General features: G+C 49.7%; 1 protein-coding gene across 1 annotated transcript; it reads left to right on the top strand.

The window, feature by feature from the left end:
- The first annotated feature begins 49,670 nt into the window (after positions 1-49,670).
- BSN (bassoon presynaptic cytomatrix protein) lies at positions 49,671-126,551 on the top strand. Its single transcript, XM_065408221.1, has 11 exons — positions 49,671-50,138; positions 62,747-69,592; positions 104,160-106,338; positions 106,663-107,483; positions 108,666-108,765; positions 109,295-109,435; positions 121,874-122,136; positions 123,023-123,613; positions 124,370-125,081; positions 125,807-125,953; positions 126,487-126,551. Exons 1-11 carry the CDS (start codon positions 49,671-49,673, stop codon positions 126,549-126,551), a joined length of 12,333 nt encoding a protein of 4,110 aa, XP_065264293.1.
- Positions 126,552-143,879: the final 17,328 nt, after the last annotated feature.

The raw sequence follows: 143,879 nt of genomic DNA, 5'->3' as shown, positions 1-143,879 counted from the left end.
GAGAGGTGAACACCCGCTCCTGCCCTGGAGGGCTTGAAACCAGCCCTGAAAGAGGGCTGCAGAGGTTAAAAGCAGCCCTGCAAAGGGCTGCAGCTCTAAAAGCTGGGCTGATTGGGGAAGTGGCAGCAGCTGGGCCACGCCCCAATCAGGCCACAGCTGGCCTGTATATAAAGGCTGGGAGCCAGGACCTCAGAGTCTCTCTCTAGCTGTCAGGGCTGGCTCTAGCTTTTTTGCTGCCCCAAGCAGCAAAAAAAAGCGCCGCCCCCCGAGCCCCCCAGCCGAGCGCCGCCCCCCCCGCCGCGCGCTGGAGGGCCCCCCCCGCGCCGCCGGAACCCCCCAAGAGCGCCGCGCCCCGCGCCACCAACCGCCGCGCCGCCGGAGCCCGCCCCGCCCCCTGCCGAGCGCCGCCCCCCCGCCGAGCGCCACGCGCCGGAGCACGCCCCCCCGTGCCGAGCGCCGCCTGAACCCCTCCCCGAGCGCCGAGCCCCGCGCTGCCCCTCCCCCGCCGAGCGCCGCGCCGCCGGAGCCCGCCCCCGCCTCCCACCGGAACCCCGCGCCGCGCCGCCGGAGTGCCCTCACGGAAGGCCGCGCCGCGCTCCCCTGCCGCTCCTTACCAGGTGCTGCCCCAAGCATGTGCTTGGGTGCCTGGTGCCTGGAGCCGGCCCTGCTAGCTGTAGAGGGAGATGGGCCTGGCTGCAGGGAACTAGAGACAGGGTACCTGAGTGGAGGAGGGCTGGGGAGTTCCAGCCTGGAAAGCCCCAGGCTGCAGCCTAGGAGAAGGCCAAGGGGTACTGGGGGTTGCAGAGGGCAGCCCAGGGGTAGGCCAAGGCAGCAGGTCCAAACCCAACCTTGCCAGTGATGAGTAGGCTGTTACTGCAGTCTGCCCCAGGACGTGGGACTAGATGATGACTGGCAGTAGCCTTATACTGAGGCGAGGTGGGAATAGTGGGTGGGGGTTCCCCAGGGAGGGGAGACCCTAAGACTGAGGGGTTACTGCTAGGGGGCAGCACCCCAGGTACAAGGGCACCAGGGTCCAGGGAGGGACATGGGGGGCCAGAGGACAGGCAGACCACTGGCCTGCAGAGGGCACTCCAGGATGCTGGAAGAGTTAATTCCTGGAGACTACCAGCAGGAGGCGCTGCAGGGGTGAGTCCACTCATCACACTGGTTTAAGGTATGCTTGTTATTAGAATTGACATTTCTGAGCCTAGCTTTGGAAGCAGCCATCTAACTGAACAGTGATGTCATTATATCCTGAGTGTGGGAGACTGGAAGCCACTTAGCAGCCCACTTTGACACTCAGAAGAAAGATACTTGGATTTAATAGCTGAATGTTAAATTTCTTACCAGTCTGACAGCAGAGTCTCTCTGTGTGATTGCTCAATCGTTAGCCAAAAGAGTTTGAAGCTGCTATTCTCCTGCAGTGGCTGAAGAGGCCCAAATTGGAATACACCTTCAGAAAGCTGTGGAGGCCAAGCAGAATCTACACAGGGATCACTGCAAAGATCAGTCCCTCACTCCCTCATGTCTTCAAAAGATCAGGCAAACATGTCTTTAAAGTGTGCTATCATTAGTGTCGGGCTTCCACCCTGTGTGGTTGTACAACTGCATAAACTTCCATTAGTATTTTCAGTTATGTACTTAGTTTTTAGGCTATGTGCTGTTATTTTGCACGTTTTGTAATGTCTTCTTACATTGGTCATGAATAGCTGTGTTCTACCAAGGGAAGACTAGGTGGGATGATGCACTAACATTTCACCTCTGGAGATCTAGGTTAAAAGCCTGTTCAGTAAAATGCTGGGCTTATCATAAAAGCAGCACACCATGCACTGCAACTGGCAATTACTGCTCAAGAGAGGCCTGGAACAAGAAATGCTGAGGCAAAGCTTGTGCTGCTGGCCAGGAAAGAGCTGCAGTAGCATTAGAATTGAAGTGTATTGTCAGGCAGGTCCCAGAACTGGAAGAGAAGAGACTATTATGGTCAGGATTGAGCAGTAGGGATTTGCACACAGTGCAGGTGTTGCATGCATGGATCACAGCAGACCAGCTCAACATGCCAGAGACCTAAATCATAGTTTAATAACTTTGTATTAATTAAGCTGTTGAGCTTGCTGGACACTAGATCTCCCCAGGTGCATCCCAGTGTCATATGAATCCTGCCTTCTGTTCAGGATGCAAAATTCAGCTCTAAACAGAAAGTTGGGTTGCAATTTATGATACAGCTGTCACTGCTTTACAGTACTGTAATTGTAGTAACCACAGTTAGTCCCTGGGCCATTAGACACTGTGTCAATGCATGGCTTCACTTATGTTGGCCTGTGAGTGATTAAAATACCCTATGTAACCCCAGTAAATTCAATGGGGCTGCAGGGATGGAAGTCGTCAACAAGAAATGGGGAACTTTGGCCCCCTCTTTAATTCCATGGGGGTGTCCCCCCAAATTCACAGTTTTGGAGAAGGGATTTGCCCCTCTGCATCTCAGCTTCCCATCCCACTGAGCAAGTACTAGTCACAATTGCAGCACCTTCTTGTGCTCACACAGGGAGTGGAGAAGAGAGAATGTGCCCTGCAAAGAGAGGGGAGTATCCTGAAGGACTGAGTAGACCTGGGAACTCTGGGAGTGACTGCGCTTCTCTGACCTACCATACCTCCGGGAGGTCCCCTGGGGTGGAGCTGCTCTACACTTGTCCTGATCCAGGCCCGTGCCTGTCTGGCACAACTGAGCCCTAACCTTAGTGTAAAATCCTGGCCCAATTGAAATCAATGGCAAAACTCCCATTGATTTCAGTGGGGCCACAATTTCCCCTAAAGTTTTTGTTTGCTCTTGCAGGACAGCGTGCGCATCATGTCTGTACTTTGGACTCCTGGGCGTGCCTAGGGAAAAGGTTTGCACTGATTCTGAAAGCTGCACCGAAAAAGCAGCTGACATTCTACTACCCAACATAGCCTGGCTTCCCACAAGCCAGGAGATTGCTGTCTGGTGTCAGGGAGGGGCCTTCCCAGCCTCCCAGACTTTGCTGTCTACTAGTCATTTTTCTGTTGGTGTCAGTGCTGCCTCAGTGAACTGTGCTGTAATGTCCCAGATCCTGATGGCTTGGTGTTACACTCTGTACCCCAAAGCAACACACTGGCACCCCCATATTTACCAGGGTGATATGTTTGATATGTTTTGTACAAAGTATGCCTTGAGAGGTATCTTTTAAAAAGTCTTAAGCTGTTGAACATTAATATCCTGTTGGATTGTATGTGCTATCATTGTATAGAAAATTATACAGTTTTGCTATGTGTGTCACTGAAAGATGTTGTAAGGTTGGAAACACCCACAACCAGCCTTTCAGGCACAACAATGGAGGATCCAGATGTGTTGATGGCCCATTAAGAGGAATTCACACTCACAAGGACTATCCCAGGAACTCTATAAAATAGAGACCTCTCAGAGATAGCATGTAGATAGTGGAGACTGCTTGACTCAGGTCATAGCAAACGATGCTTCCAGGAAGCTGGAGGAAGCTATAAAAGGGGGAAGTGACAACATCACTTGGCCTCTCTCCCCCCACATTCAACACCTGGAAACACGTCTGGAGGACAGACTGAACTGGGGAGGTGGTCACAAGCTCTGGGGTCCTAGGCTGGGGAGCTGTGCGAAATTGTCTGGAGTCTCTCTATCATTGGTTCATGAGTTGCTGGCAAAAGCATTCATATAACTGAGCTGGCTGCGTGAGTGCAGGACCTGGAGAGGTTTGCAGTTTGTCACAGCATCACAGTGTGAGAGGGAGCCCAGGTTAGTAAACCAGAGGTTCAGCAGTATCCCAGTTCCAGCTTGCACCCTGGGGAACCCGTCACAGTGGCTCACTGCTGACATGAGCAAGGTTCCCTTTGACAGCAGTGGGAGTGACACCCAACAAGATGGCAACATTTTGGATATAAAGTTGTGTTGGACAGCCAGCGCTTGGTGTGGCAGTGATCTCTGGAGAGGCATTTTTTTGCCCCTATTCCCTTGTGAGCTTTGTTAGCTGATTCTCTGAAGTGGATCTAGAAATAGTCTGGGTAATAGATCCACAGCCTTTCAGTTTCAGTTACAAATAAATAATAGCATTGTCCCTGGTGGGCGAGAACAGGAAATGACAAGCTTGCTAATCACATCAGTCCCTCTAGAAATGGGTTTTGCCTCCACTGGGACATGTGTTCAGACCCATGCACATCTCAGGGCATCTGTCCTAGACTAGGAGCTACCGTGCTCCCTGCTGGCCTGTGCTGCCAGGGCCTTTCCACTGGCCACTGCTGCCCAATTATGTTAATTAACTTATGTTAATACTCAATCTGTATTAATTTAGGAAGAGGGCCCCTGCCCACTCTCCTGGCACCTCCCCAGCCTTGCAGAGACGGTAAAGGGGAATGATGCTACAAAAGCTGTGCTGCCCCCACACAGGGTTCCATCAGGCCCTCCTCTCTCTGCTTATAGAGGTGCAAGGGGAGACTTTATCTCCTCTCCTTATTATCTGTATTTCCTGTCTGAGCTTGTTTGGATCATGGACATAGTAACCAATCCTAGAGTGTTCCGTGTAGCCCTGGCCATTCTGTACCAAGTGTACAATGATGCTCCAGGTTCCTCTGAGGAGATTGTCTGACTAGAATACAGTGGGCAGAAGAGTGGCCTTTGATGGCTCCTTGTGAATTTCCTAAGACCTTCCTTCCTCCCAGCTCTGAATTGTACCTAGTTGCTCACCTGTAGATTTTAAGGCCAGAAGGGACCATTGTAATTAACTAGTCTGACCTGAACACCACAGGCCAGAATTGGAAACCGAGGCAAAGAGAGATGAAGTGACTTGCCCAGTGGCACAGAAAGACAGCCAGGAAATAGTCCAGGGTCTCCCAAGTCCCAGCCCAGCTCCTGAGCCACAAGACCAGCCCATAAGCATCAGATAGGGAACGCTGGCAAAGAGAGGATTGGCCAGGCCATTCCTGAAAACAACCAAAATGTCACACATTTCCATTAGAGATGGATTCAGTTTATGACAAGCAATTAAATTTCCATTTCCAGTCTGAAATAATTACATAGTAGTCTGTGGGGAGGGGAAAATCTGATTCAGAAGCAAACTGATTAAGGTGAATTCTGCAATAAGAGACAAATGTAATCATTAAGAGACAAAGGGCTGCACTTGCCTTTTCAGTAGACTTTCCTTTTGATTAAGCAGTAATTAAATATTGCTGTGCTGAAAGGCGGTTTTACGACCAGCCGAACCTGCAACGTATTCTTAAGATGTTTATGTGACAAGCAAGCTATGTGAACTCAGTCTTACAGCACATGTTTCATGGGGAGCTGGGGAGAAGAGGTACCAATGTGCTTACAATCCATAGAGCTCACTCACCTGACATCATGTGACCCCTGTGTCCAGAGCAGGAGGACAGAAAGGAGACGCTGCCCACTTTCCCTTTGGTGTCTTCTCTTGGGCTGTTTCCTTCCTCCTTGTGGTGCAGTGGGGTGCAGGTCCAGGCATGGTGTTGCACCTAGTTACTTCCTCTCTGAATTTGGTCCACATCTGCAGGATGTCTTCCAGATGGGGCTTATCCCTCCCCTCAACACCTGAGTGCCTTGGGAGCATTCCCCTTTAAAGGCAGTTGTCAGTCCTGCTCCTGCATGTGGTTGTTCTGTGCTCCTGAAGCAGTGATGTTCTCGCTCAGGTGTTTTACAGGTCCATTCACTTCTTTACCCGCAACGATGTGAGGAAACATTCCTCTGTTGGTTGAGAGCTCTCTCATTACACCATTCCCCTAAAACAGAATTCACTGGATCCTGTGTAGACCAACATCTGTAAATACTAAGAGCTGGCAATGACTCAGGTCAGCACATTTGACAGCAGTCTCCTTACAGCAGCATGGCCTTGTCTTGCAACAGCAGGTAGTCACAGGTATAAAAGACCTGTGGCATGGCTGCGGCTGCTCCGGGTCAGCTGACCCAGGCTCGCAGGGCTAAAAATTGCTGTGTAGACATTTGGTCTCAGGTTGGAGCCCATGTTCTGGGAGCCAGGGAGAGTGGAGGCTGCAGTCCGAGCCCAAACATGTACACCACGATTTTGGCAGCTATGGAGCCTGAGCCCCACGAACCTGAATCAGCTGACCCGGGCCAGCCACAGGGTTTTATCCCTGTGTAGAAATACCCTGTGTCTGGAATGGACAGGGCTCACAAGGTCTCTAGTGACCCTCCACACAGTTCAACAGGGTGAGAAAAGCCATGGTACCAGCCATCTTTTCTGTGATGTTTCAGTCCCTCTTGTGATAACATGGTCTCTCGGTTAGAATACCATGGGCCAGGAGTTGTGGGTTCCACCCCAGCTCTGCCACAGAGCAAGTTCCCAAGGCTCAGTAACACTGGAATAGCAGATTGGAACATTTGTGAAGACGGGATAAGCTCTGAGTGTGAGGTGCTACTCTGACTCCCATTCTCCAGCCAGCAGCTTGAAGCCTGGGCAGATGGCATCGACACCAGCACTGGCCCTGTGTCTGATGGATGAAAGTTGCAGAGTAACTCCTGCTGGGGTATAATGAGGACAGCTCTCTTATACCTGAGCTGGCTTCAGAAACCACAGCAAACATCCCGATTTCAGGACTGGTCAAACTGAAGAGTGCCTTTCAAACAGTAGTAAAAGCTGCTTTGGGCATGTTTGGTCTGAGCCAGGCCATTTCTCCTGTGGCTGGCACACTCCACACTCTCTACACTAATAGATTTACAAAAGAGGAATGCCAGAAGAATAGCTTTCACTACTGTGCTGTTAGCAGAACAGGGAAAAGGTTTAAAATGACAAAACATCAAACAGGAAGAAAATGTCAAGCCCCCAATTCCTGGACACAGCTGTGGCGGTAAAAATAGCCCTTTCATGACTTGAAGGGAGCAAATGCTTCTGATCTATTAACGCAGAGCTCCTGCCTTACCACTGCAGGCTTTCTGCCACTTCCCTCCCCAACAGCAAGCTGCTCTTTCTCAGTAGGCCAGGCTTGAAATGACAGCTCCTGCTGTGGATTTCACAAGACAAGATTGTCTTGTTCTTTTCTGGTCAGTGTGCTCTTTGGGGAATGTCTTTGGTGGGGGTGGGGAGTTCTTCCTTTCTGATAACCCAGAGAAAAATCCTGAAGTCTGCAGTTGGGGTATGACCAAACATTCATTATACCCAGGAAACCAAACCAGAATAAAGGCAAGGCTGTTGTAGGCCAAAGAAAGGCTGAACTATATTAATAATCTGCATTTATAAGTGAGCCATAAACAATATTAGAAATTAGATGAATCTGGAGATGCTGAGGTGTTATGGGATGAGCTTAACAATAAATGTGTCCTAACTATAGTCCCTCTATCAACGAAGTAATTGCACTTTTAAGGTCTGAATGGCAGTATTGTAGTAGGTGCCAGTTTTTAATTGCATAGTAGTTTACATTCTAACGGCTGTTTTCAGCTGCTCATAACAATGGGAAACATTCACCTTTTGGATTGCAATTGGCCATGCTTGGTGTCTCCCTGAAGAGTTGGAGTTGGGGGTGCCAGTTGCTTCTGTTTTGCTCTGTTGTATGGGACTGTATATTCAGGTTTTCCTTTCAACACTTCTGAATTTTGAAGCCCCCGTAGGAGTTTTACCCTCATTTCAATGGGCGCAGGAGCAGGGCTTAGGTGGCCCTCATGCTCCAGCTGGAGTTGGTGGCACTCAGGTTCCAGGTGTCTCCATTTGGTCTCTTAAAAAATGAGCTATCCCAGTTCAGTGGGCACTTTTGAACATTTTGACCTACATATCATATGCTCCCAGCGTGGGGTGACTTGAGAGCACTCCACACCTCCAGTCCTCTCTGATGGTATTTGTTGTTATCATTATGGTAGTACCTAGGAGTGCCTGTCATGGACCAGGTCCCCATTGTGCCAGGCACTGTACAAACACAGGCCACCCCCTAGGTTATTCAGTTGGGGAGCTCTCTGAGTGTACCCTATTTTCTGCTGACTCTTGTAAAGTCACTGTGACAGGTTCCTACCCCTGGGAACTGGGGTACCACTGAGCCCTCTGATCCTCCAGCCTGGGCTCCCCCTCTCACTGTGCTGCTGTGACAAGCTGCAGACCCGCTCCTGGTCCTACACTTCCATCAGTGTTCACACAGGTAGGGACACACCAAGCTGCAGTTACATGCTGAGTCTCTGACTAGCCATTGCACAAACTAACAGTAGAAAGGCTAAAGCTGAGTTAACTCTCAGCTCCCCAGGCACACACCCCCTCTGGAGGATAAACCCAAAATTATACCATCTTGCACTGCACAGGGAACTGTACAGTGTAAGATCATAGCATTCCCCCAGCCCCAATGTGAAGAGGAATATGCAACAGCCTTTGCCCTTTGAGCTGTGATTTCCCATGCATTTCACTCCAACTCACTTGGTTTAGATAGATTTTGAGTGATAAGTGATAGCAAAGAGATCAAAGCAGATTACCTAGCAATTAAACAAAAACATAAACTAAGTCTAAGATACTAGAAAGATAAGATATGAATTACCAAATTCTCATCCTGGCTGATGATACAAGCAGGCTGAAGATTCTTAAAGGACAAGCTGCACTTGCTTTACAGCTTGGAATCCCCAGTTGTTTCATTCACAGGCTAAAAATCCCTTTAGCCTGGGTCCAGTACTTTCCCCAGTTCAGTCTTTTTTTCTTGGGTGTTTCCAGGAGTCTTCTTGTGTGGGGAGTTAAGAACCGCCAGTGATGTCACTCCCTGCCTTATATAGCTTTTGCATATGGTGGGAACCCTTTGTCCCAAACCTCAGTTGTGGAAAAACACTGACATCCCAAGATGGAGTCCAGAGTCATGGGGCTGATCACATAGAATCATAGAATATCAGGGTTGGAAGGGACCTCAGGAGGTCATCTAGTCCAACCCCCTGCTCAAAGCAGGACCAATTCCCAACTAAAATCATCCCAGCCAGGGCTTTGTCAAGCCGGGCCTTAAAAACCTCCAAAGAAGGAGACTCCACCACCTCCCTAGGTAACGCATTCCAGTGCTTCACCACCCTCCTAGTGAAAAAGTTTTTCCTAATATCCAACCTAGACCTCCCCCACTGCAACTTGAGACCATTGCTCCTTGTTCTGTCATCTGCCACCACTGAGAACAGCCGAGCTCCATCCTCTTTGGAACCCCCCCTCAGGTAGTTGAAAGCGGCTATCAAATCCCCCCTCATTCTTCTCTTCTGGAGACTAAACAATCCCAGTTCCCTCAGCCTCTCCTCGTAAGTCATGTGCTCCAGACCCCTAATCATTTTTGTTGCCCTCCTCTGGACTCTCCAATTTTTCCACATCCTTCTTGTAGTGTGGGGCCCAAAACTGGACACAGTATTCCAGATGAGGTCTCACCAATGTCGAATAAAGGGGAACGATCACGTTCCTCGATCTGCTGGCAATGCCCCTACTTATACAGCCCAAAATGCCGTTAGCCTTCTTGGCAACAAGAGCACACTGTTGACTCATATCCAGCTTCTCGTCCACTGTGACCCCTAGGTCCTTTTCTGCAGAACTGCTACCCAGCCATTCGGTCCCTAGTCTGTAGCAGTGCATGGGATTCTTCCGTCCTAAGTGCAGGACTCTGCACTTGTCCTTGCTGAACCTCATCAGGTTTTTTTTTTGGCCCAATCCTCTAATTTGTCTAGGTCCCTCTGTATCCGATCCCTACCCTCTAGTGTATCTACATGTCCTTGCATACCTTGCTGAATCATAACAGCCATTACTTACAGGCTGTCTGGATCATTCTCAGGAAGGCTCACCAGGTGGGGGATAAGCTTCTCCTGAGGCCTGTTTTCCCTAGTGGCTCATTACCCTGAATAGGCCCTTCCCAACCAGCTATCTAGACTGAAAGCATCTTGCCTAATGGGCGTCACCCACGTTGTAACTACATTTGAAATACACATACACAGTCAATATTTATAACTTCAGATACAAAAATGATACATGCATTCAAATAGGATAATCGTATTCAGCAAATCATAGCTTTTCCAATGACCCCTCATATGACCCATCTTGTACAAAATGCATCATAATTATGCCCTAATCATTTCATAATATAACTATGAAGAATGTGGGATGCAGTGTCACAGTCACCATGTGAAAATCTCTTGCCCTATTTAGATCACCTGAGTGGAAGACAGAGGGGACTATCTTCTCTGTGAACAAGGAGGTCAGTTTGGTTTGAGTCTTGCTACTCAGTAGTGCATTTAAGAGAGTGCTGCCCTTCTGCCACCTTTATCATATGAAGCTGTTCATTTTGCTCTTGCAGGACTGAGTGCTTTGCAGCACCACAGAGACTTGCATGTTGTGTGAGCTGATCTTTTTGATGCAGTGTGAGAGATTTCACAGGAGTATTTTTAATAAAAGTCAGACTTGAGCCAGACACACCCAGGCTCCCTGCAGCCCCTTGAAAACATGGCTGCTGGAGGAGGCTGCTTTCTGGGACTCCCTCAAAAGCTACTTCCCCCAGGAGTTCCTCACATTGGGGGAGCCAACCTTTCAGCCATTTGTCTTGAGGCTTCTGAGTTTTCAGGGTGGGCAGAGTGGCATAACGGGATGTGGGGTTCTGAGCATGCTATTTAATTCTCGGTGAGCAATGGAGATAGGAAAGGCCCTGCAGCTTCTGCTGCTCTTTTGCTTTGTGAACCCTGTTTTGCCAAGGAGAGCAATACTGTTTGGAGGAGCAATCTGATAATGGCTAGGAGATGGGATGAGGACCTCTGTGGCAATGGCTCCAAGAAGAGGAGAAAAGGGGGTTCTCTGCCACAAAAACCCCTAGGCAGGGAGGGGTGAGGGTCTCTGCTGTGGTGACCTCCAATAGGGGTTTGGATGTGGCCCCATCACGGTAGCGTCCAAGAGCTTTTCTGTCTGTACCATATAGTGTCCTGCTTACCATTGGCTGCTGTGACAATAATAACAATGACTAGTAGCGTCCTAATGGGTCTTTCCCATGTTGAGTTTCTCCAAGTGGCTGATTGAAGGCTCTGTGCCATGGAAGCAGAGAGGGCCTCAGTGCCAGTGTTCAAGCAGTCTTTGCCAGCAGTAAGCTGGGTGGGTTTTCATCTTTCCCCCCCTGATCTGATTTGCCTTATCTGCTCCTGCTTTTTTTTAATCCCCACTGCAATCTACAGTTATTAGCTAGAAGGACTCAGCAGGGTCTCTGGGTCAGAGGCTCATGAGGTGGGTGGCTCTTCTCCAAAGCCAATAGATTTTAGGCTTTAAACAAAATAGTTTAAATAAACAAAATAGTAAACATTGCATAAATAGATCTAGAGCAGAGGTTCTCAAACTGGGGCATGTGCCCTGCTGGGAGGTGCAGAATGTATTGGGGGTTAGGCATGAGAAACTTTAGGGGAAAAAACTTACTGCATACATTTTACCCACAGCAATGAATAACTAGCAAAGCTGATTCCTCCAGACATATAGATTCATAGATTCTAGGACTGGAAGGGACCTCGAGAGGTCATCGAGTCCAGTCCCCTGCCCGCATGGCAGGACCAAATACTGTCTAGACCATCCCTGATAGACATTTATCTAACCTACTCTTAAATATCTCCAGAGATGGAGATTCCACAACCTCCCTAGGCAATTTATTCCAGTGTTTAACCACCCTGACAGTTAGGAACTTTTTCCTAATGTCCAACCTAGACCTCCCTTGCTGCAGTTTAAGCCCATTGCTTCTTGTTCTATCCTCAGAGGCTAAGGTGAACAAGTTTTCTCCCTCCTCCTTATGACACCCTTTTAGATACCTGAAAACTGCTATCATGTCCCCTCTCAGTCTTCTCTTTTCCAAACTAAACAAACCCAATTCTTTCAGCCTTCCTTCATAGGTCATGTTCTCAAGACCTTTAATCATTCTTGTTGCTCTTCTCTGGACCCTTTCCAATTTCTCCACATCTTTCTTGAAATGTGGTGCCCAAAACTGGACACAATACTCCAGCTGAGGCCTAACCAGAGCAGAGTAGAGCGGAAGAATGACTTCTCGTGTCTTGCTCACAACACACCTGTTAATACATCCCAGAATCATGTTTGCTTTTTTTGCAACAGCATCACACTGTTGACTCATATTTAGCTTGTGGTCCACTATAACCCCTAGATCCCTTTCTGCCGTACTCCTTCCTAGACAGTCTCTTCCCATTCTGTATGTGTGAAACTGATTTTTTCTTCCTAAGTGGAGCACTTTGCATTTGTCTTTGTTAAACTTCATCCTGTTTAACTCAGAGCATTTCTCCAATTTGTCCAGATCATTTTGAATTATGACCCTGTTCTCCAAAGCAGTTGCAATCCCTCCCAGTTTGGTATCATCCGCAAACTTAATAAGCGTACTTTCTATGCCAATATCTAAGTCGTTAATGAAGATATTGAACAGAGCCGGTCCCAAAACAGACCCCTGCGGAACCCCACTCGTTATGCCTTTCCAGCAGGATTGGGAACCATTAATAACAACTCTCTGAGTACGGTCATCCAGCCAGTTATGCACCCACCTTATAGTAGCCCCATCTAAATTGTATTTGCCTAGTTTGTCGATAAGAATATCATGCGAGACCGTATTAAATGCCTTACTAAAGTCTAGGTATACCACATCCACAGCTTCTCCCTTATCCACAAGACTCGTTATCCTATCGAAGAAAGCTATCAGATTGGTTTGACATGATTTGTTCTTTACAAATCCATGCTGGCTGTTCCCTATCACCTTACCACCTTCCAAGTGTTTGCAGATGATTTCCTTAATTACTTGCTCCATTATCTTCCCTGGCACAGAAGTTAAACTAACTGGTCTGTAGTTTCCTGGGTTGTTTTTATTTCCCTTTTTATAGATGGGCACTATATTTGCCCTTTTCCAGTCTTCTGGAATCTCTCCCGTCTCCCATGATTTTCCAAAGATAATAGCTAGAGGCTCAGATACCTCCTCTATTAGCTCCTTGAGTATTCTAGGATGCATTTCATCAGGCCCTGGTGACTTGCAGGCATCTAACTTTTCTAAGTGATTTTTAACTTGTTCTTTTTTTATTTTATCTGCTAAACCTACCCCCTTCCCATTAGCATTCACTATGTTAGGCATTCCTTCAGACTTCTCGGTGAAGACCGAAACAAAGAAGTCATTAAGCATCTCTGCCATTTCCAAGTTTCCTGTTACTGTTTCTCCCTCTTCACTAAGCAGTGGGCCTACCCTGTCTTTGGTCTTCCTCTTGCTTCTAATGTATTGATAAAAAGTCTTCTTGTTCCCCTTTATTCCCGTAGCTAGTTTGAGCTCATTTTGTGCCTTTGCCTTTCTAATCTTGCCCCTGCATTCCTGTGTTGTTTGCCTATATTCATCCTTTGTAATCTGTCCTAGTTTCCATTTTTTGTATGACTCCTTTTTATTTTTTAGATCATGCAAGATCTCGTGGTTAAGCCAAGGTGGTCTTTTGCCACATTTTCTATCTTTCCTAACCAGCGGAATAGCTTGCTTTTGGGCCCTTAATAGTGTCCCTTTGAAAAACTGCCAACTCTCCTCAGTTGTTTTTCCCCTCAGTCTTGATTCCCATGGGACTTTACCTATCAGCTCTCTGAGCTTACCAAAATCCGCCTTCCTGAAATCCATTGTCTCTATTTTGCTGTTCTCCCTTCTACCCTTCCTTAGAATTGCAAACTCTATGATTTCATGATCACTTTCACCCAAGCTGCCTTCTACTTTCAAATTCTCAACGAGTTCCTCCCTATTTGTTAAAATCAAGTCTAGAACAGCTTCCCCCCTAGTAGCTTTTTCAACCTTCTGAAATAAAAAGTTGTCTGCAATGCAGTCCAAGAATTTGTTGGATAGTCTGTGCCCCGCTGTGTTATTTTCCCAACATATATCCGGATAGTTGAAGTCCCCCATCACCACCAAATCTTGGGCTTTGGATGATTTTGTTAGTTGTTTAAAAAAAGCCTCATCCACCTCTTCCACCTGGTTAGGTGGCCTGTAGTAGACTCCTAGCATGACATCACCCTTGTTTTTTACCCCTTTTAGCCTAACCCAGAGACTCTCAACACTTCCATCTCCTATGTCCATCTCTACCTCAGTCCAAGTGTGTACATTTTTAATATATAAGGCAACACCTCCTCCCTTTTTCCCCTGTCTATCCTTCCTGAGCAAGCTGTATCCATCCACACCAACATTCCAATCATGTGTATTATCCCACCAAGTTTCAGTGATGCCAACAATGTCATAGTTGTATTTATTTATTAGCACTTCCAGTTCTTCCTGCTTATTACCCATACTTCTCACATTTGTATATAGGCATCTAAGATACTGGTTTGATCTTTCTTCCCAGTTTTGTCCTGACCCTCCTTTCTCTCTGCCAATATAGCCCACACTCCCTCTCGTTTCCGACCCATCTCCCAGGTCTCCATGTTCCCCACTTACCTGCGGGCTTTGCTCACCTGTCCCCGTCGAACCTAGTTTAAAGCCCTCTTCACTAGGTTAGCCAGTCTGTGTCCAAATAGGGTCTTTCCCCTCCTCGAAAGGTGAACGCCATCTCTGCCTAGCAGTCCTTCCTCAAATAGCATCCCGTGGTCTAGGAAGCCAAAGCCCTCCTGGCGACACCATCTTCGCAGCCAGGCATTCACCTCCATGATGCATCTGTCTCTGCCCGGGCCCCTACCTTTGACAGGAAGAATCGAAGAGAATACCACCTGCGCTCCAAACTCCTTCACCCGTACTCCCAGAGCCCTGTAGTCACTCTTGATCCGCTCAGTGTCACACCGCGCAGTATCATTTGTGCCCACATGGATGAGTAGCATGGGGTAGTAGTCAGAGGGCTGGATAATCCTCGACAATGCCTCCGTAACGTCTCGGATACGGGCTCCCGGCAGGCAGCATACCTCCCGAGATGAAATGTCAGGGCGACAGATGGGCGCCTCCGTCCCCCTCAGCAGAGAGTCTCCGACCACCACTACCCTACGTTTCCTATTCGCAGTGGTGGCAGCAGACCTCCCAGCCTTAGGGGTACGAGGCTTCTCCTCCTTTACTGTAGGAGGTGATGCCTTCTTTCTTGTATCAAGAAGAGCATAACGGTTACCTATTACCACAGCGGGAGGGTTCGGAGCAGGGGTGGAGCACTGCCTGCTGCCAGAAGTAACCAGCTGCCAGTGTCCACCCTGAGCCATCTCCTCCTCCACCAGTGGTGTATCAGCAGTCCTGTGTACTGGGAAAGCTACCTCAGCTGTCTCCACATGGACACTGTCCAGGAACTGCTCGTGGATTCGGATGCTTCTCAACCTAGCCACCTCCTCCTGTAGCTCTCCCACCTGCTGCCTGAGAGATTCCACCAGCAGGCACCTTTCACATTGGATGGTCCCCCCAGCCTGGATATCAGTAAGTGGAAATTGCAAGTTACAGTCTCTGCAAAACCACACCAGGATCTGGGTAGAAGCATCCATGCTCAGGCGCTCTGTCTGGCTACAGGCGCAGGTGGAGGAGACAAAAGCAGTGCTGGCACAGGTGTTGCGGGTCTTCCTAACCATCGTAAGCCTCCCTCTGTCAAACTCCCGTCTGCAGCCCCCTGTCCACTGAAAGGGTTGTTTAAGCAAGAAGTTTTAGGTTTTAAGGGGAATAAAGGGAAAACAGATAGAACCGGCAAGGGACCCTCGCCCCTTCCCACTCCCCTTCCAAACTCCCTTGCGAAACTCCCTGTTAGCAGCCCCTGGTCTCAAAAGCTCCCTGGTCGCTTGTGCGCTGCTTTATAAAGCCCTGGCCTGTATGAATGCCCCGCCCACTGATTAAGGCTCAGCCAATTACCAGAGGCTTCTAGGTTTCAAACCTTCCTTTGAAGCTCACAGCTTCCAACTGCCAGCCACAGCACACGGTCCTTCAAACAACCAACCAAAGAAACAGACTGACAAACACAAGCTCAGCACACAGCAAGTAACCCCCAAACACAAACAAACACACACTACAGACAGTCACTTACCCCAAAAGGGTGCTGTATTGCTCCTCCTTCACCTGGAGAACTCCCTTGCGAAACTCCCTGTTAGCAGCCCCTGGTCGCAAAAGCGGGTCATTAGGGGTCTACTTAAATCATGGAAAAATAACACATTTTTTGTGGGTTGGTCAGAGCATAAAGAGCAAATTTCATGGATGTGTTCATACAGTTGCATATTCCATGCTGCCCTTACTTTTGCGCTCCTGCTGGTGGAAGTGCTGCCTTCAGAGCTGGATGCCCAGCCATCAGCCACCGCTCTCCTGCCACCTAGTTTTGAAGGCAGTGCTGCTGCCAGAAGCAGCAGAGAAGTAAGGGTGGTATGGTATTGCTAGTCTTACTTCTCTGCTGCTGCTGGCGGCGGCGCTGCCTTCAGAGCTGGGTGGCCAAAGAGTGGAGTATCCAGTGTTATCCGAAGCTGCAATGAATATCTTAATTTTTTATGCATCTAGCTACTTATGCAAAACAGCCTTTTCTGCCCTAGTTTACATCAAAAACAGACAATGATCTCGAGATGTCTTCAGGCAGAAGGGGGGGTCAAGCATCCAACCCAGGATGAAATTGCTCTGCTCCAAAAAACAGGCACACCCAACACACTAGTAACAGTCTAAAGGCAGTAAGCAGTATCTCACTTAAAATTTACATAAATGGCACTCTTTGAATCAGTGGCTTACTGTTTTTAATATTTAGTGAGTTACATGTTGATGGTGGGTTGTTTTTTTTTTGTCATTGGTATATTTAGTTGTGTGGCAAGTGGGGGCATAAACTACTACAGACACAAAAGAGGGGCATGATCAAAGAAGTTTGAGAACTACTGACTAGAGCTATACTCTTTTGCTGGAGAGCTTGTCTGCTTGTGTGTTCAGGTTAGTACCAGCATACATGGCATTTCTCTGCAGTGTTGCTAAGGCTGGACAGCCCTAGGTGTAAAGAGTGAATTTTACTTCTCTCCAGAACACTAAAAATATATGTTACATAAGATATCTATTGTGCTTATTGGGGTACTCAGAGCATCATCCTTCACAGTACTTTAAACATACATTCTTTTATGCAATAGAATGTTAATCCGCTCTGGGTTTGATATACCTGGATACTAGTGTTGTAGCCATGTTGGTCCCAGGATATTAGAGAGACAAGGTGGGTGAAGGAATATCTTTTATTGGACCAACTTCTTCCTCAGACCTGAAGAAGAGCTCTGTGTAACTCAAAAGCCTCTCTCTCTTACCGACGGAAGTTGGTCCAATAAAATATATTTCCTCACCCAGCTTGTCTCTCAAATACCTGGATACTGTTATTCTATTTATGTACTGCCACAGCTGTGCGTTGGGTTTGCAGGTAAAGAAAAAAACACAGCTACGTCAATGGGCTCCTGGATGAAGTAAGTTTTAAGAGACTTGAAGGAGGAGAGGGTGGAGTTCTGTCTGACTGGTGTGGAAAATGGCCTGGAAATGAGGGCTGGAGACAGGAAGAGGGTAGTCAGTGGTTTGGATTGGGCTGAGCAAAGTGGATGATGTGGGGAGTCAAAGCTAGTTTCTCATCTGATGAAGGACAGCAACAGATGGAGTATTTAGTCCAGTTGGGAGGCGAGCTGGTTGGAATGCAGCTGCAATGGGTAAAAGTAATATCTGATTGTTCCTTCCTTTGAGACCACAAAGGAACAAGAGGTCATTCAAGGAAATCAATGCCTGGTAAATTTAGAACAAATGCTTCTTCTCCCAGCTGGCAGGTAGCCTTGTGGAATTCACTGCAGCAGGAGGTCACTGAGTTAAATACTCAGGCTGAGTGATGACATTGTATAGCCATACAAGCTAGAGAAGGGGACAATTTAGGGGACGATTTCCTGGTGCAAGTGCTGGAGGAACCAACTAGGGGCAGAGCTCTTCTAGACCTGCTGCTCACAAACAGGGAAGAATTAGTAGGGGAAGCAAAAGTGGATGGGAACCTGGGAGGCAGTGACCATGAGATGGTCAAGTTCAGGATCCTGACACAAGGAAGAAAGGAGAGCAGCAGAATACGGACCCTGGACTTCAGAAAAGCAGACTTTGACTCCCTCAGGGAACTGATGGGCAGGATCCCCTGGGAGAATAACATGAGGGGGAAAGGAGTCCAGGAGAGCTGGCTGTATTTTAAAGAATCCTTATTGAGGTTGCAGGAAAAAAACATCCCAATGTGTAGAAAGAACAGTAAATATGGCAGGCGACCAGCTTGCCTTAACAGTGATATCCTTGCTGACCTTAAACGCAAAAAAGAAGCTTACAAGAAGTGGAAGATTGGACAAATGACCAGGGAAGAGTATAAAAAATTACTCAGGCATGCAGGAGTGAAATCAGGAAGGCCAAATCACACTTGGAGTTGCAGCTAGCAAGAGATGTTAAGAGTAACAAGAAGGGTTTCTTCAGATATGTTAGCAACAAGAAGAAAGTCAAGGAAAGTGTGGGCCCCTTACTGAATGAGGGAGGCAACCTAGTAACAGAGGATGTGGAAAAAGCTAATGTAATCAATGATTTTTTTTGCCTCTGTCTTCACGAACAAGGTCAGCTCCCAGACTGCTGCACTGGGCAGCACAGTATGGAGAGAAGCTGACCAGCCCTCTGTGGAGAAAGAAGTGGTTCAGGACTATTTAGAAAAACTGGACAAGCACAAGTCCATGGGGCTGGATGCGCTGCATCCGAGGGTGCTAAAGGAGTTGGCGGATGTGATTGCAGAATGTGCCCTTGTTGCCAAGAAGGCTAACGGCATTTTGGGCTGTATAAGTAGGGGCATTGCCAGCAGATCGAAGGATGTGATCATTCCCCTCTATTCGACATTGGTGAGGCCTCATCTGGAGTACTGTGTCCAGTTTTGGGCTCCACACTACAAGAAGGATGTGGAAAAATTGGAAAGAGTCCAGCAGAGAGCAACAAAAATGATTAGGGGGCTGGAGCACCCCTAATGTTTCTATGTTAATCGTTCCGGCTTAATTAAGCAAAATTTACAAGCCATTAAAAATGCTGCTGTTTTCCATGCTGTATCTCTTAATCACACCTTTAGTTTTAAAAACCTCCTTCCAAACCTTGGGTCATGGTTTATGGGGCTCTTTCAAACAATTGTTAAATTCTTTTCTTTCTATGTATTATTTAAATAATACAATGTGCCAAATGCCTGTGTAATGCTCACTGCTCTACAGCCAAAATGCTTCTGAAATAAATGTAGTCAAACTTTACTAATTCTGGGTCACTGAGAACGAAAATGATGCTTAAAATTGTTGATTGGCTCTAGTTTTCAAGATATGCTATTGGGTCAGTATATACGACCCTTGACTTGGGAATGGCGGAGGATAAGTGAGTTATAAAGGGAAGGGATCTCAATTTAAACCAGAAATGACTAAAATACATCTTTGCCTGGATCTATGAATAAATCTATGACTGGGTTTGGACAGTACTTGCTTTTTAGGCAAAACAATGAATGATGCAATCTGAAGCTGGTATTGCGTCGTACATTATATGAATTGCATCATGTTATTCCTAGAAGTCATGGATGATGCAATCATAACGAAGCTTACATCACTCTGCTGAACAAATTGCCCTATATCAGCTCTAGAAATCATACAGTGTCGTGCTCTTATTTGTCAGTGTTTGATTTTGCAAAGAGACACATTTCTGTTTAGCCAAAGTGAGCAGAGATGCCTCGTACTTGTGTGAACAGTGCAGATAACTTCTGCTATGTTTGTGGTGAAGTGATTTTTGCATCACAAAAGCGCAGTATAACCACTATGGTTAAGAGAGCCTATCACCTTTATTTTGGCTGCAAAATTGGAGATCAGGACAAGAGGTGGGCCCCACACATATGCTGCAACACTTGTGCAACAAATCTTCGCCAGTGGTTGAACAGGAAAAGGAAATCTATGCCTTTTGCAGTGCCAATGATTTGGAGAGAGCCAACAGATCATACCAGCAATTGTTACTTCTGCATGGTGCCTCCAGTTGGGAAAGGTATGTCAAAGAAGAAAAAGTGGACTGTGCATTATCCAAACATTCCATCAGCTATACGCCCAGTACCCCACGGAGAAGGACTGCCGGTTCCTGATGCACCCGAATCATTCTCACTTGAGTCAGACAAGGAAGAGGATGAAACTTCTGGTCCTGAACCATCAATGTCACAGGACCCACATTTTCTCCCATCCTCCTCCTCTGAACCACACCTCATAACACAAGGTGAACTGAATGACCTTGTCAGGGAACTACCCAAGATTAAGGCAGAGCTGTTGGGCTCCAGACTACAGCAGTGGAATCTCCTGGCAGGTGATGTTAGGGTTTCCATGTTCCGTGACCGTCAAAAGGATCTTGTCCCATTCTTCTTCATGGAAGGTGATCTTGTAGCCTGCAACAACATCGATGGTGTGATGGCAGCCCTCAACATCGTTCACGATCCAGATGAGTGGAGACTGTTCATTGATTCATCGAAGACGAGTCTTAAAGCTGTTTTACTGCATAATGGCAATGTTTTGCCATCAATTCCAGTTGGTCATGCAGTCCATATGAAGGAAACCTATGACAACATGAAACAACTTTTGAGGTGCATAAACTATGACCAACATCAGTGGCAGCTTTGTGGCGATTTGAAGGTTGTTGCTCTCTTGCTTATTCTGCAGACTGATACACAAAGTACTGCTGTTTTCTCTGCGAATGGGATAGTCGTGCAAGAGATTCCCACTACATCAAGAAAGATTGGCCACTCCGACAGTCACTGGAGCCTGGGAGGAAAAGTGTTCAGCATCCACCACTTGTTGAATCAAGGAAGATTTTTGTTACCACCCTTACACATCAAGCTGGGTCTGATGAAGAACTTTATCAAGGCCATTGACAAAACACAAGCAGCTTTCAAGTACCTCTGTGGAAAATTTCCAAGGTTAAGGGAAGCTAAGATAAAGGAAGGTGTCTTTGTTGGTCCTCAGATTCGTGAACTTCTTCGAGATGATGCATTTGACCATGCACTGCGTGGCAAGGAAAAGACGGCATGGAAAGCCTTCCAGTTAGTGGCAATAAATTTTCTCGGAAACGACAAGGCAGACAACTACAGGTTGTTGGTGGGGAAAACCTCAAGGCATACAAAAGCCTTGGTTGCAACATGTCACTAAAGATACTTTTTTTTTTTTTTTTTTTGCACTCTCATCTAGATTTTTTTCCCACCGAACTGCGGAGCAGTGAGCGACGAGCACGGCGAGCGATTTCACCAGGACATTGCAACAATGGAGAAACGCTATCAGCGCAAATGGAGCCCATCAATGCTTGCAGACTATTGCTGGACAGTGACAAGAGATGCTCCATTTAATGAATACAAGAGACAAGCCAAGAAGCGCCGAGTAGGCACTGAATAGGACTCAACTATGTACATAATATTTTTTTGCCTTTTGTTTCATAATACATTTTATTTATATAACCCTTTTGCTGATTTTTAAAGTGTTACATAAACAGGACAGGTGAAATATTATCATGTAAAGCAACCATAAACACGAAAAGACCTAGGTTTACAATTTATGATTAAAACTCTACTATCGACATAAAATGTAAAAACTTAAATATCTGAAACAGTAGCCAATCAGTTGTTTTAATTGTCATATTTGAATTCAGCACATCAAAATACATAATAAATAGCACATTTTATCTCTGAAGCAGACAACTTCTCAAATTGTAGACCAGTGTAATCAAAAGCTCTGCTGTCCATAAAAAAACCCAGTATCTGTCCCTCCAGCTTAATCGCAAATTGCGTAATGGGCCTGACAATTTTTAAATTCGTCAGGCCCCCCAAAAAACTGTAAAAATTACTAGTAACCCCCCTTAATAGCTAGTAGCCGTTATGTCAGCCAGCGGCCATTTTTAAAAAAAAGCAAACACTTTAAATACACAGTAGCCTGAACTTTTCAACTGTCTTCCCTTTCAAGGCCTTAAGGTAGTTGGAGCTGGTCCCAAGCCGGTTTTCACTGACCAGATAGCAAAAGCACGGGTCTGACAACCACCAATCAAGTGTTAACACGGCAAGGGCCTTTGTCTAAATGTATATAAAAAAATCTGTAAAATGTGTAAAACAAAGTCTTTGTACCAAGGTGCAAGGCTCTCCTTTCTTCTGCAAAATAAAGCAACTTTTCCTTATCCCTGTCTGTCTGTTATTGGCTCTCAGCTAGGTGGACCCAATATTTCGGTGACAACATGACTTATGAGGAGAGGCTGAGGGAAATGGGATTGTTTAGTCTGCAGAAGAGAAGAATGAGGGGGGATTTGATAGCTGCTTGGAACCCCCTTTCAGGTAGTTGAAGAGGATGGATCTAGACTGTTCTCAGTGGTACCTGATGACAGAACAAGGAGTTCATCTCTCGATAAAAACTTTTTATATCTCTTCTCGCGTTTCAATTTACTTGCTCAGCAATTAAACAAAACCAAACCCAAGATGATCATCGAAGGACTGTGCGAGCTTGGCTAGTTCTCAAGGCTGCGGTCTCTGGTCCCGGGGTTTATCCTCCTCCCTTCCGCGGGGTTCACACCCCTCTTCTCAAGTTGCAGTTGGGGAGGTTTAGGTTGGATATTAGGAAACTTTTTCACTAGGAGGGTGGTGAAGCACTGGAATGGGTTACCTAGGAAGGTGGTGGAATCTCCTTCCTTAGAGGTTTTTAAGGGTTCATTATGGGGGCCAGCAGGACAAGCATCAGAGCAGCCGAAGACAGCTCACAGGAGGCCTGGTTTGTGCAAATGAAATAGACCCTGTCTATGGCTCTAGGCATATTGTACTGGGGGTTTGAGTAGCTAAAATTACCCCATTCAGACCCATTTCCCTCATGTGGCTTAAATCCTTACACCCCAAAACAACAGAGCTAGGCTGGCTCTTCTGTCTGTGGTGCTCCCAGGCCCAGCTGCATCCCACAGTCTGACTCAGCCTCTCCTAGCAGCACTATTGAGATCATCGATGCGGGGAAGCGGGTATTGCTCTGCCCACAACACTGGGTTGACAGTGACTTTAAAATCACTGCAGATCTGGAGGGAGCCATCTTTCTTTCCTATTGGAACAATAGGAGTTGCCCATGGGCTATGGGTAACTGGTATTAGGACTCCATTTGTGACCAGGCGCTCCAGGTCCGCTTCAACCTTTGGCCTGATGGCATATGGCACAGTTCTGGCTTTCAGATATTTTGGTTGACTGTCAAGTTTAATGTTCAATGTCACAGTGATTCCCTTCATACTTCCCAGATCCTCTCCAAAAACAGCAGCATGTTTCCTTAGTATAGCGGGCAGACTGGTTTCTTCTTTAGTCATTCGGTGCACTTCTACCCCATTCAGCGGGATCTTCCTAAGCCAAGACCTACCCCTTAAGGCTGGGTAATTACCTCTCACCACAAACAATGGCAATTTAGCAGCCTGTCCATTGAGCTCCACCTTAACATCAGTAGTGCCCAACATGGGCACAGATTCTCCCATATGTCTTCAGAACTGTTTTTGTTGCTTTAAGCGGAAGATGCTGTAGCTTTTCTTTATACAATCTGAGACCAGGGAGACGGCTGCACCGGTGTCCAGTTCCATGCGTATAGGTTTGCTGTCCAACAACGGGGTTACCCAGTATTCATGTGAGCCCACTGCCAAAGACAAAATGTGGAGTGGCTCTTCTTGTGATGAGGTGTCTCCTTGGTCATCCTGGGTCTGCTCTAGGGTATGCAGATTTCCCTTTTTGGTCAGCCAGACCACAGACCTCTTTTTCTTTTGTTTACAGGCACACTCAATGTGTCCCTTTTTGCCACAGTGTCGACACAACAGGTCCTTACACCAGCATTCTGATGCAGAGTGACCTGGCTTACCACAGCGGTAACATTCCTGACTCCCCACAGTTTTCTGGGTAGGTTCTTGTGACACCTTATGCACCCTAGGGGGATGCACTGATGGATTGCGCCTCCTTTAACATCTCCTTAAATTCAGTGTTCTGCAAGCTTTCTCATAGTTGCTACAAATTGTACAACTGTTTCGTCTTCTTTCTGGTGTCTTTTGTGGAACTTATATCTTTCAGCAATTACCAATGGTTCTGGAGAAAAATGGGACCTCAGGATTTCCACAATGTCATTGTAAGATTTGGTATCTGGCTTAACAGGATGTAGTAAGCTGCGTAGCAGGGAGTAGGTCTTAGCCCCTACAACACTTAAGAATATTGACACCACCTTCTCTTCTGTAATGTCATTTGCAATAACAAAACGCTCAGTATATACATGCCATTGCACTATAGTCTCCTCAAAATGTTCCAGTGGCCCTGTAAGTGTAGCTATGGTTTTAGTTTCAGTTTGCACAGTCAGTGCAAACAAGCCAGTTCTCACCCCCTTCCAGCAGCAAAAAGTTTTTTTGGTATCTTAACTTCTACTTCCTTCTGTTGCTGGGGCAGCACAGATATCCCATCCTCGTCGCCACGTTGTTATATCCTTGGGGGCAACAGTTTTAGGAAGAAATCACTGGAGACACAGAGGTATAAACTTTAAAAGCAGCCATTTATTGCCACACACTGAACTAACCAAAAACCAGCCAAAACAGGCTGGGCTATCCCCTAATAATCTAACTCAGTTGCCATAACATCAACAAGATTCTATTACCCATGACAACCAAATACACAACCTTTTGTGCATCTGTTTATCCATTTCTATCACTCCCATCACCATAGTAACCTTCTCCATTTCAGAGGGTTATTTTTACTCCCAATTCCTGCTGCACCATCAGTCTCCTGGGGTCATAGCTTACTCCTTCTTAGGGGTGCAGGCTATAATCATGCAAACTAATGGAGCTTCTTGAAAAGCCAACTCCTCAGCAGCATTAATTGCCACATTCTCTGAGGTTAACCAGAATATCAGCAGCTGGGGCCAGTTAGAAAGGAAATCCAAACAAGAGCTGCAGTGTCTTCCTTATGGGGTGCCATGCAGAGAGGGAGTTCATCATGCTGCCCAGTGCCTTCTGCAGCAGAGCAAGGGGTGCTGCTGACCTTGGGCTCCAAAGGGAATCTTGCTGAGGGCTTCTAATTCCAAAGGACATGATAGTAGCATGGCATCATGACACTAGGGGCAGCGGTCTCGTGGCTCCTGCAGGTCCTGTAAGCAGAGGAAAGCAGGAAACGGAAGCTTTTTGCTTCTCTAGGTCATGCCCACAGAAGAGAGAACAGCAAGCTGCATTATGAGTTTTTTTAGTGCAGAATCGTTCTGTAGAAACCCTATAGCAAACCCATCCCTGGTTCTGGCAAGCTGCACCATAGGACTCCAGCAGGATTTAGTGCTAAGCCCTGGAAGGTTTTTTTTTTTTTAATTTGTTAGCCTCAGGTCTCAGTCCTCAGCTCTGGGAGTCCTGTGGATTTATCATGGTGCATTTCTGGAGCTGGGAGCAAATGTAAGTAGCCAGTGAATCAGACTCCAGTATATGGAAAAGGTCAGGGCTTGTGTGCAGCCTAGTGCCTCCTTTCTGAGAACATTTGAGGACAGAAAGAATTGGCCCAAGAAATGGGGCAGCCAGACTCAGGCTTACTCTTGCAAGTGGGATGGTACAAGCAAATCCCATCCTTCCCCCAGCATCCTCTGCTGCTTTGCTGGCTGTACGGTCCTAAAGGAGGCTCATCACCCCATCCCCCCTCAGGCTGCTGTAGCAGTGTTAGTGAGTACACTGGGGGTTGGCAGCCCAGAGAGCTTTGAAATCTTAAACTGACAAAGGGAAATGCCATTTAATGTAGACATCTGTAGCGTAATGGGTCTGGAGGCAATGAACCATCACAGAGAAACCTAGTTAAATGGCATTATCATACCACATCTTGGCTAGCAGAGAGATTGTGGGGTCATAGGGTGTGGAAGTCATCATCCCTAGAGCTGTCATTAAAGGCAAGAACTACTGAGGCTGAAACCTTTGGAGAAGAGCTCTCCTCCTGCCTCTAGGAGAGCGGAGAGGATGCCACTTGTGGCCAGCTACACCCAGCCACATTCACCCAGCTGTCATTCCCAAACATGTCTCCGCCATATCTTCATTGTGAGATGTATGGCCACTTTCTGCTCGTGCCATGGACTTCTTTCAGTGGAGACATCCCACTCCTCTTGGAGACTTTTGGCCTCCCCTTTGAGCACCCCACATTGTGATACATCCTCCCTGCATAAGACGCTCCCTTCATTTACCAGTCCTCCCTCCACACACACAAACACCCCACAAGGACATCCAGCCCCAATACTTGTGTCCTCCACTTATTGTTTACATCCCCGCCTGAGTCACCAGCTCCCCCTTCCACTCTCCACGCTGCTCCTAGGAAGGAATGCAGGCTTTTAAATGGAAGTAATGTGCATTTAAGAAACAAAATGCATTTGTGTGACTAAGAACACAATGCTGCTTCCATTTCCTCCTCCCTGTAGGCAGAGCAGAGAGAAAAGATAAAATACCATTGTATGCTAGAGCAGTGTTTCTCCACAACCGGTCTATGGACCGACGCGGGTCCCTGGCAGCCTCCTTGCCAGTCCCTGAGATTTCCCTGACACCGAATAGTAATATTTAAAATGTAAAGTTTTTTGTACTTGCATTTTACATCATTGGATTCATTCAATTATTCCTGAACACTAACAAATAAATAAACGAACCGACTGGGTTGACATCAGTTGCCATGGTGTTGATATCAGAACCAGCCAGAGGAGGGGGCGCGTGGCACAGCAGGGCCAGGGCCTGGTGTGTCTGGGGGCCAGGGCAGTGCTGAGGCCTGGTGAGTCGGGGGGCAGCAGGAGCAGAGCTGGAGGCTACAATCTGCCCCGGCTGGGTGCTCCAGCAGCCCCGTAAGTCATTGCAGGAGCACACCAGGTCTGGAGTGCGGAGTCCTGGGGCTAGAGGCAAGTGTGCGCGGTTCTCCCTTTGTGGACTGGCCTGGCCGCTCCACCCAGGGGCTGTGCGTGGCTGGAGCGGGGCAGTGCGGTGGGGGAGTGACAGCTGCTCCTCCAGGGCCCTTGGCGTGAAGTTTAGCATTCCCTGCAGCCCTGGTTAAGCGTTCCCTGCAGCCCTGGTGCTCTGTGTGTGTGTGCCAGACACAGGGCTGCATGCCCAGGCTCTCCCCTTTCTTTCTTTCCTCCCCGCTTCAGTCTCGCACTGAGTGCTGGGCTTCATCTTCTCCTGCCTGGTAAGTCTGGGGGAGACAGTTCCCAACGGGAACCTGGGGTACAGAACAGAGCTCTTTGTCCTTCTGGCACCTCAGGACCTAGGCTCCCCCAGCCTCCCTGGCAAGTGCCCCAGTGAGCAGAGGTGCCATTTGGGGAGTGTCCCCCTGAGTTTCATACCATAGCAGAGTGCAACCAGTAAATGAACCACTGCTCTGCGCTCTTGACAGTGGAACCGGAAGCCCTTAGTTGTGGAAACGTATGTTGGAAAATCTACTGTAATATTTCCTTTCCAATTATCACTTTAAAATCTTTTCATCTTTCCTTTTTATTAAGCTAGTGCCAAAACTAATTTCTTCTCTAATTTGTTAGTTACTCCATGTTTTAGAAGAATGTTTGAGGGGAAACTCAACTACTTTAGACTTTATAACTTTTTAATGAGAAATGAGATCTACAAATTAAGAGTGCATATGTTTGCTTGCATATAATTTTTCAGAAGGTAATATAAATGAAAGTTAAAAAGTACTGTATGTGGGTGTTTGAGGGTGATTGGTGTGACATTGAAAGGACAATGATATAGAGCAAAATATTCTGCATGAATTTTATTTCTGGATAAAGTTATTCTTTTATTTAGGTTCAAAAAGTGATATTAGAAAGTAAATGCAAAGTAATGCACACTGGAAAACATAATCCCAACTATACATACAACATGATGGAGGCTAAATTAGCTGTTTCCACTCAAGAAAGAGATCTGGGAGTCACTGTGGATAGTTCTCTGAAAACATCCACTCAATGTGCAGAGGTAGTCCAAAAAAAGCGAACAGAATGTTTGGAACCATTAGAGGAAATGGAGGGGTGTGAGACCTTTAACCAAGTGCAGTTTAAATGCATGGTAACCCTCTGAATTGTGTCTAGAGTATCAGTAAGGAAATCAGTGTAATTCACTTCACAGGCACTGTGGCTTTGTCTTGATTAGGATTGAAAGGTGTGTTGTTAGAAAGTGTTAGCTGCTATATTCTAACAAACACATTCAAAGTCTAGTGTAGACAAGGCAGGGTTGGGGTTAAAGTCTACAAGAAAATATAAATCACTGCTGAAAAGGTTTGTAGATAACACAAAGATTGGTGAGGGGTTGTAAATAAAGATGGTAGTCACTGATACAGAATGATATGGATAGATTACCTGGTAAAAAGGGTGCCATCACATAGCATGCAGCCTAATACAAGCCAAAGCAAGGTCATGCATTTAGGACCAAAGAGTGTAGGCCGGGGTCGGCAACCTACGGCACGCGTGCCAAACATGGCACGCGAGCCGATTTTGAGTGGCACGCTGCTGCCCACTGAGAGGAGGAGGAGGAGGGGTGGAGGGGCCGGAATGCACCAAGCTGGGGGGAGGAGGGAAGCTTGGCTGCCGCAGGACCAAGCTTCTGCCTCCTGCCCCTGCAGGGGAGAGCGGTGCGGGGGGGTCCCGGCCCCCCGCCCCACTCAGCCCCCCCGCCCACTGCTCTCCCCTGCGGGGGCAGGAGGCAGAAGCTTGGTCCTGCGGCAGCCAAGCTCCCCCCCCCCCTCGTTTCTTCCCACAACGTGGTGCATTCCGGCCCCTCCTCCTCCCCCCTCTCCCTGCCAGAACGGCCCTTGGGAGGGGGAGTAGAGCAGAGCTGAGCGCAGAGTGCTCGCTGCTCCGTAGAACAGGCAGAGAGAGGTAGGGATGGGCCTTGGGGAAGGGGGTGGAACAGGGCATATCCCTCCCAGCCCCCTGCCATGAGCCGCTCAGGGCAGGGGGCTGGGAGTACCCCCATGAGCCGAGCACCCTAGCCTTCTGCCCTGCACCCCCCACCCCAACACACCCCCAGCCCTCTGCCCTGACCTCCCCGCAACACCCAGCCTTCTGCCCTGCACCTCCACACACCCCCAGCCCTCTTCCCTAAACCCCCCCACACCCAGCCTTGTGCCCTGCACCTCCACCCCCCCCAGCCCTCTGCCCTGACCTCCCCCCAACACCCAGCCCTCTGCCCTGCACCTCCACACACATCCCAGCCCTCTGCCCTGCACCTCCACACATCCCCCAGCCCTCTGCCCTGACCTCCCCCCAACACCCAGCCTTCTGCGCTGCACCTCCACACACACCCCAGCCCTCTGCCCTGACCTCGAGTCACCCCGCTCACCCCGCTGCAGGCCTAGGTGAACAGAACCCCAGGCTGGAAGCGGGCTGAGCAGGCTGGCGGCGTAAGATCAGCATTTTAATTTAATTTTAAAGGAAGCTTCTTAAACGTTTTGAAAACCTTGTTTACTTTACATACAACAATAGTTTAGTTATATAATATAGACTTATAGAAAGAGACCTTCTAAAAAACGTTAACATGTATTACTGGCACGCGAAACCTTAAATTAGAGTGAATAAATGAAGACTCGGCACACCACTTCTGAAAGGTTGCCGACCCCTGGTGTAGGCCATACTTACGTCGGATGGGGGCTGCATCCTGGAAATCAGTGACTGAAAAGAACATTGAGGTCATGGTGGTAACCAAGTGAAGATGAGCTCCCAGCACCGTGCTGTGGCTAAGAGGGCTAACATGACTGTAGATGTATAAGGCAGGGAATGTTAAGGAGTAGGGTGTGATATTTCCTCTGCGCGCAGCACTGGTGAGACCATTCGTGGTTACTGGGTACAGCTCTGTTAGCCACACTTTTAAAAAGCTATTGCAAGTTTGGAGAGGGTCCAGAGAAAAAGCACAACCGTTTTTGCTGGAAAATACTCCTTCCAGGGAGAGACCAAAGGAGCTCAGTCAGTCCTATCAAAGAGACAATTAAGAGACAACTTGGTAATAGGTACCTCTCCATGGCAGCTGGGCATGTAATTTTCAGCTCATGCAGATGAAACTGTACTAGCTGTTCTCTAGCTAGTTGGTTAATCATATATGTGAGGAGGATGCAGTGGTACGGCTTCAGCATTGGCTGCACAAGCGTGTACCAGGGGAATCAGGTGGGTTTGTGCAGCATCTGCTAAAGCCTGTGTCCGTCATGGCATTCTCACTGCTACTGTTAGCTAGCTAGCTAGAGTTCAGCTGCCACGGGTCCGTCTCCATGCACTGCCATTCACATCCCAGCTGCGTCAGAGACATAGGTAGCTGTGAGCCGTAGGTAACTACACAGGAGTCGTTAATCTAACAGGCAGAAGGCACAATAAGAAGTTATGGATGTTGAAGACAGAAAAATTCAATTTGGAAATAAGATACAGTGCAGTTACACTGTTTTTAAGAGTGAGGACAACTGACCAGGAGCAGCTCCCTCAGGGATGTGATGGGTTCTCCATTGCTTTGAGTCACGACTGGGTGTCTTTCTAAGAGAGAGAGAGACCATAGTTCAACTGCAGGTTGGAGGGCTGGATGCAGGAATCATAAGAGGAAATACATGATCTGTGTGATGCAGGAGGTCGGACTAGATGAGCATGATGGTCCCTTCTGCTCTTAAAAAGCTATGGGTCTCTAAGCCCAGAAGCAGTTTTTCCCTGGACCTAATGAGCGCAGGATGCTCCCTTTTAGGTGTTTTGCCAACACCAGATCTGGCTTCAGTTTGAAATAGGGTGACCAGATAGCAAGCGTGAAAAATTGGGACGGGGGAGGAGGGGTAATAGGGTTCTAGACAAAGCCCCTACTATCGGGATGTCTGGTCACCCTAGTCTGACACATGGGTGGTTCCAGGTCTTTCTCAGGAGTGGGTCCCAGTTACTCCCCTCCACCCCCATTTCCCAATGGGTGATTAATAGCAGGCAAGTTGTGCAGCCTGGGTGGGTAACCTGATATGAGCTCCTGGAAAGAGAAATGCCTGGCCTCCTTGCTCTGATCAGGAGGTAACTCACTGGAGTCTGTTTGCAAAGGAGTCATTGTAGGAACCCTGGCACTCTGCACCAGTCAGAAGAGAGAAGAACATTTTCTTACCCCAAGCCCCAGGGGACCCTCTGCTACTTCCCCCTTCTCTTCCTGAGCACAGAGTCCCACTCTGCATCCACCAATCTCGAGCTGAGGAGGCTATGTCTATAATAATGCATCTAGGAGTGAGCCTCCCAGACCAGGCCCAGAGACTTGTGCCTGTGGGGCTAGGGTGCTGTGCTCCCCCTGCCCCACATAGCTGCCCCTCAGGCTAGAGATCCCAAGCTCCAACCAAGTCCCAGTGTCAGCACTGTCGACCCAGTTATTTCTAGCGCTGTAGTAGGAGACCCCAACACAAATCTGTGTGCCCCGGCAGGGAGGCTCGCTCCCAGGTGCAGTGTAGATACACCCTATGAAGGCTGGGTGAGATTTCCGTGGAGCACCCTTCCTCAGTAGTATGTTGGAGGACACTGCTGAGTGATGAGTTGTTCCCTCCTCCTTCCATCAGGCCTAAGAGCACGTGCCCATCAGAGTGCTCCTAGCCCCAGACCGAGTAAATCTGGGGGTCTCTTCTCCCCACTCTCTTCCTGCTTTGGCAAGATCCCTTTAAAGATCCAGACAGTCCCCAGCCCCCGGCTCCTCAGCCACAGCTAAATGCATCAGCCATAAAGCGGCAGAAGAGCTGACTGAGGGGGCAGCTTCTCAGTGAGTTGGCCGTTAGAACTGCAGTGCAGTTACACTGTGGATTAACAGCTCATTGATCGCCCCACAAGTGGAGCCAGCCAGAAGGCAGCACTGAGCACCCCTTCTGTCACTCACATCCAGGCTGAGGGAGACCAGGGCTTAGGGACAGAGCTTGGATCTGTCTGTGGATTTGTTTGACATAGACTTTAATTAAGGAGGGTGGCACAGACAGAGATGCCAGCCTGGGAAGGGGTATATCAACCCCCTCACTGGATAATCAGCTGTTTTGGACCCGCAAGGCCCACCCACTTTTTAAGATGGGTGTAGTTTGGGGGCAGGGGGCCGCTTTGCTCCCCCCCCCCCCCAAATTGCAAGCCTTGGGCAGACGTGGAGCAGTGCAGGCAGGGGTGCGTTTTGTGGCTGGGAGCTGACAAGGTGATCAGCTCCCCTGCCGCAAAGCACAGTCTGGGGCACCAGCCTCTTCCCAGTGCAGGGGCTGAGGTGAGCCTTAGCCCCGCCACTCCCTGCTCCTCCTCTTTCTCCATGGCCTCACCCCCTGGCCAGTCCAGAATCCAGAGCCAGGCCATGTAAGAGCTGCCCAGGGAGCCCAGGCTGCTGTAGGCAGCCCCAGACCCTCCACCTGCCCTGGGTGGGAGGCTGGGGGGCCCAAGAGCAACCCCTGGCCCATATCCCTGCCCCTGGGGAAGCACAGAGGGTAGGGAGCGACTCAGGGGACACACTTGGAGATATGGAGTCCTGAGCCCTGTGACTGGGTGTGACGTTATTGACATAAACTGGGACCATATAGATCATTGTTGCAACCAAGGTCCTGTAGTGGCACCCAAATCTTGTATAAAGGGGGTCAAATGGGGTGTCTAAGACAAGGTTATGGTTTACTGGTTATGATTATGCTGTCTATATGGGTGTATCAGTTTTGTAGTTGAAGTTAAGAATATTGGCTCTATACTGTCTGTATGGCAAACTTATGCTATGCTTCTGGGTGACATCCCAGACAAGCTGGGATTAGCTCTGCCTAGCCTGCTTGATGGCCCATTAAGGTCCATCAGCTATACAATGGACCCATTGAGAGAAGGCCAATATGCCTTCAGACTCAGCAAAGTATGCAGGGACTGGCCCATGTGCCTCCAGGCTCCATTTTGCTGTAATTTTCCACAGTGAGAACAAAGAGGTGTTCTTACACCTGGAAAAGACTATATAAGGCTGATGCCTCATCTCCATTGGGTCTTCAATCCTGCTTCACACCTCTGGAGGAACTTTGCTACAAGCTGAAGCTTCGAACAAAGGACTGAGGACCCATCCCAGCGGGGGATGTATTCCAGAGACTTGATTTGAACCTGCAGTTTATTCTATCGCTGCTGCAAGTCTGAACCAAGAACTTTGCCATTACTGTATGTAATTGATTCCATTTAACCAATTCTAACTCTCATCTCTATCTTTTTCCTTTTATGAATAAACCTTTAGATTTTAGATTCTAAAGGATTAGCAACAGCGTGATTTGTGGGTAAGATCTGATTTGTATATTGACCTGGGTCTGGGGCTTGGTCCTTTGGGATCAGGAGAACCTTTTTCTTTTACTGGGGTATTGGTTTTCATAACCATTTGTCCCCTTAACGAGTGGTACTGGTGGTAATACTGGGAAACTGGAGTGTCTAAGGAGATTGCTTGTGAGACTTGCGGTTAGCCAGTGGGGTGAAACCGAAGTCCTCCTAGTCTGGCTGGTTTGGTTTGCCTTAGAGGTGGAAAAACCCCATCCTTGGGCTGTGACTGCCCTGTTTGAGCAATTTGTCCTGAGTTGGCACTCTCAGTTGAGTTCCGCCAGAACCACATCGTCACACTGGGCGACTAGCCTTGAAGGGCCCTAGGTTGGAACCCGGTGGAGTAGGGTGGTACTGGGTTCCCCTCTCCTTCCCATGCTTGTCACTGGGCAATACCACCAGCCTATGGACTCTTACTGCTGAGCAGCACTGCCGCCATGAGGGGCAGCCCCATGGACTCTTACCACTGGGCAGCACTGCTGCCAAGAGGGGCGGTCCCATGGACTCTTACCACTGGGGAGCACTGCCGCCATGAGGGGCGGCCTCATGGACTCTTACCGCTGGGCAGCACTGGATTCTCAACACTGGGCAGCACTGCTGCCACGATGGGCGGCCTCATTGGATTCTCACCGCAAGGCGACGTGGCCGCTGAAGCGAGCGGCCCCTTTTTGGACAATTGTTTTGGGGCCCTACCACCACCAGAGACAAGGACGACAACTTGGACTGTTGCTGCTAGGCACCCCCTGTGACCCAACTTGAGCTCCCTCTCATACTGTGATGCTGTGACAAGCTGCAAACCTCTCCAGGTCCTGCACTCCCACAGGCAGAGACACACTCAGCTGAGTTACATGAATGCTTTCACCAGCCACTCATGATCCAACAACAGAGAGGTTCCAGCTAATTCTCCCCAGCCTTGCACCCCAGAGCTGTACCGTCTTGCCCGGATCAGAAGCCTGACCACTGCAAGTTTATTATCCGGTCTGCCGCTCCCTCAAGGTGGAGAGGACATGCACCAGCTCCTGTTCCTGACCATATTTCCCTTTGCACTTCAGCGACACACTGTTTTAATTAAAAAATATAAAACAGATTTATTAACTACAGAACGATAGATTTTAAGTGATTATTAGTAATAGACTACAGATCTAAGTTGGTTACCTAGGAAATAAAACAAATTCACAATCTGAGTTCTGTAAACTAGACAGGATTTGAATGAAGCAGTGTCTCACTCAGATAGATGGAATATAGTTCCTTAATACACAGGTTGGAACTCCTTTCCAGCCTGGGACCACCTCCCCAGTTCAGTCTTTGTTCTCCAGATGTGCGTCCAGGTGTTGAGTTGTGGGGGGAGAGACGCCAAGCAATTATGTCACTTCCCCCTTTTATAGCTTCTTCCAGCTTGCTGGAAACATTGTTTGCTATGACGTGCATCAAGCAGTCTCCATTGTGTACATGCTATCTCTGAGGTCTCCATTGTACACAGTTCCTTAATGGGCAATCAACACTGTCTGGCCATTGTTGTACTTGAAAGGGTGGTTGTAGGTGTTTCCAACCTCACAACATATTCCAGTAACATGCACATAACAAAACTTCATAACTTGATAGCACATACAATCCAACAGGATATTAATGTTCAACAGATCAAGACTTTTAGAATGATACCTCACAAGGCATACTTTGTACAAAACACATCATAATCGTATCACCATGGTGAATATGGGAATTCCAGGGTATTGCTTTGGGGTACAGAGTGTCACACCCCTCTGCAACTTGAGAGGGGCAGTTCCTCGGACCCCCACTGGTCCCTGACACAGCCCTGCCATGAGCAGCTCTGGCTGTGTGAGAATCCTGGGCTCGTTCATTTCTCCCAAAGTCTTGGCAGCTCAAACTTGGAGCTTAAACGCTCAGGGAGAGATTCTTCAGCAAAGCATGATCATTCTCAGCTGCCTGCTGCAAAGGGCGATGCACAGACACCAGCATTCTGCCATCTCATCCCCTTTGGATACTGAGTCTGAGGTGGCATCCCCTAGTGCAGGGGTCGGCAACGTTTGGCACGCGGCTCGCCAGGGTAAGCACCTTGGCGGGCCGGGCCAGTTTATTTACCTGCTGATGTGGCAGGTTCGGCCGATCGGCCGCGGTTCGCCGTCCCGGGCCAATGGGGGTGGCGAGAAGCTGCGGCCAGCACATCGCTCGCCCGCGCCGCTTCCCACCGCCCCCATTGGCCCGGGATGGCGAACCGCGGCCAGTGGGGGCCGCGATTGGCCGAACCTGCCGCGTCAGCAGGTAAATAAACTGGCCCGGCCCGCCAGGGTGCTTACCCTGGCGAGCCGCGTGCCAAACGTTGCCAACCCCTGCCCTAGTGTGTCGGGACAGCATAGTCAGCCCTTCCACCCTGTGCCATTCCCATTGGGAACAGATTCCACTGGCTCCTTGTTATTTCCTGCCAGGTCCACTTCCTCAGCTGCAATCCTCACTGTGCTTCTCAGTCAGGGAAGTAAGCTCAGCTGCCTGGCTCAGCAAAGTGGGGCAGAGTTCCAAGGATCTGTGCCATGTGATCTGTGGCTGAGCCCAGCACAGCAGAACACGCATCAGCAGGTTGTCTCTGCTCTATCTGGCGGTGACACCCTTGCATGAGCAGGGAAACGGACATCTGTGTATTCCCAGGACACAAGCTGAGTTCTGCAGCAGAGGGTTAATTTCCAAAGGCTATGTTTACACTGCATACCTTACAGTGGCACCGCTGTGCTGCTACAGAGGTGCCCCGTAAGGTCTCCTGTGTAGCCGCTCTTTGCTGGCAGGAGAGAGCTCTCCTGCCAGCAAAATAAAACCACTCCCAACGAGGGGCAGTAGCTTTGATGGCAGGAGAGCCTCTCCCACTGACAAAGCACTGTCCACACCGGCACTTTTCATCGGTAAAACTTGTGTCGGTCAGGAGAGTGGTTTTTTCACACCCCTGACTGATAAAAGTTTTACAGACAAAAGTGCAGTGTAGACATAGCCTAAGTCTCATTACCTCCCAGACCATAGCAATTGGGCTCAGTACTCAGCCAGGGGAGGGATCTTCTAGAGGATATGCCACCCCATGCTTCAGAAAAGCAGGAGCACCTCTCAGCATAAATGAGAAGAGAAACAGATGGGAAAGTCACTTGGCATCATGCTTTGTGCTTCCTACCGTTGGGATGAGCAAAATGGGAAGAGATTTCTATCAAGCGTGCAAATTTGCAAATGTGTGTGTCAGAGAACATGACAAGCAGATCTACCTGCTTATTCAGAATGAGGGAGGGTGCCCTCCCCCGCTGGAGGAGGGTCATGGGAGGCGGGTATAATAGGCCAGGGAAGGCTTAGCCACTCCACACCTGAAGCCACCCATCCCTGAGATCCCCATCGCCTCCTCCACTGTGCTCTGGGGCCAGCAGCTCGGGGGGGGCCTTCAGGGGCGGGAGGAGCTAGCGCTGGGGAAGCCGGTGGCTCAGCCTGGCGCTGGTGGGGGGCAGTGGCTCGGCCAGGAGAGGGACTTCAGGGCTGAGAGCGGCTGGCGCCCAGGGAACCAAACCGGTGCTGGACAGGCCTGGTGCTGTGCTCGGAGGTGGGGGGGGGTTGGCATCTCGACCTGACGCTGGGGCCAGCCCGGCACTCAGGGAGGCTGGAGGCTTGGCCTGGTGCTCATGGGGGGAAGGGGTCAGGAGGGCCAGTGAAGGAGGGTCAGCCCAATGTGGCTGGGGCAGGCTGGAGCTCCTCCAGTCGCGGGGGCCAATCGGGACTTCTCCTTTTATGGGGGTGGAGAGGTTTGGGGCTCTGGCATGCGGGGGGGGGCTTGGGCAGAAGGGGTGGGGCTGGTGGGCTAGTCTCCCCAAAGCTGGGGTTCACCCGCCACCCATGAGGAGAGTACATGTCAGGGGAGGAAATGTAGCTGGTTTTCAGATGTGACACGTGTAACGCATGCCACAGGATCCTGCAGCCTCTGAGGCTGCTGGAAGCAGACACACCCTGTGGCTCCCTCTGGCTGCCCAGCTCCCTGACTAACACTGCCTGGGTGCCTAGTGTCCCTAAATCCTAACCTGGCCCTCCTACTAGCATCACTACAGACCCTAGGCTTTTCGTGTCATCACACAGGCTCCCTGTGAGATAGCTGGCCTCTCTTGATTAATACTCTGTAAATGGACACCTCTCGGCTTTCCCATGAGTGCACGGCTTTCAGCAGACACATGACTGTGCCTTGGATAGTGCTAGTCCTGGCTCTGGCCGGGAGCAGTGTGCTTTCAAGCAAGGCAAGTACCAGAGAGCTGTGACACACTTGGAAGCCAAAATGAAGCATCTGGGATTAATAAATGGTTAGGATTAGCTCCAGGTATGAGGGGAGCTATTGACCGATGGATGTATTTGAGCAAGGTGTATCTGCAAGCACCTCTCTTGGCCCATCCAGGCCAGGCATTTGTTCTGGGAAAGGAACCAGAGATAGAAGAAGTTGTGTCACCTCATCTCCATATCTAGGTCTGCAGACACATCCAGTATTCAGTGCAAGAGCGTCCCAGAAGGGTGCTCTCTCATTAAGGCGAAATTCCTTTAAATAAGTGACTTGTTCCCCAGATGCAACAGCAAGGTCTGAATCAGACAAACCAGCAAATGCTGGTTATTTTCCAAAAGCTGCCCCTGAGCTGCACAAGCAGAATGGTAAGTTGTAAGTTTTTGTAATCTGTAAATTTCACTTTCACGATAAAGTGATTGCACTTCAGTATCTGTCTGAGGTGAATTGAAAAATACTATTTCTTGTGTTTATCATTTTTATAGTGCAAATATTTGAAATAAAAAATAATATAGTGAGTACTGTACACTTCGTATTCTGTGTTGTAATTGAAATCAATATATTTGAAAATGTAGAAAACATCCAAAAATATTTAAATAAATGGCATTCTGTTATTCTTTAACAGTGCAATTACAGTTATGATTAATCATGGTTATTTTTTTATTTCACGATCAATCGTGATTAATTTTTTTAATCATTTGACAGCCCTAGTTAAAACTCAAAGAAAACACAGCATTTGAAAGTATGAAAATGTACTGCTAAGTCCTTCAAACAACCTTAACTGTGCCCTGCAGACATAAGAACAGCAGTACTTGGTCAGATCACTGGTTCCTCTAGCCAGTATCCAGTCTCTGACAGTGGCCAGAGGGAATGAACAGAACAGGACAGTGTTGAATGATCCATCCCATCATCCAGTCTCAGTTTTTAGCAGTTGGAGGTTTAGTGACACCCAGAGCATGGGGTTGTGTCCCTGACATCTTGGCTAATAGCCATTGATGACCTATCTTCCATGAACTTAATGAATTGTTTTTTGAATGCAGTTATGCTTCTGGCCTTCACAACATCCCTTGGCAATGAGTTCCACAAGTTGACTGTGTGTTGTGTGAAGAAGAACTTCCTTTAGTTTGTTTTAAACCTGCTGTCTATTAATTTATTTGGGTCACTCCTATCTCTTGAGTTATGTGAAGGGATAAATAACACTTTCTTATTCACGTTCACCACACCAGTCATGATTTCATAGACTTTAGTCATCTTTTTTCTAAGCTGAACAGTCCCAGTCTTTTTAATCTTTCCTCATATGGAAGCTGTTCTGTACCCCTAATCATTTTGTTTGGGTATGTCTACACTACGAAATTAGGTCAAATTAATAGAAGCCGGTTTTATAGAAATCGGTTGTATACAGCCGATTGTGTGTGTCCCCACATAAAATGCTCTAAGTGCTCTAGTCGGCGGACCGCGTCCACAGTACCAAGACTAGCGTCGACTTCCGGAGCATTGCACTATGGGTAGCTATCCCACAGTTCCCGCAGTCTCCGTCGCCCATTGGAATTCTGGGTTGAGATCCCAATGCCCGAATGATGCAAAACAGTGTCGCGGGGGGTTCTGGGTACATGTCGTCAGGCCCCTCCCCCTCTGTCAGAGCAACGGCAGACAATAGATTCGCGCCTTTTTACCTGGGTTACCTGTGCTGACAACATACCACGGCAAGCATGGAGCCCGCTCAGCTCAGCTCACCGTCACCATATGTCATCTGGGTGCCGGCAGACATGGGACTGCATTGCTACACAGCAGCAGCAGCTAACTGCCTTTTGCTGGTAGACGGTGCAGCATGACTGGTAGCCTTCATCGGCGATCTGGGTGCTGGTAGCCGTGGGGCTGCATTGCACCAGCCTTTTGCCTTTTGGCAGTAGATGGTGTATTACGACTGGTAACCGTAGTCTTTTCCTATTACAAGTTGGATCATCGCACGTTAGCAGAGTCTTCCCTGAGCAGCAGATCGTGCAATAGGCCTGAAGGCCATCGTCATCATACAGGAAAAATGTGGCTATCAGTTGTAGTACACTAACTGCCAAGCGCCCAGTATTTGCTGCCAAGCACCCAGAAGATGCCGAGGGCTATCAGTCATGCTGCACCGTCGTCTTAAGATGTAAAAAATAGATTTGTTCTGTATTCATTTGCTTCCCCCTCCCTCCGTCAAATCAACGGCCTGCTAAACCCAGGCTTTTGAGTTCAATCTTTGGGGGGGGGCATTCTGTGTGACAGTTGTTTGTGTTTCTCCCTGATGCACAGCCACCTTTGTTGATTTTAATTCCCTGTACCTGTACGCCATGTCGTCACTCGCCCCTCCCTCCCTCCCTCCCCTGGTCCGTCAGATACTAGTTTCGCGCCTTTTTTCAGACCAGACGCCATAGCTAGCACTGGGATCATGGAGCCCGCTCAGATCACCGCAGCAATTATGAGCACTATGAACAGCACGCGCATTGTCCTGGAGTATATGCAGAGCCAGAACATGCCAAAGCAAAACCAGGACCAGCCGAGGAGGCGATTGCAGCGCGGCGACGAGAGTGATGAGGAAATTGACATGGACATAGACCTCTCACAAGGCACAGGCCCCAGCAATGTGGAAATCATGGTGTTCCTGGGGCAGGTTCATGCCGTGGAACGCCGATTCTGGGCTCGGGATCAAGCACAGACTGGTGGGACCGCATCGTGCTGCAGGTGTGGGACGATTCCCAGTGGCTGCGAAACTTTCGCATGCGTAAGGGCACTTTCATGGAACTTTGTGACTTGCTTTCCCCTGCCCTGAAGCGCCAGAATACCAGGATGAGAGCAGCCCTCACAGTTGAGAAGCGAGTGGCGATAGCCCTGTGGAAGCTTGCAACGCCAGACAGCTACCGGTCAGTCGGGAATCAATTTGGAGTGGGCAAATCTACTGTGGGGGCTGCTGTGATCCAAGTTGCCAGGGCAATGAAAGACCTGGTGATATCAAGGGTAGTGACTCTGGGAAACGTGCAGGCCATAGTGGATGGCTTTGCTGCAATGGGATTCCCAAACTGTGGTGGGGCGATAGACGGAACCCATATCCCTATCTTGTCACCGGAGCACCAAGCCACCGAGTACATAAACCGCAAGGGGTACTTTTCAATGTTGCTGCAAGCCCTGGTGGATCACAAGGGACGTTTCACCAACATCAACGTGGGATGGCCGGGAAAGGTACATGATGCTTGTGTCTTCAGGCACTCTGGTCTGTTTCGAAAGCTGGAGGAAGGGATTTTCTTCCCGGACCAGAAAATAACCGTTGGGGATGTTGAAATGCCTATCGTGATCCTTGGGGACCCAGCCTACCCCTTAATGCCATGGCTCATGAAGCCATACACAGGCAGCCTGGACAGGAGTCAGGACCTGTTCAACTACAGGCTGAGCAAGTGCCGAATGGTGGTGGAATGTGCATTTGGACGTTTAAAAGCGCGCTGGCGCAGCTTACTGACTCGCTCAGACCTTAGCGAAAAGAATATCCCCATTGTTATTGCTGCTTGCTGTGCGCTCCACAATATCTGTGAGAGTTAGGGGGAGACATTTATGGCGGGGTGGGAGGTTGAGGCAAATCGCCTGGCCGCTGATTACGCGCAGCCAGACACCAGGGCGGTTAGAGGAGCACAGCATGGCGCGGTGCGCATCAGAGAAGCTTTGAAAACGAGTTTTGTGACTGTCCAGGCTACGGTGTGAAACTTCTGTTTGTTTCTCCTTGATGAACCCTCCGCCCCCCCCCCACCCGGTTCACTCTACTTCCCTGTAAGCCAACCACCCCACCCTCCCCTTCCCCCTTCGAGCACCGCTTGCAGAGGCAATAAAGTCATTGTTACTTCACATTCATGCATTCTTTATCAATTCATCACACAACTAGGGGGATAATTGCAAAGGTAGCCCGGGATGGGTGGGGAGGAGGGAAGGCAAAGGACACACTGCAGTTTAAAACTTTAACTCTTATTGAAGGCCAGCCTTCTGATGCTAGGGCAATCATCTGGGGTGGAGTGACTGGGTGGCCGGAGGCCCCCCCACCGTGTTCTTGGGCGTCTGGGTGAGGAGGCTATGGAACTTGTGGAGGAGGGCTGTTGGTTACACAGGGGCTGTAGCGGCGGTCTCTGCTCCTGCTGCCTTTCCTGCAGCTCAACCATACGCTGGAGCATATCAGTTTGATGCTCCAGCAACCGGAGCATCGACTCTTGCCTTCTGTCTGCAAGCTGACGCCACCTATCATTTTCAACCCGCGATTCAGCACGCCACCTCTCCTCTCGTTCATATTGTGCTTTTCTGTAATCAGTCATTGACTGCCTCCACACATTCTGCTGTGCTCTGTCAGCGTGGGAGGACATCTGTAGCTCTGTAAACACGTCATCATGCGTCCTACGTTTTCTCTTTCTAATCTTCACTAGCCTCTGTGAAGGAGAAACATTTGCAGCTGGTGGAGGAGAAGGGAGAGGTGGTTAAAAAAGACACATTTTAGAGAACAATGGGTACACTCTTTCACGTTAAATTTTGCTGTTCACATTACACAGCACATGTGCTTTCGTTACAAGGTCTTGATGGCCTGCCGGTTTGGTGTGAGAGATCACTCACGGAGTGCCAGGCCACAGATTTCAGCTTGCAGGCAGCCATGGTAAGACACAGTCTTTTGGCTTTTTTAACCTTCTTAACATGTGGGAATGGTTTCAAACAGTAGTGCTCTCATTTCCCATACCAAGCACCCGTTGGGTTGGCCATTTAAAATGGGTTTGCAATGTAAAAGGAGGGGCTGCGGTTTCAGGGTTAACATGCAGCACAAACCCAACTAAGTCCCCTCCCCCACTCACCCAATTCTCTGGGATGATCACTTCACCCCTCCCCCCCACCGCGTGGCTAACAGCGGGGAATATTTCTGTTCAGCAGAGCAGGAACGGGCACCTCTGAATGTCCCCTTAATAAAATTGCCCCATTTCAACCAGGTGACCGTGAATGATATCACTCTCCTGAGGATAACAAAGAGCAATAAGGAATGGATGTTGTCTGCATGCCAGCAAACACCGGGACCATACGCTGCCATGCTTTGTTATGCAATGATTCCAGACTACGTGCTACTGGCCTGGCGTGGTAAAGTGTCCTACCATGGCGGACGGGATAAGGCAGCCCTCCCCAGAAACCTTTTGCAAAGGCTTTGGGAGTACATCCAGGAGAGTTTTCTGGAGATGTCCCTGGAGGATTTCCGCTCCATCCCCATACACGTTAACAGACTTTTCCAGTAGCTGTACTGGTCGCGATTGCCAGGGCAAATTAATCATTAAACACGCTTGCTTTTAAACCATGTGTAATATTTACAAAGGTACACTCACCAGAGGTCCCCTGTGTGCCCTCAGGGTCTGGGAGCACGCCTTGGGTGAGTTCGGGGGTTACTGGTTCCAGGTCCAGGGTGATAAACATATCCCGGCTGTTGGGGAAACCAGTTTCTCTGCTTCCTTGCGGCTGTGAGCTATCTACATTTTCTCCATCCTCATCTTCCTCGTACCCCGAACCCGCTTCCCTGTGTGTTTCTCCAGTGAAGGAGTCATAGCACACGGTTGGGGTAGTGGTGGCTGCACCCCCTAGAATGGCATGCAGCTCCGCGTAGAAGCGGCATGTTTGCAGCTCTGCCCCGGACCTTCCGTTTGCTTCTCTGGCTTTGTGGTAGGCTTGCCTTAGCTCCTTAATTTTCACGCGGCACTGCTGTGCGTCCCTGTTATGGCCTCTGTCCTTCATGGCCTTGGAGACCTTTTCTAATATTTTGCCATTTCGTTTACTGCTTCGGAGTTCAGCCAGCAGTGATTCGTCTCCCCATATGGGGAGCAGATCCCGTACCTCCCGTTCTGTCCATGCTGGAGCTCTTTTGCGATCCTGGGACTCCATCACGGTTACCTGTGCTGATGAGCTCTGCGTGGTCACCTGTGCTCTCCACGCTGAGCAAACAGGAAATGAAATTCTAACGTTCGCGGGGCTTTTCCTGTCTACCTGGCCAGTGCATCTGAGTTGAGAGTGCTGTCCAGAGCGGTCACAATGAAGCACTGTGGGATAGCTCCCGGAGGCCAATAACGTCGAATTCCGTCCACACTACCCCAATTCCGACCCCCTAAGGCCGATTTTATCGCTAATCCCCTCGTCGGAGGTGGAGTAAAGAAAACAGTTTAAAGGGCCCTTTAAGTCGAAAGAAAGGGCTTCGTCGTGTGAACGTGTCCAGGCTTAATTCGATTTAACGTGGCTAAAGTCGACCTAAACTCGTAGTGTAGACCAGGCCTTTGCCCTTCTCTGTTCTTTTTCCAATTCTGATCTATCTTTTTTGAGATTGAGTGACCAGAACTGCCCACAGAATTCAAGATATGGGCATACCATGGATTTATATAGTGGCATTATGATATTTTCTGTCTCATTATCTAACCCTTTCCTAATAGTTTCTAACATTCTTTTAGCTTTTTTTAGCTGCTGCTGCACATTGAGCGGATGTTTTCAGAGAACTATCCACAATGACTCCAAGATCTCTTTCTTGAGTGGTAACACCTAATTTAGATCCCATCAAATGTATGCATGTATGTATGAATGTATATATGTATGTATAGTAGGGATTATGTTTTCCAATGTGCATTACTTTGCATTTATCAACATTGAATTTTATCTGCCATTTTGTTGCCCAGTCACCCAGTTTAGTGAGATCCTTTTGCAACTTTTGCAGTCTGTTTTGGACTTAACTATCTTGAGTAATTTTTAGGGCTGTCGATTAATCACAGTTAACTCACACGATTAACTCAAAAATATTAATCGCACTGTTGAACAATAGAATACCAATTGAAATTTATTAAATAATTTGGATGTTTTTCTACATTTTCAAATATATTGATTTCTATTACAACACAATACAAAGTGTACAGTGCTCACTTTATATTATATTTGATTACAAATATTTGCACTGTAAAATGATAAACAAAAGAAATAGTATTTTTCAATTGAACCTCATACAAGTACTGTAGTGCAATCTCTTTATCATAGAATCATAGAAGATTAGGGTTGGAAGAGACCAGGAGGTCATCTAGTCCAACCCCCTGCTCAAAGCAGGACCAACACCAACTAAATCATCCCACCCAGGGCTCTGTCAAGCCGGGCCTTAAAAACCTCTAAGGATGGAGATTCCCTCAACTCCTAGGTAACCCATTCCAGTGCTTCACCACCCTCCTAGTGAAATAGTGTTTCCTAATTTCCAACCTAGACCTCCCCCACTGCAACTTGAGACCATTGCTTCTTGTTCTGTCATCTGCCACCACTGAGAACAGCCTAACTCCATCCTCTTTGGAACCCCCCTTCAGGTAGTTGAAGCCTGCTATCAAATCCCCCCACTCCTCTCTTCTGCAGACTAAACAAGCCCAGTTCCCTCAGCCTCTCCTCATAAGTCATGTGCCCCAGCTCCCTGATCATTTTTGTTGCCCTCCGCTGGACTCTCTCCAATTTGTCCACATCCTTTCTGTAGTTGGGGGCCCAAAACTGGACACAGTACTCCAGATGTGGCCTCACCAGTGCCGAATAGAGGAGAATAATCACTTCCCTCGATCTGCTGACAGTGCTCCTACTAATGTAGCCCAATATGCCGTTAGCCTTCTTGGCAACAAGAGCACACTGCTGACTCATATCCAGCTTCTCATCCACTATAATCCCCAGGTCCTTTTCTGCAGAACTGCTGCCTAGCCACTCGGTCCCTAGTCTGTAGGAGTGCATGGGATTCTTCCATCCTAAGTGCAGGACTCTGCACTTGTCCTTGTTGAACCTCATCAGATTTCTTTTGGCCCAATCCTCCAATTTCTCTAGGTCCCTCTGTATCCTATCCCTATCTTCCAGTGTATCTACTACTCCTCCCAGTTTAGTGTGATCTGCAAACTTACTGAGGGTGTAATCCATTCCATCCTCCAGATCATTAATGAAGATATTGAACAAAACCGGCCCCAGGACCGACCCTTGGGGCACTCCACTTGATACCGGCTACCAACTAGACATGGAGCCATTGATCACTTCCCGTTGAGCCCAACAGTCTAGTCAGCTTTCCATCCACCTTATAGTCCATTCATTGAATCCATACTTTTTTAACTTGCTGACAAGAATACTGTGGGAGACAATTATTGTGAAATAATAATTACAATTATTGTGAAAGTGTAACTTACAAATTTAGATTTTTTTTGTTACATAACTTCACTCAAAAACAAAACAACGTAAAACTTTAGAGACTACAAGTCCACTCAGTCCTACTTCTTGTTCAGCCAATTGCTAAGACAAACAAGTTTGTTTACATTTATGGGAGATTCTGCTGCCTGCTTCTTATTTACAATGTCACCTGAAAGTGAGAACAGGTGTTTGCATGGCACTTTTATAGCCAGCGTTGCAATGTATTTACGTGCCAGATATGCTAAACATTCATATGCCCCTTCATGCTTCGGCCACCATTCCAGAGGACATGCTTCCATGCAGATGATGCTCATTAAAAAAAACAGTGTATTAATTAAATTTGTTACTGAACTCCTTGGGGGAGAATTGTATGTCTCCTGTTCTGTTTTTCCTGCATTCTGCCATATATTTCATGTTATAGTAGTCTTGGATGATGACCCAGCACATGTTCGTTTTAAGAATATTTTCACTGCAGACTTGACAAAATGCAAAGAAGGTACCAATGTGAGATTTCTAAAAATAGCTACAGCACTTGACCCAAGGTTTAAGAATCTGAAGTGCCATCCAAAATCTGAGAGGGATGAGGTGTGGAGCATGCTTTCAGAAGTCTTAAAAGAGCAACACTCAGATGCGGAAACTACAGAACCTGAACCACCAAAAATAAAATCAACCTTCTGTTGAAAATGAACATGTCAGTCCGCTCTGCTTTGGATCGTTATCAGAACCCATCATCAGGATGGATGCATGTCCTCTGGAATGGTGGTTGAAGCATAAAGGGACATATGAATCTTCAGCACATCTGGCACATAAATATCTTGCGACCCGGTTACAACAGTGCTATGCACCTGCTCTCACTTTCAGGTGACATTGTAAACAAGAAGCGGGCAACATTATCTCCTGCAAATTGTAACCAAACGTGTTTGTCTGGGCGATTGGCTGAAGTAGGACTGAGTGGACTTATAGGCTTTAACGTTGTACATTGTTTTATTTTTGAATGCAGGTATTTTTTGTACATAATTCTACATTTGAAAGTTCAACTTTCATGATAAAGAGATTGCACTACAGCACTTGTATTAGGTGAATTGAAAAATACAATTTATTTTGTTTTTTACAATGCAAATATTTGTAATAAAAATAAATATAAAGTGATCACTGTACACTTTGTATTCTGTGTTGTAACTGAAACCAATATATTTGAAAATGTAGAAAACAGCCAAAAATATTTTTTAAAATGCCATTCTATTAACAGCGCGATTAATCGCACAATTAATCGAGATTAATTTTTTTAATCGCTTGACAGCCCTAGTAATTTTGTTTTGTCTGCAAATTTTGTCCCCCCTCTCCCGTACAGATCCTTGGGGGATCCCACTATTTACCCTCTCCATTGTGAAAACTGTGCATTTCGTTATACCCTTTGTTTCCTATTTTTAACCAGTTACTGATCCATGAAGGAACCCTCCCTCTTATCCCATGACTGCTTACTTTGCTTAAGAGACTTTGGTGAGGGACTTTGTCAAAGGCTTTCTGAAAGTCCAAGTGCACTATATCCACTGGATCACTATTGTCCACATGCTTGTTCACACCTCAAAGAATTCTAATTCATTGGTGAGGCATGATTTCCCTTTACAAAATCCAAGCTGACTCTTCCCCAACAAATCATGGTCATCTATGAGTCTGATAATTCTGTTCTTTAAGAACATAAGAACGGCTATACTGGGTAAAACCAAAGGTCCATCTAGCCCAATATCCTGTCTTCCGACTGTGGCCCAATGCCAAGTGCCCCAGAGGAAATGAACAGAACAGGTAATCATTAAGCGATCCATCCCCTGTCACCCATTCCCAGTTTCTGGTAACTGAGGCTAGGGACACCAACCCTGCCTATCCTGGCTAATAGCCACTGATGGAACCATCCTCCATGAATTTATCTAGTTCTTTTTTGAACCCTGTTATAGTCTTGGCCTTCACAACATCCTCTGGCAAAAGAGTTCCATGGAATGACAGTGCATTGTGTGAAGAAATACTTCCTTTTGTTTGTTTTAAACCTGCTTTACTATAGTTTCAACCAATTTGCCTGGTACTGAAATTAGGCTTACCAGCCTCTAATTGCCAGGATCACCTCTGGAGCTTTTCTTAAAAATAGAAGTTACATTAGCTGTCCTCCAGTCATCTGGTTTCAGAGGCTGATCTAAGTGATAGGTTACGACCACAGTTAGTAGTTCTGTAATTTCATATTTGAGTCCCTTGAGAACTCTTGGGTGAATACCATCTGATCCTGGTGACTTCTTACTGTTTAATGTATCACTTTTAGGGCTGTTGATTAATTGCAGTTAACTCACATGATTATCTCAAAAAATTAATCACAATTAAAAAAATGAATCGCAATTAATCACATTTTTAATCGCACTGTTAAACAATAGAATACCAATTGAAAAGTATTAAATATTTAATAATGATTATTAAATATCCCTAATAGTCACTTAAAATCTATCTTTCTCTAGTTAATAAACTTGATTTATTGCTTCATTTTGATTGAAGTGTTTGGGAAACCTCTACTTGAGATAACAAATGCTGGTACATAATCATTCTGAGTGTTGGAATGACAGACTGTCTATGAGATTATACGGTCCAGGGGTCTACTGAGCAGTATAAAATATAAATATAAATCCTCAAAACGTAACATTAATACCAAATTTTTTTATCACAGATGGGTGTTTACAAGTATCTTTATGATACCACGGCCTCTGTTTAGATAGTGTAGTTTGAGGTTAGTTTGTTCATTACCCATGGTGTCTTTTGACTCTCTCCCATGTAATTAGTCACTGGCTTTTCTTTCCCTCCAGTGTTTCCCTTTGTGTGGGCTCTTAATTTAATCATGCTTTTGGCATTTTGGTGCCTCAGGGTCTGGCAAGATTGGTGTTCAGGGGGATCCTGCACATTGGCTGGCCCTTTGGGGAGCGGTCTCCCCACCCCAGGACTATATATATGCAGAAAATCCAGCTCCCCTTTTGGGGTTACCCTCTGTTTCCCCCTCCCAGAACTGAGTCCTTCCCTGCCCCCTAGAGGGCTGTGATGTGTGCTCTCTGGGCTAGGTGTGTTTACCCTTTGATCAGATGCACTTTTCCCCAGCAACTTTCCCATAACTGCTCTCTGTGTCTCACCAGCCTGGGGGAAAATGTCTCTGTCAGTTGGATCATTTGTATTCTGGCAAACTACCACCTGGCAATTTCCTGGTCCCAACTCCTCTGTTATCACAGGCATTGGAGCTGCATCTTGATTTAAAGAGACACAGTTACTTTCCAAAAACTTACCAGAAATAGCATCCTGAAAAATTGGGACCTGGATTGAGGTACCCTCCGCCACCCCTTTGTCTGTCCCTGAGAAGTCAGCTGTGTGACTGCTCCCCTCCAGGACGTTAGGTACACAGTTCCTTCTCAAAACCTGGATCACAGGCTGAGTGCCTGGGTGCACAGATGCTGACCCAGCCATCCTCCTAATGTCCTGGGCATCTGGCCCAAGTGACCAGTGAAGAGACATTCCTGTACCCCACTATTCCTTCCCCAGTTTTCTCCTCTGGGCCCCCACCTAAGACACATTTCTCTGTGCTCCCTAGGAAGGGTTCTGTCTCTTGTTCACTGCAGAACTCTGCCAGCTAACAAGTGGGACAGTTTCCTTCATCACTGACAACACCTCTTCTGTCCCTGCGCCTGAGGGCATGTTGCTTTCTGCTGGAATGGAGCTAGTCTCAGCCCCTCCCATACTTGGAAGCACCCTGCTTCCCTGTGTTACAGAGTCACAGGAATCCTCACCCACCTCAGTGGTTTCTGAGATTCCCTGCCCCTTCTCTGGGCTCTCTGGGACACATTTCTCTCTGCTCCCTAGAGCTGGTTTTGCCTCTGATTCAGCTGCAACCTGAATTCTCTGCCCCTCTGAACCCTGGCAGAACTATACACTCCACAGAGACCAGCAGTGCAAAGCTCACTAACTTAGGGATGGTATTTTCTTTCACTGTTTTGCAGAAAACTGAATGGCTGTGTTTGAACTGCCAAACTCAGAGGCTGCTAGAAGGAAGCCTAGGAGACCCTGCTCCAATGCCACTACCTACTCCAAAGCAGCAGCCAACAGGATCCCCCCGACACCAACCAGGGGGAGCCGGTCAGCATAGAGGAGGCCCTCCGCCTGTAACAGCTCAAAAGTCAGAAACGTCCAGTCCCCAGGACAGGCACCTCGTCCAAGGAAAGCATCTCAGGACTTCAGAGCAGAGCAAGCTACAGGCCATGGTGCAAGAGAGCAAGCCCCCTGCCCCCTCAGAAGAAAAGCCACAGACAAAACTTCCTGCTGAGGCTCCAAAAGTTCCTGAAAGTGCATTGCCAAAGGGGAAAAGCATGGCTGTGAAGGCAGAAGCAGAGAGCAAAGCAAGCAAGGCAGTCACTGAGGCTCAGCAAGTGAGAGAGCAGGAGGTAAGCACCCCTTCCACCTCACTCCTACCTCCCAATGGGCTAGCTTGTTCCTGCCAGGGTATAACATTGCCTTGTACTCAGAGCAGGCAGCGCCCCCTCTCACCTTAGGGAAAGGTCTGGGATGGCGGCATTAGCTAGCAGTCTGCAGGGGCGGGGGCAGGGGAACAGAAAGAACATGATAGCCTCAGAAAAACAGGGCCTTGGCCTTCAGGTCTGATCCAGTAGAGAGCTGGAGAAGGCATGTATAAATGACTGCACTGGGGAAGCGATGTCCCACGGCCCATCAGAAATGTGTCATGTACATTTCTGTCTAATGCTTTGATTCTAATCCCGATTTCTCTGTCAGCTCTTTGGAAATCACTGCACGATCCATTCTAGTAGGCAGTGTCCTTCAGACACCAGGCCCAAACAGCCAGGAGAGTCAGCAACAGGCTGCAGAGAAGGGAAATGTCTTAGGGTGACATTACAGGCTGCTTACCATCTCACTCAGATGGTTCCCCCAGTGTAACTCCACTGACCTTAGCTGAGTTACTCCTGCTTTATGCGGGTGTTGGGGAATTGGGCCCAATGTCTCAACAGTGAAAGAATTCCAGGTAGATGAAGTTATACAAATGAAAGAGTCACTAGCAGCTGCTTTGTGGGGAGCTGAATGATGGGCCAGAGGGCAGGTCAGTACCAGACCAGGAGGGTACTGAAGAGCGAATGGGCGAGTAAGTCCCTGGAATATTGAACCCCCAAGAGCCATGTGGAATTGGCTGCAGAGCTGTCTGGGAAGGGCGGATGGTCTGTGTGGTGCCATTTGCCAAATGGGCTGAAGGGCTAAACTCTCATTTCTGAGAGCAGGAGACTAGTCTGGCTGCAGCCACCTCCTGGAGCAGGGATTTTGGAAGAGCACAGGAAGGGAATTGCAGTCATAGAAGTGGGAAATGATACCAGCACAGAGGGGGGCGACTAAGGGTGTCAGCTGAGCCTGCTCAGGGAGGGGTAAACTCCAGGAGGATCCTAGACAGCTGTGACTTACCAATAGGAAGATCCGGGGACTCCAGGATTTCTGGCCTGGGCGTGAGTTAAGGGCTGGGCTAAGGAGAATGACAGAGACTTCCTTGTCACTGAACTTATTACCTGGAAGGAGCAATACAGTCTTTGGGCCTGAGGCTGATGGTGCTATCCCTGCTGTGAATCAGGAGTAACGCCAATGTGGTCAGAGCACTTATATGGTGTAAAACTGGTACATGGGAACCCCTGAAAGCACTCACTGGGAAGTCGTGCTAGTGCTGGCAGGAGATGAAGTGGAGCAAAGAATGAGTCAGAGGAGGTGTGGCGCTAGGTGTCCTCCCCACAGAGGTGCCCCAGCATGAGACAATAGCTGGAGGTGAGAGCCCAGGACTGGGGCCTGATGCACTTCCTAATGGCAGAGTCAGGTCAGGCCAGGCATGAACGTACTGCTGACAGCTGCATGCTGAGCAGCACAGAAAGCTGCATGAGCTGGTGCGCTGTTACATGTGCCTGCTGCTTCCCCAGGCAGCGTTCCAGTGGAGCGGAGCCATCTCCTGGGCAAACACTAAGGAAACCAACTTCACAAAGGGCTCCTTGCACAGATGGCTGTTGAGATGTCTCTAGTTGAATAACTTCTGCCTGCAAACAGATTGGGGTCACTCTGTAGTGGCTGGGAGTCACCTCTTTTCACAAGTTACAGGTTGGGTCCCAGGTGGTCCATGTTCCACACCTGTTTGGGATCCCAGCTTCAGAGTCCTTCCATGTCCTTCCGGAGTCCTTCCATCGTGCCTAATTGTGGTGTCAATGAAACTGGGTTTATTTCTGTCAGTGGCTGACGAGGATCCTGCATTGTTTTCCTGGGATCGCCTTGATTTTTCAGAGTGCTTTGCAGAACTCTCAGTCACTGAAATTAACAGGCATTCAATGGCCTCTGTCCCCAGAGGATGCTGCTAGTGAACCTTGTTTTCACTGCTTTTTTATCTGGCTGTGCAGGTGTCCAAGGCACAAGGACAGAGATCTTCAACCTCTCACTTTGCAGGGCAGCAGGACTAGTCCCTTCCTGAACTCAGATCTAATTACAGGTTCCCCAAGTTCTAGTTGAAGATTAAAAAGCTCAGTGCTGAGGCTGGGCTTGTAGCTACTGCAGACTTTACAGATAAACACAGCACTCAGCTGAGCAGCAGTTGAATTTATCAAATGCCCTTTTGGCCCATTTGCAGCTCTAGGGAGTTTGGAGTGAAGAAGGCAGGCAGGGTTTGTATTACAGGCAAAATACTATCTTTGTCAGACAAAGAAAATGTCCATCATCAGGCATTGGCAGAGGAGGAGAGCATCCTGCAGCAAAAAAAACTTCAGGACCAGACTTCAAAGAGAAACTGCTGAGCTTCAGTTCATCTGCAAATTTGACACCATCAGCTCAGGATTGAACAAAGACTGTGAATGACTAGCCAAGTACAAAAGCAGTTTCTCCTCCCTTGGTGTTCACACCTCAACTGCTAGCAGAGCACCTCACGCTCCCTGACTGAACTAACTTCGTTATCTCTAGCCTTACTCACTCTTGCTTGCATATTTATACCTGCCCCTGGAAATTTCCACTACATGCATCCGAAGAAGTGGGTATTCACCCATGAAAGCTCATGCTCCTATACGTCTGTTAGTCTATAAGGTGCCACAGGACTCTTTGCTGCTTTTACAGATCCAGACTAACACGGCTACTCCTTTGATACTTGACACTTTGAACATAGGCAGCCCTCTAGAGAGAGAGCTAATATCTAGGTCAGACAAGCTTTGGGGGTGCCACAGCCAGCCCTGGGGAGAAGGAGACTCCTGGATGATGGAGGGGGGTCCTTTCAGAGTGTGTCATTTGTGTGGGACCCAAAATCAGGGTTACAGCAGCTGCCCTCAAGAAACTCCTGGAGCATTAGAAATAATTGGACGTGAAGAGGCGATTTATTTCAGGGGGGAGGAAATGCTTCCAGTTTTGAGTGGCTCCAATTTAATGGTCATAAAAGCATCAAGCCAATAGCACTTGGTCCATAGCTAGGCCTGACGCCAGCAGGTCAGGTCAGCCTTTCCCCTCACAAGGAACCCTTGCTGATGCCCTGTCATCCTAGTCTGCTGCCTCCCTCAGCCCCCCATTCCCAGCCCCAGGCTCTGACACCCTGTGCTCCTCCAGTTAGAGGCCTGCTTGGAAGAGAGAAACCTGATCTTGCTAAATTATGTGGGAGTTTTATGATGTGCATAAACACTTACTGAGGACTGTAATCCCCATACATGTGACCTGAGACGGGGTTTGTATCCAGCTTTCTGTCTGGAGAACGCTAACACATTAACCCAGCACGCTCCCTGTCCCCTCAAGTTGTGATTGTTTGCCATGTGTTTAGACCATTTGGAGACTGGGTGTCAGACAGTTGACCTGGAACTCCTCCTCGGAGCTGATGGCCAGGCCCTGTCACTGGGAACATAAATATCCTGATATTTACAATGTGGTCTCAGATTTGACCCTTAGCCTTGACATCAAGTATGATGTGTCCAAACTCCTAATTCCATACAATCTGCATCAGACCTATTCACATAGTGCAGCCAAGAAGATATGAGCACCATCATTACCAGGAGGTGTTGGAGATGGATTGGCCATGTGCTTCAGATAGAAACTGATTCCATCACCAGAGTAGCAATAAGATGGACACCTGAAGGCAAGCGAAAACAAGGACGCCTGAAAACAACATGGTGAAGAGCTGTGGAAGCTGAGCTGAAAAACCTGGGGCACAGCTGGGGAACCATTGAAAGACTTGCCAGAAACAGACAGGAGTGGAGGAGCTTCGTTGCTGCCCTAAACGCCAGAGGCGTAATGGGTATTAATTAACTAACTAACTTGACATCCCAAGAGATTAATGATCTCCAGGCAGGGAGATATGAAACTGCAGAAAAACCTGAGAGTCTCTGGATAAAGTTGAGAAGTGTGAGCAACAAGGGTGATGTCGTGGTTGGAGTCTGCTATAGACCACCAGACCAGGGGGATGAGGTGGATGAGGCTTTCTTCTGGCAACTAGCAGAAGTTGCTAGATCGCAGGCCCTGGTTCTCATGGGAGACTTTAATCACCCTGATATCTGCTGGGAGAGCAATACAGCGGTGCACAGACAATCCAGGAAGTTTTTGGAAAGTGTAGGGGACAATTTCCTGGTGCAAGTCCTGGAGGAACCAACTAGGGGCAGAGCTTTTCTTGACCTGCTGCTCACAAACAGGGAAGAATTAGTAGGGGAAGCAAAAGTGGATGGGAACCTGGGAGGCAGTGACCATGAGATGGTCGAGTTCAGGATCCTGACACAAGGAAGAAAGGAGAGCAGCAGAATACGGACCCTGGACTTCAGAAAAGCAGACTTTGACTCCCTCAGGGAACAGATGGGCAGGATCCCCTGGGAGAATAACATGAAGGGCAAAGGGGTCCAGGAGAGCTGGCTGTATTTTAAAGAATCCTTATTGCGGTTGCAGGAAAAAAACATCCCGATGTGTAGAAAGAATAGTAAATATGGCAGGCGACCAGCTTGGCTAAACAGTGAAATCCTTGCTGAACTTAAACGCAAAAAAGAAGCTTACAAGAAGTGGAAGATTGGACAAATGACCAGGGAGGAGTATAAAACTATTGCTCAGGCATGCAGGAATGAAATCAGGAAGGCCAAATCACACTTGGAGTTGCAGCTAGCAAGAGATGTTAAGAGTAACAAGAAAGGTTTCTTCAGGTATGTTAGCAACAAGAAGAAAGTCAAGGAAAGTGTGGGCCCCTTACTGAATGTGGGAGGCAACCTAGTGACCGAGGATGTGGAAAAAGCTAATGTACTCAATGATTTTTTTGCCTCTGTCTTCACAAACAAGGTCAGCTCCCAGACTGCTGCACTGGGCAGCACAATATGGGGAGAAGGTGACCAGCCCTATGTGGAGAAAGAAGTGGTTCGGGACTATTTAGAAAAACTGGATGTGCACAAGTCCATGGGGCCGGATGCGCTGCATCCGAGGGTGCTAAAGGAGTTGGCGGATGAGATTGCAGAGCCATTAGCCATTATTTTTGAAAACTCATGGCGATCGGGGGAGGTCCCGGATGACTGGAAAAAGGCTAATGTAGTGCCCATCTTTAAAAAAGGGAAGAAGGAGGATCCGGGGAACTACAGGCCAGTCAGCCTCACCTCAGTCCCTGGAAAAATCATGGAACAGGTCCTCAAGGAATCAATTATGAAACACTTAGAGGAGAGGAAAGTGATCAGGAACAGTCAGCATGGATTCACCAAAGGGAAGTCGTGCCTGACTAACCTAATTGCCTTCTATGATGAGATAACTGGCTCTGTGGATGAGGGGAAAGCAGTGGATGTGTTATTCCTTGACTTTAGCAAAGCTTTTGACACAGTCTCCCACAGTATTCTTGCCGCCAAGTTAAAGAAATATGGGCTGGATGAATGGACTGTAAGGTGGATAGAAAGCTGGCTAGATCGTCGGGCTCAACGGGTAGTGATCAATGGCTCCATGTCTAGTTGGCAGCCGGTTTCAAGCGGAGTGCCCCAAGGGTCGGTCCTGGGGCCGGTTTTGTTTAATATCTTTATTAATGATCTGGAGGATGGTGTGGACTGCACTCTCAGCAAGTTTGCAGATGACACTAAACTAGGAGGCGTGGTAGATACACTAGAGGGTAGGGATCGGATACAGAGGGACCTAGACAAATTAGAGGATTGGGCCAAAAAAAACCTGATGAGGTTCAACAAGGATAAGTGCAGAGTCCTGCACTTAGGACGGAAGAATCCCATGCACTGCTACAGACTAGGGACCGAATGGCTAGGTAGCAGTTCTGCAGAAAAGGACCTAGGGGTCACAGTGGACGAGAAGCTGGATATGAGTCAACAGTGTGCTCTTGTTGCCAAGAAGGCTAACGGCATTTTGGGCTGTATAAGTAGGGGCATTGCCAGCAGATCGAGGAACGTGATCGTTCCCCTTTATTCGACATTGGTGAGGCCTCATCTGGAATACTGTGTCCAATTTTGGGCCCCACACTACAAGAAGGATGTGGAAAAATTGGAAAGAGTCCAGCGGAGGGCAACAAAAATGATTAGGGGTCTGGAGCACATGACTTATGAGGAGAGGCTGAGGGAACTGGGATTGTTTAGTCTCCAGAAGAGAAGAATGAGGGGGGATTTGATAGCAGCCTTCAACTACCTGAAGGGAGGTTCCAAAGAGGATGGAGTTCGGCTGTTCTCAGTGGTGGCAGATGACAGAACAAGGAGCAATGGTCTCAAGTTGCAGTGGGGGAGGTCCAGGTTGGATATTAGGAAACACTATTTCACTAGGAGGGTGGTGAAGCACTGGAATGCGTTACCTAGGGAGGTGGTGGAGTCTCCTTCCTTGGAGGTTTTTAAGGCCCGGCTTTGCAAAGCCCTGGCTGGGATGATTTAGTTGGGAATTGGTCCTGCTTTGAGCAGGGGGTTGGACTAGATGACCTCTTGAGGTCCCTTCCAACCCTGATATTCTATGATTCTATGATTCTATGATTCTAGGGAATGTAAAGACAAAAACTGCATTGTGGCTAGAAAGTTTCCTAGTATTGTATTTATTTACATACAGAAACTAAATTAATAGAACTCAGTTTCTGAAATGTATTTACACTTCAGCTGAGTAACCCATCCCCCCTTTTGTTAATGTAGCACTTTGTAATATATTGATATTGGATGGACTATGTGTTAACTGTTCTTACACACCAGAGAATGTTTGCTTTTACAAAAGCTGATTTTAGCTTAATCTGGGAAGTATTTTTACTAATGTTCTTATAAATTGCTTATAACCCATTCCTAGAGCCTGGAGGGCTAGGGCCAGAGTTACAAAGTTAAGCACACGTAAATATTTGAGTGTGCCAGTTCCAGATGCATGCACACAGATCAGATATTGGTACATGCCCACAGACAGTGAGGCACCTAACTGGCCAGGTACTCATGTAAACACATCTGGTGTCCTGGTGTACAAGTATTTGCATGAATGCATACTGCTAACTTCATGAGTTGTTCCTTCCTCAGTACTGGCCAAGTGTTGGTAAGTTAACATAGGAGAGTGTTATTTAAATGCATGTTGGTACCAGGCCTGTTTATCAGATCTGGGCAATCACCAAACCAAATTCCCAGTAAACCAGTGGAGTTGGTTCTCCAGGCTGCCTGGGAGAGGAACACAGTGAAGATGACACAGATCGGCTTTAAAGGGCCTAAACTGCCTTCTGGTTTCAAAGCCAGAAGCCTTGTTTATACTACATGTCAAGCCTGAGGAGCCCCAAGAGCAGCCCCGGGCAAGCCAGATGGCATCCTTTAAACTGGGGGAGTGGTGTGTAAGCTCTGGGGTTGGAAATGCAGAACGCAGCCTTCCAAACTTGCAGGGGTAGCTCCTTGGATTTCCCCTGCCCTACACTCTGATCTCAGCAAGCACATTTCTGTGGGACTCATCTCGGGGGAGGGTTGGAGTGCAGGGTCAGGTGCAGGCTGCCCATTGATAAAAATACACAAAAAGTGAAGCGGATGCATTAGAAATGCGAAAACTGATGTACAATGGGAATGATCCACTGAGTCTGTTCTGAGGCAAAGCCAGGAGAAATCCTTCTACTGAAGCTTCTTTTCAGTCTCAATATGCCTGTTTATAAGTTTGCAAAATTTTTGCCCTTTGAAGCAATTTAATGACATTTACAAACTTCCTGATGAAAGGTCGTCCCCCGCCATTCCCCACTAGCTCTGGGTTCGTGGATAAGCCCGAAGTCACCTTTGTCAACTGGTTACAGCTGTCAGAGAAGGAGATGATTGGGCTCATTGGTGGGAGCTAGAAGGCTGAGCCATGTGCTTTTCTTGCCACTCGCGGCTTGTCTGCATGGACAGTTTGTAGCAAGCTGGGTACAAAGCTGCCACACAGTAGCCTGCTGCGCACTGACTGTTCTGTGGCCCTGCTGATGTGCACTGACAATTCATTAATGTACTTTGAGCTAGTCCTGTTTCAAAGAGGGCTAGATCAAAGCACATTAACGAACCATTAGTGTACATCAGCAGGGTCCACACACATAGTGTAGACTGCAGAAGGCTAGTGCAGGGAAGATTCACATCCCAGCTTGCCATGAACTAACTGGTCATGTAGATGAGCCCTGAATGGCCTTAAGAATATGTCACTTATAGCTCTTCACAGTCAGGAAATAGGCCAGTAGCCTATCCCCACAGTGACACAGCAAGCGAGTGTCTCCTGCCCAGCCTCTGGATCACAGTGCTTACTGGGTATATTGCTTCACCTTTCTGAGCCTCTGTCACACTGTCTGGAGTGGCTCACGACTGGAAGTGCCAACCTCCGGGCAGATTGCAGAAAGCAGGGCAGACACCCCAAACTGAGGATATGGTCTAAAATTAGATAGTACCAACCCAGTAATAAATATGTACTTTGAAGCATAAAACAGTTTTACCATGGAGTCACAGACAGTCCCCTTGGGCATTCCAGTCTCTCTTGCCACCCAGGCAAGCTGGACCACATGATCTCAGATCTCACATCAAAGACAATGCTGTAGCCAATCCTATAGTAAACTAACTAAAAATTTATTAACTTAGGAAAAAGAAATGAGAGAGTTAGATACATGTTAAAGCAGGCAACATGTATACACAAATGAGTTACAGCCCATAGTTCCAAAAGATGACAGAATTGTAGCAATTTGTCAGCACTGAATATCTGTTAGGGCTAACCCAGGTTGACCCGGGGGATCTCTGCTTCTGTTTTGTAGCTCCAGCCCTGCGAGAGTCTAAACAGCCAAAGAGATGAACAATTTTCATGTCAGCTATCTTTATTTCCTTCTTCCAGAATTCAAGCTGATGGGATGATCCCTTTTGCACGGCCTCTTCAGAGGTGTGCAGGAGTAACTAGCAAAGCCTTTTTATTGTGATGTCCCACAATGGCCCGTTTAGTTTTGATAGGCCTTCCTGATGGGCAAGAAGTAATAGCTTTCATAGGGATTCAGCCTCTTGCACTAGGTATCAAGTATCAGAGGGGTAGCCGTGTTAGTCTGAATCTGTAAAAAGCAACAGAGGGTCCTGTGGCACCTTTAAGACTAACAGAAGTATTGGGAGCATAAGCTTTTGTGGGTAAGAACCTCACTTCTTCAGATGCAAGTAATGGAAATCTCCAGAGGCAGGTATAAATCAGTATGGAGATAACGAGGTTAGTTCAATCAGGGAGGGGGAGGTGCTCTGCTAGCAGTTGAGGTGTGAACACCAAGGGAGGAGAAACTGCTTCTGTAGTTGGATAGCCATTCACAGTCTTTGTTTAATCCTGATCTGATGGTGTCAAATTTGCAAATGAACTGGAGCTCAGCAGTTTCTCTTTGGAGTCTGGTCCTGAAGTTTTTTTGCTGTAAGATGGCTACCTTTACATCTGCTATTGTGTGGCCAGGGAGGTTGAAGTGTTCTCCTACAGGTTTTTGTATATTGCCATTCCTGATATCTGACTTGTGTCCATTTATCCTCTTGCGTAGTGACTGTCCAGTTTCGCCAATGTACATAGCAGAGGGGCATTGCTGGCACATGATGGCATATATAACATTGGTGGACGTGCAGGTGAATGAGCCGGTGATGTTGTAGCTGATCTGGTTAGGTCCTGTGATGGTGTTGCTGGTGTAGATATGTGGGCAGAGTTGGCATCGAGGTTTGTTGCATGGGTTGGTTCCTGAGTTAGAGTTGTTATGGTGCGGTGTGTGGTTGCTGGTGAGAATATGCTTAAAGTTGGCGGGTTGTCAGGATTAAACAAAGACTGTGAATGGCTATCCAACTACAGAAGCAGTTTCTCCTCCCTTGGTGTTCACACCTCAACTGCTAGCAGAGCACCTCACCCTCCCTGATTGAACTAACCTCGTTATCTCCATACTGATTTATACCTGCCTCTGGAGATTTCCATTACTTGCATCTGAAGAAGTGAGGTTCTTACCCACGAAAGCTTATGCTCCCAATACTTCTGTTAGTCTTAAAGGTGCCACAGGACCCTCTGTTGCCTTGCACTAGGTAAAGTTTTTCCTTGTTTGGTGAGTTTCATAGATCAGAACAAACATTTTACAGCTATCCAGCAAACATTAAAGTGTTACAGTAATAGCACAGGATAATGATGTTATAAGTAGGATTAATACATGTTGCAACTTATGTGCATTTAATAAAGTCTAAACACTAAACACATTGTTTTAAGTCCAGTCCCACTCTTTTCCATTCTAGCACATAGGTGAGCTGGCCTGGTTTCCAGCAATGAAATTGTCTGTGCTCAGCTCAGGCCTAAAGCCTGGCAAGAGCTGGCAATTTTTCTGCCAGTGTCATAGCCTCCATTACCAAATCTGTCACCAGGGATAGTGGCATGCACTTACCTACCTGAGCGGTGGCTGCCAAGACCTGAAATCCTGGCCGCTATTCAGGGCTTTAACTACAGTAAATATAATTGGCCCCAGTTTACAGCTGGGGAAAGTGAGAGAAGTTCATGATCACTGACTTGCCATGTCCCTTGGGCAAGGCTCTCTGAGCCTCTTTCCCTACCTCTAGAATGGGGTAATTGTAATGATCTAATTAAAATAATAAATAACGTCAAGTGCTTACCTGTCCATCCATCTGTGCATCCAGCCAACGTCTTCTACCGTCCCCTGTCACAGCAGTATCCAAATGTCCTCCACAAGTGGAACCGTAAGACTGTCTCTTGCTTTCCCATTGACGTGAGGCTGGCTAATGGTATTTTTTCAGTCAGTGTACCCCAGCAAGCTCAGTGAGCAGAGCTATAGTTAGGATGATGGGAGACAGATCAGCTGAGCATCCCCGGAAGGATGGCCTAGTGACGTCTGACCTTGTGGCCAACCAGGAGAAGATGGAGGGGGAATACTGAGCAAAACCTAGGAGCTCTTAACGTGAATTACAATTTTCTGTCAAGGGCATACTTTTCCATTGATGGTGAGAGTAGCCATGGACCTCTGTGCTCTGTCACTCCAGGGAGCAGCAGGAGTAGAAACGTATGTGATGGGTTGTCACCCCCAGGGTGCAGTCTGGGAGCTGTGGGAACCACTGTGCCCCAACCCCCCAGCTGGGCAGGCCTCTCTCACACTGCTTTTCTGGTGATTCAGCCAACTTCTCCAGGCCCTTTTCACCCAACACAACAGCAAGTGGCACCACACACCCAACTGAGCCACCTGAGTGCTTTAACTAAGCCACTCAAGGACAGACAGGATACAACAGCCAATTTCCCAGCTCCCCAACCTTGCCCCCTTGCTGGAGCATAAACCCAGAATTATACCATCTTGCACTGCACAGGGGTCTGTACAATGTAAGCTCATTTATATATTCGCTTCCCCCTCAATGCGGGAAAGATACTCAACAGCCTTTGTTCACAGAGCTGAGATTTTCCCCAGACACTTTACTCAAAACACACTGGTTAAAATAAAGCATAAAACAAGTTTATTAACTACAGAAAGATAGATTTTAAGTGATTATAAGTGATAGCAAACAGATCAAAGCAGATTACATAGCAAATAAACAAAAACATAAACTAAGCCTAAACATACGAGATTGTTAATTCAAATTTTATCTATTTCTCTCCCTGACTGATGATACAAACAGTCCACCAAGTTTCCATACAAGAAATCCCTTTAGCCTGGGACCAGCACTTCCCCCAGTTCAGTCTTTGTTTCTCGGGTGTTCCAGGAGTTCTCTTGTGTGGGGAGTGAGGCCCCAAGATTATGTCACTCCCCGCCTTATATAGTTTTCCAAATGGCAGGAACTCTTTGTTTCAAGTTAAGTCCCCAGCCCAGTTTGTGGGAAAATACAGGTACCAAAATGGAGTTCAGTGTCATGTGGTCTGGTCACATGCCTTTGCATGCCTTGCTGAGTCATAGCAGCCATTATCCATAGGCTGGCTGAAATGTTCACCGGAAGGCTAAGCTCTTCCATGGTCCATTGTCTTTGTTGATGAGCCATTAGCACTGTCTAGCTTCTTCATTGTTGTACCTGAAAGGCTAGCTGTGGGTGTCACCCACAGTAAGCACATTTGAAATACAGATACATAGTCAATCTTAACTTCAGATACAAAAATGATACATGCACACAAATAGGATAATCATATTCAGCAATTCATAACTTTTCCAATGACACCTCACATGACCCATCTTGGACAAAATGCATCATAATTATGCCATAATCATATCACTATAATGAATATAGGGTGCAGTGTCACAATATACATAAGCCATGCTGGGTCCGCAAGAGAGAGGGCTGTGGCTTGCGTTTAGTTCTGCATGCCTTGAGGTCTGGCATCTGGCAGGAGTCCATTGTCTTGCTCAGTTCATCTGAAGGGGCTGTCCCCATGTTCAGGAGCCTGGCCTTAGGTGAGGGGAGAGGGACTAGAACTCAGGACCGCTCTGAATCCTGCCATGGGGCTTTGAGGGCACTGCCACCTGCTCCAGGGGTTGTTTCCAGCTTCCCTGCTGTGAATTCTGACACCAGCATGACTCCACATTCCTGCCCATTTCACTGCCAGGCTACCAGGAGGTGACATCATTTCCCCTCCTTGGGTCCGTGGTCTAATATCTCTTTTCTCTTCTTTGCAGGAGACAAGCAAGCCTTATCCCCATGACCTGTCCCGCAGCCCCCAAAGCCTGAGTGACACTGGCTACTCATCAGATGGTATCTCCAGCTCCCAGAGTGAGATCACTGGCTTGGTGCAGCAGGAAGAAGAGCAGCTGAATGGCACTGGCCTGGAAGACCAAAGCCCTGCCAGTCCTTCTGAACTTACCAAACTGGAGAGCAGTGTGCGCCCCTTGCTGGAGTCAAAGGGCATTTCCCAAGAGCAGAGCAACAGAGGGAAAATGTATCATGAGTTACGGGAAGAGCAGCGGCAGAGGCCTCGGTCCCTTTCTATCACCCCCGAAGCCTTTGATTCTGATGAGGAGCTGGAAGACATCATGGAAGAAGATGAAGACTCTCTGGAATGGGAGAACCAGAGGGATCAAAGAGAGAGTGTGGAGTCGTCTGACGACTTTGGCAGCAAGCTGCGCCATGACTATGTGGAGGACAGCAGCGAAGGGGGGGTCTCCCCACTGCCCAGCAGGCCGAAAGGCAGGAAGACAGAGATGACTGATGAGGAGTTCATGAGGAGGCAGATCCTGGAGATGAGTGCCGAAGAGGACAATCTGGAGGAGGAGGAAGAGTACAGTCACGTGAAATACAGTGTAACAAAAAGCGGGCACAAGCCTGATCTGGAGAAAAGTAAAGAGCCAACCTCATCCAAGAGGCGCCTGCCTCACGTCTCCACTGGTATGTATGAGGAGGAGAGGAAAGAGCTGGAAGCTATCGAGGGGGAGGATGTGACCACATCCCAGGGGGGACTGCGGCGCTTCAAAACCATTGAGTTAAATAGCACAAGCAACTACAGCAGGGACATGGAGCTTAGCCAGGATGCAGACATTAGCCTGGACAGAGAGCCAGAGCTGGAGATGGAAAGTCTGACGGGCTCCCCAGAGGAACGGTCAAGGGGGGACTATTCCTCCACCTTGCCAGCAACTACACCCAGCTACACATCGGGCACCTCCCCTACATCCCTCTCGTCTCTGGAGGAGGACAGCGACAGCAGTCCTAGCCGGCGGCAGCGACTGGAAGAGGTGAAGCAGCAGCGCAAAGCTCGGCATCGCTCCCATGGTCCTTTGCTGCCAACCATAGAGGATTCATCAGAGGAGGAGGAACTGCGTGAGGAAGAGGAGCTCTTGCGGGAGCAGGAGAAGATGCGAGAGGTGGAGCAGCAGCGCATCCGAAGCACCGCACGCAAAACTAAACGGGACAAAGAAGAGCTGAGGGCGCAGAGGAGGAGAGAGAGATCCAAAACCCCACCCAGTAACCTGTCTCCCATTGAAGATGCTTCGCCCACTGAGGAGTTGCGCCAGGCAGCAGAGATGGAAGAGCTGCACAGGTCCTCCTGCTCAGAGTACTCGCCCTCCATCGATTCAGAGGCAGAGGGCTTTGATGTCATAGCCTCCAAGCTCTACAAGTCTGGCAGTGAGTACAACCTGCCAACATTCATGTCCCTCTACTCCCCAACAGAAAAAACAAACAGCAGCTCCCATTACCACTCCAGTAAGCCCCTGAAAAGTGCAGAAGAAGCCTATGAAGAGATGATGAGGAAGGCTGAACTGTTCCAAAAGCAACAAGTCCAACAGTCCCAGCAAAGCGCCTACAGCAATGCCTACCAACAGGTAGGGTACCACAGTGCAGAAGGCCAGAGCAGTTTTGAATACCAGTACATAGATGAGTACAGCTACGATAATGGGCATCTGGACTCCTGTCCATCTGACTTCCAGCATGAACCTTCAGAGCCAGGAGCAGTGTATGAGGAAATCTTGCAGACATCACAGAGCATTTCTAGGATGCACCATTCCTCCTCGTTTGATCTGGCCCTAGAAGAGGAGAAAAAGAAGAAAGGGAGAGAAGAAACATATCAGGAAAAGCAGTTTCTGAATGCTGAGAGCGCTTATGCTGATATGATGAAGCAAAACAGCGGTCCACTCACACCAGGAACAAGCCCCACCCAGTTATCGGCTCCTGTCTCGTTTTCCTCCTCCGAAGGCAGCACAGGCAGGGTAATTCCTGATGTTCGAGTCACTCAGCATTTTGCAAAAGAGGGGCATGATCACCCAAAGCTTCACAGCTCACCGACAGCACCCAGCTCAGCTCCCAAGGTTATGACAGCTCCCTATACTTACAGCAGAGGTTCCAGCACAGTCACAACTGTTGTTTCCAGCCCAGCAAGTGCTCCACGAATCTACAGTTCTCCATCTCTGAGTGGCTCAGATGTAACACCTGTATCGGCCCCTAGCAGAAGCTACAGTCAGATGAAGGGCACCATGAATTATAGCTCTCAGACAGAGGACGGCTCCAGGAGCCAGAGTGCTGCTGAGCTCAGTGGAGCATTATCAAGAGAGAAGCTCCAAAGTAAGAGTGAGATCAAGACCAATGTCCCTGTGTCATCTAAAATGTGTTCCTACTTCCAAAGCTCCAGCCCCCCGCTTTCCCCGATGTCTCCTCAAAGTTCCGCTCATTCTGCTCCAAAAGCAGGGCAGCCATCCAGTAAGGCAACTGCAGAGTTTTCCACTCAAACGCAAAGCACAGTTTTCTCCTATGATATCCCCACTACCACTAGTGCATCAACGTCCTCTCCAATGGTTGCTCAAGAGACCCAGACACCCCATCATGCGAGCTCTCCTCGCTTTGCTAGGCAGCAGTCATCACAAGAAGCTCCATTTATGGTCATCACATTAGCATCAGATGCATCTAGCCAAACCAAGCTAACAAGCATGTGCTCCTCCACCTCCCCAGCCTCCTCTCCCACCCGACTGAGCCGCCAGCAGACAATGCATAGCTACAGTCAGACAGCAGTCAGCACAGCACAGCTTCAGCAGGAGCAGCTGCAGTCCACTTATGCTAAGACACAGTCAATGATAGAAAGAGCCTCTGCTGCCAGCGCCATGCTTCAGAAAGGGCATGCCACTTCTGCTGCTGACAGCACTGCTGGTGTGTACAGCTGGGGGCCCCTGCCTGCAGAAAACATCTCCTTGTGTAGAATATCATCAATCCCTGGCACGTCCAGGGTAGAACCTGGACCCAAGCCACCAACCACTAATGCTGTGGACTTACGGACTGCTATAAAGTCAGCCCCAATCATCATAACAGACCAAGGCATGGATCTCACTTCCCTAGCTACGGAGAGCAGAAAATATTGCCTCACTCTGGAACAGACCCCAAGTAGGCAATCCACAACCGTCCAACCCTTAATCATTAACCTCAATGCTCAAGAACAACCCCATGCTATTATAGGCACAACCACTACAGTCAGCATAACTGTTGCCTCTTCCATGCTCGTGTCACAACCCAAGCAGCCTGTGGTCTATGGAGATCCTTTCCAGAACAGGATGGACTTTGGGCAAGGGGCAGGAAGTCCAGTCTGTCTGACTCATGTTAAGCAGGTAGAGCAAGCAGTTCAGACTGGCACCTTCCGAGGGACCATGAGCAGCATTGACATTTCTGCACCAAGCGCAAAGCCAGAAGCGGCTAGTCCTCAGCAAACCAAATTTGCAAGATATAATTTGCCTAACCAGATGATGTCCTTGGTGAAGAAAGATGTGCTAATCACTCAGACTAGCAGTGTCCAGAGCGCTGTTAGTATCAGCACCAGTCCAAGGCCAGTTCTTCAGGACCAAAGCACAGACCTCTATAGAGGGGTGCCAGTGGGACTGAAAACCCAGAGTCCTTCAATCAACCTGGGAGGCAAAAAGTCCCAAGCCATGATGGTGCAGATGAATGAGATAGCAGCAGGCCCAGTAACAAAGCTGATCAAAGAACCACCACCAGCCAGTGCATTGGATCTCACTGGAATAAAGCCTGAAAGCCAGGTGGCATGCTGTGATGTAGTGTACAAATTCCCCTTCAGCAGCAGCTGCACAGGTACCTTCAACCCCTCCCCCAAGATCCCAGAGAAGAACGTTGGGGATGCTGCTCAAACTGGCAAACCAAGCATTCAGTACTATGGAAACAGAGAGCCAGACCTGCCGGAGACGTATCCCTACAGAGAGCAAACAGGCCCAGCTCCCAGCCTGTACGAGGAGCACCGGTTCTACCCACAAGGCCTGTTTGGGAGACTGTATTCATCCATGTCAGATACAAATCTGTCGGAAATTGGTCTGAACTATTACCCCCCAAAGGGGGAGCAGCCCTTCCACTCCCCTGCAGGAGACTCTGCTGTGGATTTGACCACAATGAAACATTCCTACAGCATCAACTTCACTGAGGGGGGCTACCTGGGTCAGGGAATGCAGTACGGCTCGTTCTCTGACCTCCGGCAGCCCACAGACTTGTTAAGCCACCCTCTCCCAATGAGGCGGTACAGCTCAGCCTCCAATATCTACTCCGATTACAAGTACTCACCTAGAGGAGACCTGGCAAATTTCCAGGAATCCAGTCTGGCCCAGTACAGTGCCACCACAGCTCGTGAAATCAGCCGCATGTGCGCAGCACTCAATTCCATGGACCAGTATGGGGCTAGGCACTCAAACAGCCTTGACTTCCTGCAGTATGGGCCAGCAGGGGGCAGTGGTGTCTCAGCACCACAAGGCATTTCTGCCATCAAACCAAACATGATGTACAATCCCAACTTCCCGGAGACACGCCAGGGCTTTGGGAACCTAGCACAGTACAGTCTCTCTGGTGCCCGGCTGGGAGCTGTAAGGCAGATCTTCCCTTCCACAGCCACGGTGCGGGCTGCAGATGGCATGATTTATTCCACAATAAATACTCCCATAGCATCCACCCTTCCTATCACCACCCAGCCAGCTTCTGTGCTGCGGCCAATGCTCCGAGGTTTATATCGACCCTACACCCCAGGCAATATCACAGCGGTCCCTCTGGCCAGCCTGACCAGAGTGCCTCTAGTTACCCCGAGGGTTCCCCTTGCTGCCCAAGGCCTGTATCGTTATTCAGCTCCTAGCAGGTTCCCATCTGTTTCTACAACATCAGTGATGGAAATGCCCATGTACTTGGGGAAGCCTGTTAGCACCACTGCAGCCAGCACTGCTGCAAGCAATGTTAGCCCAGTGTCTGCTGCCAAAGCATCAGCTCCTACTGCAGTGAACCTGCAAAGACCTGAGCAGACAGGAGCTGGTGTTCGAGAGGAGGTGCCCGTGGCAGCTGCTGGCATGCAGAGTGCCTCGAAAGAGACTAGTCAGCCTCAGCAGCAGCCACCCCCCCCAGTCCAAACCCAGCAGGCCGAGGTATCCCAGGCCAGCGTCCCCAGCAAAGGCAGCACAGAGCGAGAGGAGAAGGAGAAGGAAGAGGAGCGCCAGAGAAAGCAGCAGGAGCACATCCTCCAGATTGAGAGGGAGAGAGTGGAGCTGGAGAAACTGAGGCAGCTGAGGCTGCACGAGGAGCTGGAGAGGGAGCGTGTGGAGCTTCAGCGGCACAGAGAGAAGGAGCAGATGCTGGTGCACAGGGAGATCCAGGAGCTGCAGTCCATAAAGCACCAGGTCCTGCAGCAGCAGCAAGAAGAGCGCCAGGCCCAGTTTGCCCTGCAGAGAGAGCAGCTGGCACAGCAACGCCTGCAGCTGGAGCAGATTCAGCAGCTGCAGCAACAGCTGCAACAGCAGCTAGAGGAGCAGAAGAGGCAGAAAAGCACCTTCCCCCCTGTGTGTGACCCCACAGGAAGGATCCCTCCCCAGGCCGTGTCCGAGATAGCCATGGAAATGCAAAGGACCCTGGCCCAAAATGGACAGTACTGGCCCCCCCTGAACCAGCCCTTCATGGCTCCTGCAGCCCCAGGGCAGGAAGGGCCAGCACCGTCCCGCTACCCCGGGCTCCAGCGCCCACTCACCAACTCTGCCTCTGAAATGTCCCTGCAGCCCGAGGAGCAGTGGGAAACTAGCCGGGGGATAAAGAAGAGGAACTCCATGCCACGCCTGCGGGACGCCTATGACAAAGAGACCCCCCACGAGCCCTACGTGGTGAAGAAGATCACGGACAGCAGCGTGCAGACTGATGAGGAGGACAGTGAGGAGCGCTACTTCCTGTCCCGGCGCCGCCGCTCCCGGCGCAGCACCGACTGCAGTGTGCAGACTGACGAGGAGGACAATGCTGAGTGGGAGCAGCCGGTGCGTCGTCGGCGATCCCGTTTCTCCCGGCACTCAGACTCCAGTGCTGAGAGCAAGCAAGACTCCTCCTCCAAAGGCATGGCCAGCATAGGCATCCAGACCAGCAGTGACTGCTCTGTACAGACTGAGCCTGACCAGCTGCCCCGCGTGTCGCCCTCCATCCACATTACCACCCCTGACCCCAAGGTGGAGATCGTGAAGTATATCTCTGCGCCAGAGAAGACCCAGCGAGGGGAGAGCCTGGCCTGCCAGACTGAGCTGGAAGCACAGCTGCAGCCAGGTGTCATGGTCCCCCAGCTCACTGTGCCTACAACCATAATGCCCTACTCCTCCAACCTCCAGCTGGTAAGCACAGGCCCCCTGGACCCACGTGCCATCCGGCAGCAGACCCTTGGCAAGTTTGAGAAGAAGAAGCCCGATCCTCTGGAAATCGGGTACCAGTCCCATTTGCCCACAGAGTCCCTTTCTCAGCTAGTGACTTGCCAACCCCCCAAATCTCCCCAGGTACTCTACTCCCCTGTCTCTCCTCTTTCGCCCCATCGGCTGTTGGAGTCCTCCTTCACTACCACTGAAAGACTTAACAAGGCCCACGTGACACCACAGAAGCACTTTACAGCTGAATCTATCCAGCGCCAGCAGACCCTGCCTCGCCCCATCAAAACCATGCAGAGATCCTTCTCTGACCCCAAGCCCACCAGCCCAACCTCAGAGGAGTCTGGGAAGGACAGGTTCTCCATATACCAGCACTCTTTACTCCAAGGCAGCCAGGTAAGAGAGATGCTTGCGTGACTTGTGAGCTGGAGCTGCACATGCGGCTGTGCATTCCCAGTAATATTTCATCCAGCACCTACAGCTGTCTCACTGCAGTGTCAGTGTGTTGGAGAGCTGCAGCAGACAGGGAGAGCAGACCTTCAGCTCTGAGAGCAGGCTGCTTTTCCATTGCTCAGATGAGTCATGAGTGAGACTGTCTGACTGTACCCTTGTACTCAGTGCGATCTGGCCCCACTAGCAGGTATGGGTGTGTTAGAAAAGAGGCAGCATTCCCCCCAGGGTTAGCCTTGGGGTGGTTGTATCCAGCAGATGGGCCCAGGTCCTGGGTGTTGAAGCCCTGCCCTCCGTTCAGCATGCGTGCCCACACTGTCTAGTGGTTCCCCTTTGAGAGCCTGAGGGAGCTTCTGCTGGGCCTTCGCACCTGCTCCGGGGAACATTATTACACCTGTCTGAAGCAGGGAACAAAGCTGCTTCATTAGCAGCTACTGACCCAGTATGCTCCCCCACGCAGCCATCTCCTGCAGATACATGGAGGCAGTTGCCTGCTGCTTCCTGCTGGGGCTGCACAAGCCAGGGAGGGGCCTGTGTCAGGGCAATAGCAGGGAGCCCAGAGGGCCTCCATTCCCACCCTCACTGCCCCATGTAGAGGGCTTGGAGGCAGTGGGGAGGGGAGGGAAGGGAAAGAGCAGGGCTGAAGTGGTCTCACCTGAATGCTTGGAAGACACCCCCTCCCTTTAAGGAACAGAGTTAGTTTTCACAAGTACAACAGGAAAAACATTTTGCAACAGTGGGACCTGGATTGGGGTACTCTCAGTCACCCTCTCTCCATTCCCCAGAGGTCAGCTGTATGGTTCTCTCTTAAAACCTGAGCCACAGGTGAGGTGCCTGGGAGTGCAGATGCAGATCCAGCAAATTTCTCCTGGGCAAACTCTTCCCTGTAATAAGGGGGAAGACACTCCTGTACTCCCTTCTCTGGGCCCCGCTTTAAGGCACACACCCCTGTGTGTGCACCTTAGAGCGGAATCTGTCCCCTGTTCAGCTGTGGGCTAACAGCTAGAACAGATCTTTCACTGGTAAATATTGTACCCTCCTCCCTCTTTGACTTGGGTTTGCCTCCAGTTACAGAGCCTATGGAATCCTTAACCACTGCAGTGGTTCCCAGGATTCTACCCCCTTTCTCTGGGCTTTCTTCTAGGACACATTTTCCTATGCATTCTATAATGAGTTTGGTTCCTTGTTTAACTGCCACTTCCTGGCAGCCAGCAACCTGGACAGACTCCCTACCATCAGGCAAAACACCCTAGAGAAAAGCCTGTCTGCAGCCTCTGGGTAAGATCTGGCCTCAACCACACCCACCCTTGTCAGCAGAAAGTGTTCTACTGCTGTAGAGGAATTAAAGAGACACTCTCCCATTTCCCCAGCAGTTTCTGTGACTTCACTTTTTCCCTCTGGGGCTTCAGCACAAGATTCATGCTTGCCACTGACAGACCCCAGACAGCCCTAGTCACCTTAAAAAAGTCATTTCCAAGAAGAATTTGTGTAGGATTCTGAGAGACCTCAGCGACAGTTGATTCGGCTTGCAAATCCTCAGTTTCCATGTGCACTTTAACCAAAGGCACAAGGATTTTGTGACCACCTACTAACAAAAGCTCTGCCATCTGTCCTGGTAGTATGTCTTTCTCCTGAACCAGGTCTCGCCTGACCACAGAAATTTCTGCACCCGCATCTCTCCATGCAGGGAGTTCTCTGCCATTTACTTTGATAGCCTTTAGGTGCTTTTTGCCTGGCTGTGCAGTGGCAACCTTTACAAATCCTGTATAAGTAGCAACTGCCTGAGGTGTCCCACTGCTCTGGATAGCAGCATTTCCATGAGTTTCCTGCTGCCTGTTCCCACTCAGCACAGGCAGGGCCGTAGCAACAAAGAACGTGGCCCCCTCCGAACATATGTCCGGGGGGGGGGGCCCTTACAATGCAGAAACTGGAATGCGGTATTTATTTTGCCACTTTTAGGGGCCCCCTTCCTTGCGGGGCCCCCTCCGGTCGGAGGGTACGGAGGGCGCTCGCTATGCCTCTGAGCACAGGGCATTTATTCCTCAGGTGCTCAGTGGAATTACAATGATAGCACCTCCTGGGCTCTTCTGCTTTTACAGGAGATTTGGGATGAGGACTGGAGGAGTGAACTTGTGGAGGTGAGTGTCCAGCCTTCCATCAACCCTCTGTCTTCACAGGGGTAAAACGGGGACCTTGCTTCTCACCAAACTTTAACCCCTCTGCCTGTGATTTATTCCTACTAGGTTCTTGGGATTGCTCAAATTTATCTGCAAAAACTGCAAGTTCATCGACCGTCTCTACCTTTTTATCCCATAAACACTGTTTTACATGATCACTAGACATATTCAGGAACTATTCCTGAGCAACCAAATCTCACATTCCTTCAAAGCTAGTAATACCTTTTCCCCTCACCCACTTATCCAGTAGATCTCTCATTTGGTTCACATGAGCCACATTACTTAATCCAGCCCCTCTCTTAAGGCTTCTACATTTTACTCTAGAAGTTTCAGGTGTAATCTGAAACTGTTTCAAAACCAAGTCCTTAAATTTACTATAGCTGGCATTGGCATCTGATTGAATATATCTAGAGCTCTCCCAGTCAATTTTGCAACCGAAGTGGTCATCTTCTGATCCTCAGGAATCACATGGAGCATACACAGTCTCTCAAAGGTGATGAAATATTCAGCAATGTCACCAGATTCCTTGTATGCTGGACACAACTGCTCCCACTTGTGGATTTTTGGAGAGGTGGAGCCCCCTGGTGGGGGGTTCTGTCTCCTCCACTCCATTACAGCCAGTTCATGCTTCATTTCTTTGTCTCTCAGTTCCATGGCTTGCTTCTGGGCCTCAATTTCTTCGTCTTTCAACTCCTGGGCTTGCTTCTGGATCTCCATGGCTCTCTCATGGTCAGCTTTCTGTCTGGCTGCTTCTGCCTCAATTTCCATCTATTTAAATTCCATCTCTCTCTTATGTTCTCTCTCCCTCTCATCTGCCTGGATCCTGCAGAGCTCCATCTTTTTGGTAGCTTCACTTTCACTCATTTTTTTGTTTTTCCTGTCCCTACTTCTCTTGCCCAAAATAAGCAAACAGAAAATAACAAACCAGTACCCACTTTGTCTGTTCTCTAGCCACCACACTTAAAACTCACTCAAAATCACCACCAGTGTTTCAGGGTAATAAGTTGTGCACACTATCCTGCTTGACTATGCCACTGTGACAGGTTGGACCCCTTAGGATGCCACCTGATGTGCTGAGATACCGCTGAGCCCGACAGTTATGTCTCGCTGAGCCAGGCTATTAAGCCTCCTCCAGAAAACTCACAGGCAGGACCACACCCAACTGCAAAACAAAACAGACACTGAGATTAGTTCTGGAAAGGCTCAGTTTAATGGACTTGCCCCAGCACTCAGGTGTTCACCTCCCTTGGAGTGCAGATCCAAAGGTATATTATGAAATCCACCTCCTCTCTCAATGTGGAGGAAGGTATGCACAGCCTCTTATCCCCACCCCCATTATGAATTGCATAAACTGGGTTATATTGTAAACAAGAAATAAGTTAGTTAACTACAAAAGGTGGATTTTAAGTGGTTAAAGAGATAGCAAACAGAACAAAGCAGATAACTAAGCAAATAAAACCAAACACGCAAACTAAGCTTGTTTCACTAAAGAAATTGGTTACAAATAGTAATTTCTCACCCTAGATATTGTTGCAGGCAGATTACAGAAAGTCTGGAAAGGCAGCTGCACTGGTCTCCAGATTGAGACCTCAGGTATTATTACTCACAAGTTAGATGCCCTTCCAGCTTGGGCTCAACCCTTCTCACTCCAGTTCAGTTCTTGCTTCCAGGTGTTTCCCAGTGTCTCCTGGGGGAGGAGGGGGCAGAGGAGAACCACAATGATGTCACTCCACTGCCTTATATAGCTCTTATGTAAGGTGGGAACCCTTTGTCTCCCAGTGGAAGAACACTGGCATTCCAAGGGGTGGGTCCAGTACCAGGTGACTCAGACCCATGTCTCTGCAGGGCTGTGGCAGCCATTACTCGTAGGCTGTCTGGAGGGTCAGGTGAGTATTACTTCATCGTAGTCCCAAACTGACCAAGGGAAGTGGGGTGACTCACTCGAGAGTCCAACAGATCCTTTGTTACTGCTGAGGCCAGTGTCCTTTGTTCCTGTGAGGCTGGCCTGGGTTTGTCCCATACATGCCCTGATGAGGTGTGAACTGCTCCTCTGTTCCTGGAGAGTTTTTCATGGGCTTGTTTTAAGCCATGAGGACACATTTTCAGCCTCATAATTATATACATGAAATTACAACCTATAACATTACTATAATAACAATGATCAGTGCATCATGAACCTTCTGAAGACACCCGACATGGCAAACTTTGCACTGGATACCACACAATCATATTATAAGAATGAACATGGGGGTACAGGGTGTTCCCCCGAGATACAGAGTGTCACATCTGCCCCCTTAGTTTCCTTCAAGAGGGTTAGTCACTGACTGTCTCGATGGCAGTTTGTGTTATAGTTCTCTTTGCATCCAGCTATCAAGGCCATGAGGCGGTGTGCCTCAGTTTCCCCTTCCACACAACAGATCATGTTTACTATGGCCTCTCTGTTGTGATAGGCTTTCAGCCTGTTCACATGCACAAGTTGTGGGACAGCATCATCAAGGGGCTTTCTAACTTGATACGTGTCCTCATTTGCCACTTCTGTTACCTCGAAGGGTCCCTCCCAAGAGTTTTGCATTTTATACTTTTTTGCAGGGCTTAATACCATTATCAAATCCCCTATTTCAAAAGTGTGCTTACAATATTCTTATCATACCACGCCTTTTGCCTGGATTGACTGTCTTGGAGATTGGTTTGAATGATTTCCATCATGTCTTTTCTAAACCTCTGAACATATTCAGTTACCAGTTCTTCTTTTACCTCAGTGTTTCCCTCCCAGGAATCTTTAATGAAATTGAGGGGTCCCCTCACTTTTCTTCCATACAAAAGATAAAATGGGGGAAAAACTGTGGATTCTTGGGGTACCTCCCTGTAAGCATACAACAGAAATGGTAATAACTCATCCCAATTTTGGCCCCTCTTCTGAGTGTATATCCCTAGCATGGATTTTAGAGTCCCATTGAACCTTTCTACGAAACCATTGGCCTGTGGGTGATATGGGGCAATTTTAAGTTATTTTGTCCCACACAACTTCCACAGTTCGTTGAAAATTTGTGACATGAAATTTGACCCTCGATCAGATAAAATTTCTTTAGGGAAACCCACTCTGCTGAATATAGTGAGAAGGGCCTTCACCACAGTCTCGGCTTCAATATTAGACAGAGCAACTGCCTCAGGATACCTGGTGGCAAAATCCACTACAACTAAGATATACCTGTTCCCTCTCCGAGTGGAACGCTGCATAGGGCCCATGATGTCCATCGCTACTCTTAGGAATGCCTCCTGTATCACAGGCAAGAGACGTAGAGGAACTTTCTGGGGTCCTACAGGCCTTTTCGTCTCCTGGCACAATACACAAGACCTGCAATAATCTTTTACATCATTTTGTATTCCTGGCCAGTAGAAATTCTTCTTCAGCCTGTCATAGGTTCCTTGCACCCCCAAATGACCAGCAAAGGGACCATCATGTGCTAGCTGCATTAAGTCCCCATGGCATTGGCTGGGTACAACCAACTGTTTAAAGGGCTGCCGAGGGCTTTTGTTTTTTCCCAGAGGAGCCCCTCTATATAAATTCCCGCCATCTTCAAAAAACTTCTCCCCATTCTCCCTCTCTGGGATTCCCTCTAGAACAGGGGTCGGCAACCTTTTAGCAGTGGTGTGCCGAGTCTTCAATTATACACTCTAATTTAAGGCTTTGCGTGCCGGTAATACATTTAAACATTTTTTAGAAGGTCTCTCTATAAGTCTATAACAGGGGTCGGCAACCTTTCAGCAGTGGTGTGCCGAGTCTTCATTTATACACTCTAATTTGAGGCTTTGCGTGCTGGTAATACATTTTAACGTTTTTTAGAAGGTCTCTCTATAAGTCTATAATATATAACCAAACTACTGTTATATGTAAAGTAAACAAGGTTTTCAAAATGTTTCAGAAGCTTTATTTAAAATTAAATTAAAATGCAGATCTTATCAGTTTAGTGTGATCCTTGCCCTTGCTTTTCCTTGCTGAGTTTTCCAATGTCTGGCATGTATTTGGATACTTTAAGCTGCATACAGGCTTCTGAGTGATCACTTGTTAACTGGCTCCGAGAGGGACAGAGGACAGATTTCATGTGTGAAAATACCTGTTCACACAGGTATGTGGATCCAAATGCTGAAAGCATTGCAAACACAATTTTCTTCAAACAGTTAAATTTCACTGGCAGGGACGTCCAGCAGGTCAGAATAGAGGCCCCATGATCTCTCTCGGTAGCTTCAAGTGCACTCCGCAGATCCACAAACTTTGATGTCCACAATTCTGAGCTTTTTAACTGAATGAGTTGCACTTCGAAATCTTCAACACCCATCCACTGAAATACAGACAAATCCAAGTCGCTTTCATTGAACTTTTCAGGTTTAATTAGAAAAGAAAGCATTGGGCCAAATCGCTGGAAATCTTGAAATCTGTCAGAAAATTCTGATTCCAGTTCTTGCATGTGCTTTCCAATCTCATCGACATTGACAGTGCAACGTGTCGATAGCTCTTTTATGAGTTGGAAGTAGCGGAAAGTAGAAGTTTGAATATCCCTGGAAAAAACTGCTAGTTTCACAACAAATGCTTTCCAGGCTTCATAAAGATCCAGAACTGTTTGCTCTGCACCCTGGAGACAGAGGTTGAGTTCGTTTAGGTGAGCGGTGATATCAGTTAGAAACATGAGCTTACACAGCCATTTGTCATCATCCAGTTCGGGGTAGTTTTGTTCTTTTTCCGACAAAAAGGCCTTGATTGCATCAAAACAGTTTACAAAGCGCACCAAAACCTTGCCACGACTTAGCCACCAAATGTTGCTGTGAAGTGGGATGTCGTTATAAGCACTGTCCATCTCTTCTAGCAGTGCTTGAAATTGTTTGTGAGTCAAAGTAGATCGAGCAACAAGGAAATTCACAATTCGCACCACTGTATTCATCACATTATTAAGCTCTGAATTAGAAATTTTAGCACACAGGTTTTCTTGATGGATGATACAGTGAAATTTGACTGTCGGATGGCCAATTTGATCTTCAAGTAACTTTACAAATCCCTTCTGTTTTCTGACCATGGCAGGAGCACCGTCTGTTGTCACACAAAATATTTTTCTGATGTCAACTCCTCGTTCTTCAAAGAAGTTTACAAAACTTTCCAGTATATCTTCCCCCTTTGTTGTGCCATGCAGGGATTTTAGGCAACAAAGTTCCTCTTGGATTTCATCGGAAGCACAATATCTTGCAACAACTGCCAAACGTGGAACATCGTTTATATCCACGCTCTCATCAACTGCAACACTAAACACTGCTGTGTCTTTCAATGCAGTCGTCTGCTTTTCCTTAATGTTTTCTGCCATTTCACTTATGCGTCTCTCAGCTGTTCTGGCAGAGATGGGCAGTTCTTTTATTCTAGATATGATTGTATCTTTATTTGGCAAATCATTGAACAAAATCTCCGAGCTGCTGAGAAAAAGTTCTTTTATATATTCCCCATCTGTAAACGGCTTTCCGTTTTTTGCAATGCACTGTGCAATCTTGTAACTTCCTTCTGTAGCTTGATTTTTACTTACACTGCTTTGCTTCTCATAGGCTGCTACTGCCTTTTTGATTGATTCAGTCTTGTCTGCTTCGTCAAGAAAGGTTTTCTCATGATTCGTTTCAAAATGTCGTCGAACACTTGATGTGCGACAAACAACACTTTCATAACAGAAAGCACAAATAGCACGGTCCTTCTTTTCAATAAATCCAAATGCGTCTGTCCAAGCAGGCTGAAATGATCGGACATCTAGCTTCGCTTTCTTAGGAGCTGCCATTTTGTCAAATGTTCCCTTCAACTCTCAGTGGGGAAAAAAAATGGCGATAGAAGGCAGGCACAAGGCCAAATGCAGTGTGGTCTGATATCAGCAATTTTAAGATGGGGGTGCTGAGCTGCACCCCCTCTTGCCTTGTGTGCAACCCTCACTGTCCCAGGCTGGGGACAGTGGGCCACAGCGGGGAGGCTGCAGAGCACTGATCCAAGGCCAGGAGCAGAGCCCAGGGTGGCCTGCTGGGACTCCAGGCCGGAAAGCAGGCTGAGCAAGGCTGGAGATCCCGACCCGGCTGGCAGGAGGTCAGCGGCTGGAACCCCAGATCAGCAGCTGAGGTGAGTGGAGCTGGCGGCTGATAGGGCTGAGCAGGGCCGGAGGCCTGGACCCTGTCTGGCAGGGGGCCTGCGCAAGGTGAGTGGGGCTGCAGCGGGGGGGGATCCCAGCTGGCAAGGGGCCAGCAGCCGGAACCCCAGAGCAGCGACTAAGCGGCTCAGCCCGCCGCCCCTCTGGGGTTTCGGCCACTGGCTCCTGCCATCCAGGGTCTCAGCCCGTTGCTAGCCTGGGGTTCCTTCACCCAGGCCAGCAGCAGGTGCTGAATGGGGCTGCGGCATGGAGGACCCCGGCTGGCAAGGGGCCAACAGCGGGAACCCCAGAGCAGCGGTGGGCTGAGCGGCTCAGCCTGCCCCCGCTCTGGGGTTTCAGCTGCCGGCTCCTGCCAGCTGGGGTCTCAGCCCCCTGCCAGCCTGGGGTTCCTTCCCCCAGGCCAGCAGCGGGTGCTGAGTGGGACCTGCGGTGGGACCCTGGCTGGCAGGATCCGGCAGTGGGAAAGCCCCAGAGTGGCGGCGGGCTGAGCGGCTCAGCCCGCCCCGCGTGCCATCAAAAATCGGCTCACGTGCCATCTTTGGCACGCGTGCCATAGGTTACCGACCCCTGCTCTAGAACATACTTCCTTATGCTTTCTAGAGTGGGGTCAGTCTTTGCTCAACTGCAAAATCCTGGCAGCTAGCAACGGGGACAACGACCTCAGTCACAGACAACATTTCCCCCACCCTTGGCCCTGAGGGCATGCTGTCCTCCTTGGGCATGGAGGAGCACATCCCAGCCCCTCCGCTATCTGAAAGCAGAATGCTGCTTTCTGCTGCAGGGGAATCAAGGAGACTTTCTCCATAGCAGTTTCTGGGGCTTCAACCATCCCTCCGGGGACCCAGTACAGTATTCCTTCTTGCTACGGGTCACCACACTAATGGTCTTAGTCTTGTGGAAGAAATCATTACTCACTAACATGTCAGCCAGGATGCTGTCCATTACCCCCACAACCAGATTGCGTTCCAAACCTTCCCACATCACATGTATTTTAGCTAGCGGTATGGGGAACCTGGTTTCACCACCCCCACAATTTCTGCCATTTGGCCAGGTAATATACTAGCCTTTGGGACCACACTCCGCTTAATCAGAGAGATCTGGGCCCCTGTATCCTTCCACCCCAAGTATTCCCTGCCATTAATTTTGACAGCTTTAATGAGCTCCATATCTGGTTCACTGGGGCCAGTCCCCACAAAACTTGCTAGGTAAGTTTTGGGAGTTCCTGCTTGGTTCCCCTCTGGGGCCTCTGTACTGAGGACAACCACATAACATGGGCTGGTGGGGGCTTACTTTCCCTCAGTTTGGGGCATCTGTTCTTCAGGTGCTCCGTGGAATTACATGGAATTACAGTTGTAGCACCTTCTGGGTTCCTCTGTTTTGCTGGGAGGTTTGGGATAGGAGTTACCAGTAGAGGGATATTTTGGGGTAAGAGAATGTTTAGGCTCCCAACCCCCTTCTTTCTTCCTGGGACAAAATGGGATCCTCCCTTCCCACCAGTTTTAAACTCCCCTTTCTGTGGCCTGCCCTCAATAGACGCCTGAGTCTGTTCAAAGACATCAGCTAAAACAGCCATCTCATCCACCGTCTTTACATTTTCATCCCATAGACACTGCTTTACTTTGGCCCTACGTATGCTCAATAAATGCTCTTGAGCAACAAGATCAAGCATTCCTTCAAAACTTGCCACCTCTTTACCCCTCACCCATTTTCCCAACAAATCTTTCATTTTGTTTACATATTCCCCATTACTCATCCCAATATCCCTTTTAAGATTCCTAAATTTAATTCTATATGTTTCAGGGGTAATCTGAAAAGTTTGCAAAGCAGTATCTTTAAATTGAAATAGTCTAAAGCATCTCCAATAGGCATTCCATTGAATACATTTTGAGCTTTACCAGTTAATTTTGCAATCAGGGTAGGAACTCTCTTATCATCAGGGATTTCATGTATTACACACAGCCTTTCAAAGGTAGTCAGATATTCAGCAATATTGTCCTCCTCACTGTATGCAGGACATAAGTGGATTTGTGGATTTTTGGAGTGATGCAAGTCATTGAGCTCAGGGGGTTCTGGTTCTGCTTCTCTAGCAGGTCCAGCTGGTGTTTTCTCTCTCTTTCTCTTTCTCCTCTCTCTTTTTTTCTTCCATAGCCCTTCTGTTTGCAGCCTCCTCTCTGGCTGCCTCCACCTCCATAGTTTCCCTGGTCGCAGCTGCTTCTTTGAGCCTCATTTGCCTGCCACATTTGAAACTCACGGTTCTTTGCCGCTTTCAGTCTGGCCAGCTCTAGTTTTGTAGCTGCCTCACTGGTAGTCATTTTTCTGCTTTCTTGTGCTTATTTCCCTCACCCAAAATGAACAGAAACAAACAGAACATAACAAAACTGTGACCTCCTTCTGACTGTTCTTAGTCACTGCACTTAATACTTACTTAAAATCACAAATATCAGTGCTTAAAGTGTGAACTCCACTTGGAGTAACAAGCCGCACATACACCCTGCTCACTGCACCACTGTGACGTTCCCCTGGTGTTGTCTGGGACTGGAGATATTGGCTAGTGTCATTCAGGTTGCACAATCCAAGCAGCAGCTGGGAGCAGCTTATACGCTAGAGGCTAGAAGTGAACAGCCCAGGAGTGGGGATTCTCACAGCAGAGCAGGGTAAGGCTGGCTCCCAGAGTCGAGGATTGGAGTGACCTAGCAGATCACCGTTCCAGATAACACCAGGGGAACATCACAGGGGGTGACACCCAAAGTAACACATTTGAAATGCAGGTACATAGTTAATATTCCTAACTTCAGATACAGAAATGATACAGGTATGCCAATTAGATAATCACATTCAGTAAGTCGTAACTTTTCTAATGATATCTCACATGAGCCATCTTGCATAAAGTATATCTGAGTTATGTGAGATCCATATCATAAGCATATTTTCATAAAGAATATGGAATGAAACATCACAGGCCGTCCCCAGCTCAGCGGCAGAGGAAACAACCCTGAGGGCTTGTTAATTGAGCTGCTGGTAGTTGAGACCAGAGAGGCCTGGCACACCTAGCACCTCGGCAGCAGGGGAGGCTCCTAAGCCAGTTACTGCACCTGCAGGAGAGGAGACCCTCCACTGAGAGGCACAGGATTGCCAACAAGCCAGGAAAACCCTAGCAGCACCACCTAGCTGTGCCCTGCACACCAGAGCGAGGCCCTAAAAACTCAGCTGCTCCCCTCACACTGCCTGTACCACTGCACTGGGGCATTTGCCGCCTTCCTTTCCGGGCTCAGCAATCCCTAGGCAGAGCCTGGCAGAAGGGCTCTTCTCTTGTAGACAGACCCTCAGCAGGTTTATTCTCATTTTCCCTTGCTCTGTATTAAACTTTGCTTCATAATGAAGCTCTGAGAGTGAGTGAGGAGATCCTCTCCCTGATCATGTCTCCGGTGCACGCTGGAACCCCCGAAGAGAATCATGCTGGGAGCATAGGCACAAACTGTGTCCTGCCATCTAGAGATCATCAAGAGATGACTGACTGTGGCAGAGCTAGGCATATGCTAACTGTCCAGAGAGCGCTCAGGCAGCATGACAGAGGGACAGATCTCCAAGCAGGCGCCGCCTTGCGAGGTGCCCCAGTATGCTGGGCATGGTGTCACCCACCTCCCCTGAGGAGAATCTTCAGCCACATACTGGATCTTGTCTCCACTTCCTTGAGAGCCATCTCTGTGCTCTCAGTGTGCAGATCCGAGACAGGGACACATCAGTTTGGAATGGCGAATATATACCTGTGGCCACCTGAACTCATTCTAAGACAGAGAGCATAGGCTGATGCCAGGTGCCCACTGTGCAAAGGTGTCGCCATCCATGTTCTGTATCAACCCCATGCACTTGGAGGGCCAGGAGGGGCTAGGCCCAGGCCCAGGGAGAGCCAGTGCTGCTCCACTCTACAGACTGAGGGAGGCTGAGAGCAGGTAAGGGCAGCACTGATCAAAGGGTCTTCCTCGCAGGTGGCTGGGCTGGAGTTGGAGGTGCTTGCAGGGATATCTAGAGCCTGATAGTGTGTTTAATTGAGGGCTGCCTGGAGCAAACTGCCCCTTATCCTGTTGCTTTCTTTGAACTGGGCCCAGGGTCTTTTGTGTAACAGGGCCTACAGGGAACTGAGGAGGGCGTGTGTGTGTGTGTGTGTGCGAATGCCTGGCAAAGAGCAAGCAGGGAGGAGGAAGTGTCCCCCTAGCATTCTAAAGGCTGGTTGGCTTTTTACAAAGGGGCAGAAGCAGGGAAGGGAGGCATCTGCGGGAGAGACTCTTCTGGCGCCCACTCTGTGCACCAGGACACTGTTCTGCACAGGGAGGAGGCCAGACATACATGGCCTGGCCGGTAGCTTCTCTGTTCCCAGTGCCTCTAGCAGCACTTTAGTTAGAGCCCCTGTCCAGTGAGGAGGAGAGACACACAATCTGGGCCTTCGCCTCTCCACCTACAGGATGTTCACTGCAGTCCATTGGAGCCTTGGGATAATTGTTCTTGTTAGCTAGCTCCACCCAAGCAGTGGTTGTCTCCCATGCTCCTGAGTGCAGAGCTCATCCCTTCAAAAGGAGACAGCTGACACCTGAGTGGCTGCAGTGTTTTACCAATGGCCCATGTCATCTGCTTCAGGCCATGAACACAGCTGGTTATCACATGGTAACTTTTCACTATCCTGCCTTCTAAAGCTCATCTCATTCTCTGAGTCTGAATGTGGCAGAGCACCATTGTCATGTTTTTGGGGGGCAGAGGAGGCTGAAATGAGAACGTCTTCTGTTGGGCATCAGAAAGGCATGAGGAACAAAGAGCATACAGCAGTTGGTGTGCATACAGGCAGTGGCGGATTAGCCTACATTAGCCTACAGTGTGCATACAGGCTGTGCCCAGGGGCCCTGGCCTATTGCGGGGCCCCGCGCCCCAACCCACTCCACCCATCTGGGGAGCAGGGGAAGTTCCCTGTCCCGACCCCACTCCCCAGCAGGAGCACTGGGCAGGGGGGCAGAACGGGGCAAGCCCTCATGCCCTGACCCCATTTCCCTGTCAGGAGCGTGGAGGGGTTGGGGGACTGCAGGCAGAAGGGGTGAAGAGGGGCCCCCACTTGCTCTGGCCCAGGGCCCCACAAAAGCTTAATCAGCCTCTGCATACAGGAGACATCACATAATGCAGTTTTTAATGCTCAGGCACTGCTGAGCTGAACACACCCCATCTGTGTGCCGCTCTGCTCAAGCCGTGCTCCCTCCACGAACCCCTTTGCTTCAGGGTGACCTTGTTTCTTGTATTTAATCTAGTAAATTGGCACAGGAGATCCCTGCGCAGGGTTCAGGCTAACTCCTGTGCTAGGCAAGGTCAGAACAAGGTGCACAGCATTAGCTTTCCTCCAGTGTGTGCAGAAATAGTAATTTCCGAGAGAACTGAGACATTGTGCACATGGATTTTTGTTCTAGTGTTTCTGTTTTGTGAAGCAAACCAAATACTTTCCAAGGGAGTGAACAAATCAGGGATATTCTATAAACACACCAGCCTTCAGTAGCAATGAACCTCATTATGGGGAGCTCTTCTAATAACAAGCTATTTTCTGCAGACCTGCTCTGCGTTCAGTGGCAGGCAAAGGGACTTTGGAGTATATCAGAGAATAGGATGCTTCCAGAGGGTTAACAGTGTTGGCACCTCGGACGTGGCTGTGTGCAGCTAACAAGAGTGTGGCTTTGAGAGAGATCTAGGACTGCAGGGACATATCTTTCTTACTCAGCCAAGCTGTTGTTCTACTGTTAGTGCTCGACAGAGACACGAAGCTAAGGACTGGAAGCTGGGTGTCTTCCCAGTTTGTCAAGCCAAGCTGAAGATGTCTGCGAGACCCCTCCCCGCATGGAGGAACACAATATGATATAAATGAGTCATGCCAAGTGGAAGAATGCTTTCTCTGACTTGCTGTGCATAGGTTTCCCCAGCCCCATACTGCTGTGATTAGCAGATAGGTCCTGAGGCAAGCAATCTCGTAATGACTTTGCATTCATTTACTGTTCCAATTGGGAAACAGGCAGCACCACTCATCCTCTGAGCAGCCCCAGCCCTCGCATCAGTTCTGACCCCTCTGGCCTATCATTCTCTCTGATTAGAGGAAGCTGTTCTTGTTACACGGAATTATCCAGGGCACATTAAATGGGGTGAAGTTAAAGCAGACAGCATTTCCCAGCCACGAGGAGCAAATACCCTGCGATGGCCCTGGAGTTGTATTGCTGCAAAGGGCAGAAGTGGAGGAGGTGTTGCTGGGGTGTTTTGGGGATCACCCAGACCAGTGAGGGGTTCTGGAACCAACTACCTTGGAACCATGGGTGCCTTTATGCTGTGCAGCTTTAGTGCAGAGCCCTGACACCAGTAACCTACCTATCACCACAGGCTCTCACCCCGGCTCCAACCAGCCTAGTACTTCTTGCAGGGTGAACCCAGGAGCCCTCCCAGTCCCAAGTCTCCCCAACTGTGTCCTTTCCAAGTTCTTAACTCCCAGACACTGACTTGGCCCCTCTGGTTCATCACTCCTGAAGCCATGTCACCAGCCTCCAGTTTGCTTTGGTGCACACACTCCACAGAGTTTGCACACAAGAGACCTGCATGGGGTAAAAATAAATGGGAAGTTTATGTAATGCAAAAATCACAGCTTCAAAGCTGAAATGCCAAGGGAAGCAATAGGTACAAGTCACAGAGCAAATAAACAGAATGGCACAACCTCCAGCTTCTCCCTTCCAAAATAGCTAAACAAATCCCTTTTCTACTACACCTCTACCCCGATATAACGTGACCCGATATAACATGAATTCAGATATAACACAGTAAAACAGTGCTCCGGGGGGGCGGGGCTGTGCACTCCAGTGGATCAAAGCAAATTCGATATAACGTGGTTTCACCTATAACATGGTAAGATTTTTTGGCTCCCAAGGACAGCGTTATATTGAGGTAGAGGTGTACAAGTTACCCACTGCCTGTGAACAGTCTCCCATTATGACCCCAGCCGTAGAGGGACCCAGCGTTTCACACACAGCTTCTGCCTAGATGCTGGCCCTCAATTGCTGGATAGATTTCACTTCAAATCCCTTCCCTTTTAAAAAGGTTTGCAGGGTGTTTTTCTTTCTCTTAGACTGTGGTGGTTCATGGTTATTCAGAACAGGGGGAAATTCCCTCTTAACCTGATAGCCAGGATGCCTCAGTGTCTTCCCATTAACTCTAATGACTCATTGTCTTTTCCTAGGTTGTACAATGCTAGGCAGTTGGAGCTAGGCTCGTCTGGCTGGGGAGGCAGCCCATCCATCTCTGACTGCCCACCACACTGCTTCTAGGTGGAGCTGAGTAGTTCAGCCCAAATTATAAGCCCACTGTACACATACAGTGCATATGTTCATAATCCCAGTCTGTGAACATATCTCAGCATGCCCATCGAGTTCAGAACATGACAAGCTTTCATAAAAGACTGTACTCCATAATAATATATGGAGCTATACCTAACTCATAGAGCTGGAAGGGACCCTGAAAGGTCATTGAGTCCAGCCCTCTGCCTTGATTAGCAGGACCAAGTACTGATTTTGCCCCAAATTGCTAAGTGGCCCCTTTAAGGATTGAACTCACAACCCTGGGTTTAGCAGGCCAATGACTCAAACCACAGAGCTATCCCTCCCTATATACATGTATAGTACAATAACACAGATATAATTAAGGCTAAAATTCTGTCATGGGTATTTTTATTAAAAGTCATGGACCAATTGCAGGTGGGGGGGAGGGGAAGGACTGAGAACCCTGAGCCCTGCCAGCTGAGGCTGAAGGTCACCTAAAATCATGGAATCTGTGCCCTCTGTGATGGACTCATTGCCTTATATATAATCAATTGATTCAAAAGCTTATTCTCTGAGGTTCATAGAATATCACATGGTTGGAAGGGACCTCAGGAGGTCATCTAGTCCAACCCCCTGCTCAAAGCAGGATCAATCCCCAGACAGATTTTTGCCCCCAGATCCCTAACTGGCCCCCTCAAGGATTGAACTCACCACCCCATGTTTAGCAGGCCAATGCTCAAACCACTGAGCTATCCCTCACCCCCTAATCTCCCTTTGGGGGCTGGACCTGGCTGGCACACTCAGACATAAGCTAAACACAGCTGGTCTGTATCTTGCAGCAGCATCTCCACAAAGATGCATTCTGTGATGCAGTGTAAACGTGACCAGCATGCTGAGCCAGTCAGCTGCATCACTTATTCTCTGGAGCTGGATATACTGCAGCCACCATCCAGAGATCCCTGCACTGGTGGGAACAAACGTGGATGGAAACAGTGGGGTCACAATGAACGGAGGGGATGTTGGCCGGAGCTGGCACCCGGGGGGTGAGGGCATCTGCCCTGCAGTCATTGGTCTCCTGCTGGGCTAAGCATAGCTCTAGACATGCAGATAGGCAGGATGGCAAGAAATGCCTTCCAATTTTGGAGAGTGAGAAGGCTGTGGCCACTCCACACAGAGGGGACCTGGCCACAGTGCTCTGCCTTTGTTACTTCCAGCTTCAATGAACACAGCATGCTCCACCTGGGGCTTACTGCAGAGCCCATGGAATCACAGGGTTAGATGGGATCGCAGGGGCCATCTAGTCTAACCCCCTGCCAAGATGCAGGATTTGTTGTGTCTAAATCATCCAAGACAGATGGCTATCCAGCCTCCTTTTGAAAACCTCCAGTGAAGAAGCTTTCAAAACCTCCTTAGGCAGTCTGTTCCATTGTCCTACTGTTTTTATAGTTAGGAAGGTTTTCCTGAGATTTAATCTAAATCTCCTATGCCAGCAGTTCTCAAACTGTGGGTCAGGACCCCAAAGTGGGTTGCAACCCCATTTTAATGGGGTCACCAGGGCTGGCGTTAGACTTGCTGTGGCCCGGGACCAAAGCCCGAGGGCTTCAGCCCTGGGCATTGGGACTCAGGTTACAGGCCCCCTGCCTGAGGCTGGAGCCCTTGGGCTTCAGCTATCCCCCCACTCTTCCCACCAAGGGCTCCGGCTGGCTCAGGCTTCGGTCCTCCCTCCTGGGGTGGTGTAGTCATTTTTATTATCCGAAGGGGGTCACAGTGCAATGAAGTTTGAGAACCCCTGTTCTATGCTGTAGTTTGAACCCATTGCCTCTTGTCCTCCCCTCTGCAGCCAGAGAGAACAACTTTTCTCCATCTCTGTTATAGCAGCCTTTCAAGTATTTGAAGACAGCTATCATGTCCTCCCCTTAATCTCCTTTTTTCCAAACTAAACATGCCCAGTTACTTCAGCCTTTGTTCATATGACATGTGTTCTATCCCTTTGATTATCTTCGTTGCTTGCCTCTGGATCCCTTCCAGTTTCTCTACCTATACATTGGTGACCAAAATTGGACACAGTACTCCAGCTGAGACCTAACCAGCGCTGAGTACTATCACCTCCTGTGATTTGTATGCTCTGCCTCTGTTAATGCAGCCTAAAACTGCATTTGCTTTTTTTGCAACAGCATCACATTGTTGACTTGTGTTGAGGTTGTGATTCACCACAACTCCCAGATCCTTCTCAGCAGTGCTGCTATGAAGCCAGTTTTCCCCCATTCTGCATTTGTTTTTTCTTCCCTATGTGTAGCACCTTACATTTGTCTTTGTTGAATTTCATTTTGTTGGCTAAAGCCCAGTTCTCCAATTTATTAAGATGCCTCTGAATTTTAGCTCTATCCTCCAAAGTGTTGGCAACCCCCCTTTAGCTTTGTGTCATCTGCAAACTTGACCAGTATGCTCTCTATTCCTACATTCAGGTTATTAATAAAGATGTTAAACAACACTGGGCCCAGAACAGATACCTGTAGCACCCCACTTGAGACCTTCCTCCAATCTGACATCATTCCTTTAATTGTTATGCTTTGTTTGCGGTTCTGTAATCAATTTTGTATCCACTTAATGGTAGTTCCACCAACCCTGCATTTCTCCAGCTTACTTAACAGAATGTCATGTGGGACTGTGTCAAAAGCCTTGGTGAAGTCCAGGTATATTATGTCCACTGCTTTCCTCCATCCACCAAATCCTGTCAAAGAAGGAAATCAAGTTGGTTCAGCATGATTTCTTCTTGGTAAATCCTGCTGACTGCTAGTGATCACCCTTCATCCTCCAGGTATTCACAAATGGAATGTTTTATCCATTGCTCTAGTAGCTTCCCAGATATTGAAGTCAGGCTGCCTGGTCTATAGTTCCCCAGCTCCTCCCTTTTCCCCCTTTTAAAGATGGGCACTACGTTAGCCCTTCACCAGTCTTCCAGGACCTCTCCTTATCAGGCTAAAGAGCCTGGGTAACACAATGATGGTTGCCTTGGAAATGCTGAGAGCAAGCCCTTTTCCTCAGTCACCATTCCAACATCTCACCAGGAGCCCAGCCCACCGCTCCTTCCAGAATCCCTTCCCAGCTTCCCTCTTCTTCCACATCTGGTTCATCTTTCTTATGCTCACCTTCAAGTCTGTACAATCCCACATCTTCTCTCCCTGGGCCCAAGTCCCTTCCTCCTCTCTTCCTTCCCTCTGTGCACCGTCTTGGGCAGGGGACAGGTACTGCTTCCCATGAGCCAAGTGCCCCCCACCCCAGTTCCAGATTCTCTTCTGCCTTCCTGTGCAGAGCTAGAACCTCCCCACCCATGGCATTCCACACTTATGCGCTGGCTGAGTGCCCGTTTGATGGCAGTCTCCTCAGGACAGGGTCCCTGGCTGTCAATGTGCGTTGTGATGTGGCTTGTGCTGCTGTGGAGATAATAATCAATCAGCACATTGAACAGCCAGTTTTCTTTTTGTCCCCAGAGGAATTCCAAGCGATGGAGGAGGAAGGTCCCTCGTTGTCATATTCAGTTGGAGCCCCTCTCCCCCCATCGAAAACTATTGGCTTGACTGTTAGAATTCATCTCTTGGTCGGGAGCCAGTGCACACTGGAGACACATCTTGAACAGTTGGCGTGGCAGGCACCTATGCCAAGCAGACTGTGAGCCAAATGCACAGGCTTCTGTAGGAGCTGCTGGGAGCTCAGCACATCTGAAAACCAGGTCACTTCCTTGGGGGCCTGAATTGGGAGCCTAGCTTTGGGCTCCTGATTTTGGAAATCATGATATATTAAAGGAGTATAGAGTTGGTAAGGAAAGTCCATCAGCTTCCAGTTAATGGTGGTTGAGTAAAGTCTCATGTAACCAAACTGGTTGGCCATTTTCAAGGGTCTCTAAACCAGAATCCTGGCTCTTGAGCCCTTTCAGTTCCAGGAGGAGCTGGATTTGAACCGACACATCTGATCCCACTACAGCAAGTTAAAGAAGCATGGATTGGATGAATGGACTATAAGGTGGATAGAAAGCTGGCTAGATTGTCAGGCTCAACGGGTAGTGATCAATGGCTCGATGTCTAGTTGGCAGCCAGTATCAAGCGGAGTGCCCCAGGGGTCGGTCCTGGGGCCGGTTTTGTTCAACATCTTTATTAATCATCTGGATGATGGGATGAATTGCAGTCTCAGCAAGTTCGCAGATGACACTAAACTGGGGGGAGAGGTAGATACGCTGGAGGGTAGGGATAGGGTCCAGAGTGACCTAGACAAATTGAAAAATTGGGCCAAAAGAAATCTGATGAGGTTCAACAAGGACAAGTGCAGAGTCCTGCACTTAGGAAGGAAGAATCGCATGCACGGCTACAGGCTGGGGACCAACTGGCTAAGCAGCCATTCTGCAGAAAAGAACCTGGGGATTACAGTGGATGAGAAGCTGGATATGAGTCAGCAGTGTGTCCTTGTTGCCAAGAAGGCTAACGGCATATTGAACTGCATTAGTAGGAGCACTGCCAGCAGATCGAGGGAAGTGATTATTCCCCTCTATTTGGCATTGGTGAGGCCTCATCTGGAGTACTGTGTCCAGTTTTGGGTACCACACTACAAGAAGGATGTGGAAAAATTGGAGAGAGTCCAGCGGAGGGCAACAAAAATGATTAGGGGGCTGGAGCACATGACTTATGAGGAGAGGCTGAGGGAACTGGGCTTATTTAGTCTGCAGAAGAGAAGAGTGAGGGGGGATTTGATAGCAGGCTTCAACTACCTGAAGGGGGGTTCCAAGGAGGATGGAGCTAGGCTGTTCTCAGTGGTGGCAGATGACAGAACAAGAAGCAATGGTCTCAAGTTGCAGTGGGGGAGGTCTAGGTTGGATATTAGGAAACACTATTTCACTAGGAGGTTGGTGAAGCACTGGAATGGGTTACCTAGGGAGGTGGTGGAATCTCCATCCTTAGAGGTTTTTAAGGCCCGGCTTGACAAAGCCCTGGCTGGGATGATTTAGTTGGTGTTGGTCCTGCTTTGAGCAGGGGATTGGACTAGATGACCTCCTGAGGTCTCTTCCAATCCTAATATTCTATGATTCTACTATAATTTGAGTCCCAGGTTGTATCTGGCTCAAGAGTGGGCCTGAAATATCATGAATGCAGCTATTTGAGGTGGCAGATCTCATGAGATCACCTGAGGCTTCCACCATTTGGGGCTGAACTTTCACAAGAACTAATTTTGGGGTAGTTTCGTCATGGCAATGGGATGGGCTGACTTCAGGGGAGTCTTTTGCAAATCCTCTCAGTGCGGAGAGCAGCTTGTTCCTGATGCAGTGGGATCTTGTCTGCTGGTGATCTCACACACCTAATCCTCCTTGCAGTCCTATGGAGCTGTTCCTTTTTGCTTTGGGAGATCACCCTGGTGGAGAATATCATGTGGAGGAAATGTGCTGTGACAGACAGAGTCAACTGCTTGTCATGCTTTCCACATGGCCACAGTAATGTTACTGTTCCACCTCATGGCATGAATTCTCTGCACAGCCCATCATGCTGTGGCATAACCTCTCCACAGGAGACTGTCCCCAGATGGTGCACCAGTATCTCTCATTTATTAATGCTCCAGCAAAGAATATTTGAAAAGGTTGACTTCAAGTGATAGCCTTGACACAAACACACATGCATACTCAGCAATCCTTTCATCCCAAGCTGGGCATCTGGGAATTGGAGGACATTTGGTTGATTTCATTACTGTGTCGGAAACTGGAATTATTCTTTCCAGGAGCCTGTGCAGGTGTATAAGATACTCCTGAGGGAATTCTGTGCCAAAAATTAAAAATTCTGCACACAATATTTTAAATTTCTGCAAAATTCTGCAAGTTTTATTTGTCAGTAAATAAATGTGGAGGCTCCAGCATGGCAGGGGGGCTCCAGATGCAGGGGTTGAGGTTCAGCAAGGTGGAGTTTGGGTGTGGAGGGCTGGGTAAGGGAGGTTCTGGGTGTACGGGGTGAGGCTTGGGGAGGGTCTGAGTATGGGGGTCCGATGCAGGGGGTTGGATGGACAGTGGAGCAGCTCCCCGTACAGTGACCCCTCCCCTGTGTCTGAGGAGCGATGAGGCAGGAAGCAGAGGAGGATGCTGAGCTTCCTGCAGCCGGGGGAAGTTTCTAGGGGTGGATCTAGCAGCTGATCGCGGTGCAGGGTAGGAGCCACCATGGTGCTTTACCTCTCCGCTGACTGCTCTGGGTGCCTGAAACGATATGCCTGCACTGCTACCGAGGGGTGTGTGACTGCTCTTGCAGCTTCCCTTTGCTTCCCTGTCAAAAAGTCATTTTTCTGCAGGGAAGCAAATAAATCTGTGGGGAACATGTATCCTGCATATGCACAGTGGTGCAGAATTCCCCCAGGAGTAATGAGATTCTTCTCTTGTTCTTTCATTGTTAAGAGATTTGGTTATCACTACAGTTGTGCAGAGAGTGAACTGTGACTTTGACGCAGAAGTGTATCTAGGACTGGGGGGAAATTTCTGATCCTTCCTCAGCATCTGCACTTTAAATTGTGCCTTTGACCCTCCCAGCTTGGGTGTAGTTACACTGAAAAACAAAGTTGGTTCATAGCTCTTCACCCTTCCAGTGGCATTTGAATACTTCAGCCCACTGCATCTGCTTTCCCTCTGGCCCATGAGCAGGGACGTTACTAGGAATGGGGTGTCAAGAGCTTGGCGCATATTGCAGCTGATCAGACAGGGAGATTTCCTGTGGTGTCCTGTGAAACCTCACTGATTGGGAGCCTGACAGTGCCTGTGAATATATCTGCTCCTGCCAGGCATTTCAGACTGGACTGTCTGACAGGTCTCTGGTTGAGGGGTTTATCAGCATCTCTCCTGCTCTTGCGCTCAGTGGTCCCCCAAAAACCCTTTCTGTGGATTCACTAGTGTAGAATGAACCCAACCCTTGTGTGACTCCACTGACACTAGTGCAGTTCCACCAGCAAGCTTCTGCTTCAGCTCCCTGGGCTGACCCGACTGTATGTGTGGGTTCTGAATGGTCAGTTGCCTCTTCACAGTGTCTTGCCTGCTGGGGCTCATTACCTGGCTCTCACTTGCCAAGTTGTAAAACGTCTTGAGTTGCAAACTGCTGAGCAAAAAATAACTGATTAATTCCCACAGTGCACCTCCATGCAGGAAACTGAGGCACAGGTGGGTGCCATCCCTCCTTCACTAAGCATCATCCATCCTGTGCACTGAAGGAAGGAGGTAGGGGTCTTGAGGAAAACAATGGTTTGTGACAATGTAATTAGAGACTGTCATATAATGCATATGCACAAGGGACTGAGTTAAGATTACATGAGCTCCCCTAATTTGGGCATTTCCTAACTTTTGTATACTTGATTTGGCAACCTAAATGATGTTCTTTGTTCCTCTAGACAAATTAGAGGATTGGGCCAAAAAAAATCGGATGAGGTTAACAAGGACAAGTGCAGAGTCCTGCACTTAGGACGGAAGAATCCCATGCACTGCTACAGACTAGGGACCGAAGGGCTAGGCAGCAGTTCTGCAGAAAAGGACCTAAGGGTTACAGTGGACGAGAAGCTGGATATGAGTCAACAGTGTGCCCTTGTTGCCAAGAAGGTTAACAGCATTTTGGGCTGTATAAGTAGGAGCATTGCCAGCAGATCGAGGGACGTGATCATTCCCCTTTATGCGACATTCGGGAGGCCTCATCTGGAGTACTGTGTCCAGTTTTGGGTACCACACTACAAGAAGGATGTGGAAAAATTGGAAAGAGTTCAGCGGAGAGCAACAAAAATGATTAGGGGTCTGGAGCACATGACTTATGAGGAGAGGCTGAGGGAACTGGGATTGTTTAGTCTGCAGAAGAGAAGAATGAGGGGGGATTTAATAGCTGCTTTCAAATACCTGAAAGGGGGTTCCAAAGAGGATGGATCTAGACTGTTCTCAGTGGTAGCAGATGACAGAACAAGGAGAAATGGTCTCAAGTTGCAGTGGGGGAGGTTTAGGTTGAATATTAGGAAAAACGTTTTCACTAGGAGGGTGGTGAAGCACTGGAATGGGTTACCTAGGGAGGTGGTGGAATCTCCTCCTGTCAAGGCTGTATCCCCACTTTGAACTTTAGGGTACAAATGTAGGGGCCTGCATGAAAACTTCTAAGCTTATCTACCAGCTTAGCTCTGGTCCGCTGCCACCATCTTAAGAATTCCCTCCCTGGGAAGCCTTGAGAAACCTTTCACCAATTCCCTGGTGAATACAGATCCAAACTCCTTGGATCTTAAACAAGGAGAAATTGACCCTTCCCCCCTCCTTCCTTTCACCAACTCCTGGTGAATACAGATCCAAACCCCCTTTGGATCTTAAAACAAGGAGAAATCAATCAGGTTCTTAAAAAGAAGGCTTTTAATTAAAGCAAAAGGTAAAAATCATCTCTGCAAAATCAGTATGGAAAATAACTTTACAGGGTAATCAAACTTAAAGAGCTCAGAGGAATCCCCTCTGTCTTAGGTTCAAAGTATAGCAAACAAGATAAGCACTTTAGTAAAAGGTACATTTACAAGTTGAGAAAACAAAGTAAATCTAAGACGCCTTGCCTGGCTTTGACTTACAATTTTGAAATAAGAGAGACTTGTTTAGAAAGATGGGGAGAACCTGGATTGATGTCTGGTCCCTCTCAGTCCCAAGAGCGAACAACCCCTTAAACAAAGGACACACACAAAAACCTTTCCCCCCCCAAGATTTGAAAGTATCTTGTCCCCTTATTGGTCCTTGGGGTCAGGTGTCAGCCAGGTTACCCGAGCTTCTTAACCCTTTACAGGTAAAAGGATTTGGAGTCTCTGGCTAGGAGGGATTCCATAGCACTGTACACAGGAGAGCTGTCACCCTTCCCTTTATAGTTATGACACGCCCCCCAAATCACAGATAGTGTTGGACGTCCGGTTCCACACTGGCTGTGATTTCTTCCTGGAGCTCTAGGAGAAAACAGAGTTAATAAAACACATGTACCTTTAGACATCTACTGATTATATAAAAACTAACAATATGTTTTATTTCAAGAACAATTGTTAACCAGTTAACTCTGGGAAACTTTCCCAGGAGAGTGCATCAGCCACTTTGTTAGAAGCTCCCGAAATGTGTTGTATTTTAAAATCAAAATCTTGGAGAGCTAAACTTCACCGAAGAAGTTTTTTGTTATTTCCCTTGGCGGTATGAAGCCACTGTAGCGCAGCATGGTTTGTTTGTAGTTGGAACCGCCGTCCCCAAACATATGGGCGTAGCTTTTTCAGCGCGTACACAATGGCGTAGCATTCCTTTTCGCTGATTGACCAGTGGCTTTCCCTCTCAGACAGTTTCTTGCTGAGAAACATGACAGGATGGAATTCTTGATCCGGTCCTTCCTGCATTAAAACTGCTCCCACGCCTCGCTCGGACGCATCTGTGGTTACTAGGAACGGTTTGTCAAAGTCTGGGGCCCTTAGCACAGGGTCAGACATGAGTGTTGCCTTAAGCTGGTTAAAGGCCTTTTGACACTTATCAGTCCACTGAACTGCATTTGGCTGTTTCTTTCTGGTTAGGTCTGTCAGCGGGGCGGCGATTTGGCTGTAGTGTGGTACAAATCGCCTATAATATCCGGCCAAGCCTAAGAAGGATTGGACCTGTTTTTTTGACTTTGGAATCGGCCACTTTTGGATAGCATCCACTTTGGCCTGTAGGGGATTTATAGTTTCTTGACCCACCTGGTGTCCCAGGTACGCCACTCTGTTTTGGCCTATTTGACACTTTTTAGCCTTAACAGTTAGTCCTGCCTGCCGGATGCGCTCGAAGACTTTTTTCAGGTGCTCCAGGTGTTCTGTCCATGAATCAGAAAAAATGGCCACATCATTGAGATAGGCAACGGCAGATTCTCCCAATTCCGCTAAGAGACCATCTACAAGTCTTTGGAAGGTGGCGGGTGCATTTCGCAACCTGAAAGGGAGTACATTGAATTCATACACCCCTGCCTGGGTGACGAAGGCGGACCTTTCCTTAGCGGGTTTATCTAGTGGTACTTGCCAGTACCCCTTGGTTAAGTCTAAAGTAGAGATGAATTGGGCATGTCCCAATTTCTCCAATAGCTCATCTGTGCGTGGCATTGGATAGTTGTCAGGACGAGTTACAGCATTTAGCTTACGGTAGTCCACGCAAAAGCGTATTTCCCCATTTGGTTTGGGAACTAGAACCACTGGAGATGCCCATGCACTGCTAGAGGGGCGGATTATACCCATCTGTAGCATGTCCTGGATCTCCCTTTGTATAGCCGCTTGGGCATGAGGTGACTCCCGGTAGGGTGGGGTTCTAATTGGGTGAGCATTACCTGTGTCAATGGAGTGGTATGCCCATTCGGTCCGTCCTGGAGTGGCTGAGAAAATCGGTGCAAAGCTTGTGCACAGCTCCTTTATTTGCTGTCGCTGCAGACGTCCCAGGGTCGTGGAGAGGTTCACCTCTTCCACGCCACCATTCCTTTTTCCTTCATAGTAGACACCTGCAGGCCACTCCGCGTCATCAGTTTTCTGGGCTGTAAACTGGCAAACGTTTAATTCTCTAGAATAAAAGGGCTTAAGAGAATTAACATGGTATACCTTAGGCTTTATGTTGGAGGTGGGGGAGGCTATGAGATAGTTAACAGCTCCTAGGCGCTCCTGGACCATGAATGGTCCTTCCCACGACGCTTTTATTTTATGAGCCTGGAGCGCCTTTAAGACCATGACTTGGTCTCCTACTTTGAAGGACCGTTCTCTGGAATGTTTATCATACCAGGCCTTTTGCTCTTCCTGAGCATCCTTTAGGTTTTCTTTAGCAAGGGCTAAAGAGTGTCGGAGGGTGTTTTGTAGGTTGCTTACAAAGTCTAGAATGTTAGTTCCTGGAGAAGGCGTAAACCCCTCCCATTGCTGCTTCACCAACTGTAATGGCCCCTTAACCTCGCGGCCATACACAAGTTCAAATGGTGAAAACCCTAAACTGGGATGTGGTACAGCCCTGTAGGCAAAAAGCAACTGCTGCAACACTAGGTCCCAATCATTGGAGTGTTCATTTACGAATTTACGTATCATGGCCCCCAAAGTTCCATTAAACCTCTCCACCAGACCATTGGTTTGATGGTGATGAGGGGTGGCAACCAAGTGATTCACCCCATGAGCTTCCCACAGGTTTTTCATGTTCCCTGCCAGGAAATTAGTTCCCGAATCTGTAAGGATGTCGGAGGGCCAACCTACCCTGGCAAAAATGTCTGCTAATGCCTGGCACACACTTTTAGCCTTGGTGTTGCTTAAGGGTACAGCTTCCGGCCATCGGGTAGCAAAATCCATGAAAGTCAGTACGTACTGCTTTCCTCTGGGTGTCTTCTTTGGGAAAGGACCCAGAATATCCACAGCTACTTGCTGAAATGGGACCTCAATTATGGGTAGTGGCTGGAGAGGGGCTTTAACCTGGTCTTGGGGCTTTCCCACTCGTTGGCACACCTCACAAGACCGGACATAATTAGCAACGTCCTTGCCCATTCCCTCCCAGTGGAAGGACTTCCCCAACCGGTCTTTGGTTCTGTTCACCCCAGAATGGCCACTGGGATGATCATGGGCTAAGCTCAAGAGTTTTACCCGATACTTAGTGGGAACTACCAGCTGTCTTTGAGGATGCCAGTCTTCCTGGTGCCCACCAGAAAGAGTCTCCTTGTATAAAAGTCCTTTTTCTACAACAAACCGGGATCGGTTAGAAGAGCTGAGAGGCGGTGGGGTGCTCCGCGCCGCCGCCCAAGCTTTCTGAAGGCTGTCATCTGCTTCCTGCTCGGCCTGGAACTGTTCCCTTGATGCTGGAGACATCAGTTCCTCCTTGGACCGTGGACTGGGGCTTGGTCCCTCTGGAAGCGATGCAGGTGCTGGGGCTGTTTCCATTGACTGTGAACCGCTGTTCGCTGGTGCACTATGTGTATCTCAGGCTCTGGCTGAGCCTCTTGGGTAAGGTTATCTGCTGCTTCCGCCAGTTCAGGCTCGCTGGTGTCCTCTGGCATTGGAGTGGTAGACGGGCTTGCAAGCGCTGGACACAGTGCTGACAATGGTTCTGGTGCTGGTTGCGTTGCCAGTTCCGGTTCTGGGACTGGCTTTGGCTGGGTCTCTGGGATTGGATCCACTACGGCTGTTGCAGTCGTTGGCAGGGGATCCGGGTCCACCACCTTTGTTTGGGTCTCTGGTAACACAGACGGGGTCCTGGTGGACGGCTCAGGAACAGGGATGGGGGTGGAAGCTTGCTTAGCCTGGCTGCGGGTGACTATTCCCACCCTCTTGGCTAGCTTCACATGGTTGGCCAAGTCTTCCCCCAGTAGCATGGGAATGGGATAATTGTCATAGACTGCAAAAGTCCACATTCCTGACCAGCCCTTGTACTGGACATGCAACTTGGCTGTAGGCAAGGTTACAGACTGTGACACGAAGGGTTGAATTGTTACTGTAGCCTCCGGGTTGATGAGTTTGGGGTCCACTAGGGATTGGTGAATAGTTGACACTTGTGCCCCAGTGTCCCTCCAAGCGATAACCTTCTTTCCACCCACTCTCAAGGTTTCCCTTCGCTCCGAGGGTATGAGAGAGGCATCTGGGTCTGGGGTTCTTTGGTGTGATTGGGGTGTAATGAACTGTAATCGGTTGGGGTTCTTGGGGCAGTGAGCCTTTATATGCCCCAGTTCATTACATTTAAAACATCGCCCTGCTAAGGTATCACCGGGGCGATGTTGGTTGATGGAGACTGGTGTGGTGGGGTGAGAAGGCGTCTGGGGTTTCCCTTGGGATGTGGGTGGGGCCTTGGGTTGTCCCCGGTGATAAGGTTTTATTTCGGCTTGCCCCTTCTGATATTCACTCCAACTGCTACTAGCTTTTTTCTTTTCTGTCACCTCCACCCATTTGGCTCCAATCTCCCCCGCCTCGGTTACAGTTTTGGGCTTCCCATCTAGGATGTACCTTTCTATTTCCTCAGGAACACCCTCTAAAAACTGCTCCATTTGCAATAGGAAGGGCAACTCTTCCGTAGATTTAACATTTGCTCCTGATATCCAGGCATCCCAATTTTTCCCAATGTGGTAGGCATGTCGGGTAAATGACACATCAGGTTTCCACCTTAGGGCTCTGAACCGCCGACGGGCATGCTCAGGTGTTAGCCCCATTCTGATTCTGGCCTTGTTTTTAAAAAGTTCATAACTGTTCATGTGTTCCTTAGGCATTTCAGCCGCCACCTCTGCTAAGGGTCCACTGAGCTGCGGCCTCAGCTCTACCATGTACTGGGTTGGAGGGATGTTGTATCCAAGGGAGGCCCTTTCAAAATTTTCTAAGAAGGCCTCAGTATCATCGCCTGCCTTGTAGGTGGGGAATTTCCTGGGATGGGAAGTGGTACCTGGAGAGGAGTTGTTAGGATGGTCTGATGCACCCTGCCTAGTCCTTGCTGCTTCCAGTTCCATCTCTTTTTCTTTCAGCTCCATCTCTCTTTCATGGGCCTCCTGTTTGGCTTTTTCTTCTCTTTCATGGGCCTCCTGTTTGGCTTTTTCTTCTCTTTCATGGGCCTCCTGTTTGGCTTTCTCTTCTCTGTCTCTCAGCTCCATCTCTCTCTTGTGGGCCCCCTCTTTGGCTTTCTCCAGCTCCATCTCTCTCTTGTGGGCCCCCTCTTTGGCTTTCTCTTCTCTGTCTCTCAGCTCTATCTCTTTTTCTTTCAGCTCCATAGCTCTCTTGTGGGCCTCCTCTTTAGCTTTTTCTTCTTTGGTAGTCATTTTCCTGGTTTTCTTGTGCTGGGTCTCACCCTCTGCAGTTGACTGAAACTGGGATGTATTTAGCTTAGGCTCCTGCTGAGTGCTGCTGAGTTAACAGAGACTTTCTAACTAGCTACTTCCGAGGATGTAAAAAGAAAAAAAAAAACCAGCTTGTAAATTACCTTTACCAGATCAAAGTTTGCTCACTTATTTGAACACTTCTCTTAACAAAGGACCTTGTTAAAAAAAACTTAACACCTCTGCCTTCAGGCAAGGAGAGATAAGATATGCATCTACCTTCAGCTCTGCTCTCCAAGCAGCTAGAAGGAAAAAAAAAATCTCTTACTGGCTTTTGGGTTTAAAACGATCCCACCGCTGTGCCACCATGTCAAGGCTGTATCCCCACTTTGAACTTTAGGGTACAAATGTAGGGGCCTGCATGAAAACTTCTAAGCTTATCTACCAGCTTAGCTCTGGTCCGCTGCCACCATCTTAAGAATTCCCTCCCTGGGAAGCCTTGAGAAACCTTTCACCAATTCCCTGGTGAATACAGATCCAAACTCCTTGGATCTTAAACAAGGAGAAATTGACCCTTCCCCCCTCCTTCCTTTCACCAACTCCTGGTGAATACAGATCCAAACCCCCTTTGGATCTTAAAACAAGGAGAAATCAATCAGGTTCTTAAAAAGAAGGCTTTTAATTAAAGCAAAAGGTAAAAATCATCTCTGCAAAATCAGTATGGAAAATAACTTTACAGGGTAATCAAACTTAAAGAGCTCAGAGGAATCCCCTCTGTCTTAGGTTCAAAGTATAGCAAACAAGATAAGCACTTTAGTAAAAGGTACATTTACAAGTTGAGAAAACAAAGTAAATCTAAGACGCCTTGCCTGGCTTTGACTTACAATTTTGAAATAAGAGAGACTTGTTTAGAAAGATGGGGAGAACCTGGATTGATGTCTGGTCCCTCTCAGTCCCAAGAGCGAACAACCCCTTAAACAAAGGACACACACAAAAACCTTTCCCCCCCCAAGATTTGAAAGTATCTTGTCCCCTTATTGGTCCTTGGGGTCAGGTGTCAGCCAGGTTACCCGAGCTTCTTAACCCTTTACAGGTAAAAGGATTTGGAGTCTCTGGCTAGGAGGGATTCCATAGCACTGTACACAGGAGAGCTGTCACCCTTCCCTTTATAGTTATGACACCTCCCTTAGAGGTTTTTAAGGTCAGGCTTGACAAAGCCCTGGCTGGGATGATTTAGTTGTGGATTGGTCCTGCTTTGAGCAAGGGGTTGGATTAGATGACCTCCTGAGGTCCCTTCCAACTCTGATATTCTATGAATGTCCTACTGTTTGTAAAAAGGCAAAACCAAGTCCTGGTATTTGCAACAGTCACACTGCTCCTACCATGCATTAGCAGCAGGGTTGGCACCCTAAGCTTGCAGCACAGACCTCTACCATGGAGCAAACAGACCTGAGCTGGTAGCAGGAGAAGGCTGTGGACTAGCCACTAGTTGAGGGCACATAACACCCTGACACAGTGTGGTACATTTGCAGGAGGTGCCATATTTTACAGACAGCATAGCCAAGCACAAAGATGTGGCAACTTCTTTCCTAGGGACAGGGTGACTGAGATCTGGATCTTCCATCTTAGAGACTTGGGCTCTGGTTCCAATTTGTGGAACCTCACAGGGGGATGTGAATCCTTGTCAATAAGAAGAACTGTAAAGGGCACACATTGATTAATCCTAGTCAGGAGAAGTGAGCCTAGAGCTCCCAGCTCTGAGCACTCTCCCCTAGGCCAAAGGGAATTGTGTTGAGGAGCAGAGAAGTTGATGATGATTCATGTTACCTGTGTCCCACCCAGAGGTTCAGTGGTGTGTGGCCAGCTGAATCGAGACACGGGCATGCATGTGTGGTTTTGCTGGATTGGGGATGGGTTTTGGCAGCAAGCCAGGAGCAAACTCCACTGAGCAGCATAGTGGTGCTGGAACCAGGGGGTGGGGAGGCAGGACCCATCCACTTTTCGCCGGAGCAGACCCTGCCCTTTTCCTGCCTCTTCCCCCCAAGACCACACCCCCTGGCCAGGCAGCGGGGAGCCCAGCCAATTGTGGGAGCTGCGCGGACCTTCCACCTGCCTATGGTGCGGGCGGGGAGGGCAAAAGCAGCCCCTGGCCCATGTCCCCACCTAGGGCAGGTGGAGGGACCCAGGCTCCCCACAGCTGCCCGCGCGACACGGCTCTTGCCCCCTCACACTGCAATAGAAAATGCCCTTTTCCTTAATTCCAGTCCATTTGGTCATTTGTAGCTGATTTTTTTACACTCAGATTTATAAAACTGTTCCTTTCGGAGTGCCCCGGGGCCCATGTACTAAACACAGTGCATGTTTCTGTAACAGAATGCACAGCAGACAGGAATAGCGGAACTCTAGAAAAGCTGGCAAAAACCAATGAGCTTGTACCCTCCCTGAAGGTGACCAGGCCCAACTGAGGAACCAAATTCCAGAAGTGGGAAAGGTAGGGGGCACCGCTGTTCAAGACAGCTGGGAGGTCACTAAGCAGCAAGGTAGTTATAGCTCTGGCATGTACTGGGATCACTTGCCTTGTGTTCCTAGCAGCCCACCAAGCATCCTGATGAACACAGTTGCTTTGGTTAAAGTGCTCTCTGCCTCATCCCAGCTCCTTCCCTCAGCGGCTGGGTCACAGAAGATCACCATGTCCTGACACTGAGTGGGGGCACTTGTAACACTCCATGCTGATGCAATGTCACCATGCAATAGAGTCTTAGGCCTGGTCTACACTAATCCCCAAATTCGAACTAAGGTACGCAACTTCAGCTACGTGAATAACGTAGCTGAAGTCGACATACCTTAGTTCGAACTTACCGCGGTTCAGACGCGGTCCACACGCGGCAGGCAGGCTCCCCGTCGACTCCGCGGTACTCCTTTCGCCGAGCTGGAGTACCGCAGTCGACGGCGAGCGCTTCCGGGATCGATATATCGCGTCCAGACCAGACGCGATAAATCGAACCCGGAAGTTCGATTGCCAGCTGTCGAACTACCGCGGTAGTGTAGACCTGGCCTTAGTGGATGCCGTTTGTCATTAATGTCAGTAAGAGCACAGGCAAGCCCATCCTCAGTAGACACAACACCGTGCTGTGACAGTATGTCATCATGTGGGGTGACATCAGCACACTCATCATGGGGCTGAATGGGGCCAGAGCCAGCAACACACATCGGGGGAGCACTGTCAGCCTCCCTCCCCGGGTGGATTTCAGCTCGCGGCCATCCAATCTCATCTCAGCACTCAGGAGGGTCGTCCGGGAACACAAAAGACAGAGTCCTTTGAATGGACTTTGCTCCCGTCATGCACGGAGCTGTGTGGATTGTTGTCACCTTATCAGGGTTCAGAATCTCTGCAGATTCTCATGGAGAGTCACATTCCCCAGGCCACACTTTTATTTCTGCTCATGGCATCTTTTCAGGTCAAAATGATAACATTGTGCCAGCAAGGAGTTCTGCCTGCTCCTCCTATGGAAACCCACCCACTTCCAAAGTGCATTAAGCGAAATTGGATTAAGTCCACTTAAATGCTGAATAAGAGCAGTTTAATCCTGTTAATAAATCCATTTTGAATTCACACTTTTAGTTAATTCGGATTAACTGTCCTGAGTGTCCTTGTGTGGGCAAGCCCAGACAGAACTGGAGTAGGTGAATGCTTTCCCCATCCCAGGTTCCAGTGCTGCCCTTCTGGATCCCCCAAATCCCATGCCGTCCCTTCTCCCTGGGACCTACTCCTCAGCCACCCTCCATAAATCTCCACAGAAGACATTAGAGATGGTTGGTATTCTCACTGGGCTTCTGCCTAGAAGACTTGGCCTTTGCCTTCGTTGTTCAACCAATGTAAGCTGTGGCTTGTTGGATTCCATCACTCTTAAAGGCTGAGATAAGATTTGAGGGTCAGAAGCTCAGGGGAGATCTCCTTCCATAGGACCACATCTTGTGTAGTTTTTCACCCAACCAGCCAGGTTATTTTGCAGTGAAAATAGATCATCTAAAATTCTCAAGTCAGCTCATAAGATGTTTCAGAGCCACAGAAAAGTGCCTTTTAGATGGTGTCTCTGCTCCCATCCTGGGCATTTGCACAGCTGTGTGTTGAGTGGCTTCCTTTCAATCCTAGGGAGGGTTTAACATACATCTCTGTATTGTAGTTTAACTGCCAAAGCCTTCCCAGGGGCCTTCTTATTGGACCCTAGAGAGGTTTGCCACTCCAACAACTCCCCCCAAGGCCTGTGGGCAGTTGTCTGTTGCAGAGCTCCACTAGTCCCACAGGAAAGGATGTTTCTCCTCCGTCCCACAAGTTACAATTGTCCCCTTAAAACCTCAGAACCAGTTTGGATTGTTTCTGTTCTGGTTCAGTTTGGGGAAAAGAGTAAAGTTGGCTCTTATTTTTTCTCATTGCTGGTGTGGCCATTTCCATGTGCACAGTGATAGTGCAGCAGATACATACTTCGCACTACAGCCGATGTACATGCTAATCAAAAGGCAGCAATGACCAACACCAGAGTTCCTCTGAGCCAATGGCTCCGCAGGCTGACCTGGTTAAGGTGTGCCAGTTTCACAGCTAACAGTGCACAAGGCATTGATGTGGCCAGCATCACGTTTGACCACCTCTGACTGCCGCTGGGTGACTTGGATGTGGAGTTTTAGTGTGCGATCAAGTGAGACTCAGCTTCCCCAACCTTCAGGATTGTAGTTAAGTGCCTTGCCCACTCCACCACACAGCCATGAGCACTGGGCAGCTGTTCATTTCCCACTGAAGGAAGCAGGGGATGAGGAGTCAGGCCTCTTGGACTCTATTTCCAGTGCTCACTCTCACTCTGTGATATTGGGCAGGTCGTGGCCTGTCCCTGTATCTCAGTTTCCCCATTTCTCCACTGACTGCAGTGATAACATGGGGATATGCCGAGGCTTAAGAAATGAACGTTTAAGCACTTTGATAAACTCTGCTGAAAGACACTACGGCAGGACAGAGTTCTTACCTCACCATTATCCCGAGGGAGTTGCAGCGCTCCCAGTGTCTAGGATTAATGCCAGTTTCAATTGTTTTCTAGATCTCTGCTTTGCAGTCAAACACTCTGATGCGGAAGGTGAAGCGGACACTGCCCAGCCCCCCTCCGGAGGAAGCTCACCTGCCCCTGGCCAGCCAAGCCCACTCCCAGCTGTACTTGCCCAGTTTCATGCAGAAGGGGGTAGGAGAGCAGGCCACTCAGGTAACCAAAGCCAGCCTTCTCAGAGACATCGACCGTGACCTGAAGCTGGTGGAGCATGAGTCCACGAAGCTGCGGAAGAAGCAAGCAGAGCTGGATGAGGAAGAGAAGGAGATCGATGCCAAGCTGAAGTACTTGGAGCTGGGCATTACTCAGAGGAAGGAGTCTCTTCTGAAGGAGAGGGGAGGGAGGGATTACCCTTACCTGAGATGCCTAGGTGAGAACCGGGACTACATGTCTGATAGTGAGCTGAACAATTTACGCCTCTCCAGCTATGAGGGCAGCAGTCTGCTCAGCAGGCCCAGCATTGCCCCCACTAACCATTATGCTGACTTCTCCAGCACGCAGTACACATCAGCCTCCTCCTACGCCCCCTACCCATACCCAGCAGCCCTACCAGGCCCTGCCGCCTTCCAGCAAACACGGTTCCAGCCCCCCCATTACCCTGTGGTCAGCAGTGGCACATCTCAGAATGGCTTCCAGGCTGGTCAGCTCCCCGCCTTCCCCTCCCAAGGTACATATCAGACACACAGCTTCCCTCCCAGCACTGGTTACCAGCCCCAGCTGGGCTTGCAGAGCCATCAAGGCTTTCGGCCACCTCATCACTACCAAGCTCAGACCACATATCCCAATCAGCCGCCCTCACAGCCGGCACAGAGTGCCCTCTTCCAAACACAGGCAGATGTGCACGCCATGCACCAGAAGCCACGGCAGACATCACTAGCAGACTTGGAACAAAAGATCCCCACCAATTATGAAGTGATTGGAAATCCCACCGTGGTGATCTCCTCAGCAGCCCCAGAAGTTACTTACAGCCCCACGACAGTGACCGGCAGCTATGCCCAGCACAAGGCCCCAGAGGCCAGTCCAGCTGACCAGAGCAATGCCGTGCAAAGCCCCTCAGCCAGTTACTCTTCAGATTCTCTGTACGCAAACCTGGAGCAGAACATTCCCCGCAACTATGTGATGATCGAGGACATCAGTGAGCTGACCAAAGAGAGCACTGCGGCAGACAGCCACAAGGGGGAGATGCAGGTGCAGAGCAGCACTGGCCGCCAGATCAAAGAGAAGAGTGAGCTGGTGGAGACGGAAGGCTCCAGCAGAACTTGCTGCTACTCCAAAGCAGAGGAGGAGTCAGAGGAGGATATGTATGATCAGCATGGTGCTGACCATCGGGGGAAGAACAGCTACCACAGGGGCATGGAGAGCAATGGCAGGATGTCAGGCAGCTCCAGTGGCCCCTGCTCCTATTACGGGGACGATTATCGGCACTCCACACGCTCAGACAAGCATGGCTCTGGACTGGGGATGCAGAAGCATTCCTCCAAAAACCTGGCTCCTGCTGTCATCTCGTCCAAACGCAGTAAACACAGGAAACAAGGCATGGAGCAAAAGATCTCCAAATTCTCCCCCATAGAAGAAGCCAAAGATGTGGAGTCAGACCTGGCCTCCTACACAGTGACTACGTCTATCAGCAGCAGCAATGTGGCATCCAGGGCAAAGAAGCTTCAGGACGAGATCACCTATGGCCTCAAGAAGAATGTGTATGAGCAGCAGAAATACTATGGCATGTCCAGCAGGGATATGACGGAAGAGGATGATCGAGCATACAGCACTGGAAGCAGATCTAGATCGTCTGGTTATGGGACAGAAAAAACATCAAGCCGCGATGCCAACAGCAGAAGCAAGTCCTATGAGAGAGAGTGCATGGAGAAGCCTCAGAAAGGAAGCTCCAAACCATCTTCCCTTAGTATGAGTCAGAGTCGTGGGCGGCCTTCGATTCGTACACAGACATCGGAAGAGGAAAGTCCCATCAGCCCTTTAGGAAAGTCTGTGGGTGTGTCCCGCTCCTCAGGTGGACCTCTCCCTCAGTCCTCTGGGGACAGCTGTTCCCAGTTCTGCTCCAGCCACTCGTTGCCTGATGTGCAAGAACATATCAAAGATGTGCCAAGGAACCACTCTTACAAGCATGAAGAAGGTTACATCATGGATGATTCACATTGTGTTGTTTCAGACAGTGAAGGTAACAGTTACCTGTGGTGACATACCCCAGAGCATGCTCCTACGGGTCATTTGCAAAGACAGTCTCACAGCCTGCATTTGCGTACCATGTGCCTTTCTCCCTTGTTCCACTGCATGTTCTGGGTGTCTGGTGGTAGCATGTTAGTGTTCAGTGCCTGCTGCATGTAACGATGTGTTGTATTTGATGGGGAGGGGTCTATGATGTGTCCCAGATGCATGTGATAAGCTGCTTGCATTCTTTTATCTCATTGCATGGCTTCCGTGTGGGATATGCTCCCACCTCGGGACCGAGAGACTGACTGTGCTCTGTGTTTGGTTTCTGAAGCCTATCATTTGGGTCAGGAGGAGACAGACTGGTTTGATAAGCCCAGGGAAGCTCGCTCAGAGCGGGTAAGGCACTACACTGGCCACTTCTCCTCCCAGAAGAGACCTCCCATCAAACACACCTTTCATGATTACGATGAGCCTCCAGATGAAGACCTGTGGCAGCACGATGACTATTCTCAGGCACGTCACTCTTCTTCCAAAGACCACCGGCACCATGGAGAGTATGGAAGGCACTCAGCCTCTTCCCGCCACCCGAGTGATGAACAGGCCAAGAGGACATCCAAGCAGCATGCCCGAGACCAGGGCCGTCATGAAGCCCGCACACACATGCAGCCATCTGCCCAGAAGAAGGCTCAGCAGTCAGACATGAGAGCCCAGACAGCTTTCCCCTCCAGCTCAGCAGAGTACTCGCAGCAGTCCCAGCAGCCGTCCAGCTACCACCATACCTCAGAGTCCCAGAAATCCCAACGGCAAGCGGAGCATGGGCCACTGCCCCAACAGCCGAAAGGAGAGCCCTTGCTGCACCATTCTCAGCAGCAGCCGCAAACAAGACAGCAGCAATCCGGGCAACAGCAGCTGCCATCCAGGCAGCAGCAGCCATCAGCCAGGCAGTCTCCACAACAACAAGCAGGCCCTTTGCAGCAACCTCCTCAGCCACAGAAGGAGCAGCAGCAGCAGCAAGCTAGGCTGCAGCAGCAGCCAGGGGCTCAAGGACTACCCTCTTCTCGGCCACCGCAACAACAACCCATCCAATCCCAGCATGTCGGGAAGCCCCAGTCAACCCTCCCTGCACAGCCAGGCAGTCACCAAATAGGGCTAGTAAGTGCACATGCTCTTTGGCCATTGGTTTATCACTTACACAGCAGGTGCCTGGCTGATGGTTTGTCCTGCAGCACTGGGGATGGCACCCTGGGAGGATCTGGTTGCACAGGAAGGAGGCAGAGGCTGGGAGCCCCTGGTGCATCCCAAGGCACAGGCCGTGCACTGTCATGATCTCCCCCAGTCCACAGCAGCACAGAGGAGTACATCGTGCAGTGAGGAGGGCCCCCGGCTGCTAGGTAGCTGATGTGTTCTGTCGCACAGGAGACAACTAGGATGTGCCACAGCAGGAAAGGAGTTAAATTATGGAGATCTCAGGGAAGCGGCAGAGCTGAGGCTGTGCCAAGATCAGCACTAAGAGCAGGAATAAAATCCCTCCATTTCACCCTTTATTGCCTGACTTCAGGCTCCAGTTGTCCAGTCAAACACACCCAGAGCTACCGCCTCCCCTCCCCCCACTTGGCCAGGACAAGCCAACTGCCTTACAGCACAATGAGCCAATGGCACTGCTCAGGTCTGCTGCTATTTCCATTCTCCAGCGCAGCCAGCTGAGCATGGAGGGCATAAGGGAGAGATGAGACTGGGGAAGATCGGAGGGCTGGGGGGAGCCAGGGAGGAGGGAGTGGGGAATGTGGGGATCAGGAGAGAGAACAGATGGGAGGGGCCATGTGAAGGAAGCAAGGATTTGGGGTAGGGGGTGGGGGGAGCAGATGAGATTGGGGAGCTGGGCAGACAATCCATGCCCCCAGACTGGTGCATAGGCCTCCCCCCGACCAGCTACCTCCTGAGCCAGGCCCAGCGCCTGCCCTCTGAGGAAGTGCAGAGGACGGAGCAGCTGACTGGGTGGCGTCGGCTGTGAATTGCGAGGGATGACAGAGGCTGGGCGATTGCCTTGGGGAGCCAGGCTGGCTTGCAAGGCAGGCCTTTGTGTGTGGGAGGCGATGTGCATGTGTGTGGCTGGGAGCTGGGGAGTGTCTGGCTGGGTTTCCCAGGAGGCAACATGCGTGATCCTGGGTTGATATAGTCTTTGGCCTGGTGCAAGGGCTGGATTTTCTGCCGGCGCTCACTGATGTGCCCCTATGCCCCTGGGACTGCTGTTCTGCCAGCCCCATGCCCTATTCACCTGCCCACCCATGCACAGAGAGACCAGGGGAATTCTGAAATATGCATTTCATGTTACAGCCAAAAGCGGATCAGGTGGATATGCCCAAACCCACCACAAAAGTGCCACCACCGCACAGGAGAGCGCCCCAAGCACAGCCACTGGGAACGACTGCAGCAGGTCAGTGAGCCAGATCAACACATTGGGCCCTGCCAGGCCACCTGCGCCCATGCTGGCTGGCAGTGCCCTTGGCACTGAAGGAGCAACCAGGCACCAGCTGTGTTCGCTAGGGCCATGGCTGCCTGATCTCTCCAAAGAGAAGATCCACTTTTATCCCTCCCTAGCACGTCACAGCATTCAGAGGCTGAGATCACTCAGGGCCTGGAAATAAATGCGTCCCGCCCTTGGCAGGCTATGGAATGGGGCCAGATCCCCAGCCTAGCACTGGGCGATCATGGTCCTCAGGGCAGGAGAGGGGTCAGCACTGACCCAGGGTGGGTTGGCATCCCCCAGTCAGGGAAGCAGATGTGCAGAAGGTGCCCAAAAGCAGCCTGCCCTAATATGTACCAGTCATGCCACAGACTCCTGGCAGCTGAAAGCACCTGGGCTCTGGCCCCAGCTCTAATACGTCACATAGGTGCTGCCCGTGCCGGGGAGGGGCTATGGCTGGGTTCTCCTCCTTACTATGGCTCTATATATTCCCTGGCAGGTATTAAAGTGGGTCAGAAGCCAGCAGGGGCTCCCCCACCCACTGGGGCAGCAGCTGGACAGCCTGGGGTGGATGGAGAGAGCATGTTCTCCAAAATCCTGCCAGGAGGAGCTGCAGAACAAGCAGGCAAACTGACAGAAGGTAAGGCTATGTCTACACTTGCAGAGTTTTTTTGCTGACAGTTTTGTCGGTGATAGAAAAGCGCTAAAAGAAAAGCACTGGTTTGTGTTCACATTGTTTTCCACAGGTGTCAGAGTGTGTTTACATATGCAGCACTTGCACTGCAGATGAGAGGAGTGCACTGTGGTAGCTATCCCACTATGCACTGCTCCGGGATACAAAGCAAATCATTATTATGGCAGGGGTGGATGTGTGTGTGTGTGAGTGAGACAGTCGCCGGAAGCAACCAGTCCTAACGCGGGGGGGGGGGGGGGGAAGACCCCCAACCCCAGGCCCGCCTCCCTCCCTGACTCTGCACAACACATTCTGTCTGCCTGCCTCTGTTTGCATTGTGGGAGGCAGCAGGAGCATTCCACAATAATGATTTGTTTTGTGTTCCAGAGCAGTGACAGCACCAGCTGTCAGAACGGAGCTAAAGGGGAGGGGCGCCTACGTGCAGGCAGGACTGCTGAATTTCAAAGATCGGCCATTCCCACTCTGCATTGTGGGACAGCTCTGGAGGGCAATTAGACCAGTAAAAGCAATCAAGAGTCTTCACTGGCACATCAGCGCAAAAGAATCAGCGCAAAAAGCAAAAAGACTCTCGTTGGGGTGGTTTTATTTTTGTGCTGAAACTGCTGAGTTTCAGCGCAAAATCTGGATTTCTAGTGAAGACGCTAGTGTATTTTTTGTGCAAAAATTACAATAGGACCTCAGAGGATCCCTCCTCCAGTTCAGTGTTACTTTCCATGTCTTTCAACTGTTGCTGATGCCATGAGCAGAGAGAAAGGAAGAAGTATTTTGAGGTGTCCATTCCCCTTTCTTATAGCTCTCTTTTTTTGAAAACCACCTCCAGCTGAGGTTCAGGCGACAGAAAGTTTGTTTGGGCAGGAATCTCAAGCTGTTCCTTTGTCAAAATGTAAATTTTTACCCACATTCTCTTTCCTGCTAAAGAATGGCCACTTAGCCAGGTGATGGTCCATTTGATTCTGTTGACATCTGGCTGAGGCATCAGTTTGCCATTTGTCTCTGAGGAACTGGTTTGTGGCTGTTTTTCCGGACTTGGAACGTCTCAGAAACATCATACAGTAGAATCTCATAACTTACATACAATGTTGTGACACACACTTTTCCAAGACAATAATGATCAGCAAAGTATGAGTTTTCAAAGGATACCTCGCAAGGCATACTTTTTACAAAATTTATCATAGTCTTTAAAAAGGGTGAACATAGGGGGACAGACTGTCACAAGAGTCGCTGCTGGCTCTCACTGTGCTGAGTGTCTGGCGGCCGGGAGTAAATTAGATGGGAAGGACAAGATCAGGAAAATGGGGCAGGATTGAACTTGACTCGAGTGAGGGGGGTGGAGGAGACCAGAGCCACAGGGGAATCTACTTAGTGAGAATCTGATCGAAGGATCTGCCGGGGGATTGCTAATGAAGTCCCTGCTCATGCTGAGAAACAGGTAGGTGGCACTTTGGGGACTTGTGCCCAATCTGACTGCATTCTCCCTTCAGAGCCCCCCCACCAGCCAGTGGGACAGCAGGCCTGCTGCCCTGCCAGACAGACCAGGCCAGAGCTCAGCAATGGATACCCAGCTCCTCCTGCTGCATTTGTGCCAGGAAAGGCTGTGCTGACCGCTGATGCCTGAGTCCAGCAGAAGGGCCTCAGCTGGGATTGTGCCTCCCTAAGTCCCTTTAAAGAGCGGGGCTTAGGCCTGTCAAGGCTAATTCCCCACTCTGGCACTTTGAGTGCAGAAGTGGGGCCCGCAAGGATTCTAAAAATTAATACTGGCCACTCCAGGCTTGTATTAAACTCCCACGGTTACAGCTTTTCTCTGACCTTGGATTGGTAGATGCTGCCACCACCCAAATGCAGAATCCCTTTGAGAGCCCAGGAAGGTGCACTTGGGAATTCCTTCCTGTGAGGTACCTTCAAGCCCTTTCACACACACACACCCCCAGGGAAGAGCTGAGAAAGAAGGGGGGGGAAAGGGAAATCAGCTATTGGCACCAGCTAATTAAACAATGTGCACAAACCTCTTCAGACACAAAAATCCAATTCTGTTCTTTAAAAAAGGTAAAATTTATTAATAAAAAAAGAAAGAAAATACATCTGGGAACTCAGGCTATTGCTAGAGTTTAAAAGAGCAACTACAAGAATTAAGCACCAAGAATAGCTTTCTTGAGGTCCAGCTTAAAGGTTACAAGCAAAACAAAAGCACCTGGGGTTAGCACAGAGGAATCCACAAGCCCCAACAAAATAAAAGGGATAAACCTAATGACGTCTTCCTAGACATTTCCTGATCTACTTACATATCTGGGGTTTTAAATGATTAGTTTCTAGGTATGATACTGATGATTTTTCATATCTGGCCCAAGCTTCTTATAGCATAGCTATGCCCTGTCCGCCTCTCCCTGGGAGAACAACAGACAGACAAAAGGGGAGTCTTTTTTCAATTTTAAAAAGTTCTAGCCTCCCTCTAGGCTCTTTTGGCCAGGTACCTTCCTTTTACCTATGCATAGCAGTGAGACTTTAACCCTTTACAGGTAGAGCAATTAGAGAACAGTTACTAAGAGGGGTTTTGTAGCTACTGGATGTCCATAAAAGAGAGTTACCCCACCACTTCATTTATCACCCCCCCCCCCATTTATCACACTACCCCCAAATCAGAGACGGTGTTGGACAGCCTGGTTCAGGTCAGGTCCACACGGCTGGGATTTCTTCCTGGAGGTTTAGGAAAACAGAGTTAATAAGATACATGCACCTCTAATTTTACTACTAATTACATGAAGAACTAAACAGTATTTTCCACATTTTAAGGACTACAATGACAGAATACAGGGACATTTTTACCCAGCTGATTCTGGGAAACCTTCCCCGGAGAGTGCATCAGCCACTTTGTTAGAGGCTCCTGAAATGTGTTGTATTTCAAAATCAAAGTCTTGAAGAGCTAAACTCCACTGAAGGTTTTTTGTTCGTCTCCTTGACTGTGTGAGGCCACTTCAGTGCAGCACGGTCAGTCTGCAGGTGGAAACGCCATCCCCAAATGTATGGGCGTAGCTTCTCCAGAGCATACACAATGGCGTAACATTCTTTTTCTGAGACTGACGAGTGGCTTTCCCTCTCAGAAAGTTTATTGCTGAGAAACACGACAGGATGGAATTGTTGATCTGGTCCTTCCTGCATTAAAACAGCTCCTACACCATGCTCGGACACATCTGTGGTTACAACAAAAGGTTGGTCGAAGTCTGGGGCCCTTAGTCCAGGGTCAGACGTAAGGGCTGCTTAAGCTGGTTAAAGGCTTTCTGACACTTCTCAGTCCACTGAACTGCATTTGACTGTTTTTTCCTGGTTAGGTCGGTCAGTGGGGTGGCAGTTTGGCTGTAGTGTGGTACAAATCTGTAATACCCGGCCAAGCCCAAGAAGGATTGGACCTGCTTCTTTGACTGAGGGACAGGCCAATTTTGGATAGCATTTACCTTAGCCTGTAGGGGGTTGATAGTTCCTTGACCCACCTGGTGTCCAAGGCACATTACCCTGTTTAGGCCTATTTGACATTTTTGGCCCTAACGGTTAATCCTGCCTCCCTTATGCGCTGGACGAGCTTTTCTAAATAATCCCGAACCACTTCTTTCTCCACAGAGTGGATGAGAAGCTGGATATGAGTCAGCAGTGTGTCCTTGTTGCCAAGAAGGCTAACGGCATATTGAACTGCATTAGTAAGAGCATTGCCAGCAGATCAAGTGAAGTGTTTATTCCCCTCTATTCAGCACTGGTGAGGCCACATCTGGAGTATTGCATCCAGTTTTGGGCCTCCCACTACAGAAAGGATATGGACAAATTGGAGGGAGTCCAGCAGAGGGCCAAAAAAAAAAATGATTAGGGGGCTGGAGCACATTACTTATGAGGAGAGGCTGAGGGAACTGGGATTATTTAGTCTGCAGAAGAGAAGAATGAGGGGGGATTTTATAGCTACTTTCGACTACCTGAAAGGGGGTTCCAAAGAGGATGGATCCTAGACTGTTCTCAGTGGTACCAGATGACAGAACAAGGAGTAATGGTCTCAAGTTGCAGTAGGTTGGATATTAGGAAAAACTTTTTCACTAGGAGGGTGGTGAAGCACTGGAATAGGTTACCTAGGGAGGTGGTGGAATCTCCTTCCTTAGGGGTTTTTAAGGTGAAGCTCGTCAAAGCCCTGGCTGGGATGGTTTAGTTGAGGATTGGTCCTGCTTTGAGCAGAGAGTTGGACTAGATGACCTCCTGAGGTCCCTTCCAACCCTGATATTCTATGTTACCTGCTGCCTGTTTCCACTCAGCCACGGACATTTATTCCTCAGGTGCTCAGTGGACTTACAATGATAGCACCTTTTGGGCTCCTCTGCTCGTACAGGAGACTTGGGACAAGTAAGAGGGATATGGGGAGATGAATGCCCAGCCTCCTTTTTCCCAGAGGTAAAACGGTGATTCTGCTTTCCACCAACCCTGTATCCTTCTGCCAGTGGTTTATGTTTAATTGCAGCTTGTGACTGCTTGTAAGAGTCTGAAAACCCAGCTAATTCCCCCACTGCATTCACCTTTTTGTCCCACAAATACTGTTTTACATCATCACTCCACATATTCAGGAACTGTTCCTGAGTAACTAAATCACACATTTCTTCCAGGCTTGTAATGCCTCACCCACTTGTCCAACAAATCTCTCATTTCATTTACATAAGCCACATTAGTCAATCCAGATCCCCTCTTAAGACTCCTGAATTTAACCCTGTAGGTTTCAGGTGAAATCTGAAACTGTTTTAAAACCAGTTCCTTAAATTTATCATAGTTTGAAGCATCAATAGGCATCTTATTGAATATGTCCAGAGCTCTCAGTCAATTTTGCAACTAAAGTAGTCATTTTTTGATCTCCAGGAATCGCATGGAGAGTGCACAGTCTCTCAAAGGTGATGAAATATTCAGCAATATCACTGGATTCATCATACTGTGGACATAACTGCTCCCATTTGTGGATTTTTGGGGAAGTGGAGCCAGCTGCTGAAGTGTTTTGTCTCTTTCACTCCATTACAGCCAGTTCATGCTTCTGGGTCTCAATCTGGGCCTGTATTTTTCTGTCTTTTAATTCCAGGGCTAGCTGCCTCTCTCTTTCCTTCTCCTCCTGAGCATCTTGCTGGGCTTCAAGCTCTTTGTCTTTTAACTCCATGGCTCTTTTGTGAGCAGCTTCCTCCCTGGCTGCTTCTGCTTCTTTGAGCCTCATTTGAAACTCGCGATGTGATGGGTTTGATCACAAAGACCCCCTTGGGACTGTCACCTGGTGTTTTGTGACTAACTCTGAGCCCGTTTTCCCTGCCTGCTTGGGACTCCAGAACCCTGTCTTGAGCCAGATACGCTAATCTGCTGCGACACAGGCCCTGGGTCTGACCCACACCCCCAAACCTGCAGACTTAACTGAAAACAGCTTAGCAAGTGCTCCTGTCTCTAGCACCCGGACACCCAGCTCCCAATGGGATCCAAACCCCAAATAAATCCATTTTACTCTTACTCATAAATTGTCCGCCCTCTATTACACTGATAGCTGTTTGCTCCCCCAGGTATTAATTGCTTATTCTCGGTTAATTAATAAGCAAAATTGATTTTATTAAGTATAAAAAGTAGGATTTAAGTGGTTCCAAGTAATAACAGACAGAACAAAGTAAGTTACCAAGCAAAATAAAGCAAAACACGCAAGGCTAACTTAATACACTAAGGATCTAGTTACAAATACTAACTTCTCATGCTAGATGTTATCTCAGGGTATGTCTACACTACGAGGGTATTTCGATTTCACTTAAATCGAATATGTGGAATCGATATTGCAAATTCGAACGTGTGTGTCCACACTAAGGACAGTAATTCGACTTTGTGAGTCCACACTAACGGGGAAAGCGTCGACATTGGAAGCGGTGCACTGTGGGCAGCTATCCCACAGTTCCCGCAGTCCCCGCTGCCCATTGGAATTCTGGGTCGAGCCGCCAATGCCTTCTGGGTAAAAAAAAAAGGGTCGAGGGTGCTTTTGGGTAATTGTCGTCATCCGTCTGTCACTACCGCCCTCCCTCCCTCCCTGAAAGCGCCAGCGGGAAATCAGTTCGCGCACTTTTCGGGTCAGTGACAGCGCGGACGCCACAGCACTGCGAGCATGGATCCCGCTGCGACCATCGCTGCAGTTGTGGCCGTTCTCAACGCCTCGCAGGTTATCATCCACCTTTCCCAGAGGCAGATGCAGATAAACCAGGCGAGGAGGCTACGGCACCGCTGTGAGGGCCTGAAGTCTGAGAGTAGCACAGGCCTGTCAGAAAGCATGGGACCCAGCTCCGAGGACATCACGGTGACAATGGGTCATGTGGATGTTGTGGAACGGCGATTCTGGGCACGGGAAACAAGCACGGACTGGTGGGACCGCATAGTGCTGCAGGTCTGGGACGAATCCCAGTGGCTGCGAAACTTTTGCATGCGGAAGGCGACTTTCCTGGAACTTTGTGAGTTGCTGTCCCCTGCCCTGAAGCGCAATGACACCCGGATGCGAGCAGCCCTGACTGTCCAGAAGCGAGTGGCCATAGCCCTCTGGAAGCTTGCAACGCCAGACAGCTACCGGTCTGTCGCGAACCAGTTTGGCGTGGGCAAATCTACCGTGGGGGTTGTTGTGATGCAAGTAGCCAACGCAATCGTTGAGGTACTGCTCTCAAAGGTAGTGACCCTGGGAAACGTGGATGTCATCAGAGATGGCTTCGCCGCGATGGGATTCCCAAACTGCGGTGGGGCTATAGATGGAACTCACATCCCTATCCTGGGACCGGACCACCAGGCCAGCCAGTACATTAACAGAAAGGGCTACTTTTCAATGGTGCTGCAAGCACTGGTGGACCATCGGGGACGTTTTACAAACATCAACGTCGGATGGCCGGGCAAGGTTCATGACGCTCGCGTCTTCAGGAACTCTGGTCTGTTTAGACGGCTGCAGGAAGGTATTTACTTCCCGGACCACAAAATAAGTCTTGGGGATGTGGAGATGCCTACAGTGATCCTTGGGGACCCAGCCTACCCGCTAATGCCCTGGCTCATGAAGCCCTACACTGGCGCCCTATACACTGAAAAAGAACTCTTCAACTACCGGCTGAGCAAGTGCAGAATGGTGGTGGAGTGTGCTTTTGGACGTCTCAAGGGGAGATGGAGAAGCTTACTGACTCGCTGTGATCTCAGCGAAACCAATATCCCCATTGTTATAGCTGCTTGCTGTGTGCTCCACAATCTGTGTGAGAGCAAGGGGGAGACCTTTATGGCGGGGTGGGAGGTTGAGGCAAATAGCCTGGCATCTGATTACGCCCAGCCAGACAGCCGGGCGATTAGAAGAGCCCAGCGGGATGCGCTGTGCAGCCGGGAGGCTTTGACAGCTAGGTTCCACAGTGAGCAGGGTAACCAGTGACTTTTAAGTTTCTGTACAGAGAAGCTGAACCTGCCCCCGTTTCTTTACCCAGTTAAGGATGACTATCCTCTCCAGTCACAGACCCCCTCCACCCCCTTCCAAAAAAATAAAATCAGTTTTATTTTGTTATTGAACACCGTTGTCTTTAGTACTGTTTTCGCGGGAATGTTTGAAACCTGGGACGCAGACTGTGGTGGGGAGCGGGTGTAGTGTACTGATGCAAATGATCCTTCTAAACTCCAGGAATGACAGGATTCGCAGGGGCGGACTGGTTGTTTCAACGGAGCCTGCCAGCCCTCCTGAGCGGGACTGCGTGTATGTGGGGGCTATGTGACTTTATGGCAGGGGGAGGAGGGTTACAGATCCCCTGCTGCGTGGCTCTGTGATCCAGGACAAGGACCGCTGCATAAGATCTGTAACTGCCCTCCCCCGCCACAAAGTCACAGAGCAACCAACCCCCCCCCCCCCCGCCCCCCACAGAACATGAAAACCACCTCCCAGACTGACCAGGGTAACTAGTCACTGCACTGTGTATGTGCCCTGCTGCTGGACCTGCCCCCGCCTCTGTACCCTGCTAAAGGTGACTGTCCTGTCCAATTACCACGCCCCTTCCCCCCCTTCAGACAGACTCTCCCTCAAAAGAACCTGACTGAAACAGTAATGAACAGAAACGTATTTTTTATTAACAACCAGACAGGAAACTGGGGGGTGAAAGTTGGACGGGGGCTTGGGTGAGGCGGGCAGGAAAGGACTTTTCAAATTTTGGGGAATGACAGCCTTCTGGTGCTTGAGCAGTCTGCAGGGGTGGAGTGAGAGTTTTCACGGACTCTGCCGCCCCTCCTTCTTTGGACTTTGGGCGAGGGGGGTATGGGACTTGGTGGCGGGGGAGGGCGGTTACTGATAGACTGCAGCGGGGCTCTGTCCTCCTGCCTCCGTTCCTGCAGAACATCAACAAGGCGCCGGAGCGTGTCCGTTTGCTCCCTCAGAAGTCCAAGCAGCATTTGAGTCGCCTGCTGGTCTTCCTGCCGCCACCTCTCCTCACGTTCCATGTGTGTCCGGTGCATTTGGGACAAATTCTCCCTCCACTGGTTCTGCTGTGCTGCCTGGGCTCGGGAGCAACCCATTAGTTCTGAGAACATGTCCTCTCGCGTCTTCTTCTTCCTCCGCCTAATGTGCGCTAGCCTCTGGGAGTGTGATGCCAGGCTGGGTTGGGAGACAGTTGCAGATGTGGCTGTGGGAATGAGGAAAAGGCAGTGAATTCCTCCGAAAGATAAATGTAGTTGTGAACCAAGAACATAGTCTTTCACTGTGAACAAGACCATGAACCACACCTATCACATGCGCACTCAGGACAAGGTCGAATTTTTGGACCTCGCCTTCAGTGCCTGGGCTTTTGCACTGCCGATCTGGGAAGCGGGGCAGGACACGGTAATCTCTGTAGCAGGCAAACATGGTAAGCCGTAGACTTGTGGCTGCTTAAAACTTTAGGAGTACCACTGGCCTCCTTTCACATTGAAAGCACTGCCAGTCTCTGCTGCCAGCAATCGGCCAAGCAGGAACTCTGGCCCTGTCCCACCCCCTCGCGGATGTCCCAGGGAAAGATCCCTGTATGCTGCCCCTCTCCCGCCCCCACCGCGTGGCTGTAAACCAGCGGTCACAGTTCTGTAAAGGAACTTGTTGCAAGCAGTCCCAATACTAACAGTCCCCTACCTAATTCAAAGCAGGTCATCATGAGCGACATAACTCTCATGAGGATCCCGGACACCGAGAAGCAACGGATGCTTCGAGAAAGCCTGCAGAGACCGGGGCCCTATGCCGCCATGCTATGCAAGGCGATGATACCGGAGTACTTGCTTGTCTCCTGGCGTGGGAACGTCTCGTACTTCGGAGGACCCAGTAAGGCAGCTCTCCCCAGGAACCTGATGAACAGGCTTTCCCATTATCTGCAGGAGAGCTTTGTGGAAATGTCCGTGGAGGATTACTGCTCTATCCCCGGACATATAGACAGTATTCTAATATAGCTGCAGTAGCAGGGACTAAAGAGTGGAGCAGCTTGGGCAGCAGAATCATGCACAACCGGACACTGTTTGATTTTTTTAAAATAGTTGTTACTGATTACTTAAGAGCCCAGGGGGAAGAAATCATGAATCACACATTGTTCTTAGTCTTAATATTCCAGTTTTGTAAAAAATAAAGGTTTATATGTTTAAAGCACTTACCGCTTGATCCTTCCCCTGAATCTGTGTCCGGGTTACATGCTGGGGAGGGTTGGTAGGGGATCTCTGTAAGGGTGATGAAGAGCTCCTGGCTGTCGGGGAAATCAGCTTGGAAAGCGCTGTCGACTGCCTCGTCCTCCTCATCTTCCCCGTCCGCTAACATGTCCGAGGAAGCGGCCGTGGACAATATCCCATCCTCTGAGTCCACGGTCAGTGGTGGGGTAGTGGTGGCGGCCGCACCTAGGATGGAATGCAGTGCCTCGTAGAAACGGGATGTGTGGGGCTGGGATCCGGATCGTCCGTTTGCCTCTTTGGTCTTCTGGTAGCCTTGTCTCAGCTCCTTGATTTTCACGCGGCACTGCGTTGCATCCCGGCTGTATCCTCTCTCTGCCATGGCTTTAGAGATCTTCTCATAGATCTTTGCGTTCCGTCTTTTGGAGCGCAGCTCGGAAAGCACGGACTCATCGCCCCACACAGCGATGAGATCCAAGACTTCCCGATCAGTCCATGCTGGGGCCCTCTTTCTATTCTGGGATTTCACGGCCATCTCTGCTGGAGAGCTCTGCATCGTTGCCAGTGCTGCTGAGCTCGCCACGCTGTCCAAACAGGAAATGAGATTCAAACTGCCCAGACAGGAAAAGGAATTCAAATTTTCCCGGGGCTTTTCCTGTGTGGCTGTCAGAGCATCCGAGCTCGGACTGCTGTCCAGAGCGTCAACAGAGTGGTGCACTGTGGGATAGCTCCCGGAGCTATTACCATCGATTTCCATCCACACCAAGCCTAATTCGATATGGCCATGTCGAATTTAGCGCTACTCCCCTCATTGGGGAGGAGTACAGAAGTCGAATTTAAGAGCCCTCTATGTCAAACTAAATAGCCTCGTGGTGTGGACGGGTGCAGGGTTAATTCGATTTAACGGCGCTAAATTCGACATAAACGCCTAGTGTAGACCAGGGCTCAGGTACAATACTTTTAAGACCAACATTGTAGTTTATGGCCTAGGTCCAGCAATCACTCACATCCCCATAGTTACAGTTCTTTGTTCCAGTTTCTTTCAGGCATCTCTTTGGAGTGGAGAGGCCATCTCTTGAGCCAGCTGAAGACAAAAATGAAGAGGCTTCCATGGCCTTTTATATTCTCTCTCTTGTGGGCAGAAACCCCTTTGTTCTTCTGTGCAAAAATCACAGCAACAAGATGGAGTTTGTAGCCAACTGGGCAAGTCACATGCCCATGAATGCTTCAGCTTTTTGCAGGTCGATGCCATTGTTTACATGTTAGTTTGAACGTTCCCAGGAAAGCTCAGATGTGGATTTGCGTCTCCCAAAATCCATTGTTAGTTAAGTACTCCTAATTACTTGAATAGCCCCTTCACAATATATTGGCCAAACCTCCCTTATGTGTTTCATAGAATCATAGGGTTGGAAGGGACCTCAGGAGGTCATCTAGTCCACCCCCCTGCTCAAAGCAGGACCTAATCCCCAACTAAATCATCCCAGCCAGAGCTTTGTTAAGCCTGACCTGTCCAGATCTGATGCCCACACATTACAAATTGGGAAACTCATGGTGATCGGGCGAGGTCCCGGATGACTGAAAAAAGGCTAATGTAGTTTCCTACAGCAAACACTTCAAATACAAGCATAGAGCCAATGCTCATAACTTCAGATATACAAATCATACATATAGGATGAATATATTCAATAGATATGTTTGCATACCTTTGCAAAGATATGTTACATGGCATATCTAGCACAAAGCATATTCCAATTAGGTTATATTTATACTTATAAGCATATTTCCATAAACATATGGAGTGCAACATCACAGTCAGTATGTACAGCTTTCCTCTGGGTGTCTTCTTAGGGAAAGGACCCAGAATATCCACAGCTATGTGCTGAAATGGAACCTCAATTATGGGGAGCGGCTGGAGAGGGGCCTTGACCTGGTCTTGGTGCTTTCCCTCTGGCATACCTCACAAGACCGGACATAGGTAGAAACATCTTTGCCCATTCCCTCCCAGTGGAATGACTTTTCCAAATGGTCTTTGGTCCTATTCACCCCAGCATGGCCACTAGGGTGATCGTGGGCTAAGCTCAAGAGCTTTTCCCTATACTTAGTTGGAACTACCAACTGTCTCTGAGGAAGCCAGTCCTCCTTGTGCCCACCAGAAAGGGTTTCCTTATACAAGAATCCTCCTTCTACAACAAACCTGGACCTATTAGAAGAGCTGGTGGGTCGTTCCGTGCCGCTGTCCAAGGTCCCTTGAGTCTCTCATCCGCTTCCTGCTCTGCCTGGAATTGCTCCCTTGATGCTGGAGACATTAGCTCTTCTTCGAGTGATTGTTCATGTCCATTCCAAGCAGGTGTGTGCGCGCCGCGTGCATGCCAGCCGGAAGATTTTACTATAGCAGCGCCCGTAGGGTCGACTTCGGCGCCCCCTGGAGTGGCGCCTTCATGGCGCTGTATATAGGGGCCAGCCGACCCTCCACCCCTTCAGTTCCTTCTTACCACCGGTGACGGCTAGCTGGAACTTCGCTTGCTTTTCAGCGATCATGGCAGTGTTCCGTCTTAGTTGTAAATAGTTAGTCAGTTTGTTAGTTTAGAGTTAGTTTAGATAGATAGTTGTTGGGGGTTTTTTCCCCGCAACGTTTTCGTCGCCCCACTGGGGCATGCCCGGGTCCCCAGGGTTCAAATTCTGCAGGGACTGCGGGAAATTCATGTTTAAGAGTGACCCGCACTCTTCGTGCTTAAGGTGCCTCGGGGAGAGCCACCAAAGAGACAGGTGCAGTATCTGCAGGGCATTTCGCCCCAGGACTCTCAAAAGATAGAGAGCAGAGACTTAAAGTCCTCCTAATGGAAGCGGCCCTGCGGCCACAATCGGATCCTGGGCCTGCCGATCCGGCACCCAGCACTTCATCCTCGGTGCGCAGTGCCCCGGCACCGGCGATAAGTCGTGAGGCCAAAGCCTCCAAACCCCGGCACCGGAGAGAGCTGGCGCACAAGAAATCGGCCTCGGTGAGACATCGTTCACCATCGCCAGTGCCGGTTAAAAAGAAGAGGCCAGTGAGAGAACATTCCCCCCCACCAGGACCATAAGGGGCCGGCGCCGTCCACGAGTGCTGCGGACAGGCCGCGCCGCAGACCCATTCTGCTATCCCGATGACTCCCGCCCCGGAGAGGGTACGGTTGAGTCCGGACAGGCCTAGATCCCCAGACATTATAGAGGAAGTGCGCCTCCCATCGACGCCAGAGGCGTTTGAGGCTGCCTCAGACCTCTTGAGCCTCCCGGTGCCGGCGTTGCCGCACCGGTGGAGAGAACCTCCGGATTCCGCTCGACCCCAGTTACAATCTCGGGGCAAACCAGCAATGCTATCACCGCGCTCCCCCAGCGGCACCAGTGCAGAGGGAACTTTCTCCGGTCCGGCGGCACCGGTCCCCGGCGACAGTGGGTACCGCCCCTTCTATGTCCTCGTACTCAGAGACCTCTGACTCGGAGGCGGACTCGTACCACTCCAATAGATCGAGGAGCAGACGATCGTCCTTGCGTGTGAGTGCCCAGCCTTAAACGCCGCAGTGGCAGCAACAGTGGCAAACCCGCCCCTCCCCCCCATGGCCGTTCTGGACGCCATGGGCCTACCACAAGTCACTGGGTCAGGCGTATGGACCCCACTCACGGGCCGCATCGGTCTCCTCGACGTCGGTGGCCCTGCCGCTGATGTCCCCACCACTGGCACCACCGTCTGACAGGAGTGTGCCACAACGGGACACGGCACCGCCTAGTCAGGCACCGGCAGGGACCATGCTCCCAACGCCACAGGCACCGCCCAGCACGCCTCGTCGCTCGGTGTTGACCCCGGTACCGGCCGCAGTGCCGCATCCTGAACCCGCACCGGCTGCGCAGCCTGAGTACCGTGTGCCGCAGGCCCTGGTAGAGGTAGAGGGTATAGAAGAAGGCCCTCTTCAGATGATCTCCTTCTCTTCCTCGCCGGATGAGGCAGTGGCGGGAACGTCAGCAGCGGGAACGTCAGCGGCACCGGCTCTAGAGGTCAATAGGATCCTCCAACAGCTGCTTACTCGAGCAGCCCAGAGCCTCTCAATCCAAACGGAGGAGATTGAGGTGGATACTGATCCAGTGGTGGACATCCTGACCCCATCGGGCCCATCCAGGGTGGCCCTGCCTCTCATAAAGACCATTGCGGACACAACCTGCACTTTGTGGCAGACGCCAGCCTCATTGGCCCCCACGGCTGAAAGGACTGAGAGGCGATATTTTGTTCCATCCAAGGGCTATGAACATCTTTATACACACCCTCCCCCGAACTCCCTAGTAGTAGTAGATGTAGTAGTAGTAGATGCAGCCAACCAGAGGGAACGCCAAAGGTTCCAGGGAGCTACGCCAAAAAATAGAGAGGCCAAGAGATTGGACCTGTTCGGGCGAAAGGTGTATTCGACAGGGGGTCTGCAGTTGCGCATAGCCAATCAGCAGGCCATAGTGAGCCGGTATGGACACAACACGTGTTTGGCTTTGTCTAGGTTCGCGGAACTCCTTCCCCAGGAATCGCGAACCGAGTTTTCAGCCCTGGTCGAGGAGGGAAAATTGATTACCCAAGCTTCCCTCCAGGCAGCCTTGGACGTGGCCAATTCAGCCTCGCGCACGCTGGCGACTGGTCTGGTCATGAGGCGGGGAGCCTGGCTTCAAGTTTCAGGCCTCCCACATGAGGTCCAACAGACAATCCAAGACCTCCCCTTCGAAGGGCCCATGCTCTTCTCGGAGAAGACGGATAAGAGGCTACATAGCCTAAAGGATTCATGGGCTACCCTTCGCTCACTAGGCCTACACACCCCGGTCACTCAGCGTAGGCAGTTCAGGCCGCCACAGGCCCCACAGCCGTACCAGCCTCAAAATCACGCGGACGCATTGCACAGAAGGGCAAGGACAGGCAGAAAGAGGCAACAACAGCAGCCCTCCGGCCAGTCATCTGCCCAACCAAGGCCTCCACAGGGGCCTAGACCACCATTTTGATGGCCCGGTCGAGGACGACCTACCGGTCAGAACTCTGGATCCTACCTTACCTTTTCGTCACGTCTGTCCCCCTTCTATCGTGCGTGGGCCTGGATCACATCGGACAGTTGGGTGCTTTGCACAGTAGAGAGGGGATATTCTATCCAGTTCTCCTCCCTCCTGCCCCACCAGCCCCCCTCCCCATCCCTCTTCAGGGACCCCTCTCACGAGCAACTTCTAATTCAGGAAGTGCAGTCCCTCCTCGCAGCAGGGGCAGTAGAGGAGGTTCCTCAGGAGCTCAGGGGCAGGGGCTTCTATTCCCATTATTTCCTAATACCGAAAGTGAAAGGGGGCCTCGGACCTATTTTGGACTTGCGGCGTCTCAACAAGTTTGTAAAGAAGCTCAAGTTCCGCATGGTCTCCCTGTCCTCCATCATACCTTCCATGGATCCAGGAGACTGGTATGTCGCCCTCGACTTAAAGGACGCATACTTTCACATTGCAATAATCCCTCAGCACAGGCGTTACCTCAGATTTGTCGTGGGCAACGCCCATCTACAGTTTACCGTTCTTCCTTTTGGACTGTCAGCAGCCCCAAGGATCTTCACGAAGTGCATGGCAGTCATGGCAGCCTTCCTGCGCAAGCAGGGTATTCAGGTGTTTCCCTACCTGGACGATTGGCTCACCAAGGGCCGTGCCAAGGCACAGGTGGAGGCTCAGGTGGTCTTCATCAGGCAGACCTTCCTCGAGCTCGGCCTCTTACTGAATGAGGCCAAGTCCACACTTTCTCCAACCCAAAGAATCGAATTTATAGGGGCAGTTCTGGACTCGACACACGCCAGAGCATACCTCTCAGAGGCCAGGTTCCAGACTATATCCAACATTATTCTCGGCCTCCAACGTTACCCGACCACCACAGCAAGAAATTGCCTCAAGTTGCTAGGGCACATGGCGGCATGTACCTATGTGGTGAGCCACGCCAGACTCAGACTGTGTCCGCTCCAGTCCTGTTGGCAGGGGTGTATCGGCCGGGCAGGGACTCCCTAGAATCAGTGGTGACGCTACCTCAGCCACTGTTGGACTCCCTCCAATGGTGGCTCGACCCGCGGGAGGTCTGCACGGGAGTGCCTTTCCTCGGCCCCGAGCCCTCCCTATCCCTGGTAATGGACGCATCGGATGTGGGATGGGGTGCACATCTGGGCGACCTCAGGACCCAAGGCCTGGTCATGGGAAGACCTTTCGTTACACATCAATGTCAGGGAATTACGAGCGGTGCGCCTCGCATGCATAGCCTTCAAATCCCAGCTGGCGGGCAGGTGCGTTTCTGTCCTCACAGACAACACTCCAACGATGTTCTATATCAACAAACAGGGTGGTGCTCGCTCCTCTCCCCTGTGCCGGGAAGCCCTCGCATTATGGGACTTTTGCGTACAGAACGTAATTCACCTGACAGCATCCTACCTCCGGGGATGCAGAACGGGCTTGCAGACGCCCTCAGCCGCTCGTTCCAAGGTCATGAGTGGTCTATCCGCTGGGATATAGTACTCTCAATTTTCCGGCTCTGGGGTCATCCCCAGGTGGACCTGTTTGCCTCCAGAGAGAACAGGAAGTGTCGCCAATTCTGCTCCCTCATGGGACGCAATCCGGGGTCTCTAACGGATGCCTTCCTCCTTTCTTGGGCAGACGGGTTATTTTACGCCTTTCCCCCCGATTCCTATGGTTCACAGAGTAATCCTCAAGGCCCGCAGAGATCACGCTCGTGTCATCCTGATAGCGCCGGCGTGGCCGCGCCAGCACTGGTACACGTCGCTCCTGCATATGTCTACACGGGTACCCCTCAGGTTGCCCCTACTCCCGGACTTGATCACACAGGATTGGGGTTGCCTGCGTCACCCGAACCTGGAGTCGCTCCACCTCACAGCCTGGATGCTCCATGGCTAAACCCCGTGGAGATGCAATGCTCGCACCAGGTCAGGCAGGTCCTTCTTGGTAGCAGGAAGCCCTCAACAAGGACCACATACTTGGCCAAGTGGAAGCGCTTCTCCCTCTGGGCCACACAATGGGGTCAGTCTCCCTTGCTCGCCCCGGTCCCTCTCATATTGGACTATTTGCTACATCTGAGACACCTGGGACTCTCCCTGTCTTCGGTTCGAGTACACCTTGCTGCAATCTTGGTGTTCCACCCTGGAGCGGGGGGGTACCTCAGTGTTTGCGGACCCACTCATTGGTCGCTTCCTCAAGGGTTGTTCCCGCACATTCGTCAACCTGTCCCTGCTTGGGACCTCAATTTGGTCCTGTCCGTCCTCACAGGGCCCCCCTTCGAGCCGCTGGCTTCATGCTCGCTGTTATATCTTTCATATAAGGTCACGTTCTTGGTGGCTATCACATCAGCCCGGAGGGTGTTGGAACTCAGAGCACTGACATCTGAACCTCCATACACCGTCTTCCACAAAGACAAGGTCCAACTCAGGCCGCACCCAGCGTTCCTTCCTAAGGTGGTTTCCCCATTTCACATGGGTCAAGACATTTTTCTCCCGGTGTTCTATCCGAAACCGCACTCCTCGGCTAAGGAGCATAGGCTGCATTCCCTGGATGTTCACAGGGCCCTCGCATTCTACATTGAAAGGACAAGACGCTTCAGGAAATCAACCCAACTTTTTGTTGCCATGGCCAACAGGATGAAGGGGCTCCCGGTCTCTTCACAGCGGATCTCCTCTTGGATCAAAACCTGCATCCAGGAATGCTACAGTCGGGCTAACATTCCAGCCCCGCCTATCACAGCCCACTCCACAAGAGCACAGGCCTCTTCCGCTGCGTTCCTGGCCCAGGTCCTGATGCAGGAAATATGTAGAGCGGCCACGTGGTCCTCAATCCACACTTTTACGGCACATATGCCATCACGCACCAGGCCAGAGATGATGCAGCCTTTGGCCGCGCAGTACTCCAGTCTGCAGTGACCTCCGACCCCACCGCCTAGGTTCAGGCTTGTGAGTCACCTGCTTGGAATGGACATGAACAATCACTCGAAGAAGAAAAAACGGTTACTCACCTTTTTGTAACTGTTGTTCTTCGAGATGTGTTGTTCATGTCCATTCCAATACCCACCCTCCTGCCCTTCTGTTGGAGTGTCAGCAAGAAGGAACTGAGGGGGTGGCGGGTCGGCTGGCCCCTATATACAGCGCCATGAATGCGCCACTCCAGGGGGCGCTGAAGCCGACCCTACGGACGCTGCTATAGTAAAATCTTCCGGCTGGTGTGCACGCGGCGCGCACACACCTGCTTGGAATGGACATGAACAACACATCTCGAAGAACAACAGTTACAAAAAGGTGAGTAACCGTTTTTTCCTCGCTGGGTTGTGGATTGGGCTTGGTGCTACTGGAAGCAATGCCTGTGATGGGGGTGTCTCCATCAACTGAGCTGCTTTCCACTGGTGCACTAGGTTGTATTTCAGGCTCCAGTTGAGCTTCTTGCGCTGGTTTAGCAGCTGCTGCAGGTGCAGGCTCTATGGCACCCTTTGGTGTTGGCTCCCCTGACTCTGGTGCGGTTGCAAGCACAGGCTCTGGTGCTGACAGCTCCACCAGTTCCGATCCTTGGGCTGGTTCTGGCTGGGTCTCAGGAACTGGATCTACAACCACTGCCATAGACTCTGGTCTGGGGTCTGGTTTCATCACCTTTGGAGGCTCAGGAATGGAGTTAGGTGTGGAGCCTGTTTAGCCTGGCTGTGGGTGACCATCCCCACCCTTTTGGTTAGCCTCAGTTGGTTGGCTAAGTCTTCTCCCAGCAGTATGGGAATGGGATAATCGTCATAGTCCATATTCCTGACCAGCCCTTGTACTGGACAGGCAACTTGGCTGTGGGCGAGTTAAAAGAGTTGGCCTTAAAGGGTTGCACTGTCACTTGGGCCTCTGGGTGATGAATTTGGGGTCCACCAGGGATTAGTGGATAGCTGACACCTGTGCTCTAGTGTCACGCAGTAATCTTTCTCCCGCCCACACTCACAGTTCCCACCCACCCCCCCGTCAAGGCTAATACCCCCCCCCTTCATTTATCACAAGGCCACCCCCCTCTCCTCGGCATTTCCTATTAGCTAGCTGAGGCGGCTCGCCATTCAGTTTGCTGGCTTCTGTGGATCCCATTTTCAGTGCCTAACTCTCCCCATGAAGTGTATGGGGCACCCAGGCCAAATGGGGCTGTGGATCACTGAGTCAGAGTACTCTGCTAGCCTAGGCCCCCTTTTCACCTGGTCTAGGTGGGATAGGCTCCCCAACCTTTTCCAGGCAAGCACACAGGCAGGGCCACACCCACTTCCACAGAAAGACAGTGATCCGCTCTGGGAAGGCTCATCTTAAGAAGCTTGCCACAGCACCCAGATGTCCACACAGAACAAGGCAGGTTACTAAGAAAATAAAACAGAGCACGCAAACTAAGCTTAATACACTAAAGAACCTAGTTACATGTGAGTTCTCACCCTAAATATGGTTCTAATAATCTTTTTCACAGGCCAGATGCCCTTCCAGCCTGGGCCCAGTTCTTTCCCCCTGTTCAGTCTTAGTTGTTTCCAGCAGTCATCTTGGGTTGGGTAGCAGGTGAGAACTGATGACCCGGATTACCTCACTCCCAACCCTTAAATAGGATTTGCATAAGGCAGGAGTCCTTTGTTTCCTAATTTAACCCCCCGCCCCCCCAGTTTCTCGTGGAAAAGTACAAAACTCAAGATGGGATCCAGTATCAGGTGACATGGTTACATGCCTCTGTAGGGCCCTTGTACCCATTCTTCACAGGCTGACCCACACATTCACAGGAAGACTAAGCTCTTTTACAGTCCATTGTCCTTGTTGTTGGGCCATCCACCCTGTCTGGCTTTTCCATTGTTGTACCTGAAGTGTTAGCCGTGGGCATCATCCAAAGTAGCATAGTTGAAATACAGATACATAGTCAGTATTCCTAACTTCAAATACAGAAGTTATACAAGCATACAAATAGGATAATCACATTCAGTAAATCATAACCTTTCCAATATCATCTCACATGAGCCACCTTGCATAAAGCATCTCAGTTATATCATATTCATATTATAAGCATATTTTCATAAAGAATGTGGAATGACATGTTACACCCTCCCCCTTCTCTGGGCTCCCCTCTTGGGCACATCACCCTTTCCAAGAAGGATGTGGAAAAATTGGAAAGAGTCCAGCGGAGGGCAACAAAAATGATTAGGGGTCTGGAGCACATGACTTATGAGGAGAGGCTGAGGGAACTGGGATTGTTTAGTCTCCAGAAGAGAAGAATGAGGGGGGATTTGATAGCAGCCTTCAACTACCTGAAGGGGGGTTCCAAAGAGGATGGAGCTCGGCTGTTCTCAGTGGTGGCAGATGACAGAACAAGGAGCAATGGTCTCAAGTTGCAGTGAGGGAGGTCCAGGTTGGATATTAGGAAACACTATTTCACTAGGAGGGTGGTGAAGCACTGGAATGCGTTACCTAGGGAGGTGGTGGAGTCTCCTTCCTTGGAGGTTTTTAAGGCCCGGCTTGACAAAGCCCTGGCTGGGATGATTTAGTTGGGAATTGGTCCTGCTTTGAGCAGGGGGTTGGACTAGATGACCTCTTGAGGTCCCTTCCAACCCTGATATTCTATGATTATATGATTCTTTGCTCCTTAGAGTGGAATCCGTCTCTGGTTCAGCTGTGACCTGCAGGTAGCTAACAACCTAGGTCAGTGGTTCCCAAACTTGTTCCATCGCTTGTGCGGGGAAAGCCCCTGGCGGGCCTGCCCGGTTTGTTTACCTGCCACGTCCGCAGGTTCGGCCGATCGCGGCTCCCAGTGGCTGCGGTTCGCTGCTCCAGGCCAATGGGAGCTGCTGGAAGTGGCGCGGGCCGAGGGACGTACTGGCCGCCGCTTCCAGCAGCTCCCATTGGCCTGGAGCAGCGAACCGCGGCCACTGGGAGCCGCGATCGGCCGAACCTGCGGACGCGGCAGGTAAACAAACCGGGCGGGCCCGCCAGGGGCTTTCCCCGCACAAGCGGTGGAACAAGTTTGGGAACCACTGACCTAGACAGTTGTCTCCCTGGCAGGCACCACACTCCCATCCCTTCCTGAGGTGGTGTTGCCTCCAGCTGAAATGCAGGAGCTGGTCTCAGCCAACCTCCCAGCTGCAAGCATGTGGCTTCCCCCTGCTGCAGAGGAATCAAGGAGGCTCTCTCCCATTCTCTCAGCAGTTCCTGAGACCTTACCCTTTCCTTTGGGGGTCCCAGCATAACACTCCCTCCTGCTTCAGGCAAATACTTTAACCTGAGCTACGTGGAAGAATCATAACCAAGAAGCAGGTCAACTAGGAGGTGTTCCATTATCCCCACAGTCAAAACATTTCCAAATCTTCCTACACCACATGGATTTTAGCTAGTGGTACAAGGAATCTGCTTTCACCAACCCTCACAAGCTCTGCCATTTCACCAGGTAATATACTAGCCTTTGGGACCACACTCTGCTTAACCAGAGAGATCTGGGTCCATGTATCCTTCTGCCCCAGGTACTCCCTGCCATTAGCTCTGACAACCTTAACATGCTCCATATCTGGTTCTGCAGAGGCTAATCTCACAAAACCAATATGATAGTGTAATCAGGCACAGACTCACCCCTGCGGCGCCTCCTGCTGGTCGTCTCGGGAATTAGCTCACCAGTCGTCAGAGCGCCCTCTTCAGGCCAGGTGTCCGCCTGTCGTTGGCCCCCATGTCCCTCCTGGACCCCGGTGCCCTTGGCTTGGGTGTTGCCCCCCCTGGCAGTACCCCACTCTCTCTCTTGGTCTCCCCACCCAGGGGAACCCCCACCCCCTATCCCCACGTTGCCTCAGTCGTGGCTACTGCCAGTCACCATCTAGCCCCCGCGCCCTGGGGCGGACTGCAGCCAATCATCACAGGCAACAAGGGGTTCGGACTGGCTGCCTTTACCCACCAGAGGCTGCCCCTCTGCAACCCCAATACCTATGTGGGCCTAGGACCAGGCCCTGCAGCCTGGGGAGTTGCTGGCCTAGGGCTTCCCTGCCCCCAAGGGCTTTCCCTAGCCCTGCCTCACTCTAGGTTCCCGGTGAGTTCCCCGGCCGGCCTGCCTGCCTGCCTCTCTCTCTCCAGTCAGAGTGAGACTCCTCAGCTTCTGGCTGCCCTGGCCTTCTTATAAGGCCGAGTTGCTCTGTTTGGGTCGTGGCCCCAGCTGCAGCCACTTCGCCAATCGCCGGGGTTTTGCTCCTCTCCCCAGCCCCAGCCCTCTACAGGGCTTTTCCAACCCCTTCAGGGCTGGAGCGGGTGTTCACCCCGCTACAGATAGGTTTCAATCGCCTGGGGGGTTCTGTGTTGAGGACAGCAGAACTAACATGAGCTATTGGTTGCCTGCTTCCTCCTAGCACAGGGCATTTATGCCTCATATTGGTGGAATTACACCAATAGCACCTTTTGGGATCTTCTTCTTTTTACAGGAGATTTGGGGTGAGGGTTAGAGGAATGATTTTGGGAAGGTGAGTACTCAGCCTCCCAGCCACCCTCTTTCTTGACAGGGATAAAACAGGATCCTCCCTTCCCACCATGTTTAAACCCCTCTTTTGGTGGTTTGCTTTCAATAGATGCCTGGGTCTGTTCAAAGGCATCAGCTAGAGATACCATCTCATCTACAGATTTTTACATTTTTGTCCCATAGGCACGGAAATGCTCTTGAGCAATAAGATCAAACATTCCTTCAAAGCTTGTAACATCTTTGCCCCTCACCCATTTTCCCATCATAACTTTCATTTTGTTCACATATTCCCCATGACTCATACCAATATCCATCCCTCTTGAGATTCCTAAATTTAACTCTATACATTTCAGGGGTAATCTGAAACCTTTGCAAAACATCCTCAATGGGCATTTCATTGAATACACTTAGAGCTTTACCAGTTAATTTTGCAATTAGGGTAGGAATTCTCTTGTCATCAGGGATTTCATGCACTGCACACAGCCTTTCAAAGGTAGTCAGATATTCAGCAATATCATCTGCCTCATTGTATGCAGGACATAAATGGTCCCAATTGTGGATTTTTGGAGTGATGGGAATCACTGGCATCGGTGGATTCTGTTTTTGCTTCTCTAGCAGGTCCAGTTGGTGTTTTCGCTCTCTCTCTCTTTCCTTTATCTCCAGTTCTTTCAGTTCCAATATTTTATGGTGCTCTCCCTCTCTCAAAGCTCCAACTTTACAATAGCTTCACTGCTTTCACTCATTTTCCTGCTTTTCTGTCCCTACTTCCTTTCCCAAAATAAGCGAACAGAAAATAACAAACTGGTAGCCTCCTCCTGACTGTCCTTAGCCACTACACTTAAAGCCTCACTTAAAATCATTACACCAGTGTATGAAGTGCAAATCTTGCTCAGTACAACAATCTCTGTATTTCACCCTGCTCGCTGCACCACTGATGGGATCCCCGGGGTGCAGCCTGGGACTGTGGAACTGCTGTGTGCCTTAACTCACCAGCCTGGGCTGTCTCTCAAAATGCTTTGCTAGTAACAAGCAACAAGCCCCTCCAGACGCGATCACTCAGCACAAACACATGTGGAGCCCCACACCCAGCTAGATTGCATGAATGCTTCCAGAGGCACTCATGAATCACACAGAGAAAGGCACTAGCCAAATCCCCCCAGTTCCCAGCCTTGTACCTCAGGATATACCGTCTTGCACTGCTCAAGATGAACAGTGCAAGTTTATTAATTAGTTCACCACTTCATCAATGGAAAGTGGATATACATCAGCCTTTGTAAACCTGAGCAAACACTCTTACCAAACACTTCAGGCAAACTCACTGGTAAAGATAAAGAGTTAAACAAATATATTGACTATAAAAGATAGATTTTAAGTGATTATAAGTGATAGGCAAAAAGTCAGAGTTAGTTACCAAAATAAAATAAAATATAAGCACACAGTCTAAACTCTCAACCCTATTAGACTGGGCAACATCTAGATTAAGCAGTTTTTCTCACCCCACTGGATATTGCAGTCTTTAATATACAGGTTTGTCCCTTAAACCTGGGCCAGTCTCCTCAGTTGGAATCTTCAGTCTTTTGAGTGTCCTTGTTGCTTGAAGCATAGGTGGGGGAAGGAGAAAGGCCAAACATGGGGCCCCTGTGTTCTGTTTTATACCCTTAATCCCATGTGCTTGGAGAACACAAGTCCAGGCATGTCTGGTGATCATTGCTGAGTCACAAGATGAAGCAATATCCTGGTGTGTCTCCTGTGAGTGAGTCATTGAATTGTAACTCCTCTGCTGGACAATGACTGGTGATGTCTGTTCAGCACCCACCCAGGTGTTGATTACCTCTTTCCCTGTCATTGTCTCTGGAGAGTTAGTATCTGGGTGCTTCCCAAACCCACAGCATATAACACATTCTCATATCTTCATATGCATTAATGATGTACATATTTAGATGGGACAGTGGGTTTCAGCAGATCATAACCTTTCCCATGATACCTCACATGGCATACTTTATATGCAATATCACAATTATATATAAATGAGGAATATGGGGGTTACAGGGCGCTCCCCCAAGGTATAGAATGTCACACCTATCCAGCAGGGATGGCCTGCATTCTTTTTCCTAGACGAATGCCTTTGCATTGTGCTGTATTAAGACATGTTCAGGTGGGCTTAGTCTACTGTAAGGCATTTGACTCAGTCCCACACAACATCCTAAATAAAAAATATAAGCACTATCCACAGTCCTTGCAAGGTGGAGGCGCTGCAGCAGGTTAACAGGTCCTGGCTGGTCCTGTGGCTGCTTGGGCCAGAGTATAAAAGGAAGGGGAAGGACATGCCTTCTCCTCATGGGGCTGGCTGAAGCCTCTGCACATTCTCCCCAGTCTTTTCAGTTGATTTACTTTGTGAGTGTTTGGGTAAAAAGCAAGTCCAGGCCAGGGCTGTAAAAACACTGATCCCTGTAGGGCTAGTTCCATTGCCTGCCTGGGGAACCCAGCTTGGTATCTTGATAGCTTTTTTGACAAGATTACAAATTTGGTTGTTAAAGGTCACAGAGCTGATGTAAGGTTTCATCCGAAGAAGTGGGTTGTAGCCCACGAAAGCTTATGCTCTAATAAATTTGTTAGTCTCTAAGGTGCCACAAGTACTCCTGTTCTTAGAGCTGATGTAAGGTTCTTAGACGCCTGGAAGGCCTTTGACTTGGGACTGCATGACACTGAGTAAAAAACTAGAATGATATAAAATTAACATGGCAAATGATGAATGGATTAAATGCTGGCTGGCAGATAGGGCTCAAAATGGAACTGAGAATGGGAAATCATCATCGAGTGGGTGTGTTTCCAGTGGGTCCCACAGGGATCAGTTCTTGGCCCTATGCTATTTAACATGCTTATTAATGACCTGGAAGAAAATGTGTAATCATCACCGATAAAGTTTGCAGATGATCCAAAAATTGGGGGAGTGATAAATAATGAAGAGAACAGATCATTGATAGAGTGATAAGGATCACTTGGTAAATGGGAAGCAAGCAAATAATATGCATTTTAATATGGCTAAATGTAAATGTACACATCTAGGAACACAGAATGCAGGCAATACTTACACAGTGGGGACTCTATCCTGGAAAGCAGTGACTCTGAAAAAGATTTGGGGCGATGGTGGATACTCAGTTGAATATGAGCTGCCTGTGTGACCGGTGGCCAAAAGGGCTAATGCAATCCTGGGATGCATAAAGAGACGAATCTCAAGTGGTAGAGAGATTATTTTACCTCTGGATTTGGCACTGGTGTGAACGCTCTAGAATAGTGTGTCCAGTTCTCAAGAAGGATGTTGATAAATTGGAGAGGGTTCTGAGAAGAGCCATGAGAACAGCCTCACCTCAGTCCCTGGAAAAATCATGGAGCAGGTCCTGAAGGAATCCATTTTGAAGCACTTGGAGGAGAGGAAGGTGATCAGGAACAGTCAACATGGATTCACCAAGGGCAAGTCATGCCTGACCAACCTGATTGCCTTCTATGATGAGATAACTGGCTCTGTGAATATGGGGAAAGCGGTGGACGTGATATATCTTGACTTTAGCAAAGCTTTTGATACAGTCTCCCACAATATTCTTGCCAGCAAGTTAAAAAAGTATGGATTGAATGAATGGACTATACGGTGGTGTGGCGGGGTTACAATTTACCGGTGTGGCACCGCCTGCTGGTCGTCTCAGGAATTAGCTCTTCCAGCCTCTGGAGCGCCCTCTGCAGGCTCGTGTCTCACCTGCCGCTGGCCCCCATGTCCCTCCCGGACCCCGGTGCCCTTCTGTGTCAGGGTTCTGCCTCCTAGCAGCAACCCACAATCTGGGTCTCCCCACCAGGGCCAGATTAACCTTTTGTGGGCCCGGCGCCAAACATATTTCGAGCATGAAGTGGGACTGTCAGTCCCCAGACTGAGGGGCCAGCCAGGGGCATGGGGCATGGCATGGCAGGGGCAGCCCCGCTCCACCCAGCCCAGTGCGAGGGCACTATTTACAAACCAGCAGTTGCCAGACGCACAGTGGCCCGCCCAGCCCTGTGCTGCCAGCGTGTCCCTTCCCCTCAGGGGCGGGCCCAAGCCGTGCCACACATCCCTCTGCCCAACACAAACACCCCCCTGACTCCCTATGACCAGAGCCCTCCTGGACCTGCTATGCCCAGCGTCCCCACCCACCCTCCCTCACAAATGCCCAGCGCCCTGCACAACACCACCCCTTCCCAGCATCCCCCATAGACCCACTCCCTAGTGCCCCAACACACACAGATCTTCCCTGCCCCCTCACAGCCCAGCACCCCCCATAGACCCCCTCTCCCATGTCCTTTCCCCCCCGGCTGCACTCACTGGCCCTGCTGGGAGGTGACTGTATCTGCCAGGCTGAGCTGGCAGTGCAGCCAGGGCTGGTCCCGGGGCAGGGAATCGCTCCGGCCCTTCAGGAGTGGTGCGATCAGCCAGGCCAGCCTCCCTCAGGACCCACTTGCCTGGAGGGGCCCAGCCAAGCCCCCCACACTGTCCCCCGCCCCCAACTGACCGAGACTGGCCAGGCTTCTGCACCAGTTCCAGGCGGCTCAGCTCCAGGGAGACAGGGGTGGGGCCCCACAGGTGGTGGGAAGGAGAGATTGCCCAGAGCCGGAGGTGCACTGGGGTGGGGCCAGGGGACTGAGAGGAGCAGGGAGGACGGCAGGGGGGTCCAGCCAGGGGGCAAAGAGGAGCAGGGGGTGGGGCCCGGAGGCAGAGAGCAGCGAGTGGTGGGCGGGGGGAGCCAGCGGGGTCTCGGGGCGCAGTGCAAGCGGAGCAGGCCAGGGCCCCTTCTGAGCATGGGCCTGGCTCCAGGGCGCCACTGTAAACCCGGGACTGCTCCCCACCCAGGGGAACCCCCAGCCCCCTATCTCCACCTTGCCTCAGTGGCTACTGCCAGTCATCATCTAGCCCCCACTCCCTGGTGCAGACTGCAGTCTGTCATGGCCACTCATCATTGGCTAGGGGGGTTACCACCTGCTGCCTTTGCCTATCTCTGGGCTGCCCCTCTGCAGCCCCAGTACCTTCTTATAGGCACTTTTCAAGGCCTGCAGCCTGGGGTTTTTCCAGGCTGGAGCTCCCCAGCTCCCTCTGCCCTTCCACTGCCCTGCTCCACTCTAGGTACCCTGCTCAGCTCCCAGGCAGCCAGGTCCTTCTCTCTCAGAAGCTAGAGAGAGAGAGTATCAGGAGGTAGCCGTGTTAGTCTGTATCCACAAAAACAACAAGGAGTCCGGTGGCACCTTAAAGACTAACAGATTTATTTGGGTATAAGCTTTCGTGGGTAAAAAACCTCACTTCTTCAGATGGGGAGAGAGAGAGAGGGTGTTTCCTTCTGGCCCACCGCCCTCTTATAAGGGCCAGCTGGGACCTGATTGCACTGGCTACAGCTGTGGCTGTTTTCCCAATGCCTAGCTTCTCAGCCACAGCCCTCTCCAGGGCTGCTTTAACCCCTTCAGGGCTGGAGCGAAATGGATAGAAAGCTGGCTAGATCATCAGGCTCAATAGGCAGTGATCAACGGCTCGATGTCTAGTTGGCAGCCGGTATCAAGTGGAGTGCCCCAGGGGTCTGTCTTGAGGCCAGTTTTGTTCCACATCTTCACTAATGATCTGGATGATGGGATGGATTGCACCCTCAACAAGTTTGTGGATGACACTAAGTTGGGAGGAGAGGTAAATACACTGGAGGGTAGGGATAGGGTCCAAAGTGACCTAGAGAAATTGGAGGATTGGGCCAAAAGAAATCTGATGAGGTTCAACAAGGACAAGTGTAGAGTCCTGCACTTAAGGATGGAACAATCCCATGCACTGCTACTGGCTGGGGCCCGACTGGCTTAGTGGCAGTTCTGCAGAAAAGGACCCGAGGATTACAGTGGACAAGAAGCTGGATATGAGTCAACAGTGTGCCCTTGTTGCCAAGAAAGCTAACGGCATATTGGGCTGTATTAGTAGGAACATTGCCAGCAGATCGAGGGAAGTGATTATTCCCCTCTATTCAGCACTGGTGAGGCCACATCTGGAGTACTGCGTCCAGTTTTGGGATCCCCGCTACAGAAAGGATGTGGACAAATTGGAGAGAGTCCAGCGGAGGGCAACGAAAATGATTAGGGGGCTGGGGCACATGACTTATGAGGAGAGGCTGAGGGAACTGGGCTTATTTAGTCTGCAGAAGAGAAGAGTGAGGGGGGATTTGATAGCAGCCTTCAACTACCTGAATGGGGGTTCTAAAGAGGCTGTTCAAAGTCATGGCAGATGTCAGAACAAGGAGCAATGGTCTCAAGTTGCAGTGGGGGAGGTCTAGGTTGGATATTAGGAAAAACTATTTCACTAGGAGGGTGGTGAAGCACTGGAATGGGTTACTTAGGGAGGTGGTGGAATCTCCATCCGTAGAGGTTTTTAAGGCCCGGCTTGACAAAGTCCTGGCTGAGATGATTTATTTGGGGTTGGTCCTGCTTTGAGCAGGGGATTGGACTAAATGACCTTCTGAGGTCTCTTCCAACCCTAATCTTCTATGATTCTATGAATGAGTAACTAACCCATCCTTAGGTTATCTACCAACACCCCCCAGCTGCATGTCACCAGCACACGTTACCCACAAGGACTGTACATTTTCTTCCAAATCTTTGGTAAAGATCTGGAACAGCAGTGGGCTGAGAACAGATCCCCACAAGACCCAAAAGAACCCTCCCCCCCCACTGGCTGATAATTTCCTGTTGACAAGCTGTGATGGGTGTCCACCCCACACAGGACTGGAAGGGGTTAAGGTGGCCAGGCAGGCCAATTAACTGCCCAGGCTGCACCTGGAGGAGGAGCTTCACAGCAAACAAATATTTCAATCTTGGCTCCTCAGGCTGGCAGAGAAAGCACTAACACCCTCCAATGGCTGGACACTGAAGCTGGACAAAGTCAGTCTAGAAATCAGGCATACATTTGCAACAGCTGGAAGAATTAATCATTGGTGCCATTTATTGGGGTCCTGGTGGATTCTCTGGCACTGTCAATTTCTAACTCATGACTTGCTCTGCTCTAGGAAGTGTTGTGGGGCCGCTCTCTCACCTGGGCCAAACGGGCTCAACCGAGTTGATCACAGGGACCCTTCTGGCCTTCAAAGCAGGAATCTGTATAAATAAACTCCAGCGCAATTCCTGTGAATGAGGCTCTAGGGTAGTGTTGCCAGGCATCCGGTTTTCGACTGGAACACCTGGTTGGAAAGGGACTCTAGCAACTCTGGTTGGCACCGCTGACCTGGCTGTTAAAAGGCTGGTCGGCGGCACAGCAGGGGTCCAAGTCTAAGGCAAGCTCCCTACCTACCCTAGCTCCATGCAGCTCCTGGAAGCCGCCTCCGGGTCCCAGCGGCCCCTAGGCTCATGGGTGGCCAGGAAGGCTCTGCCCGTGCCCCATGTGCTGGCTAAGCAGCTCCCATTGGCTGGGAACTGCGACCAATGGGAGCTGCGGGGCCGGTGCCTGCAGACAAGAGGGCAGCGCGCGGAACTTTACTGGCCACACCTGCATCTAGGAGCCGTAAGCGCTGCCAGGATCCCACACCCCCTCCCTCACTTAAACTCCCTCCCAGAGCCTTCACCCCACAACCCCTCCACACCCCAACCCGCTGCCCCAGCCCTAAGCCCTGCTCCTGCACCCAAAACCCCTCATACCTGGCCCCACCCCAGAGCCCACACCCCCAGCCAGAGCCCTCACCCCTCCATACCCCAACTCCTTGTCCCAGCCCAGAGCCCTCTCCTGCACCTCAAACCTCATCCCTGGCCCCGCCCCAGAGCCTGCACCCCCCAGCCAGAGCCCTCACCCCCCCATACCCCAACTCCTTGTCCCAGCCCAGAGCCCTCTCCTGCAACCCGGACCCCACATCCCTGGCCTCACCCTAGAGCCCGCACCCCCAACCAGAGCCCTAACCCTCCTGCTCCAGCCCTGTGAAAGTGAGTGAGGGTGGGGGAGAGTGATCAACGGAGGGAGGGGGGATGGAGTGAGCAGGGGTGGGACCTCGGGGAAGGGGCAGGGCAGCGATGTTCGGTTTTGTGCAATTAGAAAGTTCACTCCCTAGAGTAGGGTTGCCATCCATTGTGTGGGATGTGGCTACATTGCAATGAGACCTGTGGCTGGTCCATGTCAGCTGATGCATGCTCACGAGGCTTGGGCTGGAAAACTGCAGTGTAGACATCTGGTCTCGGACTGGCGGCTAGGCTCTGGGACCCTCTCCTGTTGCCCTATTTTACAGAGAACCATGTTGACTGGCGTTATTCAGGCGCATTTATTCTTTGCTCCTTGTGTCAGCCATTCAATAGCTTTGCCCAACCGTTTGCCCAACCCTGTTTGCCTTTTCCAGGTGGTGGCACAACATTAGCATATCTCTAGTCCCCTGGGCCTGGGAAGGGTAATGGGAGGAGGGGGAGGTAGGGCAGGCTCAGAATTTCTCCCTATTTTGTTCTTACGTTGTAGATGGTGTTGTTGTTTTAGAAACAATCAAGCAATTGCAGAGCCAACCTGGCTGTCACCGTGGAGCCAAGGTTACAACCAGGGGTGAAAGTAACTTAAAGGACTTACTGGTACGCCGGAGTCCTGAGCGGGGGCGTGGTCTCAACCGGAAGAGGTGGGGCCTTTCAATATTTAAAGGCCCTGGGGCTCCGGCTGTGGCTGGGAGCTCCAGGGCCTTTAAACCACCCTGGAGCTACCAGCTGCAGAGGCAGCTGGAAGCCCCGGGGCTCAGGAGTGAATTAAAGGGCCTGGGGCTCTGGCTGCCGCGGAGCTCCGGGCCCTTTAAATCACTGCGGGAGTCCTGCCGCCGCTACCCCAAGGCAGCAGGGCTCGGGCGGGGATTTAAAGGGCCCGGAGCTCTGGCTGCTGCGGGGAGCCCCAGGCCCTTTAAAGTGCCACCGGAGCCCTGCTGCCGGAGCTCCAGCGGCGCTTTAAAGGGCCCGGGGCTCCCCGCAGCGGCCGGAGCTCCGGCCTCTTTAAATCCCCACCTGAGCCTGGCTGCCGGAGCTCCAGTGGTGATTGAAAGGGCCTGGGGCTCCCCGCAGCGGCTGGAGCCCTGGGCCCTTTAAATCACCGCTGGGGAAGCTGGTCCAGTCCGGCATGGTGTACTGGCTCTTACCAGTGTGCCGTACCGGACTGTACCGGCTTACTTTCACCTCTGGTTACAGCAGAAAGAGCTAGTGCCCGCATGGGCTTGACTCAGGGAGAGCAGCTTTGCCGTCAGGGCCCAGAGCTGCAGTGCAGTTACCGGGGGCTGCCCTGTCACTCCCCTAGAGGCCACGCCCTGACCCCAGACAATGCTGATACTGCACAGTGCCATTGCATGCCTCACCTCCTCTTTTCTTTGCCCATCACAGCTGTGTCGGCGTTCGGAAAGAAATTCACATCGTTCTGGTGAGCGAATGCCGGAAGGTGAGTCACACTCAACTGCCCCAATGCCCCACCCCATGGCCATCCTGATGTACGAACCTTTGCCTCCCCACAGCTACTCTGATGCACCAGCCCTCACCACCCCAGAGCCACCCCAACACGCCAGCCCTCGCCTCCCCACAACTGCCCTGATGCACAAATCCTACAGCCACCCAACGTCCCAGGCAAAACCACCCCGCAGTGTACCAGCCCTCGCCATCCCATTGTCATCCCAAAGCACTAGCCCTTGCATCCCCACAGTTGCCCTGATGCACCAGCCCACACCTCCCCACAGCCACCCCAAAGCACCAGCCATTGCATCCCCACAATTGTCCCGACGCACCAGCCCTCGTCCCCCCACAGCCGCTCTGAGGCGCCAGCCCTCGCCTCCCTACAGCTGCCCCAAAGTACCAGTCCTGGCCTCCACACAGCCATCCTGATGCGCCAGCCCTCACCCCCCTACAGCTGCCCCAAACCACCACTCCTCACCTCCCCACAACCGCCCTCAACCACAAATCCTTCCCTCCCCATTGCCACCCTGATGCACCAGCGCTCCCCTCCCCATACTGGCGCCGATACACCTGCCTTCACGTCCCACAATGGCCCCGACGCACCAGCCCTCAAATACCCACAGCTACCCTGACACGCCAGCCCTCGCCTCCCCACAGCTGCCCTGACGTGCCAACCCTCGCCTCCCAACTGCCGCACTGACACACCAGCCCTCACCTCCCCATAACTGCCCTGACACCCAGCTATCGCCTCCCCACAGACGCCCTGACATGCCAGCCCTTGCCTCCCCATGGCCGCCCCAAAGCACCAGGCATCCTCTCCCCATAACCGCCCCAATGCTCCAGCCCTCATTTCCCCACAGCTGTCTTGATGCGCCAGCCCTCGCCTCCCCATAACTGCCCTGACACACCAGCCCTCCCTTCCACACAGACGCTGATTCTCTAGCCCTTCTCTCCCCACAGCCACCCTAATGTGCCAGCCCTCACTTCCCCAATCCGCCCAGACATGCCATTCCGCGCCTCCCCACAGCCGACCTGACGTGCCAGCCGTTGCCTCCCCATAACTCTTCTGACTCGCCAGCCCTGGACTCCACACAGGAACCCTGATGCACCAGGCCATGGCCACACAACATGCCAGCCAACACCACATATAGTATGCCAGCTCACATCACCTAATAGCCACCCCGAAGCACCAGCCCTCTCTTCCCCACAGGTACCTGGAATGACGACGGCTCATGTAATAAAGCAGCCTTTGGCGGGACACTACCAAGAGTATCAATTCAGGACACATTGCTTAGAACAGGGCAGTCACAGCCTAAGGCTGGGGATCCTTCACTACTAAGGCACATCAAACCAGACAAATAGAGAGGACTTCAGTTTTACCTCACTGGCTAACCAGAAGTCATACAAGCAATTCCCTCAGACACTCCAGTTTCCCAGTATCACCACCAGCACCACTCCTTATGGGGATGAATGGTTATGAAAACCAATACCCCAGTAAAAGAAAAAGGGTTCTCCTGATCCCAAAGGACCAAGCCCCAGACCCAGGTCAATATACCAGCTAGATCTTACCCACTGTTGCCAATCCTTTAGAATCTAAAATCTAACGGTTTATTCAGAAAAAGAAAGAAATATAGTTGAGAGCTAAAATTGGTTAAATTGAATCAATTACATTCAGCAAAGTTCTTGGTTCAGGCTTGTAGCAGTGATGAAATAAACTGCAGGTCCAAATCAAGTCTCTGGAGTACATCCACAGCTGGGATGGGTCATTCAGTCCTTTGTTCAGAGCTTCAGTTTGTAGCAAAGTTCCTCCAGAGGTAAGAAGCAGGATTGAAGACCAAAATGGAGGGGTTTCCAGGACCTTTTCTGTCCTCTGCCATGTGGAAGAACACCTCTTTGTTCTTACTGTGGAAAATCACAGCAGCAAGATGGAGTTTGGAGTCACATGGGCAAGTGGATGGTCAGGTTAAAGCCCTAACTGAGGAAGGAAAGGGTAGATTTTTGATGGGTGATGGATTGTTGGCTAATACAGCTTATAAAAGCAAACCTGAAAAGGGTGACTGTGATTTGCTGGAAGTAGCTCAGTATAGTGACAAGAGCAGCAGTTTATCTGTAGGGCGTGGCAATGTGCCTGGTAAGAAAGCTGCCCCACTATCCCAGTATTTGTCTGTAACCAGCCCTGTGTGCTGGGACAAGGGAGAGGAGAACAAAGAAAGTTTGGATGAGCCTAGGCAGCCTTGTGAGCTGATGGTTTTGTCTAGTCAGCAGTTTGGGAAGGCGAGGATAGTGGAAGATGAGTATCCCTATACCTTACCTGTTACCTGTGTGGAGAATTGTGACAGTGAAGGAAATGTGCCTGTGTCTGTTAGGGGTATTGACTTGCGTATGGAGGGATCTACCCCAGTCTCCAAGCAGTTGTCTGTGAACAGCCCTGTGTGCTGGGACAAGGAAAATGAGATCCCAAGCTGTGTGTCTGTTAAAGGGGAAGGTTTCTCCAGCTGTTCTTTGTCTGTGGAGCAGACAGAAGGTGCCTTTAAGCCTGTGATGGTTGCGGGTAGTGCAGTTGTCTCAGAGTTGGTTCTGGATTCAACTAAAGCCCAGGAAGGGAATGGTCCTAAGTTTGTGTCTGCTAGGGAGAATGACACGGTAACTAGGTTGCATCCAGTTAGTGTCCTAGCAAAATCCCAGAGACCAGACAATTCTGGTGCTTGTATTTTGCCTGTTGCTAATGTGTGGCTGGAAAAGGGTGTAGCAACTCTGTCTGATCAGGGTGATATCCTAGCCAGGGCACAAGGAAAGCATAAAGGTGATTTGATTGTGTTACCTA

Source organism: Emys orbicularis, chromosome 7, assembly GCF_028017835.1.
Source record: "Emys orbicularis isolate rEmyOrb1 chromosome 7, rEmyOrb1.hap1, whole genome shotgun sequence".
Taxonomy (NCBI): domain Eukaryota; kingdom Metazoa; phylum Chordata; order Testudines; family Emydidae; genus Emys; species Emys orbicularis.
This window is presented reverse-complemented; position numbering and strand designations above follow the sequence as displayed.

Coding starts and splice junctions, on each gene's coding strand:
- BSN (XM_065408221.1), top strand. CDS start 49,671: ATGGTATTTTCTTTCACTGTTTTGCAGAAAACTGAATGGCTGTGTTTG. Junction 106,339..106,662: donor TGTTGTTTCAGACAGTGAAG/GTAACAGTTACC, acceptor TGGTTTCTGAAG/CCTATCATTTGGGTCAGGAG. Junction 125,954..126,486: donor TCCTGCATATGTCTACACGG/GTACCCCTCAGG, acceptor CTTTCATATAAG/GTCACGTTCTTGGTGGCTAT.